The sequence below is a fragment of the Dermacentor albipictus genome, unplaced genomic scaffold, assembly GCF_038994185.2.
Source record: "Dermacentor albipictus isolate Rhodes 1998 colony unplaced genomic scaffold, USDA_Dalb.pri_finalv2 scaffold_47, whole genome shotgun sequence".
NCBI lineage: Eukaryota > Metazoa > Arthropoda > Arachnida > Ixodida > Ixodidae > Dermacentor > Dermacentor albipictus.
The window spans coordinates 222,368-366,546 of NW_027225601.1; the positions used below are offsets into that span (position 1 = coordinate 222,368).

Below are 144,179 nucleotides of genomic sequence, written 5' to 3' on the forward strand. Positions count from 1 at the left end.
GTCATAGTATGAAGATAAGGTAAAGGCATCGTCTGTATCTTCGTGTATCTGTAGAGGCAGCATACCAATCTTTGAAATACGGACTGAGGAGGTCTCAGGCAAGCATATGTGTGCGTGCTTCAACATATTGGAATGGTTGGGCCCACAATCTTGGAAGATTACTTTCTAGGATACTACAAGTTTCGCAGCGCCGTACAGGTTTACGGGTGACAGCGATTCTAACACGATGATAAGACATTATGACTGGCACTGTACCAGGAAAGTCCTTGCTAGCGCTATTCAAGCGACATCTTACGCACTATAAAGCATCCCGGAGAGTGGCGATGTTTGAATACGACACAGTCAACACAGCTCGTTCGGCCGCTATTTACATAAGCCACTCATTAATTGCCAACTGCAATATTTCCGAGTTTTAGAGAGTCCCTGTTGAGGTCGTATAATCAGTCTGTGACTGCAAATTATTCGGAGGCTTAGCCGTGCACAGTCTCCTTCTTTTTCTCTTTAGCAGCATGTTCGCATGATTCTAGCAGTATGCTTGTTCAATAATGTTCCTGGTTCTCACATTTCCCTTATCTTACTTGCAGCCAGGTGGAAAGCGACAAAGGGGTCCTTCTGTATACTGTAAGAAGTTTGAATTATAGAGAGACCGATATAACGCACGACTTCATTTCACTAAATACTATTCTTTTCTTATGGCACATTCAAGTATAACTCATCTCGGTGAGAACATAGGCGTGACAAGTGATGAAGTACTGCAATAAAAGAATATGAATCGTTACATTGCTCAAGTCAAAGATTCTTTTCCAGACCCTGTGCTCTACTCTGTCGGGTCATGTTGGTAGCATTGTCGATGGCGCGTGCCGTCTTCTCCCAGTGAACCACATGTTTGAGGAACTCGTGCCCGCAGCTAGTATTGTGACTCTTGCTAAGTCGATCCTTGAAAACGTCGATGAAGGTGTCCACGAGGCTTTCGCCAAGCACGTACTGAAATGAAGAGCAAACGCAGTGAATCCTTGATAAAATGAAGTGTCATTCGGAGTGAAATTTCGTTCTTACATCGAAAACTTGCCATCAAAATACAAAAAGCACACTCTTGCCATCACGTGCACAGACCAGAGCTTCCCACAGACATCTTGGAAAATATAATCAGAGTATGTTTGGGTGATATTTTCAATGCAGCCAGCTTTTCCTTTTTGTCAAGGCAGCCGTAATATGAAAAGAGGGCAAATTCTAAAATGGCTCAAGTATATGACTAGTTAAGTAAACCTGCAATCTCGAGTCAAAGCCTTCCAACAAATCGAGAGAAAAGGCAAGCCAAAATATCGAGAGATATGACAAGCAAGAAATTATTTGTATAGCCGACACGGGGTAGTGACGGCTGTGCCTGAAGGTTGCCCCTCACATCCTTATCGCATACTTTGCAGCCCCAATCAACACGGAAAGTGCTGCGCCGCCTTCAAGGTTTCGTGCCTGCAGTGACGTCATTAAGTGTATTCATCTTGGTTGTGCTGGTTGCGCTCCTGCAGTGAATCTGATCCAGCTCACACGGTTCGTGAGGGCGGTGGCAGAAGGACATCACATTGCATCATAATTCCACTCTCTAGGTTTGGGGTTGCCTGCGATTAGCTGGCAGCATCGCACTATCCAGCGCGGTTTACTGCATGAATAAATGTTCTTTTGAACTTTTCATCCTACCCGATTCAGCAAGGAAAATGCTCTACCGTGTTCGAGGTTTCTTGCCTGCACTGAGGTGACGAATTATATTCAGCTGGCTGTGCTGATCCAGTTGATCCAGATCACATGGGTGGCGACGGCGGTGGCAGAAGGAAGGCCCCGTACACATTATTCCACTCTTTGCAGGTTGGAAAACTCATGTTCATTCCCGAATAGTTATTTTTTCCAACATTTTTGCCGCCGTCGCCACCATCGCCGTCCTGTTGCTTGGTAAGCGATATTTATGATGTCAAGTGCTTTGGCGTTCGGTGCTGTTTTCACTATGTATACACCTGGTGCGGCCATGAAGAGACAGCGCCATTCCTTCAACAATTCCTCCGCCACAGATGAACGGTTCATAAAATACTCGCAATGTAGGTACGGTTATCATCTCGGCGACTGTTGGGGATGCAATGAAGCAACACATAAAAGCAAAGGCGAAAGTCGGCGCAAGTCACGGCTATGCAAAAGTAAGGGAACCACCTATGCTGGTTCTCGACGCAAGCATAAGACGCTCATTCATTGCCAACTGCAATATTTCCGAGTTTAGAGAGTCCCTGTTGAGGTCATATAATCAGTCTGTGACTGCGAATTATTCAGAGGCTTAGCCGTGCACAGTCTCCTTCTGTTATTCTTTAGCAGCATATGCCACTATCGGCTGCCATATTAAAATACTTGCTGCTTATATCGCATGTACATTCGCTGTTAGAATTCCTTATATTAATAATAATAATAATGTTTATTGCCACTCAAAAAACAAAACAACACAAGCAGGCCGGTCTAAGCCTTAGTTGGCTTGTAGGACCGTGCCAATGAATATGATAGACAAGGCAAAAAGATGTACAAAAATTGATGAGAGATGAATAAAAAAAATTAAAAATTATTGAAAAAAATAAAAGGCAAAAAATTAAAAAGAACAAGATAACATTTGGTTATCCACATATAACAAAAATTGAAGAGGAAGATATTGCGATGCAAAAAAAAAACAATGTACAAGAGGGTAATTTTACTCAAGCTGTTTTACGATGTGTTTGAGCGTTCTTTTTGATGTCGCGTTAAATATCTCTTCTGGTAATTTGTTAAATATGTCAGGCACATAAGCACAGTGTCTGGCCGCGCCATATCTTGTGGCTGAACGCGGAACTACATAACGGAAATGTTTTCTAAGCTCCCTTGCGGCGGCACATTTTCGTTTGAAAGCGGAATTCCAGAAATGTTTGACGACAACTGTTTCTATAAGTAATGAACGGAAGTTTGGTAGCCCAAGTTCCCGGAAGATGTTTGCAGATGTTACTATTGGGGAATTGTACGCAACGTTTTTAAGAATGTTTTTTATAATCCGGTCAACCCTGCATCTCCAGCGATCCGAACAAAAGCCAAAGACTATAATGCCGTACCTTTCATTTCATTTCATTTATTTTACCCTCAAGGTACATAGTACATTATAGAGGGGAGGGGCTAAGGGAATACAAAGTAAACATCGGTAAAAGTAACTCAAACAAAAAAAAATAATTATAACAGCAGTAATAATTGCTAATTTTGAGTTAACATCCGATGATAATAAACAGAGGTACAAAAGATACAAATACAAATGTGATGTACACAATGGTAAAGAGATTCAAAAAAACATAATATGTACAGTAGATTTACAAAATGCACTGTTAACTTTTTGATCATGATGTGCTGATGAAAACTGATGAAAACGCTGCAATAGAGAACGGTACATACACATAGGCAAGACAAATGCTAAGTATATTACAAAAGTTCGTTTTCAAGTGCGTTTCTAAACATAAGTGGATTAATTATACCTGTTAATGAAGGGGATAAGTTGTTCCAGTCTTTGCTAGTCATTGGTAAGAATGAATTTGCGCCCATGATAGTATTGAAATGAGATATGCTAACCTTCTGATTATGATCACGACGAGAAGAAATGAAAGGTGCTGGCCTGATCCAAAGAGTGTGTAAAAAGGTGTTATGATAATAGATTTTGTGAAAAAGACAAATGCGCGAGTGTTTTCGGCGGTCGGATAAGAGAGGAAGGTTTAATAAACATTTCATGTGTGTTACGCTTGCTGTCCGATTGAAGTTATTTAAAATGAAACGGGCTGAACGGTTTTGTATAGCTTCCAGCGTATGTATTAGTGTTGAATTCCAGGGATCCCATATTGATGAAGCATACTCAAGTTGCGAGCGAACGTAAGTGGTGTATAGTAATTGTTTTAATGATGATGGCGCACGAGAAAAATTTCGGCGTAGGTACCCTAAAGTGCGGTTAGCTTTGGACACTGTGATATCAATATGCGATTTCCAAGATAAATTGTTAGTTATGGTTACTCCTAAATAACGATACGAGGTGACACATTCAAGTGATATATTAGTGAGAGAATAATTTGGAGAACTAGAGTTAGTACGAGAAACCCTCATAGTTTTGCACTTCTTAATGTTAAGTTGCATTTTCCACGTGCTGCACCAATCAGTTATATTATTTAGGTCGGTTTGTAGGGCTGTTACATCGCAGTTATTGGAAATTTTGCGGTATATCACACAATCGTCTGCAAATAAACATATTTTTGATGAAATATTAATAGGTAAGTCATTAATGTATATATGAAACAAAAGTGGGCCCAGGACAGATCCTTGAGGGACGCCTGAGCCGACAGGGGCTAGAGAGGAAGTACATTCATTAGCAGAAACAAACTGAACACGCGATGTAAGGAAGCTACAGATCCACCTAAGTAGTGTAGGGTCAATGTTTAAAATGCTTAGTTTGTGTAAGAGTAGAGCATGACACACCTTGTCAAATGCCTTAGCGAAGTCCAAAAAAATACAGTCCGTCGTGAAGCCTGCGTCAAGGTTAGAGTGTAAATCGTTTGTAAATGTGAGAAGCTGTGTTTCGCAAGAGAAGTTTTTTCTAAACCCGTGCTGGTGAGGAGTAAAGAAATTATTATCGTCAAGGATGTTAATGAGATGCGTGTAGATTACATGTTCCATAATTTTACAAGGTACTGAGGTAAGAGAAATTGGTCTATAATTAAAGGGATTATGAGTGTCACCTGATTTGTGTATGGGAATGATTTTTCCTGTTTTCCAATCAAGCGGAAGCATGCCAGAGTTATATGATTGCGAGAATAGATATTGCAATATGATAGATGAATATTCAACTGTGCTAATTAAGAATTTGGTGGTGATTTCATCGACACCGCAGGAGGAAGTAATTTTCAAATTTTCGATTATTTTTTTAATTCCTGTTGCATCAAATATAATAGGGTCCATAAGAGGAAAGTTGCAGCCCTGTAAGACGGGACATTCGTTGTTAGGTGCGGGAGAGGAAAATGATTGCACAAACGCGCTGTTCAAGACGTCTGCGCAAAGATAGCCGGGAACCTGACTACCAGACTGTGTTAATGCAATCTTATTTCCACGTTTACATTTTACTACGCTCCAAAAGCGCTTTGGATTTGTTTTTAGTAGTAATGGCAGGGTTTTGCTAAAAAATGTGTGCTTAGTATTTTTAGCAGTGATTGAGTAGTTGGAGGCAGCGTTTTTATATGCAAGCCAATGTGCAGGCTTTTTCGTCCGTTTAGCAGTGCGAAAAAGGCGTCTTTTCCTATTTGAGAGCATATTAAGAAATCTGTTATACCAGGGGGCTTGATTATGAGAATAAACGCGCTGGAGTGGAACATGCTGATGGATTAATTCTAAAATTTTAGTCTTGAACATACACCAATTTCTTTCAACTGATCGTTCAAAAAACTGCGGTAAGAAGTCGTCAAGAAATGAACATAGGCTTGAGTTTATGGCAGAAAAATTGGCTCTTTTGAAGTTTCTAATTGTCTTTAGTTGTTTGCATTGATACTGCTGGGGGAATGTAAGCGTGAAGTGCAAAATGTCATGATCACTCAGACCAGGTAAGTGAGTTATCGATGAGACGTTGTCGGGAGAAGTTGTGAGCACGAGATCAAGTAGTGAGGTTGAGTGCCGAGTTATTCGCGTTGGTGAGGTGACCATTTGTGAAAAATCGAAGTCAGAACAAAGTGTAATGAACTCATTACATTCAGTAGATGAGGGTTCAGAAAACGGACTGATGGGTGACCATACGATGTTTGGAAAATTAAAATCGCCCATTAGATATATTGGCACTCCAGGATAGCGTATTGTTATTTGGTTCAAGTTGTCATACAGGTCATTGCAAAAGGACAAAGGACTTGAGGGTGATCGGTAACAAACCCCTATTAGTAGCTTTTTAAATTTTATTGTAAGGCAGCACCAGATGATTTCTAAATCTGAAACAACCGGCACACAAAAGCCCTCAAATCGGTCACCGATTGCAAGAAGCACACCACCGCCTACTTTACCGGTGCGATCGCTCCGAAAAACTGCGTATTTATTTCTGCAAAAAAACAACTCAGAGTTGGCTACCCTAGATGACAGCCAGGTTTCAGTTAACGCAATGATGTCAGCGTCAGAGTCATCAATAATGGCACACAGTTCGTCCCTCTTTGGCAGAAGACTACGCATGTTCGAGAAAAACACCGAGCAAGAACACAGCTGAGAACCACCTCCCCGTTCGTTCCCCTATATTTCTTTTAAAGGGAATTCGCGTCCAGAGCGAAGAGTACGAGGGCTGAGGTCGTTCTGTGTGCTATCGAAAGCTTCAATTTCAGTAACAGTATTATGAGCTTCATTGTAAACATACGTTTTTCCACCGATAAGCAATTTATTGTAATGCAACTTGAATGACTTTTTTGTGTTTTTTCCGAATTCGATCAACTTTTTGCGGCAGTGTCTTGTTGCTGGGCAGTAATCTTCGCTTACGGATATTTTTTTTTCATCCTTTAGAACTTGGCGCTTGGAAAGGACTAAGTCCTTACATTTGTATGTTTCAAATTTTACTATTAGTGGTCGTGCTTTCCCTGTGGCAAATCGCCCGATTCTGTGCGCTCTGGCTATGTTGTTACTTGAAATATCAACTTTTAAAGTGTCGGCAAAAATTTTCAGTATTTTTTCTTCCGACTTGGAATAGGTTTCATCAGCGGAATCAGGCACATCGTAGAACAACAAGTTATTCCGGCGAGCCCGGTCTTCGGCGTCGTTTAGTCTTGAGTGGAGTGTGCGCGTGTGCTTTTCGACGCGGACTACGGAATCCCGCACGCCGTCGAGATCTGTCTGCTTTTGTTCAATTGCAAAAGTTTGCTGTTCAACTTTTTCTAATCTGGCTTTTATATCCGATATTACCTGACAAACTGACTCCTGCTTTTCCTTTAGGTCTGATATTGACGTAGCCATAGATTTCTGTAGGGTTTCCATTCTTATAGATCGCTCGTCTAGATCCTTAAGCGTTTTCAAAATTTCTTCCACAGCATTCGAAGATTGCGCTTTTTGCGAACCTGTACTGGGACCGGGATTGCTCTCAACGTCACCACATAACAACAAAAGCAAAGAATAAAAAGGATCAACCAAGGCTTTTGGGCATGGAAGCACGACAAGGAACAGGTCATCAGATTTAAAAGAAGCGTGAGGTAGTTTTGGGAACCTACTAACCTGCACAATGAAGAAAAGCGTGCGTAAGCCCATCGTTGTTTTCCTTGTCGTACCACCATGCCCACTGAAAAGCGATGCAGCCGGGCCTGGTTTTATATCCTTCGCCACCGATGCTGTACACGATCTTGCAGCTGCGCAGTCGTGAACATTGTGCACGTGCACGAATGTGCGCATGTGCTGTCTGGCTGTCGGTAGAATGACGGGCGAAAGGTAGGCGAAGTCGTTCTCGCTTTCCAGAAGAGTCGATGCGTTGCCGATGGGCGGACCCTGGTGCTGGAAAGCCGTAGTCGAGCCGCACTGCCGTGCAGGTACCGAAGAACTGAAGAACTGCACAATGAAGAAAAGCGTGCGTAAGCCCATCGTTGTTTTCCTTGTCGTACCACCATGCCCACTGAAAAGCGATGCAGCCGGGCCTGGTTTTATATCCTTCGCCACCGATGCTGTACACGATCTTGCAGCTGCGCAGTCGTGAACATTGTGCACGTGCACGAATGTGCGCATGTGCTGTCTGGCTGTCGGTAGAATGACGGGCGAAAGGTAGGCGAAGTCGTTCTCGCTTTCCAGAAGAGTCGATGCGTTGCCGATGGGCGGACCCTGGTGCTGGAAAGCCGTAGTCGAGCCGCACTGCCGTGCAGGTACCGAAGAACTGAAGAACTGCACAATGAAGAAAAGCGTGCGTAAGCCCATCGTTGTTTTCCTTGTCGTACCACCATGCCCACTCACACTGTAACCTAACACACTGTAACCTAGTACGTGTGCTATAATCTTTTTTACAGACAAAGGTGCAATACTTTTGATATTAAATAACAGCCAGGATACTGACCTCAGTTTGGAACAAATAAGTGATAAGTGATGTTGCCATGATAAATTACTATCGAAATAGATTCCGAGATATTTCACACAATCCACGTATGGAATAGGTGCGCATTTAAAATGAACACAGTCTGACTCATGCAAGTACAGAGGCATGTTAATAACAGTAGTCTTAAGTGGGGAGCGAAAACAAACAAGTTTTGTTTTCTGGGCATTTACAACAATTCCATTATTAGAGAACCAAAGCATTGCCTTGTACACGTCATTTTGCCACATTTCAGTGAATGTTTTATAAGAAAGGTGTTTCGCTAATAATACAGTGTCGCCAGCATACTGGAATACTGAACATTTCGAAATTGCCAAAGGGAAGTCGTTAACAAAGATATTAAACAACAATGGCGACAAAATGGACCCCTGAGGAACTCCAGCTTTTACCGACAGCTTAGAACTAAATATGCCCTTATCATCGGTAGAGACCACCTGAAATCTGTTGCTCAAATAATTTTTGAGAACTTTGTAAAAAGGCCCACGAAATCCCCCAAAAAATGCAGTTTACATAACAAGATTTGATGATTCATGGTGTCAAACGCTTTCGCTACATCTAAATATAGCGCATATGTGAAAAAATTCTGATCAAATGCCGAAAACAGTTCATCTGAAAATTCATCAAGCAGTGCCACAGTACCACGCCCTAAAACAAAGCCAAACTGTCGATTGGTCAGGATAGAAAATTTGTTAAGAAAAGAAGACATAGTGTTGAAAAGAAATTTTTCTAAGACCTGAGCAATAATCGGCAATATTGAAATTGGCCGATAGTTTTCAATACTATCTTTCTTCCCTGACTTGTGTAGTGGTACAATAACTGCAGTTTTTAAGCATTCTGGAATTTCGTCGCCTTCCAAAAAACCATTCATTATATGCAGGATAATATCTGACAGCGCATTGAAATTCCTTCTGATGGTGTGTAAGGAAATTCCATCATATCCAGTGGGCTTGTTAGGACGGAAACTGAAAATAAATGCCTCCTGATCACCCTTCAAAATTTTCGGAAGAAAAGCCGACGTAGATACGGAATGCCCTAACGGTGAAGTGCTTGTATATGGAGAGAGGGCCCTTTGGGACGCTTTAACAAAGTGCCTGTTGAAAGCATCAGCCACTTCTCGGGGAGGTTGTTGAAAAACACCGAAAATAGAACGGCTATTGGAACTCACTCCTCTGAGATGATTTACCAAAGACCAAGTTTTACTTACAATATTTGAAGATTGGTGGAATTTATAAAAAAAGTAACGGCGTTTGGCGCCACGCAGAAGAGCAACAACTCTATTTCTTGCTGACTTGTATTCTAATCGCAGTCTTTGGTTTCTGGGATTTCTTTTGCAGCGTTTCCATAAGTTGTCTCGATACGAAATAGAAGCAAGAATTTCCTTGTTCATCCAGCAGTGACCCTTCCTTATCTGCTTAGCTATCAGCCGTGCGCAACGCAATTCAAAATTTTTCATTTGCATGCAGAACCTTTCATATACTTTGGCCGAAGAATCTTCTTTGGCTAAGGATGACCAGTCAAACGAAACGATAAGGTTATCAAGCTTGGATTGATTAACAGTAGGGACAAGGCATTTACGCTGCCCAGATCCAGTTTCCACCGATAACGTTCTAGACCCGTCTGGTAGAACTAGACGACATGTAACGAAATAGTGGTCCGCCATGCGTTGTAGAATAGTATATGACCTAAATGAACAGCAGGGAGCTCTGACCGCTATGTGATCTAAATAAGATTGCACTAGGCTATTATTAACTAATTCTGCTCTAGTAGGAGCTGCAATTGTACATTCCGGACCATAAGCGGACAACGTAGATAAATAATCACAAACAGTGACTTTTCCAGGACACAAAATATTGATATTCAAGCCTCCGATCAAGCAAAATTGGTCAACTGAGCTCCACTGCCGCAGAGCTTCTTCAAGCTCAACAATAAAACGAGAAAGGCTGCATGAGGGTGGTCGATAAATCGATAAGATATGGACAGACAATGACCTTTTACAAACTTTGACCATCATAGATTCGGCATGTACAAAAGATGCAGCAATAGAAGAAACTTCACAGTTGTCGTTTACACAGAGAGCAATACCCCCACCACGACGCCCGCTTCGTGTGACAAAATGTGCGGAAAAGCCCTGCAATGTAAACGCATCAAGGCAAGCTTGGGAAACATTGATTTCTGTAATCACAAATGCGTGTACAAAGCTAGCTGCCGATTCGGCCTGAAATTTAAATTCGTCCCAGTATTTAGGCACAATTCGAATATTAACGCTCATAATGGGAAAATCTTCATCAGAGCTGCACAGAAATTCTGTTTCAAATGAACTGAAGTCTGGTAGTTCACTGAAAGAAAAAGGCATGTTGGCTAAGGAATGTTTTCCAGGTCTGCTTGCTTACCAATTCGAACAAGAGACGCTGTTTCATTCTTTTTCACGAAGATCTTGCCTCCCTTCGTCCATCAAAACTGATAACCCTCCTCTTTTGCCTTCGTTCTCGCTTTCCAGAAGAGATTCCGGTTAACTTTGGTCAAGTTATCATTGAAGTAGATCTTTGGAAAAGATGCACTTTCACGTAGTTTCTTCAGCTTTCCCCGCGCTTCAAGCCATTTTTCCTTCCAAATTACAGATTTAAAGCGCACCAAGACCACAGGTGTACCACTGATTTTGACTTTTAAGCGGTGTACGGCTGCAATATCGTCAGATGAAAACCCCAAGAGGTCCAGATTTGCTGCCATTTGCGTGATTGTTTGTGTTGGGCTTTCATTACTTTTCACTGGCACACCGTGGATCTCAAGATTCTTTAGTCTGCTGTGCTGCTCACTTTCCTTTTGCTTTTTTTCTAGCTTTTGTATTACTGCTGCCAGAGTTACCACCGTTGTTTTCAGAGCTTCCAGTTTAGCGCAATCAGACATTTGACGTTCCTGAATGTCCTGTTGTTGTTTCCAAACAGAATCATACTTCTCCGTAAAAACGACACCGATCCTTCGAGTTCCTTAACTGCTTTCGATATAGCCGTGAACTCTTCCTGCAGCAGTAGGAGAGAATCAACCTTCTTATGCAGATTCGGCAATGATTGCAAACTTTTTCTGATTTCTCTTAGCTCATCCAGCAGTGATGACTCCGAACCAATGTTATCCTCCAGTTCAGCCTCTGTGCCGCTGTTCAGTTTCTTGTTACTTCTGCACGTTTTACAGACCCACGCATCTCTCTTAGCATTTCCCATAGTAGTGAAACCGTTAGCTGCTATTCCAGAACATGACTGTCCTAGATGACACGAATATTTGCATTGAGCACACGCCATTATTTTTACATCAGTACGCAGAGCCTTTTGACAGGAAATGCAGCTGTCGTCTTTTCCCATTGTTCACAGCAAGCTAGTTAGATATTATAAACATGCTAATATACTACAGCCTGGAAACTAATGAACAAAACAGGCGTTAGAAGGGGAAAACTGTTCATTGAAGGAATTCTTGTCGAAACCTACACAGCTAGTATCGCTCACCAGGCGAAGCGCAGCAATCGTTAGTGGCGCGTCCTAACTGTCACGGGAACTGGCAGCTTGTGTTGCTTCGCAGAGGGCAGCCCAAGGCGACCACAATGACGAGCAGGGAGGTGAGGCAGGCACTTTTACGTTGAGGGCAGCAAGCAGCGACGCATGCGCCCCAGCGTTGCACGGGGTAGCGCTGCAGTAGTCTTGCGGAAAAAAAAAGAAGGAGCCGTGCGCGTGCCTACTGTTTGTCGAGGACAGGACGTCGTCCACGTCCCGCAGCAACCGTCGTTGTAGCTGCCAGCTTGTTGCCTCGTAGAGGGCAGCCCAACTATGACGAGCACGGAGGTGAGGCAGGCACTTTTACGTTGAGGGCAGCAAGCAGCGACGCATGCGCCCCAGCGTTGCCCGGGGTAGCGCTGCAGTAGTCTTGCGGAAAAAAAAAGAAGGAGCCGTGCGCGTGCCTACTGTTCGTCGAGGAGAGGACGCCGTCCACGTCCCGCAGCAATCGTCGTCGTAGGAGCCAGCTTGTTGCCTCGCAGAGGGCAGCTCAACTATAATAATAATAATAATAATAATAATAATAATAATAATAATAATAATAATAATAATAATAATAATAATAATAATAATAATAATAATAATAATTTAAAATAATCAGCCTGGTTATGGCCATTGCTGGTCAAACGCCTTTCTCATACTTCTCCATCTACCCCGGTCATGTACTAATTGTGCCCATGTTGTCCATGCAAACTTCTTAATTTCACCCGCCCACCTAACTTTCTGCCGCTGACTGTCGCGCTTCCCTTCCTTTCGAATCCAGTCCCTAACCCATAAGGACCATCGGTTATCTTCTCTCATTCTATGTCCTGCTCAAGCCCATTTCTTTTTCTAGATTTCACCTAAGATGTCGTTACCTCGCCTTTCTTCCCTCACCCAATGTGCTATTTTCTTATCCCTTAACGTTACACGCGTCATTCTTCTTTCCGTAGCTTGTTCCGTCGTCCTAAATTTAAGTAGAACCCTTTGCTTAAACCTCTAGGCTTCTGCGCCGTACGTGAGCACTGGTAAGACACAGCTGTCATACACTTTTCTCCTGAGTGATAATGGCAACCTGCTGTTCACGATCTGAGAATGCCTGCCAAAGGCACCCCAGCCCATTCTTATTCTTCGGAATATTTCAGCCTCATGATCCGGTTCCGCGTTAACTACTTGTCCTTAGTAGATGTATTTTCTTACCACTTCCAGTGCCTCGCCACTTATCGTAAACTGCTGTTCATTTCCGAGAGTGTTAAACGTTACTTTAGTTTTCTGCAGAATAATTTTTAGAGCCACCCTTCTGCTTTGACTCTAAAGGTCAGTGAGGATGCATTGCAATTTGTCTCCTGAGTCACTAAGTAAGGCAATACCATTAGCGAATTGCAAGTTACTAAGGCGTTCTCCATTAACTCTTATCACAAACTCTTCCCAATCCAGGTCTCTGAATACCTCCTCTATACACGCTGTGAATACCTTTAGGGAGACCGTATCTCCCTGCCAGACGCATTTCTTTCTTGGGATTTTGTTGCTTTCCTTACGGAGGACTACGGTAGCTGTGGAGCCGCTATAAATATCTTTTAGTATTTTTACATATGGCTCGTCTACACCCTGATTACGTAATGCCACCATGATGGCTGAGGAGGAAGAGGAGAAACATTTATTAAAATAATGAAAGGAAAAGCACGTGTCTTTCTGCTTGTGCGGGAGGCGCCCTTAGTCCAGGGCTCCTGCGGATCTTGCTGTCTGGCCGGCACGCCGCATCAGTTGCTGCTGGTTACGAGGGTCCGAACTAGCCAGCACGGCTTCCCACTGCTCGGGTGTGGGGTTGGGTATTCGCGGGGTCGCCCATGTGGTGTGATATAGGGGGGCATAATCATTACAAAGGGGACATATGTATGAATATAGTGTAGGGTGTATTGCGTGCAGCGTGCTTAAATGGGGGTATGTGTTGGTTTGTAGTGGCCGCCATGTTACGGCGCCTCCACGTGAGAGGGTCTTGTGTGGAGGTGGGTATTGTCGTCTGTTCAATCTGTGCTGTTGTAGTATGGCGTTGTATTCTAAAGGTGCATGCTCCATGGATGCGGCCGTATCCCTCTCTTGTGGCGCCGGGATGCATGAGCTCGTGCTACAGCGTGCACACGCTGATTTCTACGGAGGGACTCGTGTCCTGGAGTCCATGACATTTCGACGTCCGGGAATTGGGAGGTTTGTTTGAGGCGTCGGTGGGCGATTGAAGATATTCTGCCTCTCGCGTAGCTACGGCAAGCTGCCTGGGAGTCAGTAATAATTGTGACGTACTCGTTGGTCAGACAAGAGGTGATAGCCAAGGCGATGGCTGTCTCCTCCGCTACGAGGCACTGGCAGTGCGGACCGTCATCGAGACCACCTCGTGTAGGTTATAGTCGACACCGCTGGCCGTCATGGCTGCTTTTTGGGGGTAGTGTGCGACGTCTGTGTATAGTGTGGTGGGGAGACTGCCATAATTTGTCTGTAGAGTTTTAGCGTGAGCTTGGCGACAATCAGCATGATGTTCCGGGTGCATGCTTCTGGGGATAGGGTCTACCTTGATGTGCTCCCGAAAGTTTGGGGCCAGATGAATTGCTTATTCGTGGCCTCTACCACGCGTGGGGTAGCCTAGGCGCGCTAGGACTGTTCTTCCTGTTGGTGTGAGGGCTAGTCGTTCTCGTTGGCTTGTGAGATGGGCGTCTATAACTTCTCTTATAGTATTATGGACTCCTAGGGCTTCAAGCTTGAGTGTCGCTGTTCCCGGTGGTAGGCCGATCGCTTGCTTGTAGGCTTTCCGATGAAGTACGTGTAATTGATCTATCTCCTTGGGAGTGAGGGGCAAGTACGGGACAGCGTAGGCATTGCGGCTGATTATCAGGGCCTGGACGAGCTGTATTATGTCGTCTTCTTTCAATCCGTACTGTTTGGTGATGATACGGCTGACCATTGGCATGATTTGAAAGGTGGTCTGCTTGAGACGTTGGATGGTGTACGCGCCTCCGCCATCGTGTTGTATGTGGAGTCCGAGAATGCGGACGCGGTTTACTGTGGGTATTTCTTTGTCGTCGAGGGTGAGTGTGATGTGGGGTAGTTCATTGAGTTTTCTTTGTGACTTCTGTCGAACGAGTAATAGTTCTGACTTCGCGGGGGTGCACCGGTGACCACTTGTTTTTGCATATTGCTGGACGACGCCGGTCGCTTGTTGACGGGCATCTTGTTTCGCTCCTTCGGAACCAGTGGTGGTCCAGATAGTGATGTAATCGGCGTATATTGCATGCCTTCTTCGTGGTATTGCGTTGAGTTGGCAGGGTAGTTTCATCATTGCAATATTGAAAAGGGTGGGCGATAGAACAGCACCTTATGGGGTTCCTTTGTTGCGGGTAGGTAACGTCGGGGTTCTGAGTGAGCCAATGCCCATTGTTGCCGTGTGGTTGCATAGAAGGGCGCGTATATAATTATAAGTATTACGACCACAGTTCGGGAGGCTTTGGTTTGTAAGGATGGTATGGTGAGCCACATTGTCGAAAGCGCCTTTGAGATCGAGTGCTAAAATCGCTCCGGGGTTTTGCGGCGAGATGTGTTCAAGGACTTGTTCCTTCAGCTGAAGAAGGATGTCGTGGGTAGAAAGGTGGGGCCGGAATCCGAACATTGTTTCGGGAACGAGCTCGCTGGATTTTAGATAAGGTTGAAGTTGGTTCACAATGACGTGTTCCAGGAGCTTGCCTAGGCATGAAGTCACTGAGATTGGTCTCATATTTTCTAAGCTAGAGAGTTTGCCTGGCTTCGGAATGAGTATGATGTCCGCGTGCTTCCAGTCTGCTGGTAGCGTACCCGCGTCCCAGTGATGATTAAAGAGGTCAGTTAGAGATTGAATGGTGCCATCATCCAGATTGCGCAGGGGTTTGTTATTTAGTTCGTCCTTGCCTGGGGCGGTGTTCCGTGTGAGTGCATGGAGTGCTTGTTGCCCCTCAGTGATAGTAATCGGCTTGTCGAGGTCGTTATTGTCACTCCCGCTGTAGGTTGGAGGTTGCCCTTGTGCGGGTTCTAAATCGCCTATGTACCACGCCCGCAACTCCTCCAGGATTTCGTCATCAGAGCCCGGATGGCTGTGGAGGATACGTTGAATTGTTTGCTGGTTAATTGCCTTGCTATGTGTGTGGTCAAGAAGATGGCGTAGCAGCAACCATGTTTTGGCCGTGCTAAGATTACTCTGCAACTTGTTGCATAGTTGTCGCCAGTTGAGACGGGAGAGCTCCCCAACATAAAATTATGCAGTTGCCGTTAGTTTCGCTATAGGTAGTTTCAATGTAGGATTATGTTTATGGCGCTTCCATCGCCTAACAAGGCCTCGATGTGCTTCCCAGAGGTGAACAAGGTGCAGGTCTACGGCCGGAATGTCTGTGGTGAGTGTGATCTGTTTTGAATGCCTGGCTACGTCTTGTTGGAGCTCTCGTACCCACTGCTCGAGATCCGTAATACTCGTAGAGGAGTCATCCACTCGCTCTTTGCGAAAAGCCGTTCAATCTGTGAGTGTTGTCTTTTTTATCGGGTGGCGTGCATGCGTAACGTTCAATGTGGTAGCAAGTATGCAGTGGTCACTGCCCAGAGTTTCCTTCGTGTTTTCCAGGCAACTTGTTGTATACCTTTAGTGAGGGTGAGGTCTGGGCATGTATCTCGGGAGACGCTGTTTCCTAGAAGTGTGGGGTATGCGGGGTCTGTGAGGATGATGAGACGGTGCTGCTGTATCCTGTACTGGAGTGCAGTGCCTTTTGATGTGGCTGTCGTGTAGCCACATGCCTGGTGAGCCGCGTTGAAGTCGGCTACAATCAGCAGACTAGTATTTTTGGCTATGCCAATCGCTTGAGTGATCATGTAGTCGAAGTTGGCCTGCTTCTGCTTGGGTGGGCTGTATATATTCAGTATGAAAAGGCTCTTTCGGCCTCGTTGGAGCGGCAGGATCTCAATTAGGTTATGATCGACGTCCTAGCCGTCTATTGAGTGTTGTGTGGTTGCGAGCATTTTAGCTGTAGGCGTGGCCACACGGCTTTCAGGCGTCATGGTATGTGTGTTGTAGCCAGCTTGCGTTGGGTGTGTGCCTGTTTCCTGTAGTGCGATTACGCTTGGTGTCGTTTTGGTGCTACTTATGTACTGTATCAGTGATCCTTGCTTGCGTTTGTAGCTGCGGCAATTCCATTGCCAGATTATGAATGGGTTTTCGTTCCTGTGGTTGGTTTTGCTATTCGTCCTGGCTGACGGGTGGATCGGCAGGGTGTCCCTGCTCTATTACCTGTTGTACTAGGGTTCTAAATTTCTTGCGTCACTGATCTTTTGCGAGCCGTGTTTCCTCAATAACACTTGCCAGTTGCTGGATGCTTTGTCGCATTTCTAGAAGCTGCCGCTGCAGTACATCAGCTTTCCCCTCGACTTGTGCGATTTCTGTCGGTTTTGCTAATTCCGCGAGAATCCTGGGTTCAGAACGTTCCGAAGATGATGGTATTAAGGATGCGGTTATTGGTGTGCAATGCTGACTGGCAGTACGAGTGGCGTACAGTTCTGCAATCTGCGTGCGAAGTTTGTTGTTTTCTTCACTAAGCCGTTTGAGGTTTCGACTGAATCAAACGCTTTCTCGTAATCAATGAAAGCTATATATAAGGGCTGGTTATATTCTGCACATTTCTCTATCACCTGATTGATAGTGTGAATATGGTCTATTGTTGAGTAGCCTTTATGGGATCCTGCCTGGTCCTTTGGTTGACAGAAGTCTAAGGTGTCCCTGATGCTATTTGCGATTACCTTAGTAAATACTTTGTAGGCAACAGACAGTAAGCTGATTGCTGTATATTTTTTCAAGTATTCGGGGTCCGCTTTCTTATGGATTAGGATTATTTAAGCGTTCTCCCAAGATTCCGGTGCGCTCGAGGTCATAATGAGTAGCGTATACAAGGTCGCTGTGAATACAAGGTCGCTGTGTAGCGCCGCTGTGAATGCGAGATGCCGTCTGGCATGACCTCATAGTCCAGTGCGCCAATACGTCGAATGACCTTGTAAGGTTCGAAATAGCGGCGCAATAGCTGCTCGCTCAGTCCTCGTTGGCGTATAGGGGTCCATACCCAAACACGGTCGCCGGGCTGGCACTCGACGAAGCGTCGTCGGAGGTTGTAGTGTCGGCTGTCCGTACGCTGCTGGATTTTGATCCGTAGGCGGGCGAGTTGTCGGGCTTCTTCGGCGCGCTGGAGATAGCTAGCGACGTCAACATTCTCTTCGTCAGTTACGTGCGGCAGCATGGCGTCAAGCGTCGTCGTCGGGTTCCTGCCGTAAACCAACTTGAACGGCGTGATCTGTGTTGTTTCTTGCACCGCCGTGTTATAAGCGAATGTCACGTACGGCAGGACGGCATCCCAGGTCTTGTGTTCGACGTCGACGTACATTGCTAGCATGTCGGCGAGGGTCTTATTCAGCCGCTCCGTAAGACCATTCATCTGCGGGTGGTAAGCCGTTGTCCTCCTGTGCCTTGTCTGACTGTATTTCAGAATGGCTTGGGTGAGCTCCGCTGTAAAGGCCGTTCCTCGGTCGGTGATGAGGACTTCTGGGGCGCCATGTCGCAGCAGGATGTTTTCGACAAAGAATTTCGCCGCTTCGGCTGCGCTACCTTTCGGCAGTGCTTTTGTTTCAGCGAAGCGGGTGAGGTAGTCCGTCACCACGACGATCCACTTATTTCCGGTTATTGACGTCGGAAAGGGTCCCAGCAAGTCCATCCCGATCTGCTGGAATGGTCGGCAAGGAGGCTCGATTGGCTGTAGTAATCCGGCTGGCCTTGTCGGCGGTGTCTTGCGTCGCTGACAGTCTCGGCATGTTCTGACATAACGGGCGACGTCGGCGGTCAGGCGCGGCCAATAATACTTTTCTTGTATCCTCGATAGTGTCCGGGAAAATCCGAGGTGTCCAGCGGTCGGATCGTCATGTAGGTCATGCAATACTTCTGGACGAAGTCCTGACGGGACAACAAGAAGGTAATTGGCGCGGACTGGCGAGAAGTTCTTCTTCACGAGTAGAAGCGTGAAGGAAGATAATTCGCGCTTAAATGACCTGGGGACAACGTCGGTGTGCCCTTCCAAATAATCGACGAGGCCTTTAAGTTCCGGGTCCGCTCGTTGTTGTTCGGCGAAGTCTTCCGCGCTTATTATTCCAAGGAAGGCGTCGTCATCCTCGTCATCTTGCGGCGGCGGGTCAATGGATGCGCGCGATAGGCAATCGGCGTCTGAGTGTTTTCGTCCAGACTTGTATGTTACGGTGATGTCGTATTCTTGCAGTCTGAGGCTCCACCGTGCCAGCCGTCCTGAGGGATCCTTTAAATTCGCTAGCCAACACAAGGCGTGATGGTCGCTGACGACTTTGAATGGCCTGCCATATAAGTAAGGGCGAAATTTCGCTGTAGCCCAAACGGTGGCGAGGCATTCCTTTTCGGTTGTAGAATAATTGCCTTCCGCTTTTGACAACGACCGGCTAGCGTAAGCTATCACGTGTTCATGTCCATCTTTTCTCTGGACCAGGACGGCGCCGAGGCCTAGGCTACTGGCGTCAGTGTGGATTTCGGTATCGGCGTGATCGTCGAAGTGCGCAAGTACGGGCGCCGACTGCATGCGTCGTTTGAGTTCTTGAAATGCCTCGGCCTGCGGCGTTTCCCACTTGAACTCGACGTCGCATTTAGTAAGCTGCGTCAGCGGCTCAGCGATGCGTGAAAAGTTCTTGACAAATCGCCTGTAGTAGGCACACATGTCAAGAAATCTACGCACTGCCTTCTTGTCGATGGGCTGTGGGAACTTTGCTATGGCAGCTGTCTTCTGCGGGTCGGGGCGGACTCCAGATTTGCTGATGACGTGGCCTAAAAATAGAAGCTCCTCGTAAGCGAAGTGGCACTTTTCCGGCTTCAGAGTAAGTCCTGATGACCTGATGGCCTCTAGTACTGTTGCCAGCCACCTAAGGTGAACGTCGAAATTTCCGGCGAAGACGACGACGTCATCCAAGTATACGAGACAGGTCTGCCACTTCAATCTTGCTAAAACCGTGTCCATCACGCGCTGGAACGTTGCAGGCGCCGAGCACAGTCCGAATGGCATAACCTTGAACTCGTAGAGGCCGTCTGGGGTGATGAAGGCGGTCTTTTCGCGATCTCTTTCGTTGACTTCTATTTGCCAACAGCCAGACTTTAGGTCCATGGACGAGAAGTATTTAGCGTTGCAGAGCCGATCCAATGCGTCGTCTATCCGTGGGAGGGGGTATACGTCCTTCTTCGTGATCTTGTTCAGACGACGATAATCGACGCAGAAACGTAGGGTTCCGTCCTTTTTCTTTACCAGAACAACAGGGGATGCCCACGGGCTTTTCGACGGCTGGATGATGTCGTCGCGCAGCATTTCGTCGACTTGTTCTCTTATAGCTTCACGTTCTCGCGCCGAAACTCGGTAAGGGCTCTGACGGAGTGGGCGAGCGCATTCCTCGGTGATTATGCGATGCTTGGCGACTGGTGTTTGTCGAATCCTCGATGACGTCGAAAAGCAGCCTTTGTATCGTCGGAGCAGACTTCTGTGCTGCTGTTGCTTAATCATAGGGAGATTTGGACTAATGTCGTAGTCTGGTTCGGGAACCATGGTCGTCGGGGTAGATGCGGCGGAATCCGAGAGGACAAACGCATTACTTGTTTCCAGAATTTCCTCGATGTACGCGATCGTCGTGCCCTTGTTGATGTGCTTGAACTCCTGGCTGAAGTTTGTCAGCAACACTTCAGTTTTCCCTGCGTGCAGTCGAGCGATCCCTCTTGCGACGCAAATTTCATGGTCTAGCAGTAGACGTTGGTCGCCTTCAATGACGCCTTCTACGTCAGCGGGTGTTTCGGTGCTGACCGAAATAACGATGCTGCACCGAGGCAGGAGGCTCACTTGATCTTCGAGCACACTCAAGGCGTGGTGACTACGAGGGCTCTCCGGCGGCATTGCTTTATCTTCCGACAGCGTTACTGACTTCGACTTCAGGTTGATGTTTGCGCCGTGTTGGTCCAGGAAGTCCATACCGAGAATGACGTCTCGTGAACACTGTTGGAGGATAACGAAGGTGGCAGGGTAAGTCCGGTCATGAATGGTTATTCTTGCCATGCAGATCCCAGTCGGCGTGATGAGGTGTCCTCCAGCGGTGCGAATCTGAGGGCCTTCTCATGCGGTCTTAGCTTTCTTCAACTGGGCGGCGATGTGTCCACTCATTACGGAGTAATCGGCCCCTGTGTCGACTAAGGCAGTGACTGCGTGGCCGTCGAGAAGCACGTCGAGGTCGGTTGTTCTTTGTCTGGCATTGCAGTTAGGTCTTGGCGTTGGATCACGGCTGCGTCGTGTTGAACTGAGGTTGGAACGTCGCGTCGTCAAGTCATCTTTCGTCGATGTAGTTTTGGCTTCCAGACTTCGTCGATACGGCGGCGTGTCGTTATGTCGTCGAGATGGTCTCTTCGTCGTCTTTGTCGGCGGAGGAGGATCTTCGTCATTTCGACGAACAGCAACCGCACCTCCATCAGTTCCTGCTTTTAGTTTTCCGGTTATGGGCTCGCAGAGCGGCCCCGGGCTGGGCCAGTGTATGGACGGCGCTGCGGCGACAGGTAGCGGCCTGGTGACGGCGAACGGGACGGTCGTCGAGAGTTCCACTGAGTGGCGGCTAGGTAATCGGCAATGTCACGTGGGAGCTCCCCAAGCTGTGGACGCGGCGCGTTGACGGCGAACCCTCTCAGTCCCATGTCGCGGTATGTGCATCGGCGGTACACATGGCCGGCTTCTCCGCAGTGATAGCAGAGCGGGCGGTGGTCGGGGGCTCGCCAAATGTCCGTCTTCCTCGTGTAGGTGCGCTGGGCGACGGGTGGGCGCGCTGGCGGCGGCGGCGGTGGACGACGGAATCGCGGTGTTGCAGGACCTTGGCGCGGTCGCGCAGGGGGACCTTGACGGCGGGCGATGGCGGCGGCGTAGGTCATTGCTTCCGGCTGCGGTGGTTCTGGTTGCACCTCAGGAACTCCAAGGGATCGGTGCACCTCTTCCTTCACGATGTCGGCGATAGAGGCCACATGAGGCTGCGACGAAGGCAGGACCTTGCGCAGTTCTTCGCGCACAATGGCCCTGATGGTCTCTTGAAGGTCGTCCGAACCTAGTCCTTGGATGGCATACTGCGGCGTGTGCCCCTGGCGGTTATATTGCCGGGTGCGCATCTCCAGAGTTTTCTCGATCGTCGATGCCTCTGCAGAAAACTCAGCCACAGTCTTCGGTGGGTTACGAATAAGTCCGGCGAAAAGGTCTTGCTTGACGCCGCGCATCAGGAAGCGAACTTTTTTCTCCTCCGATATTTCCGGGTCGGCGTGCCGGAAAAGACGGGCCATCTCCTCCGTGAAGATTGCGATCGTCTCGTTTGGCAGCTGCACTCTGGTTTCTAGTAGAGCTTGGGCTCGCTCTTTTCGCACGACGCTTGTAAACGTGTGCAAGAAGCCGCTTCGGAAAAGGTCCCACGTCGTTAAGGTGGCTTCCCGATTCTCGAACCACGTCCTGGCGGCGTCTTCCAATGCGAAATAGACATGCCGCAGCTTGTCGTCGCTGTCCCAACTGTTAAACTTAGCGACCCTCTCATACGTTTCGAGCCAGGTTTCCGGGTCCTCGAATGTTGATCCGCGGAACGTCGGAGGTTCCCTGGGCTGCTGCAGCACGATGGGGGATGCTGGGGCTGCCATTGGGGTTGCCTTGTCCACAATCTTGTTCGTCTTCTCAGGTAGAAGTCCGTGCTCCGGGGGCAGCTGTTGAAGACGGCGGCTTGCTCGATGTTCCGGGACGGCGCTGGTGTTGTCTTTGCGGTCCGGGCTTGTATTACGGCTTGTCGGGGGCTTCCGGTACATGGACGTAAAGCACCTCCACCAGATGTCACGTGGTAGTGACGGCGAAGAAAGAAGCAGTATAGTGGAATACAAAACTAGCTTTTATTGGGCGAACCTGTGCCCACAAAACAGGCTACACTTATAGCACAACGAAAGCGGCGAACACAGTCGGCGATCGTCGAAAATCTGATCAGCGGGTCAAGCGCGTCGGCTTTTATACAGCAGTCATCGAATGTTCCAGACTAATCGTTGGGACCCGCATGCCTTCTACAAAGTTCTACACCATTCGCGTCAAGCGATGAAATCAGATAACGCAAGGTTCGGCGACAACAGACAGCGGATAGAAGCATCGATAACTTTCCAGAAAGTTCGGATACATGCAAGCGCGTCCCGCGCTCTGCGATAACATTTGTTAGGCGGCTAAACGTGGTCGCCCGATAAAGATAAGTACACGTTTCACTATGGTCACTGCAGCGCACCTTGCCGAGCTCGTCCGAATCTTGTATGATGCCGGGGTTAGCGCAGATTATAAAGTCTATTTCATTTCTAATCTCCGCCTCCACATTCACTTTCTACAATCCCGCTTGCGGAAGAAGGTATTCATTATCCGCATATTATTCTGTTCCGCAAACTCTACTAAAAGCTCTCCACTACTAGTCCTACAGCCTATGGCTTATTCCCCCACTGATGTGTCTCGAGACTGCTTCTTCCCTACCCTGGCACTGAAGTCGCCCATCAGTCTAGTGTATTGTGTTTTGACTTTACCCATCGCCGATTTCACGGCTTCATAGAAGCTCTCGACTACCTGGTCATCAAGACTGGATGTAGAAGCGTAGACCTGTACGACCTACAATTTGTGCCACTTATAAGTTTCGCAACAAGAGCTGCCACCCTCTCCATAATGCTATAGAATTCGTGTACTTCACCAGCTATATCATTATTAATCAGGAATCCGACTCCTAGTTTTCGTCTCTCCGCTAAGCTGCGGTTGCAGAGAATGTGCCCGCTTTTTAGCACTATATATGCTTCTTTTGTCCTCCTAACTGCATTGAGCCATATTATGTCCCATTTAGTCCTGCAATCGCACTGCTAGACTCTCCTCACTAGATAACGTTCTAGCGTTAAACGTTTCCAGGCTCAGAGTTCAATGGCAGCCTTTTCGGTCCCAAGCATTCTTAGCATGCTCTGCAGCATTACAGATCTGGCCACCGCTGTGGTCATTTGCTTCACAGCTGTTGGGTACTGAGGGCCGGCGTTTGATTGTTGTATTCATATAGGAGGTTGTGCCCAAGTACTGCACCAGGGCGGCCTATCCTGCTCTCGTGTGGAAGTGCGTTACCGGTTCTGGTCACCGGGATCAGGCCGCAGTCCAGGCCTGTTTGTGCAATTCAATCAACACGCGCATTGTTTATAATCCGGTGAGAAATTGCGTGGCACTGGGATTCGAACGACAGTCCTCTTGCTCACGTGGCGGATACTCTACTTTTACGTCACCGCTGCACTATCCTATCAACAGTTATCAAAACGTTCTTCCAGGTGACAAATGTAAATATTGTCACGTGGTAGCGACGGTGAAGAAAGCAACAGAACTCTGAATGGCGAAATTTGCGTTTTATTGGGCGAACCTGTGCTCTGAAAAACAGGCGACACTCAAAGCTCAACGATAGCGGCAAACACAGCCATCATCAAAAATCTTATCTGCCAGTCAAGCGCATCAGCTTTTATACATCCGCAGCCCATTTTATGTCCACTGCAGGACGAAGGCCTCTCCCGGTGATCTTTATTCAGCCCGGCACTGTGCCAACGAATTTCAACTAGCGTCTCCATATTTCTTAATTTCATCACGCCATATAGTGTTCCGCTGTCCTCGACTGCGCATCCGTTATCTTGGTACACATTCTGAAACCGTAATGGTCGACCTGTTATCACCCACGCACTAGATGTGCTGCCCTGCTCCATTTATTTTCTCTTAAGGTCAATAAAAATGTCGGCAATCCCGGTTTTTTTCTCCGATACAAACCACTCTTTTCCTGTTTTTTAAGGTTACTCCCAACGATCGTCATTCCATCGCTCTTTCGATGGTGTTCAACTTTTTTGGGAGCTTCTTTTAAGTCTCCCATTTCTGCCCTACATGTTACCACAGGTAGAAGGCACTGATTGTACCCCTTTGTTTTCAATGATATTGGTGCGCTTCCAGTTAGGATCTGACTACATCTCCCGAATGCGCTGCTACCAATTTTTATTATTCTATAAAGTTCCGTCTAATGGTAAGGGTCCGTTGAGAGTAATTGGCCTAGGTAAACGTACTCCTTTATAGAGTCTATAGGCTGACTAGCATGCCTGAACGATTGTTTCCTTGACCAGCTATTAATCATTATCTTTGTCTTGTGCGTGTTAATCTTGAACCCCACTCTTACATTCCCTCTGTTAAGGTCCTTGACCGTTTGTTCTAACTCGTTCCCACTGTTGCTCAACAAGGCATTGTGATCTGTAAATTGAAGGTTGCTGCGATATTGGCCGTTGATCCTCACACCTAACCCTTCGCAGTTTAATAGCTTGAATACTTCTTCCAAGCACGAAGTGAATAGCATTTGATATATACGGTTTCCTTGTCTGACCTCTTTTTTACAGGTATCTTGCAACTTGTGGAGAACGAAGGTAGCTGTGGAGATATTCTGCAAGATACTTCAGAAATCGTCATGTACTCCATGAAAATGTTTTCCCTCTATGACTGCTGATATCCCTACTGAATAAAATACATTTTCGTAATCTACGAATGTCATATAGAGAGGCTGATTGTACTGTGTGAATTTTTCGATTACCTGATTGACGACATGGATGGGATTCATTGTACCAGCCTGCTCCCTTGATCGACTGACGTCCAGTGTTGCCTTTATTCTATTAGACATAATCTTGCTGAATATTTTGAATAATACTGGAAGGAAGTTATTAGGCCGATTATTTTACAGTTCCTTCACATCTTTTTTGGTTTAGTGTATTTTTTGAATTATTCCAGTTATCCGAGACAATTGAACCACATAGACACATCGTATAAAGGGCCGCCAGCTCTTTATGCATGATGTGTACTCCATCTTTGCTTAAATCAACTGTTATTCCATCTTCGCCTGCAGCTTTACCGGGCAACATGTATTGCAGGACCCTTCAAACTTCATCGCTAGTTATAGAAGGGGCCTCTGTAACCTGTTAATTACCACTTCGAATCGAGGTATCGTGACTGCACTGAGTACTGTGCCCGTATGTATAGAATTTTCTGCTGCTTTTACTTTATATTCGAGATTGTTGCTCACATTACCCTGCTTATCTTTCAGTGCAAATGTGTTGGCTTGTCCTACGCTAAATTTCCTTCTTACGGATTTCTTGCTGCGTCGATATTTAGTGCTTCTTCTTTCTTTCTCACGTTATAATTTCGAATATCCCGCATTTTCTCCAGGTCCATCAGTTCTGACAGTTCCGCGAATTCTACCTGATCTAATGAGTTGGACACTTTAATTCTTTGTAGTTTCTTTATTACGTCGTTTGTTACTTAGGAGGTCTTACCTAATTGTTGCCTTGGTGCCTTAACACCAACTTCAATCACTGCTTCTGATGCTAGCCTAGTTTCGCTGCAATTCATTACCATTGTCATCATCTGTATTCTAAGACTGCATATTTGTTTGCAAGCGCCATATTGAGATGATCTGCTCTGACCCTTACTGCGCGTAGGTTGCCTGTTTCTCCTTGATCGATTTTACGCTTTCTTTCTTAAAATTTAGGTGAATCCTAGCCCTCACTAACCTGAGATTACCGCACTTTATCCTATGTAGCACTTCTGCACCCTGCACTATGCTAGTATCGGCAGAAAGTCTGAAATCAATTTCACTTCTTGGTCACCATTACGTGCTTTTCCAGGTCCACTTTTTTGTGTACTTCCATACGAACGTGTTCATTATTCACAGCCCATTACTTTCTGTGGATTGCACCAACATATCTCCTCACAAGCCTGGTTCTACCGACTTTTCCAGTGATGTTCATTACTACAGTATGCGGAGTTTTTTTTACTTTTCTCACCGCTTATTAAACATCTTCATGAAGCCTATATACTTTATCATCATCTAAACGGGATGCTGGAGCACAGGCTTCCACTACATTTAATCTATACCTCTTATTAGGTTTCATTACTGCTACTGCTACCCTCTCATTAATGCTGTAGGATTCGTCAGCGTTAGCCGCTATGTCACTATCGATTTCGAAAACTACTCAATTCTGCTTCTTCTCTTGAAGTCATCTCTAGCAGAGAATGTGGCCATGTTTCAGCACTGTATAAGCTTCACCAGTTTTCCTAGCCTCACTAAGGCCAATGATATGCCTAACCATGCCTCATTCCTGGTAAGCGGGCTTCACCCGAGACAGTTCGTGTGCTGAACGTTGCCAGGATCAGTTTCCATTGGCAGCCTGTCCGGGTCCAGAGATTCTTGACACAGTCTGCTGTGTTAGAGAACTCACCGCACCCGCCCTGGTTGCTCAGTGGCTATGGTGTTGGGCTGCTGAGCACGAGGTCGCGGGATCGAATCCCGGCCATGGCGGCCGCATTTAGATGGGGGCGAAATGCGAAAACACCCGTGTGCTTAGATTTAGGCGCACGTTAAAGAACCCCAGGTGGTCTAAATTTCCGGAGTCCTCCACTACGGCGTGCCTCATAATCAGAAAGTGGTTTTGGCACGTAAAACCCCAAATATTATTATTATTATTATTTAGAACTGATCGCCTTGGCCAAGAGCTCCGCAGCTGTTGGGGACTGAGGGTCATTGGATAATCGAATGAGTTGTTGGGGAGGGAGTGACCGAATAATGCACCAGGGAGGCCAATTCCTGTTCTGGTGAGGGAGTGTCTTTTGTGGAAACATTGTGGGTTATCCTAATTTGGTTTTGCATGAATTAGTGCAGCGCCACTGGCTTTCGGTGTTTTTGCCACTGTGAGGCGCCACTCCAAGCGTGGAGATGAAGTATACTGGAGGAGGTGAATTTGGGCATCACCCTTAAAAAGAAAACGCAACGATTCGAACTTCTCATATGGCAAGCCAGCATCCAAGCTAGCTGATTCAGGTAATCCTGCAGGCCGTGAGGCCACCTCATGCCTTGAAAAAAGTATGAGGTTTTACATGCAAAAACAGTGGGGGACTCCGAAAATTTTGACTTCCTGGGGTTCTTTAACGTGTACACAGATCTAAGTACACGCGTGTTTTCGCGCCCATCTAAATTCGGGCGCCGTGGCCGGGATTCAATCCCATGACCTGGTGCTCAGCAGTCCAACACCATAGGCATTGAGTAGCCACGGCGGGTCTTATGTCGTAGAATTATAGCCCAGGGAAGCCTACATGCCTGTGATGTCAGTAGTGTTATTTTAAGCTCTTTTCGCAAATCTCACATGCCAGAAGACATCCTTGAATTGCCCTCGATTGACAGGTTTGGCTGATGGCGACAGGTAGCACTACATAGTATTTCTCAATGGTTATAACATCGTGCTTTCGGAATGCGGCCTTGAACGCGACTAAGTGCAGGATATATTTTCGGAGAATTTCAACACTGCTTAAGAGGAAGCTTTAGCTCGGGTGCTCCAATCTAAATACATGTAAAAGGAGAATTCGTTTTTTTCGGCAACCGCTGCACGAAATTTGACGGGGTTTGTTGCATTTAAAAGGAAAACTTAAAATCTAGTGACTGTTGGTTTCGAATTTTCGATTTAGGTCGTCATTTTTGTATTAAAAATTGGCGAAATCGCAAATTTTCAGAAAACGAAACTACCAGGTTTACAACTCTGTAACTCAGCAAAAAAAGACGATATCGCAATTCCGTGAATTGAACCTAATAGCACCTTTAAAGCGGACAAATTTGACATTTTACACATGAATCTCAAAAAAATGTATTATTATGTAATTACAACTTTTGCAGAACCTTCGTAAACAACGTAACGAACTCACGTAAGATGTAAAACGACATATGAAATTTGTCCGCTTCGAATGATCTAATGGATACCGTTTACAGAACAGCGATATCTGTTCTTGATGCAGAGCTATTAGTTTGTAAACTTCGTGCTTCTATTCTTTTCAAACTTCTGGATTTTTGAAAATCTTTTTAACAAAATTCAAGCCCTAAATTAAAATTCCGCTTCTAGCAGTAACTAGAACTTAACTTTCTCTCTCAAATACAACAATTTTCATTAAAATCGGTCCAGGGGTTATTTCAGAAAAACGTTTTTGCGTTTTTACATGTATTTGAATAGGCTGCGTCGGAGTTGGGCCCGAGCTAAAGCTTCCTCTTAATATTTGTGTGCAAAAGGCTTCAGCGCTTACCAGGAATACACGAGATGCGTATGCATAGAAATACACCCATCAGGTTACTGTCGCGTCTGCCTGGCTCTGGCATCCGGGAAGCCCTTTCAGAACAAGCCGGAATTTCTACCCCCTCATCGCTTGTGTCCCCGAAAGACGAGTCATTGGGTGTGAGATGGGCGCATTCGCAGACACGTATACCGAAAAATATACAGGCACTTTCACTCATGGGCTAATCCCAAGAGTGGCAAGACGGGCTACCTGACCAATATGGTTCTCAGCAGCGCGTAAAGCAGGCCACCTTAGAAGCAGCCTTTATATATGCTTGGACAGCGCTTATACGATGCCTTCTTCGATCCACAGGAGACGCGTCTGCGATCACGCAGACGTGGTTTCTATACTTCGCACGGGAAAGCTATTGACGTCCCTCTTCACGGTCTTTATCCCCTTTTTCTAAAGGATTACAAACGGAATCATAGGAAAACAAATATAAGTGAAAATGTAAAAGAAGAAAATGGAGGAAAACTACCACCGTTTTGGGCAATGATCAAAAGCTGTACATGAAGTTTGCATCTGTTGTCGCTACGTCAGTTTTCCTTCTCTTTTGCATGGTACTGCAACCCTCCTCATCACTTTTCTCTCTTCCTTTTGGGGGACAAATTTTGCATCACCTAAGCAAGCACGTTTTGGTAGCGCGCTTCGGAAGTTGCTGTGCATAAATTTTTGGACCTTTATTATGTTATAAAGTGAACTGTGCTAACATCTCTTCATGCATTAGGCTTCGCGAATATTGTTGCGACATAGGTATAACTTTACAGGTTGTACACATGCGTTTACCCATCAGTCACAGAAATTTCCAGAGTAAAGATAATGCCCACGTGCCTTCCAGAAAGTTCTACACAATTCGCGTCCCACTTGCGACCGGATTACACAAGCATCGATGACACCAGAACTTGGATAACATTCCAGAATTTTCCGATATATGTGTGTGCGTCCCACGCTGAGCGATAACATTTTTCATACTCCGTTCCGTACATAGCAGTCGACGCTGTAGAAGCTACGCAAAAAGTCCGGTAAAATAAAATTAACACTTCGCACGTTCCGCCTATGGTTCGCTTGACGTGCCATTCATTGTTGGCTGCGCACCAGCAGCATTCGCTCGCGTGAGGATGCGCATGAGGCTCCTCGTGACGGGTTGCAAATAAAAAAGCCGAAAAGAAGAACGCTAATAAAAAAAATCTAATGCAACGCGTAAGAAGCCATATACCACAGTGTATGTTTCCAAGATTTAAGATGCGTTTGCTTCAGTACTGAGCCTATATAAAAATGGTCCAAGTAGAGACGGTGAAAAGCACTCACCCGAAAAAGATAGGCAAGTACCCGTGTCAATATGCTGGCTCTGAATAAGATGAAACTGAACTTGAATCTCTCTTAAATACACAACTCTCTCATATCATCATTACGTCGCCTACGCGAGTTACGGCAACGTTCTGCCTCCAAAAAGCTACGCGATATATTTGTGTGATGGAATTTGCTTCAGCAATAAATTTATGTCCCTTTTCGTTATTTCATCATTTTGCCCTTATACCCATGTTTTCTCACAACTCTGCCATTTGTTTCCACGACTACATTGTTCTAATTCTAACCGTGGTGGTTCTCTCTTATGGAGAGAATCCATTATCCATTACGCATAATGTCTGCTTTTGTTTACCCGCTACGAAGCTGCCCTGCTTGTGAGGTGGACAGATTTCCCTCATGCTGCCATGTGCAGCTTTACTCCTAGTCATCCTCGCAACGCAGTTGTTGGAAATAAAATTATTTCAACACGGAAATGAACTATGATGTGTTACATATCAATGAAACAAGAAAACCAGCTCAAATTAGGGTGTATTAGTCCATGGCAGGTAGGTCTATTTTAGCGATGTTTAACAATATGTTTGGCAGCATCATATATTCAGATACAGCAACAATAACTTGAATTGAAATCGTGCTGATCTCTAACCTGTCTTTCGGCAATGTCTCGAGATTGTATCAGTGTTGCTTGCTCAGCCTAATTCTATGTTTCATAGTAGAATCTCATCATTTAAAATTTTTGAATTATACGATCCCAATCAAAGGTCCCGGCTGGTCAGCATCTACTCATTTGCACTGATCGCTTTTAATGGATTCGTGAATCAGCACTTGCTTGCCGGAAAATTTGAACTTGAGGGGTCATGAAGCGCTGGTCTGACCCCAATGATGGCCTCAATTTTGTGGCCCTTACTGTCTTGGAGAGCAATGAAATTAGATCAATTCCTCTGGTCTTAGCAACAATAACAGAATACAACTCTACTATTTAGCAGTTTCATTCACTGCAGCACCCTTTATGCTAGCAGTTAAGGCACACAACCGCAACATGCACTAAACGAACTAACACTGTGGCTGAGCACAGCGTCACCAGATGTCACTTCAATGTTGCTGTTTGAAAGTGAGTCCTAGAATTTCGTTAAAATAGTAATGCTACGAACGAAACCTAGACACCGTATAAATCTTGCCAACTATTCCTGCTAATCTCACCTCCCTCATGGCCTGGTGAAGTTCCCAGAAAGGCGGCTGCGAGTACACAGCGAAGACGTTGCGTGACCCGTGGACAACAGCCGGTGGTCCCTCAGTGCAGTGTGTTCCGTGCATGCAGTGATCGGTCCGGTAGTTCCACCGGCACGAAAACACCAACAGGCGTTCAGGGTTGGTGCCAAAGAAGATGTTCAGGAGATCCTGGTCGCCCCAGGGTATGTTCTCGCCATAGACTTGCTGCAGTGGCCTCATGTGCTCCTCCCAGCCAAACTTCCGCATGCGGGTAAGATTCATTAGCATCACGCCTGAGTTGACACCTGTGTTTGGCAGGAACGGGAAAGTTGGCAAAAGAAATCATGAAATGCCGATTGCAAATTAGTGGGAAGGAAGGTCCGGTCTATCAGATTAGACTGATACCTCCAACTGATCAAGAAATACAAACACTCATCTGGTCAGACAACGTGTATAAATAAAGGGTGTGGATCACCAGATAAGTAAAAAGTACTTGTAATTCAGGTTCAAGAATATGTACGTATCATCTGTTGGAGATGGATCAAATATTTCTTAAAATATAAACTAGCTTTGGAACTGGTCAGTGACCACCACCTCCCTTGTATTTTTGCAGTAGTTTCCATTTCAAAGACTGATTACAAGCCGTGCAAACTAAGATCACAACTTCCTTTTCAGGATAGCAATGTGATTCCGTCACCAACGTTGCTGACCTGACGTCACTGACTTCGCAAAATGATTCTTGCATTTTTTAAATGCTTCCTTTTCACAAAGAACTTTTCTAAGTCACCAGGCTAAGTCGCTGCATGTTTTCAGTTTCATTTTTTGCTGGTGATTGGTGGGTAGAAAAGCGTACCATTTCAGTTCTGCATTTCACCATGTTTAAGCTGCGCTTACACAACAATGAGGGACCTGGCGGAAAGCATCCCATGGCTGCTCAATTTATTTCGATAATCTACTGGTCTTTTACATTCACCTTCATCTTAAGTAGACCATTTTTGCGTTGTGCTCAGGTTACAATTTTGGGAACCGAGTCCGAAAGTTCATGATCAGCAACAGAGAGCCAAAGTCGCTGAGCGAGCCACTGCAGCAGGTACTTCAAAGGTGAGATTTGATGCTGCAATAAAGTTACTGTATTTTATGAAATTTTAAAGAACTGAAATATACAATGAGCACTCCTTTATTTTCACAAAAGATAAAAACCAATGAATTGCAGAAAAAACATGAACCATACTTCAAACTGCGTGAAGAAGCCTTGAAGCGACTGCACTATATAAGTAGGATAGCTCTCACGCGTGTGTTCTCTTATGCATGCCTCCCTCACGCTATTAGACAGATTGTATTGCATATCTTATGGGTGTGCCCAAGAATAAGTCACTTTGAAAAGTAAGCATGTCGTTTTCTTTCGCAGAAATATATTTGCAGTTCAAGTTGATACGACGGAAATGGTAGCGTCTATTACTGGAAGCGATGAAGCAAGCAGGCTTCATGACCCAGCGGACTAATACTTTGCGAGTTATGAAAAGCTGCAGGAGCAGTTCCTTAAGGTTAGGTCGACAGAAAGCCGAGCTAGCTGGTTAGGATTCTTTATGCAAAAAAGAGGTGAGGCGTGCAGACAGGACACTAGAGCACAGAAGTGGGCAACACTAACGCCGACTATCAACGGAAGGGAGCATTTCATGGGAGTAAGGAGCAGCTTTAATGCACAGGTACGGCACCTATTAGAAGCGGGTTATCCTAGCGTAGCAGTGGCCACTGTGACTGAACGCCTAAAGAAGTCGGTTGCGAGGGGGACGGACTTGATTAGAGAAAGCAGTAATAGCAAAAATTGAGTAGTGGCTATTCCGTACATTTATTCAGTATCGCGCCGGCTTAAAAAAGTTGCCAGTAGTTATGATGTTAATGTGGCTTTCACTGCTCCTAATAAGCTAGGTAAGGAATGCGCTACCGTGCAGAGCAAAAAGGAGCAGGTAAAAGGCAAATAAAAAGAACAGACATTTGTCTAGTGAAGCACAATAAGAACAACAGTTTTACGTATTGTCGTATGGGTGTGGTTTATAAAGTTCTCTTTAGCTGTGGCCAGTTCTACGTAGGGAAACTGGGCGGTGTATCAATGATAGGTTATAGGAACGTAAAAGGTCGTTAACCGGTGGATCGCCATCTAATCTTTCCCTACATTGCCAGGATTGTAACTGCCCACCCGAGGAAGATGAATGCACGATTTTGTACCGGCATAAGAATGAAGATACGCCTCTTATGGTAGAGGCATGGCATATCTATAATGGTGGGAATGCGCTTGAGTCAGGCTTCGGTTACATTACATAAGGAAGAGATTAAGTCCCTTAACAGTTATCCCTCACGTAGACCGGTGCATGTACCCGACTGACACGTGGTGATATCATTCCAGAGCTTGCGCAGATGAGTTTGGTGTCTACTTTCTTTCTTCGCCTGGGTGCTCCCTTCAGTTGATTGTCGGCGTTCGTGTTGTCTCCTTATCTATACTTGTGTCCTGTCGGCACGCCTCACCTCTTTTTTCGCATAATGAGTTGCTGAAGGGTTTGCCCCGGAGACTTTTGCGTCAGATGACAGTGCAAGTGAGTGACTATTGGCGAGTGTGATCACTTCAAGCAGCTCCTCCTGTCCAATACCTTTACTCACGAATGTATTAGCTACCGTGTTTTTATTTTGAGATTGCTGATAACTATATTTGCTGATTTAGCTCCATATCTCAATTTGTTTCTTATCTAGATGCTAGCCAACTAAGACGGTGAGATTTCTTTGAATTTCGCTATATTTTGACTTTTACGACCTAAAGCTTAGGTTAATCTATTATATAGATTAACAGGCCTAATTTCGCAAGTGAGTTGAAAACCCCGCTTTGGTTAACATACTGAAGAGAATGCAAATATTGGTTCAAAAAAAGGCATTGCCATTTGACAGTGCAATTCTTTTCCATTAAATATGGCTTCAGGATCAGGCAGGATCAGGCAGGATTCCGTAAAGGCTACTCAACAATAGACCATATTCACACTATCAATCAAGTCACAGAGAAATGTGCGGAATATAACCAACCCTTATATATATAGCTTTCATAGATTACGAGAAAGCGTTTGATTCAGCCGAAATCTCAGCAGTCATGGAGGCATTGCGGAATCAGGGTATAGACAAGCCTTATGTAAATATACTAAACGACATCTATAGCGGCTCCACAGGCAGCGTAGTCCATCATAAAGAAAGCAACAAAATCCCAATTAAGAACGGCGTCAGGCATGGAGATACGATCTCTCCAATGCTTTTCACAGCGTGTTTACAGGAGGTATTCAGAGCCCTGGATTGGGAAGATTTGGGGATAAGAGATAATGGAGAATACCTTACTAACTTGCGACTCGCTGATGATATCGGCTTGCTTAGTAACTCAGGGAACCGACTACAATGCATGCTCACTGACCTGGAGAGGCAAAGCAGAAGGGTGGGTCTAAAAAATTATCTGCAGAAAACTAAAGTAATGTTTAACAGTCTCGGAAGAGAACAGCAATTTACAATAGGCAGCGAGGCACTGGAAGTCGTAAGGGAATACATCTACTTAGGGCAGGTAGTGACGGCGGATCCGGATCATGAGACGAAAATAATCAGAAGAATGAAAATGGGCTGGGGTGCATTTGGCAGGCATTCTCAGATCATGAACAGCAGGTTACCATTATCCCTCAAGAGAAAAGTATATAATAGCTGTGTCTTACGAGTACTCACCTACGGGGCAGAAACCTGGAGGCTTAAGAAAAGGGTTCTACTCAAATTGAGGACGACGCAACAAGCTATGGAAAGAAGAATGATAGGTGTAACGTTAAGGGATAAGAAAAGAGCAGATTGGGTGAGGGAACAAACAGGAGTTACTGATATCTTACTTGAAATCAAGCAAAAGAAATGGGCATGGGCTGGACATGTAATGGGGAGGGAAGATAACCGATGGTCATTAAGAGGTATCGACTGGATTCCAAGCGTAGAGAAGCGTAGCAGAGGGCGGCAGAAAGTTAGGTGGGTGGATGAGATTACGAAGTTTGCAGGGACAACATGGGCACAATTAGTACATGACTGGGGTAGTTGTAGAAGTATGGGCGAGGCCTTTGCCGTGCAGTGGGCGTAATCAGGCTGATTATTATTATTATTATTATTATTATTATTATTATTATTATTATTATTATTATTATTATTATTATTATTATTATTATTATTATTATTATGAGTCACAGGTTGCTCATGGTGGTTATTCTCTATGTGAGGCTACGCAGATACGTTTCTTAGTATACAAACAATCTCTTCTTAAAAACGAACGAAAGTGACAGCTTTCTTGTTTCTTTGGTCAGGTGGATAACAAAACCATTTCTCTGGAAATCAAGACATTTACACAGGTGTGGGATTCAGCGATAGGTCGTCACAAAGCGGATTGGTGGAAAATGTGACTTATTGCTGGGTCATAACGAACAGAAATTGAGACCTCAAGGAAAGCACTATTTCACAACAAAGATAGGAAAGAACAGCACGGACTGCGTTCTTTATGCTCCGAGAAGTGTCTTGCTTATTGGTGATCTGTTATATACACCCTTCCTTAAAGTGAAATTGAGAGGTGCGGTGCATTGAAACTGCATGGTCGTTCTAAATAATGCTGTATGGGAGGGTGTTGGATTAGTTTTCATTACATGGGGTTCTTGCTATGTACTTGCCTAAATTCAAGCACGTTAGTATTTTTGCTTTCCAGCTTAAGTGCCGCTGCTTCTACGGCCACCCATTAGCTGAAGTTAAGTAAGCATCACACTGTATTAGCGAATCAGAAACCAGCGTGGGTACATACGCCATTTCTTACCAAGCGGTTGATAGGAGGGGTGCCTGGCGGAGTTCCGGTACCAATTACTGGCATAGTCCTCACTCTCGGGGGCCATCGCCGCTAGGTGCGATGTGTTCATGGATGCGAAGTGCTGCCACAGCATCTCAATTGGGCTTACGAAAAGGACATCGGCGTCCACGTAGATCACAGCATCCACGCCCGGCAGCAAACTCTGTGAGCAGTTTACATGGTACTGTATATTACCAACAAAGGTGCACTCGTAGTAGGCGCGTTCAAATTGGTTCATAACTGGCACATGCATTAGCTGACGCCAGGCGTAAGTTTACGTAAGGCACCTGAGGAAAGAAGGGATGTGTGTCTCTCCCACTTGAATTTTTTTACCTTCTGCACGGTTTAAATAGATTATTGAGCCAAAATCAAGGGAACTTCAATAAGTCCGATGAAGCTGGAGTTGAAATTCATAGATTGTTAAGCAAGCTTTTTTAAAAATCCTTGCATAATCAAATATCAGGGCTGGAATTCTCCTACATAAGGTGGTCTGACAGCCTACAGAACTATCTGACTGAGCTAGTTGGGACACTGTGTTGTCACAGTCAGAAGCTCAAATAAACGCTGTTTTTATGAAGGTGGGGAATTCGATTTCACCTCACACTGTAAACTACGTGTCCGGGCTTGGAGTGGCACCCAGTGCTGACAAAAACGCAGAGAGCAAGTGCAGCTATATTTATCCAGGTACAACCAAATTCAGAAGACCCACTAAGCTTCAACAAGACGCCCCCTCACCAAAACAGGAATTGGCCTCCTTGGTGCAGTATTCTGCCACTCCCTTCCAAAGGACTCATTTCATTACCCAATGGCCCTTACTCCCCAGCAGCTGCACAGCTACTGACCAAGGCAGCGGTCAAACATGTAAAGCAGCAGAGGGCGCTTAGAATCTCTAGAGTCGGACCGGCCACCAATGGAAACTGACCCTTGCAACGTTTAGCACCTGAACTTTCTCGAGTGAAGCTGACCTAGCAGGAATCATTGAAGAACTAACAGGTATTATTTTATTTATCATTGGCCTTAGTTTGGTTAGAGGAACTGTTGAGGCTTATACCGTGCTCACCAATGGTCACGTCTTCTGCTATAGAGGACTTCCAGAGAAGAAGCAGTATATAGTAATTTTTCCTAATCAATAAGGACATAGCGGGTAACACTGACGAATCCTACAGCAATAATGAGGGGGTAGCCGTAGTCCTAGTAACGCTGAATAGAAGGCATAGAAAAAGCTAGCGCAAACCTATGCTCCAACCTCCAGTCACGATGATAAAGAAATGAACAGATTATTTGAATTATCAATGCGAAAAGTGCAAACTCACTATCTTGTAGCCATGGGCGACTTCATTGCAAAAGCGGGGGAAAGCATACTGGTGAACAAGGAATCGGCACCTGTGGCGTGGAATCTAGGAACACTCGAGGAGAGATGGCAGAATCTCCGGAAAGAAATGAACTGCGAATATTGAACACCTTCCTTAGGAAGTGTTGGAACACAAGTGCACGTGGAAATGTCCTAATGGTGAAAAAAGAAATGAAAGTGTTTTATAGTTTCTGCTGATCTCAGCATACTGCAGGGTGTAAACGTGTTAGGTAGGGTAAAGTGTAGTGATCGCAGGTTAGTGAGGGCTAGGATTCACCATAATTTGAAAAGAGAAGGGTAAAATTGGTCAAGGAGAAACAAGACAACCTAGACGCGCTAAGGCTTAAAGCAGACGAATTCAGGTTGGCGCTTTCAAACAAATATGCCGCGTTAGAGCGCAGAGATGAAGATGACATAGAGGCAATGAATTAAATCATAAAAAATAAATTATGGGGTATTACGTGCCAAAACCACTTTCTGATTATGGCGCACGCCGTAGTGGAGGACTCCGGAAATTTTGACCACCTGGCGTTCTTCCCACGACCTCGTGCTCAGCAGCCTAACACCATAGCCACTGAGCAACCACGGCGGGTTTTAAATCATAACTATGCTTGCTTTAGAAGCAGCAGTTGAAGTGGGAGCAATGTAAACTGTAGGTACGCCCTCCGAAGTAAGAAAGGACATAATACAGAAACGACACAGGATGAATGTGTCCAAACATAGAGATCATATAGAATTAAAATGACTGTAAAAATATTTACCATAGAAAAAATAGGGGATATTTGTAATTATAATGCGCGAGGGACTGAGGAAGGAGCAAAAGTGGACGCAGTCTCAAATCAGTGATAAGGAAACTCGGCATCAGATAAACTAAGAGATGTTCATTGAAAGATTTGCTGGGTAATCCGCGATCTCGAACATATACTAAAAGCAGCGGAAGAATTCTATACTGATACGTAGTATATATTTTTCAGTATATTCTATACTGAAGCCACGATACCTCCATTCGAAATAGTATTGAACAGATTACAAAGGCTCCTTCTATAACAAGCAATGAAGCTCGAAGGCATTGCAAGACATGAAACCGGGAAAAGCGGCAGGAGAAGATGAACTAGCAGTCATTTTATTGAACGATTGAGGAGTTATATTTGATGAAAAACTGGCGGTCCTTCGTAAGCACTGTCGAGCGTCTTCACAAATCCCTGAGAACCTAACCCACAAGAAAGGGAGATGATGCAAAATTAAAAGATTATAGGCCCATTAGCTTACTTCCAGTAATATATAAAATATTCACCAATTTTGCCTCCGATAGAATAAAGGCAACAGTGGAGTTTGGTCAACCAAGGGAACAAGCAGGTTTCACAAGAGATAATCTACAATGAATCATATCCATGTTATCAATAAGGTAATCGAGAAATCCGCAGAGTACAATCAGTCTCTCTGTGTGGCTTTGAGAGATTACGTGAAGGCATTTGATTCAGTAGAGATACCAGCAGTCATAGAGGCATAACGTAGTGCAGGAGTACAGCGTGCTTATGGAAATATCTTGGAAAGTTTAAACAGAGATTCCACCGCTACCTTCATTCTCTACAGCAAAAGTTGGAAGGTGCCTATAAAAAACGGGGTCTGACAAGGAGACACAATCTCTCCAATGCTTTGCACTGGGTGCTTGGAGAAGTATTAAAGCTATTAAACCCTGAAGGCTTTGGAGTGAGGATCAACGGCGGATATCTAGGCAACCTTCGGCTGTAGATGACAGTGTCCTCTTCTGCAGCACTGCGTTCGAGTTGCAACAAATGAGTGAGGAGCTTAACAAAGAGAGTGTAAGCGAAAGGTTGAAGACTAATATCAAGGGAACAACAGTTCAGGATCGCCAGTCAGCCTGTAGAGTCTGTTAGGGAGTACATTTACTTAGATTAATTACTCGCAGGGGACCCTGATCGTGCGAAGGAAATTTAGAGAATATAAATGGGTCGGAGCACGTTTGGCAACATTGTCAGATCCTTACCGGAAGCTTACCATTGTCATTAAAGAAAGGTGTACAATCAATGCATTATACCGGTGCAGACATATGGGGCAGGAATTTGCAGACAGACAAAGAAGCTCAAAAATAAGTTAAGGACCACGGAAAGAGCGATGGAACAAGGAATGTCGGGCCTAACATAAAGACGCAGGAAGTGAGCAGTGTTGATCAGAGAGCTAACAGGGATAGCCGATATTGTAACTCAACTTAAGAGAAAGAAATGGACTTGTGCTGGTCATGTAATGCGCTGGTTCGATTTCTGATGGATCATTAGGGTTACAAAATTGGTGCCAAGAGAAGCGGAGTCGAGGATGGCACAAAACTAGTTGGGGTGACCAAATTAAGGAATTCGCAGGCGCTAGCTTGAACGGCGGGCGCAAGACAGGCGTAAATGGAGATCGTAGGGAGATTATTTCCTCCTGCAGTGGGTATAAAGAGGCTGACGATGATGATGAGGTTGATAAGCAAGTGCCATTTTTGGCTACCATTCGTTGAGTCGTAACCTCATGCTCCATCATGCCTGTGGTGATAACAATATGGCTGTGCTCCTCTGATTCTTGGGTGGAAAAGCAGCGCAAAAATGAATACGAATCACGGAGGAACACAGGATGAATGCTGACTGCCTACTGCAAGGGTTAATTATGGGCCAGGATAAGATCGCTGAAAATGGGAGCTATGCGCGAGGCAATGCACAAATGAAATACAAGAAAAGTGTGTGCATTGGCTCACGCATCGTATCCATTTTGAGCGATCTTATTCCGGCCCATTTCGATGGATCCTTCATGTGAACCGCGAGCCCGTTGGGTGGGTCAGGATTTTCAAATGTTCAGACGACTTGCAGATGGTATACCGCGCTCAGCCTGAGGATGGTCCTAACAAAGTTGAACAAATTTCCAGGTGGTTCTATTCCTATTTTCCAGGCGTCACCTTTAGCTGAGAGTTAGCCCCCGATGGCATACGCTTTCTAGACTTAGAGCTGCACGGCAGCCAAAGCCATGCATGCAGGGCCTATGCGCAATGCTTGAAGGAACTCCTTTTACGCTTTTCGACAAATCACTCGAATCTTGTGAAGCGAACCCAGAAACCATGTTCGCCAAGCCCTCGGTAAATGCAAGGTGGTGGTACTCACTTATGTGCAGTGTTTCCCATTGTGTTAAGAATGTTGCGGGACGTGGCTCCCCAAAAATGTAAGCAATCTCTCAGCAAAAATGTAAATAATAGGAATACTGCCAACAGGTGCTGTATCAAAAGCACACCACCTGCTATGTACCGTGCAGAGCGAGACAGTGTATGAGATCCCGGCATCGTGTGGCGGATATAATACAGTACAATCGGGCCGCTGCCAAAATGACCGCCTGCGAGAGCACGGCAATAATATGAAGACAAAAAGTGGGAGTAATCTGGCTGTCCACTACGCAACGTGTGGCTGCTGTATGATCTTTCAAAAGCACGGATTTTTCGCAAGTATAGTAACCAACCAGCACGTAAGACATTTGAAGTATTTGCGACGATGCGTAAAGCTGATGCCTGCGTCAGTGCTCTTTCTATTCCCATAACTCACAAAAAAATTAGGTATCTCAGTCACCAAACAGCTTTCATCATTATTGTCTACTTTTTATCACTTCATGCCATGCACGGATAAAATGCACGATAACAAACCTTCCCCTCCTTTTTCAAATGTATATTTGTATATGCGCTCTATCCACCCTAGTTTTAGGCAGTCAGTGCTCATCCTGTGTTCGTACCTTGTCTCTGTTAATTTTTTCGTTGTTTTTCATCCTTAGACTCGTACCAATTATCTAGCATTCGTACTTTCCTAAGCCACTTCCACATTCAGTTATAGACAGTGTCTTGCGAAAATAATACTGAACTTGACTGGGGCACTAATAAAATCAAGCACGCAACAAACAGGGTAGATTGGCCCCTCACTCACAGGAAGAAATAGGCGCTGAGATGCACAAGGCCTGAAGAGGCCACGCCACGTTTCGGAATCAGGCTCGGGGAACTTCACTGCTGACACTTTGTAATGAACACGCTTCAGCACGCTCTCAGGCCACAGTGAGATCTGGTGAGACGAAGTAATGCGGTAAAGAAACAACACAATTTGTATTCAAGCGAAACTAATGAAGCATGAAGGCTTTTTGCATTAGATTCTAACTGGAAGATTAGCGAGAGGAGGTCTAGGGCGGTATATTGTAGTGATTTGATTTTATTGATTTCAATATACACAAACACACGTACAGAAGTGGTAAATGGAGGTGGAGGAGGGTAAAAAGTCGCACGGACGCGGCTTGAGGTAACCTCACCCCCTGATTCTTGCGCTCAATTCTAAGCCACACTTTTCCTCCCCTCGAATCTACGCAATTCTATGCAAAAATGAGGGACCGCAGTTCAAGGAGTCTTAAAGACCCTTGAAAGTGTTTTTCCAACTTCCATGGTTTTCAAGGGTTTCAAGAAGGTATTCAAACCGTGTTACGTTTAGACACAAGGTACAGAAGGCAATGCCATAAAAATGGATCCGAAGTCCCCAAACTATTGTGTGCATCATAATCAGGTGAATGTTCTAGCCTGTAATTAAGAACATAATTTACTTTGAGCAACAAGCCGTCTCTATGCGTTCTTTCTTGTATCATATATTCGGATAACACTATTCTTCCTGTAATCGTGCCCCACCTAGCCGGTCAGTCAATTGTTGCAGCATGTAAGTATTGAAGTAATTTAGACTTGTATCACGCCACAGACAGCTAGATCCTGCCGACGCTAATTCATTCAATTTGAATCCGGTCATTACAATTTCGTGTGAAAATTATGATTTTGATTTTGATTTTAGGTTGGTTGACACTGCACTTTTCTGAGTGTGATGCAATCGATCTGTGACAAAAGATAAAGGAGCTTACCGTCTGTTGCAGTGCCTCTCTGTTCTCCTCGTCGGCGAAAAGCAGCAGCTCCAACGGCATTGTCGTGAAAGCAACAGCCGACTTGATGTTGGTTAGAGTCAAGTTGAGCGCGCTGTCGCACGTGACCACAACCAACTTGACGCGCTCTCTGTGCATTGCAGCAGTAACAAAATCAGCGACACATACTCCTTGGGGAAGTAACTTCTTGCTCAAGAATTTGCGAGCACAGCTAACATGACATAAGCTAAATAGTCACAAACTGAATTATAGGGGTGCCGTAAGCTTTATCTAGAAGCAGAATATATGGGCACGGCGATAATCCTCCAACAAGAGTGCTTCAGGGCGGTGGTATAGCAAAGAGGTGGCACACCAGGCAGGCTCCCGCCCCACTATGCCATCCCCCGAAACTTGTTTACATGGTGTCCGACGATCCCACCCCTTTGTACCCTCAGCCTCTCCCCATCTCTGAAAAGTGGCTTAGCTATGCCACTTTGCACTTTAAAAACACAACACGAAATTTCAGCAGGTCGTATTTTGAGACATTGTTTCTGTTGTCTGTCGTTCTGTTGTCTGTAGTGTGACGTCCTGTAGTCGAAAGTTCTGTAGTTCTCGATCAATATTTCATTAAAGATTGACAAAGCTTTCTAAGGTTATGTAAATTTGTTAGTAGAAAAAAAGAAAATATAACAAAGTCCTAGCCAGCGATTCGAACTTAGGACCTGAGGGTCCCGAGCCCAACATCTTACCACAAGACCACGCGGAACATGCGTGGAAGTGTACATTTTAGCTACGTCAACACTAAGAATCTCTGTCTGCGTTGATGTTTATATTTGCATTTTAAGAGCCAAGATGCGCTTTCACTCCACCGCATCAACTGCCGCATCTATAGAAGAGTAAAAGTTTTCTTACCAGCGACAGGTACATCGTGTAGTGCCAGAACATCGATTTTGCTGTACGATATCCATATTAAATAAGAAATTCAGAAGTAGACAACGGTGACTGCGGACACTCTTAGGGTTGGTACTGCTAACTCGACAGTTGTCTCTCGCTCTTTACACTTTCGAGCACGCATATAATTCGCGTGTTCAATTCGAAATAGCTACATAAAGGTTCGTGGATGAGGGTTCATTCTGAGAGCATACTGGCTTCTCACAGCAGCGTTGTACCAGAATAATGAGACCCGAGCGACACAGCCTTTCACGCAACATTGTGGAACCCAAAACTTCTTTTTCACTTTGTAAAACCATATGCAATACTTCTGGGAAATTAACTAATCTACCAGTGTAACGACACGTGTGAGTTCACAGGCCTTCGCCCCACATCTTACCAAATAAAACAAACATATACGCAGCCATTCCCGCAGATCGTATGATTTTGATCAGCGGCAGATTTTGAGGAGGCCCGTAGGGCGTTGCTGGTGTCTCGTCGTCACGGCACAATTATAGCAATTGGCCACGTCGACTTTATTACAAGTGCCAGTGCTATCAGCATTGCGGGCTTCAGAGAAGCACGATTGAATACCGCGCAAGAGAAAAGTACAGTGTACACCACCCATGCGAAACTGACATATAATTTTAAAGTGTCGTGACGGAACTCGCTGCGACAGAAAGTGGCACATTTCGAACGCCACAACCGAGAATGTGTAGTCCCGACGGAGAGTTCCTATTACGACGTGAGAATCGATGTTGCGATATAAAGTTGTTTTTGTGACTTTATAATCTCTGGTTGTCGCGACAGAATGTTTCTGCTGCGACTTCAGAACTCTTGGCCGTCGCGACGGAGTGTTTCTGTTGCGACGTCAGAATTGCTGTCGTAAAGTCAGAGTCGCTGTCACGATAGAAAGCTGCTGTTGCTACTTGAGAACTCTTGTTGTCCCTACAGAACGTTTTTGTTGCGACTTCAGAACTCTTGGTCTTCGTGACAGAATGTTTCTGTTGCAACATCAGAATTTCTGTCGTGACGTCAGAAATGTCTGTTGCAACTCCAGAAACATCAGGAACTTCTGTCGTACGACAGAAAATTCTGTAGTCGTGACAGAAATGTTTGTAGTTGTGAAAGGAACTCCAGTTGTCTTCTTCAACTTGGTTGTTCAGCAAGGTCATTAAAGAGACAATGCTCCTTACTTTGTAGCATGACTCGGTTTCAGAACATTTCTTGGATTTACTTGGCTTACACTGTGCAACTATGCCTCCAGAAATTGTTACTTTAGCTTTCTCCTTTGATATCAGCTTTGCTGTGGACGTTACTCCAGATATTTCTGTCAGTTCATTGTACTACTATTCATTTCTTTATCGCAGCTTGCTACAACGCCTTTTTAGACTTTAGTATCGCAAGTGTTAAGTGAACTGACGAATCACAAATACAAACATTGATACCACCTGCTACAGTGGCAATGATATTTTGCTGCTGGGCAAGAACGTGCAGATTTGATTCCTGAAGGCGACTGCCGCATTCTCATGAGAGTGAAATCTGAAAATACTCGAATGCTTAGATTTAGGTGCACCTTAGAGGTCTGAAGTTTATCATATTGAGCTTAGGGAGTCCCAGTAAGGAGTCTTTCAAAGCTTGCGAGTTGCTTTATTGTGGTTAAACCCATAATTTCATTTCCGTTTTGCAAACACGTGATCCAAAATAAAAGACTTCTGACAGAACTGTGGCAGGCATTTAATATGTCAAACACAAGAATTAAAATGTCTTCGCGTGCTTTAAGTAATAGCAAGGGTGCTAATGTTCATTTATTGACACGTAAACTTATTGAAGAATCTTTCAAAGAAATTGCAATCAGTTCAGCGGAGCTGTCACAGTATTTAGAACTGGTATGGTTTTACATTTTGGTCAGGAATGCCAGGTACCTGTATGGAAAGTAGACGAATGCTTTGAAGTCTGTGTGGCAGCTTAGAGAATGTGCGACAAACATTGTGCACTGGGCAAAAATATTCATTAAGGGCCTAATTTTTGTCTCGCAGTCATACAAGATGACAAACTAGTGTCAGTCATTTGGTAGGACTGAGACATTGTCTACCTAATACAACTGCCCGAATACTTCTGCAATGATGCAGAAGATCAAAATTACAACGAATACAATGAACTCTTGGTAACACTGATCACGTGGGAAATGTGCTAGAATCATACATGCTGTGAGGTGTGCAGTAGTGATGCTTGCGATTCTGTGGCATTAGATGATATATTAATAAAGCCGGACGAGAAATAAAAGCTTGCGCCTAAGACGAGAACTGACCAAGGATTTGTCTAAGTTGCATTGCGTTCGAAGAGCACAGTTTCGAGGAAACGGTGCGCCCTCTTCAATGTGCCACTGGTTCAAGCCACCAAAGTTTCCTTCAAGTAATGCTTGGAAGAACTCAGGCACTTGTTTCTAGCGAAGCTGCGAGGGTGCCCAGCATTGGAATGACGCTGCACATGTAATTGTATTTGCTTAAACTTCCCTCTTGTGGATTCAAACTGCTTTGTAACCTCCCGAATAGATCATTTATTACGTGTGTGCAGATGGCCATTGGCTTCATGCGTTAAGGAAAATGCGGTTTCCTGAAGGTACATAAAGCATAATAAATAGGGCCGCAAGCATGTTTCAAGGCATATGGAAGAAGGTTAACATGATTCCCATTCTTAGATCCGAATTCTTCGGCTTAATGAGGTCGTTCGGAATAGGATAGGCGCGATGCTATCAGTGAATAAATCAGTACTGACGTTCACCATGTCGCCTGTCTACGCGCCTCTCGGCGTGTCGGTGATTTTGCACTTGTGCGCTGGCTACAATATGCCAGCTATAGTATACACGCGTATCTGTAGTAGCGCCTTGCGCTGAGACGTCAGTCAATACGTCGAATAAAGCAATAAGCCCCTGCATCCAAGATTGCTTTGTTTCTATACCTTCTATGGCAGTTGGAAGATTTGCAGGGCAGAGTTATGTAGTATTTTTATACGAAACTGTACAAAAGCCATGATAGGGCTATGCCACATGTGTTAACACTTGCAAGAAGTGAAGAAACTTCGTCTTTTCGCCAGTGGCCTACGCGTCTACTGCACGGTGACCGTGAACTGCTACGTCTCCAATACAAACAGTCAGAACAACTACGAATCATGGAGCTTTGATCAATTACAAGAATCTAAGAGTCTCTCAAGCGCCTTTGTGCTGTTACACATGAACGTGAGTTGCGCACAAATGACGAACTAAGGCTCTTTGCTTGTTCGTGCGTATGTTTCGTATACATTCTCTACAGAGATAAGCGTGACGGCTGAAATTAAGCAGCTCAGTGTTAGCGCCGTATGCCCTGCTTCTATCGTTACACGTTTTGTTGCGCTGTTTCAATTCTACGCTTGTTCGTTCGAGCCTAACGATCAGCCTCTGTCCCGCTGAGCAATGTGAGGCATCATGTGCATGCATATCAAAAAATAAATATGGGGTTTTACGCGGCATAACAGCGATCTCATTATGAGGCACGCCGCAGTGTCTTGAAATTGGACTAAGTGTGAAATTGGACTAAGTGAAATTGGACGCAGTGTCTAATGTCTTGAAATTTGGACCACTTGGGTTCTTTAAGGTGCACCTAAATCTAATAACATAGTTGTGTTGCCATTTGTGCCCCATCGAAATGCGGCCGCTGTGGCCGGGATCAGATGCACGCATATTGCGCTTCGCTGGTCTTGACATTACCACACGAGTGGGTAGAGAACATTGGAAGCCACCGGCGGGCCAGCATTACCCAAAAACATGGAACACGCTGCATCATGGACATGACATGAAAGATGAACTCACGTTACTGTGCTCGGTGATTTTGCGGCTTTTGAAAAGGTATACGGCGCATGCCTCCAGACATAGGGGACATCATGCATCATCAAGCACACGGCTATGAGCGTGGCAATGAGAAGCAGGTAGCTGGTCAAATACACCGTCTTGTGCACTGCCATCGCAGAACTTGGCTGCAGTAGTGGGGATTGTACGGTGTCTGGAAAACCAAGAAAAAGCAATGCGTCAACGAGGCGGGTTTGTGGCTTCATAGGGTGACGTGACTAGACGCTCGTTTTGCAATGACGTTACCCAAGCTGATATGACATTGCGTCCATGCTTCTGCGCACTGTCATTCAGGTGGCCACCCTTTTTTCGTGAGAAGGAGATAGGCTTGTTCGATTCGGCCTAGTCGGTCGGCACCTTCTGCGCCAAAAAAAATTATGGGGTTTTGCGTGCCAAAACCACTTTCTGATTATGAGGCACGCCGTAGTGGAGGACTCCGGAAATTTCGACAACCTGGGTTTCTTTAGCGTGCACCTAAATCTAAGTACATGGGTGTTTTCGCATATCGCCGCCATCAAAATGCGGCCGCCGTGGCCGCGATTCGATCCCACGACCTCATGGTCAGCAACCTAGCACCATAGCCAGTGAGCAACCACGGCGGGTATTCTGCCCCATTTAACGGTGCACTCCACCCAGGCCTTCAATTATCTACAGTGCAGTGGTGCACACTGCACCCCCATGCTCGAAGGAATGTGCTGCAAAGCAAGGTGCCGGAGCAGTCAAATGAACCCTTGGGCCTTGCAATGAGCGGGTGCTGCGCGGCATACCATAATGGGCACCACCTGTATCTTTCTGTTTGTGGTGCCGTTCGCCTTTTGTCAATCGAACAAACCGTATATCGGCGACGCCTGCACAAAAATGTGTCCTTTTGTTGGCTGGGAGCGTGACGCGTGAGATCTAACCTCGTAGCACGCATCGCTGCAACAGCAGCTGTTTTCAGTTCATTGTGATGACACAACGACATTGGGACACACGGAGTGGCTGTTTGTGGACATGGCGACCCTATAGAATAAAGAACCTGCTATACATACAGAAAAGATCCAGCAATACATTTTGTCGCTGCATTACCATAAATTACAGTAAAACTGTGAGCCATTCTCCTACTTGGATGCCTTGGATGTGCTTAGCGAATGCGTGGCTATTTTCGTTGATATAGCCAGGAATGCGAAATAAAAGTTGCTCTTAAAGTCAAAATGCAGAACACACAGCCAGTGGTCGCACGGATAAAAATTACCGTTCAGCATCAGCCTTAAAGTGTACAGTGAGACCCGGCTACATACCTGTGAGCACAGGACAAACATTTTTGTGCATAATTTCAGAACCGAAATAACGTTTATTTCACACATGAAGTACTGTAGAAACAAATGCCTAAAAACCATCAACATTCTCAACTTTCAGTCCCACACAATGTAGGCTCTTGACAAGAAGTGCATCATGAACCTTTCGAAGAGGCTCATCGGAACACGCTTAGATTACAGGGCCATAGTTTATCAATCGGCTACTCCTAGCACGTTGAAGATGCTTGATACTGTCCATCATCAAGATATCGACCAGGTGACCGGTCCTTTCAGGACAGGCCCTGTAGAAAGTCTCTACGGTGAATCTAATGAGCAGGGGCTTTATCTCCAGAAACGTACTCATGTTTTATGTACTTCCTGAAGGTAAACACAAAGCTTGAACATCTCACTTACGTAACTGCAAACAACTTGGCATTTGAAACTTTACTTAATAATCAATCAACAGTTAGATGAGCCTTCTAACTCCGTGTAAAGAAATGGATGTCCTACACTTTGAAAATCCTTTAATGGCTCCTGTTAAACTATGTCCACCATGGCAATGTCAGCTCTTTGAGGGTGGTACTTCATTTGTTGAAATAACTAAGAACGCTCCCCAGGTACACATTGAAATGCACTTCCATGAACTTCAGTCGAAGTGCGCTTGCGAAGAATTTTACACAGATGCCTCAAAGTAGCATGCGCTGTTTCGCACGCAGACGTCGGCCCATTATTTTTAGAATTTAAAGTCCTGTACCCGGAAACAAGCACATTCTCTGCTGAGGCATATGCTGTACTGACAGCTGTTAAACATATCAATAAGACAAAATTGCAGAAGGCTAGTACAGTTAAAACTCTCGTTTTCAGAGTGTCAAACCCATCGGGCTACCTAAAATTTTAGCCTAATCGACTCAGAAAGTGGCCTGGACCACGAGGACACCACTCTCAACAGGGTAAGCGCACTCATTTGCAATTTTATTGGAGATTGAAATTTCCACGTGGTCGGCGAGCTGAGCCTACCGTCAGGCCTAGCCGGACCCGGGATTCAACGGGTAACTAGGACGCGGGCACAGCAGCGTAGCAACTAGAATGGACCCCCGGCAGGCGACCGTAACAACTTCTAACCACCCGGTAAAAAGACCAGCCCAAAATTCGGCGCGGCCGAATTTTGGGCTGGGCAATTTTCTCTGGGCCGAATTTTGGGCAGCCCAAGAGTGGCGTGGCGAGGCACTCGAGGCAGAGGATCCCGGCGCTCCCGATGAAGGACGCGACGATCATTATTCGGACCAAGGGTGGGCTGAAGGTTAAGGAGCTGAACCTACCAAGCGGCACGCGCTATCGTGGAAGCATGTGGCCGAAAATTTGGAGAAGACAAGTTCCTGGTGAGACTCCGGCCAGGTTCCAACATCATCATCGCAAGTGCCTCGGACGAGGAAGCAACCGGGATGATCAGAAAGATCAACTGCCAAAACTTTCACAGGCAAAATTACGACGCGAACGCCTACGTGGCGCTACCGGAAGACATCAAAAGAGGCGTTATTCACGGGTTACCCCTGGGAATTGCGGCGGACCTATTCGAATTCAAGTTGCGCCTGCGCACCCAAGTAGTGGAGATCTTGAGTGCCAGAATGCCGGGCAAGTCGGAGACAGCACTCGTCACTTTCGACGGCCCTTTGATCCCCAAATACGTCATTTTTGGCGCATGCGAGTACAAGACCCACCCCTACAGACCAACGAGACAAGTATGCTTCGTATGCGGCGAGCAAAGGCACCGCGCGGATGTGTGCCCAACGCCGGGAACGAGAATCTGCCACCAGTGCAGAGCAACTAGGCCCCCAGGGGGGCACCAATGCCAACCGAAGTGCCTGGTATGCAGAGGAGCCCACCTAACCGGAACCAGGGACGGCCAGCGGCGCCTCAAGGACACCAAGGAGCTCCGACGCCGCCAACAACCGCATCAGCAGCAGCAACAACGCCGAGGCAGGAGCCACCGCCGCAGGCGCCAACCCAGATGGCTGAGCTCGGAAGGCGATCGAGTCAGCCGGAGCCGTTCAATGAGCCGAGCCAGGACTCAGTCGGGGAGCACGGCGATGGACCCAGCCAGGGAGAGCTCCTTCCCACCACTGCAGCCTCTGCCCACAAGGGGGCAGCAGCAACACAAGGGACAACAACAACAGATTAAGACCCAAGACAATGCTAAGGTGAGCTGAGGACCACCTAAAACACCACTTCCGCACACGGGGAAAGATAATAATAATGGAGAGGAACTTAAAAAACCTTCGAAAAGACAACGAAGCGTATCGCAAACGCATAGAACAGCTAGAAAGACGGTTGAAGGCGCTAAATAAAGCCCTGCAGCATCAGAGGACTGGTAGGCCCCCTAGACCGCAGACTCCACCACAATAACCAACGCAACCAAAATCTTTCGATGACCAAATGAGAAAATTTATGATGTTTATACAAGTGAAAACAAACGCAATAGAACACAAAATGGCAGTAATGGATCAGGAGATCCGAAACCAACGCAATCAACAAAGTTCACAAAAAGCTAAAACAAATTCAACCTAAGAAGACAGGGCCTCGAAAACTACAAAGCGTCTAACACCGAGGATTAATCATGGCCAGACACGAAACATTAGAAATTGGGTAATGGAATTGCAGGGGCTATCGCAAAAAACACGGGCAACTCCTACAATACAGAAACACACAACTCACACCACCAGTTGTCATTGCACTACTGGAGAAAGGCAACACGACACTAACGCTAAAAGGCTTCACGTGCTAGGAAAAAGAATGCACAGCAATACTAATCAGTAGATCTCTCACCGTCACAGCACACAACAGCATAGCCGACACAGACATAGTCCACGGTATTGTCGAAGTCATTCCAAAAAAAAGAAAAGAAAACACAGCAGTATCTTTGTAACTAATATCCATAGTCGTCCGAGCCAAAAAGAGGCAGACTTCCGCAAACTTTCTGCAGGATCGAGCAAATTAGTCAGACAAACCCCTAGTGATTGTAGGAGACAACGCCAAAGATCTGACCTGGGGTTGCAAGAAACCAGAGAAGAAAGGCACACAAGTTAAGCAAGCAGCAGATATGTACGGCTGCACCCTCATAACAGACGACAGTACGCCAACCACACTAGCTAACAGCATAAGCACCGGCACATGCCCTGACCTGACATACATCCGGGGAACAGACAAGGCGATATGTGAAAACCTGCTGGAGAATCTGGGCAGCGATCACTACATCCTAAAAACGCAATTGATGACCGGAAGAATAAAACGCAAAAGAGGCACCACTAAGGTGACAGATTGGAATGCCTTCAGGAAGGAATGCAACAGCATAGAGCGAAACATGGAGTGCCTAGAAGGCTGCGGAAATAAGCTCAGACAGATGCTCGACAAGTACACCAAAGAAATAGAAAGAACATAGGAAACACCTGAGATGGACTCGCAACTACTCAAGCTACGGGAGGCAAGACGCGGGCTCACTAAAAGACGGAAAAAACAAAGGCTAAATAGCAGCTTAAAAAGAAAAACCGCAGAGATAACCAAGGAGGCGGAGGAGTATGCGGCTCAGCTGACTAGGCAAAACTAGCAACAGTTTAGTGAGTCCATAAACGGAACCCTTAGCACGACAAAAATATGGCACATACTCAAGGCACTCCTGGACGCAACAAAAACTAAACCTGAAAACAATAAGGCCATAGACCGCCTGGTACACGAATTCGATGGACCGGACTCTGAATTGCTAGAGCAGTTCCGAGTCAAATGTTTCGGGCATGACAACCGGGCGGCCTACACACAACAATACAAAGGGAAAAAAAACGAGCTGCTGGACAGGCCAATCACGAAAGAAGAGGTGTACGCGGCCATAAGAAGTGTAAAAAAGAATACAGCAGCGGGCGCTGACAAAATCAGAAATTCACTCATTCGAAACCTAGGGGACGAACTGGTGGAGCGACTCACCAGCTTCCTCAACCAACACTGGGCTGCAGAAACGGTATTAGAGGAATGGAAACACACCGATATTGTAATAATCCCCAAACCAGGCAAAACACTACAGGTAACAAACTTAAGACCAATATCTCTCACATGTGCTTAGGCAAACTACATCAGAGGATAGTAAAAAAAGACCACAGCATTGCATGGAGGAAAACGAGCTATACCCCCATAGTATGTTCGGCTTCCGATCCAAGCTTACGACACAGGATGTCCTTCACCAAATTAAACATGACGTTCTCAGCAACAAACCACAAAACGGAGAACACGTTTTAATGGCACTAGACATAAAAGGAGCTTTTGACAATGTCAGCAACGTGGCAATCCTGGAAGGCCTTAACAGCGTAGATTGCGGGAAGAAAGTACATGGATACGTGAAAGCCATCCTCTCCAATAGAACATCAACAACAGGTATGGAAGGGGTCCGATCGCAAGAATTCCCCACACCAAACAAGGGGACAGCCCAAGGTTCAGTAATTTCCCTGATACTCTTTAACAGCGCTATGATTGTCGTAGGGCAGAAACTAAGCAAAACTGAAGGCATACAACACACCACGTAAGCAGATGACATCACCATCTGGGCCACTAAAGGCTCGCTGTGCCAAAGAGAAAGCTATCCGCAAGAAGCAGCCACTTGCGTGTAAGAATACGTCGGGGAAAGAGGCATTGAGTGCTCAACGGAGAAATCCAAGCTTTTGACAATTACACGGGGCAAGAAAAGCAAAGAAAACCTTAACATGCGGCTAAAGGGGCAGCCGATACCAGAAAGCCAACAAATCAAGATCCTTCGAATGTGGGTGCAATCCAACCAGCGCTGCACCTTCACGCTGAAACCACTCAAACAGTCAACAACCCAAATAGCACGCATGATCACGCGGGTGTCACAAAAGAGATATGGGATGAAAAAGAAGACACACTTAAGCTGGTTGGGAACCTTGTGGTCAGCAAGGTCACATACCCACTCCTTTACTTCAACTGCACCAAACAGGAAATACAAGAAGCAGACACCATTTTGCGCAAAGCATACAAAACAGCACTTAACCTGGCGAACAATACATCGACAGAGAAACTAATGGCACTTGGTATAAGCAACACCTTCGAAGAACTAAAAGAAGCCCAAAGTATCGCACAGCTCATGAGACTCCAGCAGACCAAAACGGGAAGGAAACTGCTAATATGGCTAGGCTTCGCGGAATCAATCAAAGAAACCCAAAGGACGGAGGGGATTCGTGATTATTATGGGAAAACATACACTGTTAGTCCCCTGCCCAAAAACATGGAGCCAGACCTCCACTCGGCGCGAAGGAACGCAAGGGCGACATACGTCGAAAAGTACCTGGCCACAAAAAACCCAACAGTATACACAGATGCTGCAGTATACGGTAAGCAAAGAGGAACAAACATAGTAAAGACAGCTGCGATAGTAATAAGCCCGGACTACAAAGAGACCAGCAGCGAGTCAATGAAGGACTCCTCGTTAACGGTAGCTGAAGAAACAGCCGTAGCTCTAGCGGCAGTGGAGGGCTACCGATCCGAAAGGTCCTTGACAATACTCAGCGACTCGCAAGTTACGTGTCGGATTTGCATGAACGGCAGAATTGGACGCAGAGCGCTTCACACCCTCCGCCCCTGCAGGGCTAACAACAAAGTCGGGCATACAAAAATTCTGGGTACCGGGACACGCTGGAACAGAAGGGAACCTAAGGGCGGACACGGCTGCTCGAGAGCACACAAACCGAGCGGCCACAAGCACCGACCCTGAGGAACCCATACCAAACCAAGCTACTCTGACATTCTGAACTACTATAAGGGGGTCCGAATCAAGTACATTCTACCCCACGACAGCCTAAATCAGCATGGAGCAACCTCTTGGAGGAGGCCGCAAACAGGAACATACCCAAATATATACCCACTAAGCAAGATGTTTCCCACCCAGTATAGACACATTTGCCCCTGGTGCGGCGCCAAGCCCGCCTTATATCACATTACATGGGGATGTGTTCACAATCAACAATTCCTTCAAATAAAATATCCGAGTGTGGAGAAGTGGGAGAGGGTGCTCTCCAGCAGCAACCCGAAAGTCCAGCATGGACTGGTAAGACACGCTCACAGAGTAGCCACCTTCAGTGGTGCCCTGGAATAGGGGCGTCGATCCTGCGCAGATGGGGAAGACCACGAAGATGGCCGACCACATCTGTCACCGCTAATTTCTAACCAATTGGAGCAAATAAAGTTTTCCTCTTCCTCCTCTAATCAGCAGGTCATAGTATGTTGGGTACCTCGGAACACAGGCAACATGCTTGCCGATGAAATCGCCACATACATTGCAATGAAATCTGGTAACTCTTCCGAAGGTATTCCAGCAACATACCTAAAACCATTTTTGCACAAATAACCTAGACGGCATTGGCAACAGAAGTACGACATCAAAACGTGCAATAAATTTCATTTAAGAAAGCCGCATTTAGAAAATTTGCCACCACTACGAAAAATACAGCGAATCGTAGCCTTTTCCTGACGCCCTAGAATAGGTCATACATATGGCACACATTCTTTTCTGTTGAGAGGTAGTGAACCGCCCATATGCTGTTGATGTGGCGATACACTGACCGTCCTCCGTGTCTTGCTAGATGTAGCGAAACGGAAGCTGAAAGGCCAAAACACCTCGATCTAGCCTACAGACAGAATATCCCTTTTCATCCGGCAATGTGTCTCGATGCTGACCCGTTTATTAACAGAAAATCAGTTTTTAACTTCCTGCAAAATGTTAGGTCATTGAAAGGTATAGCCCACAAGTTTCATAGCACGGCCTTTTACGAGAGGCTGCAGCTGTGGTAGTAGCATTTTGTATAGCGCATGCATATAGGCCCGTGCATTTAAGGGCCTCGTTGAGGGAATAAAGCTGTTGGCTTTTATATATTTTATGTAATTCCATCAGAGCTTAGCTTCTAAATTCCTAGAGCATCTGAAAAGTTGTTGCGTTCGTTTTAATAAATACAGATCTATTTTACTACTGCTTTTAGGACCCTACACAAGAGGCTACATTGTTATAACCAACCACGCTGCAATTTGTCATTGATTGCATCGTTGACTGCATTACGACATTGCTTGGCGCTCTTTGGCCATAATGCCTCTTTGCGCCATAAAACACCACATATCATCAATTACGATTCACGCTCAGCAGCGGCGATATCAACTATCACAAGAATGTTTGCTCACGGGCTTTCGCAGGTGCTTTGGAAATGCCTGAAACACGGTCGGACAACTTCCCGGATCCAGCCGTATCGTCTGCGCTGCCTGGTCGAAACAATCCCGCACAATGTGCCTCGAATATATGTAATCGCCGTCTTTTGGCTTCCAGCCTTGCTGCCGAAATGCCACCTTCCGCGTGCTTCCCACATTTGGGTCCTTAGGAAACCTAGTTTGAAAAACAGTGACCGTCAGATGTGAAATTTGGGACAGATTGCGAGCCATCAGCATGCGCAGCGACCGGCAGATAAGTTCTCACGAAGCTCAAATGTGCTACTTACAAGTTGAAGCGCAATATCAGTGTCTTTTTCTCGCTCGATTTGTGCAACGGTACGCAACTCACGATGTAACCATTACAACGTCGGGACGCCACCACGCTCACTATGCACTGCGGCTGCCGTGGCAGAAGGCACGTTTCTGCCTATGGCAAGATGGGGAGATGGGGATTCAGCTCAAGGTTAAGCATCCGCTTCAACAAGCTTTATTTAAACCTCTTAGTGTCTGCTCGGATGCGTGGAGACGAGCTCCGTCTATTAGTGTTGCAAGAAACGCAGCAGCGCGCGCGAGCAAGACCAGGAGGCAAGCACCCTCTGGTGGTGGCGTAAAAAAACCCCAGTGGCACGCGCGGCAAGGCCATCGCAGGAGCAGCGTCGCAAAGGCAACAGATGAGGCAAAGCACGCTTCGCTTTAAGACAGTCCGTGTTGGTTCGGGGCATGTGCTTCGCCCGAACTAAATTCTGTTGACCTGGCACGAAAATAGCCTCACTGATATCCAAACGACCACTCGAGGGCACGATATAATTGCCAGATCGATGTCATTCGCTCGATCGTCCGGCAATGAGAGCGTCTACCATATTCACGATCAAACAGTGCGTACAGCACTCTTTGTAAACATTTCAAAATTGCCGCCACTCTAAAATGAAAAAAAAAGAATACTGAACAAAAATTTTGTTCTTGTACAGTGAACATCATAATTGAAGAAATCGATAAAAGCGTCGGTAACCTCAGTAACAGAACGCCGAGTATTGAGTAATCCTTTTACCGGGATAAAAGCGTGAAGCCTCCGCCATAGAGTTTCCTGCAAGAATTACTGGAGGGAACTCTGGCGCTAGTGTCTACGAGAGCCGCAACGGGAGCGCTTGTACTATCATGGGTGTAATGGGAAGTTAATGAATTTGCCTAAATTTCGTCCTTTTGGCTTCAAATGGCTTTGTGACTTTGTAATGTTGACATTTTCAACAGTGTATTGTGTAACAAACAAATAAATAAATAAACATCACTAAAATTGCCCGACGGCAGGATTCGAACACAGTAACTTTAGCACAGAAGCCTGATATCGAAACCATTAGGCAACGGACGGATGCATTGACAAGCAAATGAAACACCCTTATGAATTTATCGCAGGAATGCCAGTGCCTTCAGGCGCTTGGCGCGTTTAAATTTGGCCACCTGGACAAGCTAAATTGTTGCAATTATTAGCAATCGTACGCATTCCCGGCGTCTTCTGCACTTCGAAGAACATAGATTGCGCTGAAATATACGGCAAGAAGATTTATATAGCGTAACATACAAAGCCACAACATCGTCTGAATCCACAAGCACGAAGATCCGGCAAATCCATGTATTTCCCATCATTCCCATGGTAGAACAATGATTGCAGCGACAGAATTCGCTCTAGTAATTTTTGTAGGCAACTCTGTGTCCTCCGTGTTGAAAATCTAGTGTCGGCGTAGCAGCTGGCGATAGCGTCCCGTCAGCAATAAATATTCTGTATGACACTAAACTTCTATCACCAAAGGAGCTCATACATTCATTCATACAATCATTACAATACTATTCCTCGCAATTTTTAGATTGACACCCCACAAACAAGTTTCATGGAACACAGCACCGACAGTACATGAATTTATGTTAAATCTTATATCAATGAAATATTTGAAGTGCGAAAAATATGGGAATATCAGCCCACACAAAAGGCGGCGTTTATACCAGGAAGGTGGCCTTCCGACATACCTTTCTCCGCCAGTGCTCCTCTTGAAACATTACGATTACATGAGCCATAGTTGCCCGAAAGTGCGAGAAACGGTCAGGGATCTTTGAATGCTCTCGCCTTCCACTATTAAAGGCGAAGTTTAGGCGTCCTCCAGATTTTTTCGTAAAACGTAGTTCTGTCTTTACATAAAACAGGGCTTTTTAAGTGTTCTGACTGAGTGAGGCTGCCGTAAAATAGAAACATGAACAGGACTTACCTGGGCTCCCGTGGAACGTGGAGGCGTCCTTCTTGAAACATCTTCTTCTTCAGCAGTGTTTCGACGCTTCATATCAGATGGTCTTCAATGCGCTTGTTTAGGCCTTGAATCGAGTGAGGGGGACGTAACATTTCGAATGCTACAAGCATCAGTGCACGGCTCAGTGTATCCTTGAATTCTGCTTTGAGTTTATATTATTTCTTCGGTCTTTATGTACGTAGATGATTGTTTATCGCAGAGCGTATTTATTAAAATAGATAATTCTAAAAGCTCGATACACAACTTTGCATATTGACATTAGCGTAGAAGAAAAGAACTGTGCTCACGTGTTTTTCTCAAGAAAAAAAAAAGATATCTGCTTGGGTATAATAAACATAATAAAGGGACGCAGCAATAGTCTGTTTCGTAATTTATAAATTTGGGAGTGTATTTCTCCACCAATTTATCTTGGAAACCTCCTATTGATCTTATTACTGCCAAAGCGCATTTTGTTCTAGGATTTACGAAAAGAAATGCAATGCACTTTTCCATAAAAGCAAATGATTTACTTTATGTGACTAACGCTTCATGAATACTTGAATGCACCAGCATGGTGTAGGATCCATGGACCATAGCGTACGCAGAAAAAATGAAAAAGATGCATAATAAATAAGTGTGGTTTCTATTTGGGAAATATACAAACAAATTATTGTAACGATTGTAAAAAAGAAGATAGGGTAGGACACGTGCTGCAGAAAAGTCGTAAAAAGAGACTTAATGTTGTTTCCTCATAATTTGTAAAAAGAAATGGTATTGATCGCAAGAAATATATACCATGCCTTCACTACGTGCTTTTGAGAGTCCGCCGTGGCCTTAAATCGAAATAAAGTACCTTTGAAACCGAACTTTGGAGTAAGTCTATTTTTTAAACTACTTGAGACGGGAATCTTTTACCGAGCGACGTTAAAAGATAACATCAAATGGTGTGTTTGTGAAGTTCCTGCCAGATGCCATTTAACTGGTGTTTTGCACTAGTTTAAACGTGAACATGTGGTGTCCTGCGTAGCCTGTGTTATGTTTGTGAATTATTTTCTTTATTATTACCTCCCCCTATCTCCTTGGCATGCCTATTGAAGGCACTTTGGATGCATTGGTACAAAGAAAATAGTAAATAATGAATGATGACGATTATTTCATTCATTTAGCAGTTGGCAGCCATGTGGGGCCATAAAATGCAGTTAAATAAATGAGTGACAAAACACAATGTATATCACGTTCCGCGAGGTAAGCCTATGTACAGCAAAAAACATTTGTTCTAGAGTCTATGGATATTTCAGAAATTTTATATTGCACAGACTAATTATTCACAGGATATTCCACAGGACATTTTCGAGGCTATATTTCAATGGGGTCTAAATTCTAAATTGCCCCCGTGTACTGTGCAGTAGTGCGTGCTGTAGTTAGTGAAGTGTGCGGCACCTTGGGCGTGGCAGCTCTGAGCAGGTTCCTGCGGCTAAGTGACTTTCGAAAGCGAAAGACACTAGTAGACGAACAGTGGGAACCACAGATTCAGCCATACAGTGGGCTAGACGCGGGCATTTGAAACAAGCTAAATTTGGAGGTGTCAGCTTGTATCATGGGGGCAGACTTGCTCACACATGCTTACACAACTCCAGTGGAGTTTTTCCATTAATTTAGTGCGCAGCTCTTTGGCGCCAATTCTCGCGTTTCGCGTCGCCGTCGGCCTTGTTGTAACCAAGGTCATCATCCGCGCTGCTCTAGCTGCGTAAGGTCCGTGAATAAAACTTAAAAGTAGTGACATTCCTCCTCCCCCGGCCTCTCCTTCTCCTGGCCTTCTCGCAGCTCGCTCCTTCTCTCGTAGCTCGACCTCGCAGTTGAGCCGTTCGCTCGGCAGCCACCCGTAGAGTTACAATAGGTCAGACATTAAAAATTGTTGTTGGGTGTTTGCGCATGAATTTTTACCACAGTTAAGGCTTGAATATTGCTAGCAGCGACGCTATGAAATTGGCGGAAGCAAACGTTTTTTGTGCTTTTTCAGCGTGTAACTGCGTGCTTGTTTTGAGGCACCGGGTTGGCTGCCTGCGTCCTGCTAGAAGAAAGCTTTTGAGGCTAGTTTGATGGACGAATTCCTTTTAGTGTCGAGTACTAGCACAAAAATCTGAATTCCTTGTCGCATGAATAATGCATAGTTAGTGTACACGATGCTTATATACATGCCAGAGTTTTCTTTGAATGTTATGTCGTCCACTGCCATGCACTGTACTCGTAGACAAAAAACACTGTCCCTGCTTGCACAGATCAACTCACTTCACGATTCTTTCCTATTGTATTGATCAGACTTTCACTTGCCTTTTTAAAGACACTTCCCGGTGTGAAAGTGCTGCGATGAAGGCTTCGCTGGTTCCCGCCAAAGGCGATGCGCTTGCTTGTGTGCAGCACTGCGTAGCTAACGATTCAACAAGTCGGATCTGCTTGCGCGGCTCGAAGGGCGTATGTGTGTACTTGCGTGTACCCAATCGACTGCCATGTGTCCAGCTTGTGCCCCCTCATAATTTATTCATTTTAATACCATGATGGCCGATCGCAAGGTGCGTGTCATAGTTGCCTGAATAACGCGAGCTCGCGGGATGTTATCCCGGCCCCGGCGGCCGCATTTCGATGGGGGCGAAGTGCGAAAACACACGTGTACTTAATTTAGGTCCACGTTAAAGAACCTTCGGTGGTCGAAATTTCCGGAGTCCTCCACTACGGCGTGCCTCATAATCAGAAAGTGGCTTTGGCACGTAAAACCCCATAAAAAAAAACGCGAGCGTGCTGTAGAAACGTGCGCGTTCAACGCGGAGCCTCTCAGCTATTGTCGTCGTATAGTGATGACGCTCGCATCTTTTTATGAAGTGAAACTGGTACTGCGCTTTCATGAAAAAACCGTTGCCGTTGGCTCTCAAGCGCCAACATCACAGTGAAACCTCTACCTCATTTGTGATCAAAGCGTATGCAAGTATGAAAGTTACACAGAGAAATAGTTTCCATCAAGAAGCACTTTCCCCCTTTGCGCAGTTCCAATTAAGCCAATGTGAGGTCAAATATGGCTTATATAGTTCTGAATAACGGCCATATCCTCGACTCTACAGGCCTCCCATATAAGAAGCATTACAGCGAAGGATTCCTAAAGCATCGTGACATAGCGGTGAACATTGACGAATTCTACAGCATTATTGAGAGGGTAGCAGTAGTCGTAATCAACCTGATAAGAGACATAGAATAAGGGTAGTACAAGGCTACGCTCCAAGATCCAGTCATGATGATGAGGAAGTAGATCAGTTTTATGAAGATGCTGAATTAGGGATGTGAAAAATGCAAACTCAGAATGCTGTAGTAGTGGGCGATTTCAATGCAAAAGTGCCGAAAAAGCAGGCTGGGGAACAAGCGATTGGCAACTACGGCGTTGATTCTAGGAACGCTAGAAGAGGGATGCTGGTTGAATTAAAAAAAAAGGAATAAGCTTCGAATAATGAACACATTTTTCAGGAAGCGTAGCAACAGAAAGCGGACCTGGAAAAGCCGTAATGATGAAACCACAAATTGATTTCATACTTCCTGCCGATCCCAGCGTAGTGCATGATACAAAAGTTTTAAGTCGGCTAAAGGCTGCAGTGATCATAGGTTAGTAAAGATTAGGATTCACCTCTCTTTGCAGAGAGAAAGAGTAAAATTGGTCAAGAAGAAACAGGCTAACCTAGAGGCATTAATGGTAAAAGCAGACAAAACCGACTGTTAGTTGCAAACAAATATGCAGCCTTAGAGAGATGAAGAAGAGATAGAGGCAATGAATGAAACCATAGCTAAGCTGGTTTCAGAGGCAGTAGCTGATGGGGGAGGCAAGGCACCAAGATAACCAGTAGACAAGCTCTCCCGAGGAAGAAAGGACATAATAAAGAAACGGCAAATAATGAAAGTTTATAACTCAAGGGAGAGGATAGAATTCGCAGTACTGCCAAAACTGATCAACAAATCGAAAACAAGCCATATTTGAAATTATAACGTGAGAAAGACTGACGAAGCCGTAAAAAACTGACGCAGCCTGAAATCAGTGAGAAGGAAACTTGGCTTAGGACAAACCAAAATGTATACACTGAAAGATAAGCAGGGTAATGTCATCAGCAATTTGAAGATATAGTAAAAGCTACGGAAAATCTGTACTGACCTGTTCAGTACCCAAAGGTCTCAAGATGCCTCCATTTGATACAGTAATGAATAGGATACAGAAACGCCTCTTATAAATAGCGATAAGGTCGGAAGGGCCTTGCAAGACATGAAATGGGGAAGTGGCAGGAGAGGATAGAATACCAGTCGTTTTAATCAAACATCAATGAGACATAAGCTTGCAAAACGGGCGGCTGTCTATACGAAGTGTCTATCGACTACAACAGTCCAAGAAAACTGCAACAATGCAAACATTATACTCATGCACAAAACGGGAGACGTTAAAGAATTGAAAAATTGTAGGCCGATTAGCTTACTCCTAGTATTATATAAATTATTCACCAAGATTATTTGCAATAGAATAAAGGCAACACTGGACTTTAGCAAACCAAGGGAACAGGCTGGCATCAGAGAGAAATAGTATACAATGGATCACATCGATGTCAATAACCAGGTAATCGAGAAATCCGCAGAGTACAATCAGCTTTTCCATACGGCTTTCGTAGATTACGAAAAGGCATTTGATTGAGTAGAAATTCCAGCAGCCATAGAGGCATTACCTAATAAAAGAGTACAGACCGCTTACTTAAATATCTTCGAAAGTATCTACAGAGACTCCACAGTTACCTTAATTCTCCGCAAGAAAGGTAAGAAGATATCTATAAAGAAAGGGATCAGATAAGATGACAATCTTTCCAATGAATAAAGGGAAAAATAGACATCCACCCGTCCGTAGCAATGCAATTGCTACGAACGGGCGGATGTCTGATTTTCCCTATATTCATTACTTCTCTCCACCTTGCGGGTTTCCGCAGAGCTGCTGCATCAATCTTTCCAGTCCTGCTAGTAACAGCGCAAAATGTTGACAAGAGACGAGGCAAGAGGACACCACAAGCGTTGACTTTCAACAACGTCTACTCCAAAAGAAGCACGGCTTCTTATAACCATTGCCCACACGTGTCGCAGTCACGTGATCGCATATCATGTGAAACATGCACTTTTTTTCTCTTTTTTGCACTCAAGATAGTAGTTGCACGTGCAAAAGCTCAAGTTCTTTTTTTGTCAGTAACAAGGATGGCGTCCTAACGCATTGGTCACCAAGTCTGGTAATCTCGGCTCCCTGAATTATCTCCCGGACCAGCTGGTCATTGTGTTTCTTCGGCACTTTACAGCCTCTGAATTCTGCGGCGCAATCTTTTGAGGCGCAATCCCTGATATGTATGCCTTGATTCCTGTTTGCCTGCTCAACGCTAAGTTTGTGTTCCATTAGTCTTTCGTCTGTGCATTTAGAAGTTTGCCCTATATACCTTTTTCCACATTTCAGAGGTATTGAATACACCACGGCTTCTGTGCACTCCACAAAACGATTCTGGTGATTAATCGTGCACCCTTCCTGGTTTATCGGCTCTTCAGCATTGACGCGTCGGCAGAGGCTTTTTTAGTTTTTTCGGGGCAGTAAGCACTACATCAACTCCAGCTTTGCGGCCAATCTTTTTCAAGCGGTGAGATAAGTTGTGCACGTATGGGAGAGCCACGGTCCGCCACTTTTCTTTCATTTTTGGCTTCTCGCCACTTGGCTCGCCATGGGCACCCTCGAGCTTTAGGTTCTTGATCATTTTTTCCGCAATGGACACAAGAAGGTGCGACGGGTAACCAGCCCTAGTGAGCCGGTCAACCTGCCGACGAAAACTTTGTTCCATTGCGTGCATGCATGATTTTTTGAGCGCATTTGTTAGACAAAGGTTTGCAATTGCTCTCTTCACTAGTTTTGAATGCGCTTATTCGAATGGCAGTGGCGCCTTGTCGCCTCTGTGTTCATAGGGCCAGCAGACCTTCCCTTTGGAGAGCTCGAGTCAGAGATCAAGTAATCTTAAAGACCCTTGCGTGGGGAGCTCGTGGGTAACAACGAGCGGCTGAAGCGCATGACTAAAGCATGTTACTGCCTCCGAAACTGCGTCATCTGAATTTGTGCCAGAGCCATCACATAGAACAAAGTAATCGTCAACATACCGAAAGACTCCCCGGACGTTTGTTCTGGTTAGGGCGTTCTGAAGTAATCTAGCTATCTTTCTTGGCAAGAAACAAATCGCTAAGTGGCAAGAAAGAAAGCACTTAGCGATTTCTTTCTTGCCAAGATAGATAGATTACGGGAGAAAATTACCAGACTTCGTGACGAATGCGTTAGCACGCCATCCTTGTTACTGACAAAAAAAGAACTTGAGCTTTTGCACGTGCAACATCTATCTTGAGTGCAAAAAAGAGAAAAAAAGTGCATGTTTCACATGATGTGCGATCACGTGACTGCGACACGTGTGGGCAATGCTTATAAGAAGCCGTGTTTCTTTCGGAATAGACGTTGTTGAAAGTCAGCGCTTGTGGTGTCTTCTTGTCTCGCAGGATGGAAAACCAACAAGCCCAAGCTCCTATTCTAGCGAAATCTTTCCAATGCTATTCACGGCGTGCTTCGAAGTATTCAAGCTATTAAACTGGTGATGCTTAGGAGGAAGCACCGATGGCGAATATCTCAGCAACCTTCGATTTGCCAACGACATTGTTCTATTCAACAACACTACATAGAAGTTATATCAAATCATTGAGGCCCTTAATAGAGAGAGTGTAAGAGTGGGGTTGAAAATTAATTTGAAGACAAAGATAATGATGAATAGCAGGCAAGGAAACAAGAGTTCATGATCACCAGTAAGCTTCTAGAGTCTGTATTGTAGGGCGTTTACCTAAGTTAATTAATCACAAGGAGCTCAGATCTTGAGATGGAAATTCATAGAATGAAGACGGGTTGGATAGCTTATGGCAGACATATTCAACTTCTGGAAGCTTACCACTATTATTGTAAAGGAAAATGTACAATAAATGCATTTTACTGGTGCTGACCTATGGGGCAAATATTTCTAGACTGACAAAGAAGCATGACAACAAGTTAAGGACCACGCAAAGAGCGATGGAACGAAGAATCCTAGGCATGACGTTATGAGACAGAAAGAGAGCGGTTTGGCAATGAGAACAAACGGGTACAGCCGATATCCTAATCCACAATAAGATGAAAGCATGGAGCTGGGCATGTCATTTAATGCGCAGGTTAGATAACCATTGTAGCTTTAGGGTTACAGAATGGGTACCAAGAGAAGGGAAAAGCAGTAGAAGACGGCAGTAGAGTAGTTGGAGCAATGAAAGAAGGAAATTCGCGGGGGCTAGTTGGACTCAGTTGGGGTAGGCCAGGGTTGCATGAAGATCTCAGGGACAGGCCTTCATGCGGCACTGAAAATAAAATAGGCTGCTGATGATGATAATGAGCCAGACACTGTTAGGAGCCCACGAATACGTACTTTGCTGAGCAGGCAGTAAATAAACGAAACAAATCGAATTTCGCCAGCGAATAACCCATAGCCTTCCCCTACTTTGGCAAAAAACAAACTTTGTGTAAGACAGGGCTCCTTCAGTGCATGGGGAAACACAACGTGTAATTGTCAAAGAACGCTTTGAAGCAAATGGTATAGGATTTTAAGCATGAAATTCTTTTAGGTACCGCTATGGGTGACCTTGAGGATACCTTGAGCCAGAATCTTTAGCCGTTATCTAGGCACTCAAAACAACAATGGAACGAGAAAACACGGGCATCGTCGCGAGAACAAAACGACATAATCTGGGCGACCAGTCAAAACCTAATAAATTGCGACCCTAGACGCCCTAACCTTTGTACAGGACCACCTTATATACGCTGCTTCCTGCCCACACATGTTAAAAGTTGTACGCAGAATTTGCTCAGGCAGCTATCTGAATGATGCGTAAGCATTTCGTAGCAACAACACGGTGTTGAGTGGTCATGCGATGGTATGTTTGCTATAATTGCGAGAATGACCGTGAAAGAATCGCCAAACGGTGAAGCGTGGTTTCAACACCGAACTCTTACATGAGACCTGCACAAGAACAGACGGCGTTGGCACGGCATCTTTCCTCTTGTTTGATGCGCTCGGCAGCGTTTTGCGCCAGTTCCCCGGTCTGTTCAGTGTCGTTCATTTGTTTCTTGCCTAATCTGTATGGCGCTGGTACTTTGCATTCCTTCGTTTCTGTTCTTCTTCACTAAGCCGATGCGGTCATCTTGGTGCCATTATGATAAATGCGAGAGCGCTGCGGCTACAGCACTGCGTCGGATGGCGGCGCAAGGTCAACTGATGAGGCCAGCCAACTGCTGCAGGTGGCGGCGCAAACTGCGATTATGACGTTACGATCGAAAGCTGGGGTTACTCCATAATTTCGGTGCGTGTCTGATTGCACTCGTCACGTGGTCACAGAGGCGCGCTCGTGCCACTGTTCGCGCGATCGTCCCCGTCTTCTACTTCCTCAGCTGGCTGGCTGTTCCTTAAAAACAATCGTCTTACGCCAAGAAGAGACGGACAGATAGTTCTCTCGTTGGGTAACTACGGAAATGCTTACGTATTTAAAAATATTGCTTCGGAGTTCTTGCTAAGGTTTGTTCACAGTATTCCTGAACCTGTGACTTTTAGTACGATGAAGAGTTATTAGTCATTTTAAATAGCGACATTCAAATGGCTGATACAGGCCACTATACACATGAGTATTACCTTCTGGTGCTGATACAGGGTTTCCTTTGCTGTTTTCAATGCCGAATGTGCGTGAGTCCGCACGTCCGTTCAATGTCCGTGAGTCCCGCGGTACCTTTGGCAATGTCCTAGCCGGCAGCATCTAGCGCAACGCCGATGGTTATCTGCCCGAAATGAGACTTGGAATGAGGTTTTGTCTGTGACAGATAACTATAGCGTCCGTATGGACAAGATCCTAGTATGGCGTGGTGCGGTTTGGTGTGCCGTTGCTAACATGCACTACACCCCCTTTATAATGGTGGCTAGTGTCATCTCCAACCAAATGCTTTGCCGGTAGCCATTTCATGCTTACATCTACACACGAATATAGAAGAGCCAGAAGCTGCATTTAATGCACATGCATTTATCTTGGGGAAGCAATTTGCCATAGGGTTCCCTGTGTGCTTATTAAACTTGACCTTAGTGGCTTCAGTGTTTGCGCCCGGGCAGTGGGCTAAAATGTTTACCACTCGTAAAATGCCCTGAAACGACCAAGAGCATTTCCATCCGTAATTGATTACAAAGGCCGCCATTAACCTGGTTGGAAGCTCGGTGTAACGGAGGCAAGGAATAAACGTGTTGATAGGTTGAGAATGGAGTCGACTGGATTTATGCAAGAGTAAAAGCATGTTCATCGAGAAACAGCAGGAGGCAATGACCCCCACAGCGAAGCAACGCGAAGTGTCTGGCGGCCGCTACGTGACCTGCCCCCCCCCCCGCCCCCCCGCGTTACGCCGGAGGTTTAGGTGGGAATCGCGGAGGGAATGAAGAATGAATGTTCAAGATAGGCTAGTTTCACGTGGTCGCACGAGACTGTCTCCTTGCCGCGAACGTCAAACTTCAAGGCATTCCCTAAACGCGAAACCACACGAAAGGGGCCTTCATAGGAAGGAGTCGAAGGTAGCTTGATAGAGTGAAGCCGCAGAAAGGCTCGCGTGGTTGTGATTTTGTGGGGAAACTAAAAACAGGCTGCCCGCGGGCGATACGTGGGGGGGGGGGGGGGGAGGGGTAGGTCGAAGCTGGTGGAGCCAGAAATGCAGCATCTCTAAGCGCTGCGCGGCCGCTGTCGGTGTTCCTTGCAAGGTGCTGGAAACTGACCTGGAACGCGGATTGCAGACCGATAGCGTATCTCAACTGCGCTGCATCCAAAGTCGACCTTGATTGTTTTTCGCAGCCCAAGTTGTAATAGCGATGATGGAACCCAGGCTTCAAGACGCAAACACCAGGAGAGAAGTAGACAGACGCAGACAGACACCTGGAGTTAGCGTATTAAAGGCTGGGTTCCATCGTTTCTAAAAGTATTCTAAAAGATTGTAGGCTCAGCTTCTAGGCTGCTTACCTCGATCTAAAACCTTCGTTTAAATAGCTTCTCCATTGCCACGCTCCCTGTGTATGGGAACGGCAGATATTGGTGACGATCCGATCAAGTTCACCCAATTGAATGCCGGGCTCCTCCCAAGGTCTTGACCGCGCCCCTTTTGCTTAGGGGCGAGGGAACGGGTGACTCGCCCCTGCTGCTATAGCTTGCGCACTTATATTGCACCACACACGCACACTCTTTAGTCTACGGCAGGTCTCTATTGTTCGTTCGCAAACACACCACATATTTCGAAGTATTCGCACCCCTGCTTTCTTACTAAGCTTCTGAATACATGCGCGGGGCAGAGAATACATAGGGGTACCTACAAAAAGCTGTCGGGGCGTCGCGGTCACACCGACGACTCGGATTCTTACAAAAAGCTGCCGGGCCTTCACTGTCATGGTGAAGGCCCGGCAACCTCTAAACCTGGCTTTAACGACATTCAGCTGCTTGCTCGAGTGGCTGGCAATACCGGCCTTGCTCGCCAGTCTTTATTTCCACGACCTTTCGGCACCCATTGATCGGTGCTTCGCTGATTCGAATAATGTCCCACTGTGAAACCAACATATTTATCAATGCACGACAGCCAATGTTTTGAGAATCTCTAGGGCAAGAGAGAGTGTCAGTAATAAAGTTTGCTTGCACCATTCGCATCGTAGTGCTTGATATATGATAAGAGACTGCTTAAAGTGAGCTGTCGACCGAGCATCGTACAACAGCAAGATCGCATAACAATTCGAAGTGTGGTAAACGATTACTGAATATAGGGAAAATATTTATTTCTATGACATTTTTTAGTTGTGACTGCATATGCTTTAAATGTCCCTGCGTGAATAGCTTGCGGAAATGAAACTAAATAGGGGTGATCAGGTGCTGCAGTGTAGTTGGGCCCCTCTAGCAAAATCTCTGCGTATGCCTATGATGGCATGACTACAATGCTACAGCAGCTGCTAGAGAAAACAAAATGTGAAAGTTGCAGCGGCTGGTGGGTGCAACAAAGAGGAAAAAGGATATGACGCAACAGATGTTGCAAGAATTGATAATGCCTTAGTGAAAACTCCGCACAAAAATAAGCTAGAATGAAAGAAAAAATACACAAAACAAGCACGAACTAGTGACCTTACGTTATTCGGAAGGATAGGTTAAAGTAAAAAAATAAAATGAAGGCCTTGTGGGCAGGGTATTATTAAGCGATCTACGTATTTTTTGACTGTTACCTTTATGCAAGCATCTGTAGTTTCTCTCATGACTTGTCTGTCTCTACACAAGCTTGTTCTTAGATGAAGTTCCGCATACTCAATGTAGCCACTGGTTACAGCAATGACTGACAGGTACGGATTAACCATTTCAAGTAGTGATTTGTTGAAGGCCAACTGCGTGGTATTACATCTTGACCTTATAGGAGGAGCTCTTTTCAGGATTGCTATTTCGTATTTGTGGATAAATAAGTGCTTCCTAAATGTTGGACTAATGAGCGCATGCCCTTGGGTTTCACTTTTGCATTTTCCTTCTTGCATCTGCCGAAACAAACTCTGAGTATTGCAGCCGGATTCGCAGATACAGTGAAAGTTGATGAGCTGGTTGATTTGGAAAGCTTCCGGCACATTTTCATGAATGAGCGTATTTTCCAAAGCCCCTGAACCGTAAAAGGAGTACACATGCATGCAAACCTAACAGAAAGCCTAAATGAAGAGCTGCCCCGATGTGATATATGGAATTGAGGGGATGCATGCAAGTGGTCCATAAATAAAATACTGACGAAGAGTGGTCCTTAAAGCAAACAGCTCGGCTAGCTTGAAAATGGCGTTTCATGGACTTTCAGCACTGAAAAGAAGTGGGGCAAATGAAGAGGAAAGATGAAAGGACAGGTAGGACACTGGCCCTCAACTCATTCTTCTACATGAAAACGAGTGGCTAAACAGATAAATTCAATGATAATGCGCCAGCAGATCGCTGAACATGAATTGTAGCGCATGCTTGAAGCCACCTATAAAGATGCATGACCAAAAATTATTGCTACAGGTGGTCACGTGTTTTCATTGACAGTGGTATAGAAGTTATACTGACACATGTATTGTTTTCTTTTTCAATGTCAAAAGCTATGTGAAGTAGACGGCAATTTTCGTCCTTTTACCATCCTATAGAATGTATGGTGTTATATATATATATATATATATATATATATATATATATATATATATATATATATATATATATACATATATGAGAATCTCTCTCTCTCTCTCTCTCTCTCTCTATATATATATATATATATATATATATATATATATATATATAGGTGTACTGGCGGGAGGACACCGTTTGCTATGATCCGCCATGTGATCAGATCCGGCTAGCTCCCGGACTTTTACACGGTGCGCTCCATCTGTATTTTTCGCAATGACCGGTCGGGCATATGTAGCTTTTGCCGCATGACAGAAGGATGCAGTAAACGGCCCTGTACTACTCCCAACGAAGGGGTAGTGCGCCTCTTTATGCAGGCAGGACATGTGGGCCTTCGGTCGTTAAATACTCGGCCCATGTGGCCAGCTTTTCAGCGCTCAAAACAGAACAGGCACACCACACTTGGCGGCCGCGCATTTGAAGTGGTGCAACAGGTGGTGTACATAAGCGACAAAAGCCAGCATTTGTTTGGCCGAGTCCGCGTGCCTTTAGCTTTCCATCCTCCGCACTCGAACTTTTCGAGGGGGACCTTCTAGCACCGAGGCGATGATCTGTTAGGAAAAGCTCGCCTTGCTTAGACATTGGGCTTGCTCTTCTTAAGCCGGTATTCGAACGCCTTAATGAGGGCTGAGCGCAAGCAGTTGGCAGCTATGCCATGCGTAACCATGTTTGAGAGAGCGAAATTGTAATTAAGGTGTGCTTTTTTGATATTGGTTGATAGCAAACGCGTTTTCCGAAGGATAGACTAAGGTGGAGGAGTTGCAGGCGATCGTCAACAAGCATCTCATGAGTAAAATTGAAAGTTGGTGCAGATTTATCGAATATCTCAACTACACTATGCGAACTGTCTCTATCAACCAAGGAGCCTTCGCTTTGGAAACAACCTATTTGTCGTCGACATATTAAAAAAATTCCTAGCACTTTTCGTTGATCACTCAGTGATTGTATGCACTTATCACATTGAGATAAACACAGATCATAGAAACAGCGCAACGTGGGCCAAAAATGAGACCATTATTTTGCAGAAAGGATACCCCATTAAATGGAATAAAGGTAGTCGAAAGACAAAAGCGAAGCGTGATAAGGCAGCTTTTAACAGATGAACCAGTGAAGGTCAGCCAAGATATGGGGTAAGATTCATTGCTATCGTTTATCACAGCTCTGAGAAAATCTAGTTTTCAGAAAATCTACAATAGTGTTGTTGAGGTATTCGAATGATCAGGACCACATCTCACTTTTACTCATGAGATACCCGATGACAACTGCCTGTAGTTGCCTGACCTCAGCCTTTCCCTCGGAGAATACGTTTGTTCGAAGTGTCAGCAGAGGTGGAAAAAGTTCAACCTATATTGTAATTTTGCTCATTGAATAGTGGTTAAGTTTGGTGTAGCTACCACCTGCTTGCGCTCAGCCCCCAATAAGTAGTGCAAACACAGGCTGGCAATGAGCGTCTAAGAGCAAGACCAACGTCTTTGCAAGGCGGGTTCGCGACAGCAGTAGAGGATCTCCTCTGCGCTAGAAGGCCTGTCCAAAGAGGTCAAACGCACATGATAAAAAGCAAGGGGTGCCAGGACTCGGTCGAATAAACGACCATTTGTTGTGCCTGATGTGCACCACCCGTAGCACCGCTTCAATAGTAAGGCGACCAAGCGTGGTGTACATCTGCCGCTTGCAGTGCCGGATAAGCTTGTTCGCATGTGCTCAGCAGCGAACGACCAAGGGTACAAAGGTCCTATATGCACAAATATGTCAGCAAGTACTTTCGTTTCGTGTAGTACTGGAGTCATTTACTACATTCCCAGTCATGTGGCACATGTTACATTGACCAGACCGGTCGTTGAATTAATGACAAATTGAGCTAGTACTATCTGCCAGTCCCGGCTCCTGCAGGGTCCCGTCACTTAGCGGCACACCTATATTAAATTATGAGGTTTTACGTGCCAAAACCACTTTCTCATTATGAGGCACGCCGTAGTGGAGGACTCCGGAAATTTCGACCACCTGGGGTTCTTTAACGTGCACCTAAATCTAAGTACACGAGTGTTTTCGCATTTCGCCGCCATAGAAATGCGGCCGCCGTGGCCGGGATTCGATCCCGCGACCTCGTGCTCAGCAGCCTAACACCATAGGGCACACCCATATTGCACACCCATATTTAACGGCACACCTGCTATGGGCAAGTAGAAAGATGAAAAGTGCCACCTGATTCTTCAAACTTTTTGCGTTCAAAAAGAAAACAATTAATGAGTCGACGCAACTTCTATTGCAGTATCAATGAAATACTGTAATTAACTGTGTTAAAAGTGGTCTGTCATGAATCTTTGATATGTCCTTCAACCATGTGCATCATTAGTGCATCTCTATATATCTGCACCCTTTCACGTACTACAATCAGTTGAAGTCCAGCGACCTACCTGTCCTTGCGTTTTCCTCTTATGATAATCTTTCCTATTGTTTTGAAGCGCAGATGAAGGCACGAAATTGTCACGAAAACAGAACATACAAACACAGAATCACGTCAATTATGCAGCCTCGTTGATAATTAGAGAATTCTGTAACTACTTCAAATTTTTGCCCTGCATTTGTACTTTCAAAGCAATATGTAGTATCATGTTTAAAAACATATGTTTATTCGCACCAATGTAGAATAATGCGAGTCACTGTATTGCGCCATAAGTACTTGATACATTTTTAGACGTGCTCTCTTTAGTGATGATTCATACAAGGTGAGCAGTCTGTTTAAGATGGGTCTTAGAAGAAAAAAATGGGATGTCATGCTCTGCACTGATGAAAGAACTGAGTGTGCTCTTTGTTTCTTCTTAATTCTTGCCTATTTCTGCTGTTCAACTAAAAATAAGGGAACAAAGTTGCAAATATTACAGAAGCTGAAGATGCAGCTTGCTGACAAACTTGCGGCACTCTTTTAATGTTGGCTTTAACTATGTTTGTGGGTTGGCATGTTCATTTTCAGTGCTCGTTTTAGTTCCGTATTTCAGCTTCAGAAGGGAGGTTGTAACTACTGCAGTACACTATGTGAAGCAAGCCTGCTAATGCTTGGTTGCATATTTGACCTTGCGCACTAGCGAACGTGCAACACTATGCGCAGCACCTTCAGACTGCTTGTTTTACGAGAAGAGCAGCCGCAGTAATCTCCCGAAGGGGCCGCTTGTACTAAGCTGTTTAGACAGGCATTTTAACCAAGTGGTAATAATAGTACTTCAGCCTTCTAAATTTGCGCTGCGCTGTATTAAGCATTCAAACTGGCCTTCAGTGGCGGGCTAGCTCGTTTGCATAGGGACGCAACTTAACTTTCTTTTAGCTACTCTCGCGCGAATGTTTTTTTAACGAAAATTTTCTTTTACCTGCAGTTTATTAATTCCAGCCGCTGCTTGTTGAGCTGGGCGCAATCATTCTATTGACATGAGCCTATAGCAACCTCGCATATTTATAGGCCATCTTCATCCATTTCGTGTGCTTAGCAATGAACATATACGAGGCCATTTAAGCGTTCGCTCCAATGAAGGATATTTATTTGAGAGCTTTTGCGAAGGTATCTTGAGCTGCGTACATGAAGAAACACGGCTAGCATGACAGTGCTGATGTTTTTATGCGTGATAACTTACGTGATCATGTTAACCGCTCTTGTTGAACAGGAAATTATCTTTTCATAACACAAAATATGGAGGGTTTCGGCAAACCAATGGCATTGCCCCAATATTGCCGCGTAGCTATTGCCCTTAAGAACTGGATTCATAAGCTCATTGCTTCTCATTACGTATGCTTGAGGAGCATGTTGAAGCTTCTAATCACTGTAGAATCTCCGAATTAAACTTCTTTTTTGTGCATCTTGGGGCTCCAGCATCAGCTAGTTCTTAAAAAGGCTCCTCACTAGTATTAGTGTACGAAAAGAACTGAGGCATTGTTCATTTTGAGGAACAAAACATGCTGTAATGCTAAGTATCAAAGGAGACCGTTTTGTTTTTGCTCTTCTCGTTTTTAGCTTGGTACATAGATTTGTAGTGCGTAGCTGGGCATGTATTCATCAGCAGTTGCGCCTCCAACTGTTCCTCCAGCGCTACTCTATAGTCTGTTCGTTTAGGCTAGGAGGCATCATTATAACAATGTGATGCCTATAACAAAGTGGTGAAGTCAAATCCAGACATACTACAGAAAATAAAGAAAGAATACTCTCTCCTGTAACGCAGCAGCGAACAGCATGCTTGTTTTCGTGGGCACATGCTACTGTTACGTTTTGTAAATAGGAATGCTTTGTTCTCATCACCACATTAACAGTAAGAAAGACCTGAGAGAAATAACTAATGAATTTAGGAGGGCTGCACCTCTGTCCTTCACGTATGGAAAGTGAATACCGCCTACTTGGTGATTTATCCAATGGCCTCGTTCAAGGCAAATGCTATGTACTGTACAATTAGAAATGCAGTTTAGTTGTGGGCATCTGTGATATTCAGTGCCACGATGACAAAATATCCAGTTGGAAAAAACTGCAATACAATGGTCGCTCACAGCATCATCGCCACAGTCACGGTAGCCGTCCTGCTTTACATATGAAGCTCGATGTCCCCTGCCACAGCTCGTCCGTAAATGTGATGCAGTCATTAATTCTGATTTTATCGGTCATTTTAGCTTTTTATTATTATAACTTGTAACCTGATTTTGATGGCAGGTACATACGGAAGAACCCAGTAGTAGAGTTACACTGCTTTTTAGGCCTCTATTTAATATACTCCGCGTGTGGCAGTATTCCCTGGAGTGTGCTCACTAGGGTGTTGCAAAGGAGTGTCTATATGAAGCTTAAGGGAAGGAGATAGGGACACAAAAAATAAGCAACCTCTTATCAGACCTCCTGACTTCTAACACCATCTTCAAAATGTTAAAAGATAGCAAGAGGCGCACAACATTGAAAACGACTCTTGGAATTGGGAAACACGGTAGAGTCCTCACATCTTCAAAACCTCAACACTAGTTTTGCGTAACAGGCTCATGCTGCAAGCGCCCTCTATTGCAACATGACAACCATTTAGTTGTACATATGATAACACAAGGACATACCGTGCATGTTTCAGGGGCTAACTTGAATAAAGATATTCAGCTGAGAACAAAGATATGAGAAGATAAGTACGGGAATGAAACACCAACAAGCAGGCATGGTAATGTACTTAGCGTCACAGTTTTACTTGAACCTCCTTAATGCACCAGACATTTCTGAAAGGTAGAGCAAAACTGACACCGATGTTATTATGGTGATGTTGAGCTTGGGCCAATAAAGGGAAGTCCTTTTAACCAAATCAGCAGCAGTCTTGGCATTGAACGATGTTTGCCCAAATTTGACAGATTTGTTCTAAATTTGGCGCTACTGTAAGAGCCCCGAAACACTTTTTGAACAAAGGACGAAACACTCGCCAATCTGTAGAAGAGGCCCTTTTGAACATGTGAGCTAGATACGGCTTCACTAAATCCAGCAGCATATTTGCATTCTTGTGTCGCAAACAGTTAAAAATCGCCTGATCTCTCGTTCACAATGTCGTAATGCAGCTACAGCCCGAGCAGCAAAGCCTATCAATCGTTGCACATATTGGCTAAACGTATGCAGTAATACTATAATTGCATTTCTTGAGGTAAATAAACAAAAATACGCGCGTCTATTCTTTTAAAAAGAAAAGGAAATGCATTTTACCTTTGTACTTCTATATCTACGCATTGCAGTTCCACGCAGCTGCCTCTGCTGAATGTGGCCTCGGATATCTGCCAGGTTCCCAGGTTACAGTCAGCACATACCTAACACCGTGAATGCAAGCGAGTGCATTGATGCGCAATAAGAAATGCCGTCTATTCCCCTAATTCGACCATTGTAGAACCCAAGATTTGGTTGAATTATCCGATACAATGAATAAATAGTGGCACATTAAAAAGACTTGTTTTTAATCTCCCGATGTTTTCTCATGTTTTCCTTGTTGCTATTGAAGCACAACTCAATCGACATGAAAGAACAAGCACCGGCATGCTTAAATAATGACTCACTGTAAAATTGCGAGGAAAATTCAAGTCCTGGGAGTTTATAAAAACAGAAGTAACGTAAAAGCAAAGTGAACAGCTCCACACGAAGGGCAGCAGTAGCGCTGCCTTTGAATTTCTTGCTTTTCAAGCCTCAGTAGCCACTGCTCATATGAGACGACACTCTGAGGGTCACATTCACCAAAGCGGCCTGATTTTGCAGTCGAGTAAGCGTGTGTTTCTTCCATAGCAATATATGGTTTCTTGTTCGGACATTGCTGTGTGTCCGTAAGTAAAACGTCACCTTAACCGGGGTAAAATTACTGAGAGTTCATTACTGTATGTGCCTTTCGTCGCTGCCTTGCGTAGGTGACATACAGAAAACTGCCTGATGCTATCGTTTTTTGACACTAAATGTCCCTACCAAGGCGCGCACCGGCTATGCCCTAATAAAATATGTGCTGCTAAAGGGGCATCTTTTCAAGGAATGCTTAAGCCATAGCACCTCGTACTAGTAAAGTGAGGAACTACAGAACTTCATCTTGAAAATACACTATGCTGAGGGCTAGCCGAATTAGGAAGCTGCTGACCCTAAAACGCCAATTACCTGCTCGACGCGCCACTCGGGCACTAGACTGATGAAAAAAGAAATATTGTGAGGGCCCCCCGGATACAGAGACATTGTTTGGAATTATCTGAAGCTGCACATCAGAACTTTAAAAAGCGGACAATACCCCATAATAAGAGTGGAGCCTACACGACGCTACAGTCCTTCCGGGACTTTATACGAGAGGCAGGGATAGACCATTGTTGGTGATTTCTTCCATTCTTGTCTATTTGTGCTTTTTCTCTACATAGTCACTTGAGCCAGTAGTTTCTGTTTGCGTAAAAATTTATCGCTTACACATTGGCACTTTCCTTGATCACGAATGAAATGTGATTTTGGTACAGTGGTATAGCATCCACTTCATAGCTGTAGGTTTCTCGGGTGTAGGCCCCATAAATTTGGGCACTGAGACAGAACGGGATGTAACGAGTAGCCCTAACTTTGCAAAGAAGCTTTATGTTACGGAATACATTGATAGCTACGTCTTAGCTGCTTAGCGTAGTAAAAGTGGAAGTTGTGTGTTTTCTTTATTGGGCTTTCCTTATAAATGTAAGGTATTACTGTAATTTGCTTTTGGGCTCATTCCACACCAATAGTTCCAACTGTGGCACTCAAGTAATAGTCATTTTTCAAAAAAAAAATTGGAAATTGTACGTAAATGAGCATTAATTCGACTGTATTTCCGCAAATATCTGGAGTGGAAAAAAATATTCCACCCGTGAGGACCATTTCAATTTCACGAAACAGTGGAAAACAAAGTGCGAAAATAAAATTTGCCAAAAATCGACTGTTTTGTGCATTCTTTCCAGCTTTGCGCATTTGTGTTCACTGAAAATGGTGTTTTCATTATACGACAGGTTCACGGAACACTTTTATGTTCTCCAACCCGTAACACCAATGTAAAAATTTGAAAATTATAGCGTGCTTAAGAAATCTTTCACAATAAATGGCCAAGTAAGGAAACTTGGAGTTATTCTTTTAGAAGTGTACCTAAAGAGTACTATATTCGAAAATTTTATTTTCGCCGATGTGCTGAGCATAGGCTCTACACTAAAAGCCTGACTTGGGCAAAAGTGCCTTTTTGCTCTGTGTTTAGGTGTCGGTAACATACTAACCTGTTCCAGCATGAGGTCCCATGATTAAATCCCGGCCACAGTGGGTGCATTTTGACGTGGGTGAAATGCAAAAGCCTACTTAATGTAGGTGCACGCTGTCCGGGGTCCCCCAATACGGTGGTTTCATATTCGAATGGTGGTTTTGGCACTAAAAAACCCTAATGCAATTCCATTTCAATAAGGTGTTCCACGTAAATATGCACAAAAGCGGATATACCTGACAAGCATGACTGCTTTCTGAATGAATATTTTAATCAATGTAATTTGCGTTTTTACAGATAAAAAAGAATTTTTTATTCTGAGTACTACTATTAGATTCAAAGTAAAATTGTCCAACTTGTCTGGGGTGCAGCAACATTCTCGCACCTACAGAAAAATTACATTATACAGAAAGGATACCTATGCCACGTGTACAATGTTGATTTTAATGCAACTGCCCGTTTTTTTCATCGAACGCATATTATCATGGCTCATAAATTATACCACTATCGTTTAAGTACTAGATTCAAATATGGAATGAGATATAACACACCTAAGCTAGGTAAACTGACACAATTAGAAAACAAATGGGCACTATTATGCTACCAGACACGGATAATATTAGAACGTTGTTGCAACTCGCTTGACCTCGGCATGGAACGCCTATCTTATTCTTTGCCATCACTGTTAAACTGTTATCCAATGTACTGATTTCGACTTATTCATTTGTTCAACTGCTAAATTTAGATCAATATTTGCAGAAGAAGAAAACTGATTTACTTATTCTGACATTTATTTATTTATTTATTTCATTGTTTTCGACTAAAATTGCTTTACTTTTGTTCTGCCCTGATCAACTGTTTACATTTGTTTATTGAAGGTTTTTTATGGCTTATGCCCAAACGCCGCTGATTACATGGGGCTGCGGACTCGTCAAGCCGCGTGCGGACAACTCTTTTTCCGTTGTCTTCCATCTGTAACGTACATGGGGGAAATAAAGATTTGATTTGATTTGAATATTTCGCTTCGCACTTCGACTGCACCTCATGGCATATAGGCAGGAAATACAAACCAGGGTGGTGAACAAAATAATGTGTGCGGAGAAGAATAAAATCAGTGATCACCAATAGCTTGCAAGAATTTAAATCTGCAATGTATGCCTACTAAGACAGAGTGACACTGCGCCCGTCCGTGCTGTTGGAAGTACACATATGCGGTCATCTACGAGAGAAGTGTTAAGTGGGAGGGGGAGCAAAAATCCCTTTCAAGACCGTCAACTGCGAGCACCACTTGTACCGTGAAACTGTGAAACTGTCAAACAAATACTGTTGACAGGTGGACTTATTGAGCGTATTCAACTGGTTCCGTGATATTCTGCACTATTATTCGAGATATATGGGCCACATCGACACCAGTCGACAAAGTTTTTGTTAAGACACGCAGCACAGGGCCGTTGTGATGTCAAGCCCTAAAGGGAAGCTGAAGAGTCTGTCGATTCAATAAGACGCTCATATACGGATGCGGGAACCTTCTAACACATGTAGGTAAAATTTTGGGTTTTTTTTTTCAATTAGGAGCGACGTAATCGTCGGTTGAAATTGCGCTGTAGCTCCGGCCCCCTTTGAATGAGTGAGCGGAGCGGAGACCGGAAACCGTGGTGTTGTGACGTCAACGCTGCTTCGTTGCTTCGCAGCGTCCGCGACCGTGCCTGACCGCGCTTGTTGCTGCGTGCGTGCCATCGTATTCTGCTTCGATCGACCCTGCATTCCTTTCTTGGTGCGTCTGCGTGTATGTAGAGTGGTAGTCAACGTGCGTGGTAGTCAACGTGACGGGTAATCAACGTGAGTGGTAGTCAACGTGAGTGGTAGTCAACAGATGAAGGTCACTACACGTACTGCATGAACCGGGAAGCTTTTCACGCGTTTAAACCGTATTTGTAGATTGCCGACAGCTTTGGACAGCGCACAAATGCCGATGCTCGCATCTCCGCTTACGTTCCACGAGGAGGCATGCAGGAACACAACACTACAGTTGTTTGACCGGAAACGAGGTCACTAGATCGGCGAAAGATCGGCGAGATCACTAGATCGCTTTGCAAAAAACATACTCGCCAAGGAGCATTTCCAACACGAGGAGGAGGAGGAGGAGGAATAAACTTTATTTGTGCACAGCAGATTTGAGACCTAGGCCTCTATCTAAATGGCGGCCTCGAGCCCTTGGGCCCTCGCGGCATCCTCGGCCTGCTGGATTGCCTTGCGTTGGTCTTCCGGTGCACAGCTGAGCAACGCGGTCTCCCACTGCTCTCCGGTTTTAATTATTTTATTCTGTATGGGTGTACGAGGACAAGCCCAAACCATGTGTTGTAGGTCCGCCCTTTCTTCACAGAATCTACATCTATCCGTGTAAAAGTCCGGGTAGTAGCGGTGGTAGGCCACCGGGTTCGGATATATATCTGTTTGTAAGAGGCGCCATGCCGTCGCTTGCCGTCTATTTAACGAGGAGTGTGCCGGGGGGGAAATGGGCCCTTCCCAATTTATAGTGTTTGGTGATCTCGTTAAAGCTGGTCATCCGGTCTCTCTCCGTTCCCAGTATTTGTTGCGTGTCACCTGCTCGGCCTGTCAGTTCTCGAGCCAGGTTGTGCGCTATTTCGTTCCCGGGAAGGGAGGAGTGTACGAGGAGATCCCAAGACTTTGCTTTCGTTCGCGTCGAAAGCACTGCTCGCACCAGCATCGTTTGCTTCTTTGAGAGGCAGGCTCATCGGAATCGGCTCGTACATATAGGGAGTAACGCCGAACTCCCCAGAAAAACGCAGTCTCTCTAAATTTTCCATTACCGTCTCAGAAAAACAGCACCAAACTGCCTGGCACCGCGCTTCATGTGTAGCGGCAGCGGCAGAGTTGACGTCACGAGGCGCACCGACCCATCACAGGCGGAAACGAGACGTGTGAGCTGGGCGTGTCCGCTGCTGCACTTTTCGTCGAAATAAAATATATTCGCGCTTTCTTTCGCTCGATTTCGATACGATATTCGAATTCGGAGGGTTGAAAACCATTATGTACAGATGTTCACTCATGTTTTCTGGAAAACCTTTCAGCTTCCCTTTAAGAAACTAATAATACAGCTGTACACTCATTGTGGTACTTTGGTGAACCACATGGGTAAATTTCTGACTATGTTTGTTATCGCCTTTATATATGCAGTAATCATCTTTACGGTTTACGAAATTAAAAAAAAAATAGGCTATTGGAGATAGCCTAATTCCAGTCCTTTAGCGGAATTAGGTTTAGAGGCCGATATTACTTTCACGAGATATCAAAACACATGTTCAAGTAATTACGATACTTCGTAAATACCTTCCTTATTAGTTACTTTAGAGATCATAGCGCAACGTACAAATCGTAGCCTGCGCGTGTACAAGGTATACCCACTTGCAGTGAATTGACAGAATGACGCTAGTTTCAAGATATGTGGCATCAAACTCACTGAAATAATTCACCATTGCTCCAATTATCTCATTAAAGCAGTTCTAACAGAAAGTTTTGAAGTGGAGATAAACCTTGAGATGGATTTATGTGGGAACACGCGGATCTTTAGGAAAAATAACAATGGTGAATATAAAATCAGTTTTGAAATACTTGCCCGCAGGGAACCACAAAACGCGGCACCTCGCGACATCGACTTCAAGGAAGGACTGTAAACAACTGAGAAAACGCTACGTCATGAACTTTCGTTGACTGCCATGCTGCTTAAAGGTGCACTTCTGGTTGTTACCTGTCGTGGGACGCTATGCGTAGCGCTGCAACTGCATAATTAAGCAGGAGTTCTGGTCTTGTTCCCAGAGTTCCGGCACTATCAGCTTGACAGCGCTTCAATGACACCGCATGAATTGCTAGGGCCGTACGATGCGGCGTACATCCTGCGTCGCTGACTTCTGCCGAACACATTCAGGGTTGGAAATAGCGATGGATCGTTTTCCCCGCTAAGTTTTACTGGCAAATGTGGACATTCTGCTAATAAATACAATGCAGGCCACGACGCCCGAAGCCGATTTTTCGTATGTTCGTGGCTGACGCGAGGGACATCTAATTCGTGCTCACTGTCGGCGGCCGCCGCATCCGACTCACTGCTTTCTAGTGGGTCAAACATAAACTGATTAGCCACATCTACTACGGAGGCGACTCGCGCCTGCAGAAAATCGTCGCCGCTGGACGAAGAAAACCAGGAGAATGACAAAAACGACGACGCCCATGGTGGCGACGATATGATAAAGCACATGCAGGCGGATCAGACAAAGGTAACAACACGAAGCTCGCGCGCCGCCGTCCGAACTGGCATGCGTATTGTCACGTGGTGGTGACGTTGAATAACACAGTAGCAATACTGTGAACGAGAAAACTAACTTTTATTGGGCGAACCTGTGCCCACAAAACAGGCTACACTTATAGCACAACGATAGCGGCGAACACACTTGGCGATCGTCGAAAATCTGATCAGCGGGTCAAGCGCGTGGGCTTTTATACAGAATCGTCGAATGTTCTAGACTAAGCGTTCGGACCCGCGTGCCTTCCACAAAGTTCTACACCATTCGCGTCAGGCGAATAAATCAGATAACGCAAGGTTCGGCGACAACAGACTGCGGATAGAAGCATCGATAACTTTCCAGAAACTTCGGATACATGCAAGCGCGTCCCGCGCTGTGCGATAAGACTTGTTAGGCGGCGAAACGTGGTCGCCCGATAAATATAAGTACAGGTGTCAGTATCATAGCATACATCATAGATTTTAGCGATCACATGCCCAGCTTTGTTTACATTCATTGTCTGGCCCATCTCGTTGCTCTCCGAAACGGAAACTTGTACTGGCTGCTACAAAAAAGACTTCATAATGTTACGGGACAAAAAATGTAAGTGTCTACAATACATACAGTTACGAGGTTGCAGCGCAGAAGTCAGGGTAACACCATCTACCGATCGTAGACACACTTCCACCTCCTCTTCACTTCTCAACGTCATTTTGTCACAGCGGTACAAACTCGTACCTGACATTAGCCGCTGGCGGCTGAAGCATCGTCTCGATGCTTCCTAGGGTGTCGAATCAGTATGCGAGTTATTGGGCTTTAGTCGTGAAACATGCACGATATCAGTTCTTGGTGGGATGGAAGACGTCGAAGTCACAGGTGATATCTCATATGTGAGGCTGGTGACTTGGCGAAGAGCTCGGTATGGCCCGACGTATAGCGGCAGCAGTTTTACGCAAAGGCCGACGCAACGTGAGTGGAGCCAAAGCAGGACATGTGACCCAGGGCTGAAATGAATGTCATGACGACGACTGTCGTAACCATGCTTTTGGCTAGTCGGAGACGCCAGAAGACGGTCACGCGCAATGTGACGTGCTGTGGTCGCAAGAACAATGTTGTCGTTAGCATAAAACGTGGTAGTGGCGACATCAGAAGGCAGAATGACGAGTTGTATCCTGACGCGACAAATTGTACACAAACGTTCCGAAGGGTAAGGTGCAGTACCAATCCCAGTGATAATCGGACGCATACGTGGAGAGTACGTCCGTGAGGCTATGCTTGAGACGCTCTCAAAGTCCATTGTCTGTGGCTCGTAAGCTTTCGTGAGCTTATGGCACGTGGAGCAAGAGCAATGAAGGTCATGGGCAACATTAAAATAACAGCGACCTCTATCAGGGAGGAGCCGATGAGGGGCACCTTGATGTAGAATCACTTCATGATGGAGAAAGTCAGCCACATCAGTGGCGCAGCTCGTAGGGAGGGCCTGCGTTATGGCATGACGCGGGGTATAGTACTTCGCAACGGCTACCCACTTGTTGCCTGAGGATGAAGTTGGAAATGGGCCAAGGAGGTCCAGGCCGACGCGGTAAAATGGCTTACTAGGGATATCTATAGGCTAAAGGTGCCCTGCAGGAGACAATGGAGGCTTCTTGCGGCGTTGGAAAAGTTCGCAGGCAGCGACGTAACTTCGAACACAGTGATATAGCCCAGACCAGAAAAATCGCCTGTGCACAAGGTCGTACGTAGAGGAGGCACCCAAATGGCCAGCGGTGGGTACATCATGTAACTGCGAGACAATTGTCAAGTGCAGGTGCTGGGGAATGACGAGAAGCAGTTGAACACCATGCGGGTTCACATTTCGTCGGTATAAGGTCCCATTCCGAAGAACAAACATACGGAGAAAAACGTCCTGTTGTTCGGAGATGAGGCGTTCGATGATGTATAGCGAGTGTGGGTCACGGCGTTGCTCGTCGGTGATGGGTGGGAAGTCGGTGATCGACAAGACGCAGGTATCTATATTGGTTTCGGTGCCATCGGGAGGGTCGATAGGATAGCGGGAGAGGTAGTTGGCGTCTTTACGTAGCTACCCAGATTGTTAGGACGCAGAAAGGTGTACTCTTGCAGGGGTCAAGCGGAACGGCCATGATGGCCTGTCGGGTTTCTGAGGGAGGATAGCCAACATAAAGCATGATGATCTGTCACGGCGGTGAAATACCGATTTAATAGGTAAGGGCGGAACTTACCAATGGACAAAACAAGGGTCAAGCGTTCACGTTATGTTATGGAGTAGTTGCGCTCTGGCGCTGAAAGACAACGGCTAGCATACGCGATCATGCGATTGGTGTCCCGCTTTCGTGGGGGCAAGATAGCGCCAATGCCATGGCCATTGGCATAAGTGCGAACTTCTGTGTAGTCTTGCGGATCAAAATGACCCAACACGGATGGATTAATAAGGCGATTGATAAACGTTGAAAATGCTGCAGCCTGTTCGGGTCCCCAACAAAACGCGGTGTCCTTTGTGAGGAGGTCTGCGAGAGCACGAGCGATTTCAGCAAAGTTCTGGATAAATCGCCGATAATAGGAACACAGGCCTAGAAAACTTTGGGACATCGGTAGAAGAAAGCGGAAGTGGAAACTCACCAATGGCACGAACTTTATCAGGATCAGGCCGGACGCCAGCAGCGTCAAGCAAGTGACCAAGTACTCGTATTTGGCGGTGGCCGAAATGGCCTTTTGGAGAACTGAATCGTAGGCCAGCTCGTCGAAAAACAGCAAGGATAGCTGAGAATCGGTGGAGGTGGCTCTCAAACGACATTGAAAAAAACATTGACGTCATCCAGGTAGCAGAAGCACGTGGTCCATTTCAATTCGCGCAGAAGACAGTCAATCATGCGCTCGAAGGTAGCAGGGGCATTACACCGTCCGAAAGGCATCACTTCACATTGATGGAGACTATCTAGGGTAACGACCGTGGTCTTTTCACGATCGCGGTCATCCAGTGCGATTTGCCATTAATAGGAGCGTAAATAAATCGACGAAAACTACCTGGCACCAGGTAAGCAGCCCAGCGCGTCATCAATCCGTGAAAGCGGGTGCACGTCCTTTTTGGCAATCTTATTGAGTTGACGGTAATTGATACGAAATCTCCAGGTATTGTCCTATTTAACAAAAGCGATAGGTGACGCCCACGGACTGCAGGAAGGCAGGCTAATATATTTGGAGAGCATTTTGTCCACCTCCGTTTGGATCTCCTGGCGTTCAGCCGCAGACGCATGGTTGTGCCGCCGGTGTATAGGAGGAGCGTTACCAGTGCAGATTGGATGGGTGACGACACGGGTTCAATTTAGCGGGCGATTGCCAAAATTAAACATGTCTTCATAGGACACCAGAATGCGGCGAAGGACGCCGGCAAAGCAGGTCGCAAATACCTAGCTGTCACTGTTGTAAACTGGTCGTTGCTTGAAGTAGGAGGAGTAGCAGCTGCAGCAGTGTCAAATCCTGGTTCGGGCATAAGAGCAGCTTGTTGTGTCGGCTGGCGCTCATCTTGATAAGAGCACTCTGCGAAGGGCGCATGCGCCACCAAGTGTTAAAAGCAGAGTGCCCCTTTCTAGCGGCCCACTTTGTGGCAGAACCTCAACCCACAAGCATGGGTCAATAAACGTCGTTCACCCGGAACTTGTCTGATCTTTTCGAAACGCCTGGCGCAAAGCGTAACACGTGGCGACGAGGATGAGATTTTGAAGAGTTGCGCAGCGTCAAGGAAGGCAAGTGTTCTCGGCATTCAGCCTCTGTTCAATATCGACGATTGACGAGTGCTGCTTTTTCTTTTCTTTGCTGACTGATATCATGAACGAAGAAGCCAGTGCAGGTTCGACGCAGTTTGCTGCTCAACTGGGCCAGATAGAACGATTCGACGTTTTCACGAATGACTGGGCGTCGTACGAAGAATGGCTGACGTCGTTTCTTATCGTCAAGCGCGTTCCCGAAGGTGACAGAGTACATGCACTCTTGAGCATCATAGGCCCCAGTACCTACAGTCTTCTGAAATCGCTGGTTGCCCTGAAGCTGCCTTCAGCCAAGCACTTCGAGGTACTAAACAAGACGCCGAGGGACCATCTGTAACCGAAACCGTCGGTCATTGGCGAGGGAGCAAAGTTTCACAGGAGGCAGCAAATCGAAGGCGAGTCCATTTCTGATTGCGTTGCCGAGCCACGGAAGCTAGCACGAACGTGCTAGCTTCCGTAGCTCGGCAACGGATTAGATGCGCAACGGATTAGAAGCGCATTAGATGAATCCCTCCGGGATCGCTTCGTCTGCGGCTTGTTAAGAGAGGATGTACGGTCGAGCGCGATTTTAAGGTTATCGCGCGAGCGTCGACCGGCCCAGCACTCCAGGCACCTGGCGGCCGGTTTCGGGACAGGACAAATCATGATTTCGCACTCTTATCTCCCTCGTTCGCTGTTACATACAACAACCATCACCCCGCGACAAACTCACCGCCCTTTCTATCTATTCTAAGCTTTCCATTTGTTGCGATAAAGTGTGGACTTGGTTACCTCGTATCTTCGCGGGCTTAAGCTAATGTTCTTGATCACCCAATCTTCCTGGCTCAGCAGCAATGACGTTACATAGGGTAGATACAGCTTCGTAACGTCCAATTTCAGATAATACCGAAGAATACGTCATGCGCTCTACGATCACTGCCTGTTCGCAGAACCAAAAAAAAAAGGAAAAGAAACTGATAGCCCAGCAGGGAGTGACGGCTGCTGAAGGAACAGCAAAAAGGGTGAGGGAAGCAGGCCTGAAACCTCCCTCGCCTCGGCAGAGAATTCTGGGCCATGGCGCTATTCGCGTTCCCGGTCGACGCTCGCGCGATAACCTTCAAATCGCGCTCGACTGTACAGTGAGTGCTGTTCACAAATGATAGCAAGCTTACGTTTCAGAGAGCGGTAGAGTGCGCTGTGGCTATGGAGGCGGCAACGAAAAGCACTGCGGAAGCTCGCACAGGTGTGTCTAAAGCCAACCCCATGCATAAGGCACAGACGACTTCGAGTGACCAGTCGCAGGCATGTTTTCGCTGCGGGTTGCCGAAACATTCCGGGAAAGCGTGTCCCCACGTAAATGACAAATGCTATGAGTGCAACAAAAGGGGGCACCTGCAATGAGTTTGCCGTAGCACCTCCGTCACGTTGAGCGGGAAACGCCCCATCAGGGACACTGTAAAAACGTTATCGGTAGTAACCCGCCCGGAAGTGGTAGCCGTAAAGTGCGTATCTGCTCCCAGTATTGAGCCTATCATGGTACCGATGAAAGTAAATGATGTGACAGTCCCTATGGAGCTAGATACAGATGCCGCCGTAACAGCCATGCCTTTCAAACAATACCGCCATTTTCTTTCATCAGTGAGGCCCAACCCGACAGAAGTGAAGCTCCGCACCTATACAGGAGTCCTGGTGATACCAAAAGGCGTCCTACATGTCAAGGTGCAGCCCGGTGGCTACACGACGAGACTTCCTCTATACGTCGTCGACCAGGAAGGGCCGCCATTGCTGGGTCGGGAATGGCTTCAGGCAATCAGGCTGAGTGGAGCAATATCTGGAACGTCCACCACCTGGCAAGGTCAGAGCTGCCTTTTTCTTGTCGTTTAGAGGAAAGGCTGCACGCTTTGATCGCAAAGTACGACTCTCTATTTAAACATGAGTTAGGCCTGATTACAGAAGAAAGGGCCGAGCTGTATTTCAAGCCTAATCAGGCCCCGAAGTTTCTCAAAGCAAGAAACGTGCCGTTCGCACTGCAAAAGGTGGTTGAGCTTGAACTTTCGAAGATGAAAATAATGGACATCATAACGGCCATTGCCACATCAGATTACGCAACGCCAGTGGTACCCGTTATCAAGAAAGACGGTGGCACGCGTCTCTGTGGCGACTATAAGGTGACAGTGAATCCGTGCCTTGACGTCACACTTTACCCGTTGCCGAAGGTCGATGACTTATTCTGTCTGGAGGCACACATTTTTCAAAGATCGACCTGAACCACGCATATCTGCAAGTGGTCATGTCTGATGCCTCAAAGCAATACCTAACGTTGAACACGCACAAGAGATTGTTTGTCGTCAACCGATTACCTTTTGGAATCGCTTCCGCGCCGGTAATTTTCCAAAAGATAATGAAAACGATGTTGAAGGTCCTCAAGGGTGTTTGCTGCTACCTAGATGATATTTTTGTAACTGCGAAAACAATAGAAGACCACTTAGCTAATCTCGAAGCACTGCTGGAGCGTCTTCAATGCCGAGGTGTCAGGGTAAAGAAACAGAAATGCTCGTTTTTTGAAAGCGAACTTCACTACTTTGCGCTCAAAATCAGCGCTGAAGGCATTTCCCCATTGTCAGATAAAGTTGACTCTCTTCTCCAGCCACCAGAGCCGAAATCAAAGCAGCAGCTTCAGTCTTTATTGGGCTTTGTGAACTATTACAGCAAGTTTGTGCCCCAGTTAGCAGTTATAGCTCAAACATTTTTCAGACTTCTGCAAAAAAAAAAAGGTAGCGTGGCACTGGGACGAGCATGCTAGACAAGCGTTCAACCAAGTGAAGGCGCTATTGGCACAACCACCTACGCTCGCACACTATGACGCTGAAAGACAACTTAGGCTGTCATGCGACGCGTCTCAGTATGGTGTAGGAGCAGTCCTATTTCATGTCTACGATGACGGAAGGGCACGGCCCATTGCTTGCGCTTCACGAACGCTATCTGAAGTGAAAAATAAATAGTCAACTGGAGAAAGAAGCGTTAGCCAGCATGTTCGGCTTAAAGAAGTTCCACTTCTGTCTTTATTGACACTCATTCACCTTGGTCACAGACCATAAGCCTCTTCAAACAATATTGGGCCCGACAACCGGAATTCCCACCAGTGCGGCTGCTCATTTGCAACGCTGGGCCATGATGTTGGCAGCCTACTCCTACAATCTTATCTTCAAGAAATCGATCGAGAAAGCGGAAGCTGATTTCTGCTCGCGTCTGCCGCTGCCAGGTCTTGAAGCGAAAACCAAAGAAACAGAAGAAACATTTTATTCCTTGCGATTGGACTCGTTGCCTGTTTCTAGTCGAGATATCGCGGTTGCCACAAGACCGAATTCTTTCTCAAGTGAAGGAATTCACAAATGTGGGATGGCCCGCGTCAATCAAGGATGAACAGTTGAAGCCTTTTTTTTCGCAGATACAACAAACTGACGGCGCATGAGGGATGCATCATGCTGGGCGCAAGGGTAGTCGTACCTGCAAAGCTGCAAGGGTTTGTTCTGGACGAACTCCATGACGGCCATCCCGGCATCGTGCTCGGCAAAGAACTTGCACGCAGCTACGTGTTGTGGCCAACTCTTCAGTCGGACCTCGAGCTTCGTATCAGAAGCTGCGCTAGTTGTCAAGAGCAACGTAACACTCCAATGAACGCACCTCTTCACCCGTCGTCATGCCCGACTTCACCGTGGCAACGTGTTCAAGTAGACTTTGCGGGAACTTTTCAGAATACCATGCTTTAAGTGGTGGCTGACGCACATTCTAAATGGCCAGAGGTTTTCGAAATGCGATCGACAGCTACAGAAAGCATGATTCGTTGTCTGACCGAGCTCTTCGCACGTTTTGGTTTCCCTGAAACAATTGTTTCCAATAATGGACCTCAGTTTGTTTCGCAGGAGTTCAAGCATTTCGTGCAAGCAATGGGAGCGCAGCACGTCCTCACGGCTCCCTACCACCGCAGCTCCAATGGGTTGGCAGAGCGTTCTATCAAGACCTTAAAGAATGCGCTGCGCAAAGACGCCGCAGGAGGAACACTAGAGGTAAAGCTGCATAACTTTTTGCTGTCGTATCGCAACACGCCACATGCGACAACTCGTGAATCACCAGCGGCATTGCTCCTAGGACGACGCTTACGCAGTCGGCTAGATGCCCTAAAGCCTTCCGTGGGGGAAAGAGTAGCACATAGACAGTGCACTCAGGCACTAAGACGTCCATGTCGCGAACGTCACTTCTTGGCAGGCGACAGTGTGTTAGCACGTAATTATTCAGGAAAACCAAAGTGGGCACCCACTGTGACTGTTGCTCAAAGAGCACCTGTCTCTTTCCAAGTACGTGCAAGCACGCCGAGGGATACCTTCAGCTGGCGTCGTCACCAGGATGAGCTGCTACAGAGGCCTGCAGAGGACGTTACCCCTAGGTATGGAACAGCTGGCGAAGTTATGACGAGCGAGTTCCTGGTTTATCCTGAGACTTCCGGCACGCCAGTTCCTTCCAGTCCACAACCGCCCATGGTAACTCCAGTTGCGCAACAGGCAACACAAGCACCCGCCGAGGCAAGACGCTACCCTATGCGAAATTGTCACCAACCAGACAGATTAAAATCTGAACTCTAAATGACTCTGTGCTCCATTAAAAGGGGAGGTGGTGTTGTGTCGGTGGGCGCTCATCTTGATAAGAGCACTCTGCGAAGTGAGCATGCATCACTAAGTGTTAAAAGCAGAGTGCCCCTTGCTAGCGGCCCTCTTTCTTGCCGAGCCTCAGCCCACAAGCATGGGTTAATAAACGTCGTTCACCTGGAACATTTTTGATTTTTTCGGCACGCCTGGCGCTAAACGTAACACAGCTACTGCACAGTTTTCCAAAGGGGACAGCACAGTGAGCGATAAACCTTCAGGGAGCACTTGCAGACACTAACCAAAGTTCAGAAGAGAAAGTGACGCTAAATTGTTGAAAACCGTTACAATTGAGCTTGCTAGTGCTATTTGAAGTGGTACACCACCAAATTTGGGACACCACATAAGTCACTATCTCGCAGCAGTGCAGAAGGCGACATGAGGACGTAAGTCGCTGCATCAGGTTGCAGTCGAACAAATACAGTAGAAAGAAGTCTAGACTATTGGTCGTCGGTCTAGTCAGCAAAGTAATGGGGCAGTTCAAGGTGAAGAGTGCTGGTTGCACAGTCAATAAGTGCTGAATATGCAGTAAGAAAGTTGATCCCAGGGATACCTTTGTGGGAACACTCGGCCAATACAGTGAAAAGCACTAACACTGTACGGCTGGCAGTCGTAACATGGGCGGTGCCCATTCGCATCACGGCTGTTGTACTGCCATTAGCTACTCAGATGGCTGGCGACTCGGCAGGTATCAGGACTTTACGGAGGTGGCTACGATGATCTGATCGCATAACCGACACCTGAGCGCCAGCATCCATGAGGCCTTGAATGGGTACACTATCAGCGAAATTTCGACAAGGTTTGGTCGAGCAGCAGGGGTCAGGAGAGGTGTTGCAGTCAGAGTCGTCGATGTAGCCGCACCTCCGGGGGCTGCATTGCTTAGTTTGCCGAGAAGTGGCGCGCGTAGGACAGGGACGAGGGATTTCGAAGTGTAGGCGAACGACCCTGACGGTGTTGCGGCGATGGCGAGCGGCTAGTGTTGTGTCCCCGAGGTGGAAAGCCGGCAAGATATGGTTCAAAGAGGTGCGACAGAAGCCGAGGGTCTCGGTCAAAGCGGTGATCAGCGAATGGTCGAGGCGAAGAGTACCAGTGACTATTACAGCAGTGGTGGGAGATGTGACCGACCCAGGAGCAAGCAAAGCAAATTGGCCTGTCATACGGTGTTCACCACTCAAAGGGGTGCCGATATCGATTCCGGAACGACTGTCGAAATGCAGGAGGGTCAATGACAGGAGCGGTAGGGATTGGATGTGTTCGGGCGGCTGACTGGATATCCATGTTTGCGATTTCTTGGTGGACAACTGCTTGAATGAGCGAGATGGTCATGTTGTCATGCGTATGGGGACAGTGAGAACTTGGAGCCGTAGCCTCAAGATCGCGACGGGTGACTGGCGTCAAGCTTGGCATTGTAGGTGAATGTGATGCCGGAGGGTCATTGTAGGAGGAAGTGGCAGCCATATTCGGAAATTGGTACGATGCGTTTGCTCTTTGCTTGCAAAAAATTCCGGCATTCCTTAATGATAGACTCAACCGTTGAGCAGTTCCTGCAAAGCAGGGGGTTCGACACATCGTCCACGATGCCCTCCAAGATTTGTCCAACATTATTGGCTTCCAGCTTTTCCGCGTCAGCTTTACGGCTGAGAGCCGGAACGTCTTGAATATACGCGACGTACAATTCGGTTGATGTCTCGGCACGAGATGCTAGCTCTTGCTTGGCCTCTATATGACGTCCCACCAGTCTTCCGAAAGGATCGCGTAGCTTTTCCTTGCAGGAGTCAGAGCGTCTAATGTCGGCTTCACGCGTCTCGAACCATAACTTCGCGGTTCCTCCGAATAAAAGATCACGTTGGCCAGGAAAAGTGTAGCATCACATCTTTTGTGCTAACCGAAGCGTTCATACGACGTGACCCAGTCTTTGACGTCAACATTGCCAGTGCCGTTAAAAACTCCTGGGTGAGGTAGCTGGGCTAGCAGTACTTCCGCTATTTTGTCTGAGTGGCGGAGGCAGCGTTGAGGGTGGAGCCAGCGTCAGTAGCCAAAACAGCGGAAGCGATGTGACTCCCACTGTCAAGATCCAGGGCCGGCATGTAGCGAGGGTAGCCCACACGTCCATCAAAATGTTATGGAGTAGGAAATATATGTATGTACAACATATGCAGTTACGAGGTTGTAGCTCAGTAGCCAGGGTAGCACCATCTACCGATGGCCAAGCCACTTCCACTTCCTCTTCACCTCTCAACGTCATTTAGTCCACAGAGGCACAAACTCGTACGTGAGAATATATACACCTGTTGCGCCCTGAAGTAAATGAGGTTCCATGCCGTGAAAGCTGGGTCATTACCTACATATTAAAGCACAAAAGACCAGGTCAAAATTTGATTGTATTAGTGCACCTTTAACAAAACTTTTTTATTCATTGATGCACAAAGGTAACCGGAACGTCCACATAATTCAGCTCATAATACGGCAACCAATATATATCTTAACTGGTGTCGTGTTCGAAGCTCCTTCAAATGGGATATGTCCTGCAGGCTCAGTGGCCAAGATCATTAAAATGCAGTATGTGCTATAAAGTAAGCAAAGTAAGCACTTAATTAGGGATTTGTTGTTGATAATTGGATTATCTGTATCGATTTCTCGCGCTAGTTCACTTTTTTGAATCAACCAGCTTCCAAGAAGAATTCCAAGAACACAGGTAATTTTAAAAAAAATATGTAGAACTAAGAATGATAACGCGTATAATACGCAAACACAGTATGAAAAAAAGAAACAAAAACCGTATGCTGCGGCTACACCAACCATTCTTTTACAAACAAAAATCCAATTGGTTTTTTTGCCCTGCCAAAAGAATATGAGGTGAAGTCGAAGTGCGAACCGAAATAATCCAATTGTGGGACTCAAATACAAAAGCTTTGTGATAGGTGAAAACGCAAATTAGGTAAATAAAAATTTCCGCAGCAAAAGTTACTATAAATATAAATTGCATACAGTTTATTGCGCATTTTTCATGGACCCCCTTAGTGTGTCACTAACGTCTAAACATAGGCTAAGATTGTATTCTTGGCAAAGCCCGGCTTTTATGTTAGAGCACGTTGGTGAAAATAAAATTTTAAAAGATGGAACGTCTTAGGGACAGTTGTATGCAAATATTTCCAGGTTTGCTTTCATGATCGCTCCTTGTGATCGCAATTATCCTATACGATGCGCTTCTTATCCTTGATGTTAAGGGTTCAAGACAATAAGTTCTTTTGGAACTGTTCTATATTGAAAGAAAAACGCTCAGACAGTGCAAACTTTCAAGGAATGCGCGAAACGGTCGATTTGTAAATTTTTTTGTTTCGCACCTGGTTTTCTGTTTCATGCAATTTAAATCTCACTCACAGGCACAAAATACATTTTCCGCTCAAAGTATTTTGAATGGATAGTGCAAAAATAAATGTTTTGTATTTTTTGAATGAACTTGTTATTCGAGCGCGCCACGGGTAGGACAGTTGGCCTGGAATGACACTTTGGTGTTTTTTGCATCAATCTCCTGTAGTCGGGTCACTAGTTTTCGTTTCACAGTTAGGCGAAGCTCAAGTTTTATGCGAAGCATATTACGAGGGCTCAACCCAGCTCCTCAGGCGCGGCGGTGACCATGAAATCACGTGACACCGTGACGTCACGACAGAGGAGAAGTGGCTTTGGCTCAACTCTTGCAAGACGGGCTGGGTGGGAATCGAACCAGGGTCTCCGGAGTGTGGGACGGAGACGCTACCACTGAGCCACGAGTACAACGCTTCAAAGCGGTACAAAAGCGCCTCTAGTGAATGCGGTGTTGCCTTAGAAACGCGCTGTTTCTAAGGCGTGCGTCTCTTGCTCAGGCGCACATTTCGTTGCCGCGCCGAACGCTGCTTTGCTCGACGCTCACCGCGTCCAATGCGGGACGCGTAGTCGCTGCCCTGTAGCCCATTGTCTTACACCCCTTGGCGGGTCGACAGGAACGCTGTCGCGTTCCACTCTTGAAGGCGAAGAAGTAATGCATGAGTTGTTTCTTCGTCTAGCCGAACCAAATATAGCCAAGCAACAGCAGTTCACCAGGCTAAACAGTGGTTCAACAACTAAAATAAAGGCTAGTATGCTTCGCATCCTGGGCTTAACCTTACCTAAGCCACAGCCATTTTTTGTAAGCATTTTTATACCATATCTTCACGGCAAATGCGGTTTACTTCCACTTTTCTCTTGGCACTTTCATATTTCGTCATGTGTCTGCAGGTTACTGCATTACTGACATGGAAACAAGTGAGGTGTTTGGGTGCAAGTGACCGTTATGAAAATGACTGTTGAAATGTTGATAACATATTGTTGACGAATTGTTGACTCAACAGCCTTTTAACAATACCTCAGCAATTATTGAAACCACAGAGCAATAATTCAGCAGTAAGGTTGTTGGGCAGTTTAGAACAAAAAAGTCGTAGACCTAAATAAATTCGTTGACTAAATTCTCTTGATATATTGCTGAATAGGGTTAAGTATTGACCCATTGTTGAGTAGTTTCCAGCAATAAAGCCGTTGACTAAATGCTGTTAACTTATTGTTGAATAACATTGAGTCGCGAGCAATATTGAGTTTCGAAGTATATGTGAAAAACACACGCACATATGTATGTGTGCATCTTTTGCACATATATGTTGCTTTACTGATCACTTGATCACCATGGCATATATACAGGGTGCTGTTTCTCGTTACTTGAACCATAGACGAATATCCACGTGTTTAGGCGAACTTTACTCAGAGTTTAAAAATATACCGATGCACCACAACACGATGCGACCAAATGCATGTTGCTCACCCTTGTATGTGTCACACTATTCTTGTACTTTTCCTAAGTACTTAATGTTCTGAAGCAACAAAATTAGGCGAAAAATTCCAATTAGAAAGTTCTAGAGCACTTTGTAAAACGTCCGATTAGGCAATTTCAAACTTTCTATCTATTAAGTGTTAGTGCTTTTCAGCTTATTGTGGATGCCCACGAAATACAAAAATATCACCAGACATACCCGCTTGCGCGCGCCGTGCTTACAGCGCTCCTACACGAGCATACCATCGAGCAGGGTGTGTTGCCGCTTAAAAGGCGACAAGGCAGCGACGAAGGCGTTGGCTGTGGTATTGACGCCAGCGACGTGCTTCCCTCGCTGCGGTTCATGATGGCGATAAGTAGACGGGTGTTCACACCAGTTAAATGGTATGTTTTCGTTTGTGCGCGGAAGGCTTAGGAGCCGTGCAATCACGACTCGCAGGTGGGCATACCACGTGGTGTTTTTGGTATTTCGCGAGCATCCGCGGTAAGCTGAAAAACACTAATACTTGACAGATAGAAAGACAGAAACTATTTATTCGGACGTGTTGCCAGCTGTTCTGCAACTTTCTAGTTGGATTTTCTTTCCTAACTTCCTTGCTTCAGAAGTTGATTAATTATCCTTGACTAATTAGCTAATTAGGCAAAACAGAAGTAGCGCGACACGCTAGATACCAAAGGCAGCAACATGCATTTAGTCGCGTCGTCATAGAGTGCATAGAGTTTACACTCTGCCTAAAGTTAGCAGAAACACCCGGTATATATATATATATATATATATATATATATATATATATATATATATATATATATATATATAGATGCAGTTTGAGAAGACAACCGTCACTACAAGCAGTGACAAACAAGCGATGATGACGCTTCCCTATTGGAAAATCCTATTTAAATTCAAACTGGGTTATACAGGTTTAAACTGGTTCTAACAGGGACCTGTTTAGCAACAAACAGGTATAAACAGGACCAGTTTACACATGAACAGGTTTGAACGGGGTCCCGTTTGGCATGCAAACAGGTATAAACTGGACCAGTTTACACACGAACAGGTCTGAACGGGGTCCCGTTTGGCATTCAAACAGGTATAAACTGGACCAGTTTACACACGAACAGGTCTGAATGGGGTCCCGTTTGGCATTCAAAGAGGTATAAACAGGACCAGTTCACACACGAACAGGTCTGAACGGGGTCCCGTTTGGCATGCAAGCAGGTATAGGCATGACCAGTTCACGCAGAAATGGGTCTTAACAGGAGCCCTGTTTGCAACTAAACTGGCTTATACTGGATGCAGTGGCACCATATAGGGTCGCCTGTTTGTCACAAAAGCTGGTTTAATCTGGAGCTTTGTGGCAACTATACTGGATGGCATCATGCATACCAGTTTAATGCTTGAATATAACTGGGGAGGAGCTTTTTTATTGTTCGACATCCTGACAATTTAACCCCTAGTGCTAAATTGGGCCATTATCAAGCTCTACAGAAATTGCGTGAACACCTCGGAACATTCACAGACCAAACTGCGATATGATAGCTGCGAATTTCAAACCGATTCCCGGTCCTGCCCAGTTGAAAAAGACAACAGGAATTCCTGCTGCAAATACAGAAATTTCTGTTGTACGACAGAAGTTCCTAACGTTTCTGTAGCTGCGACAGACATTTCTGGCGTTACGACAGCAATTCTGACGTCGCAACAGAAACATTCGGTCGCGACGGCCAAGAGTTCTGAAGTCGCAACAGAAGCACTTTCCGTTGCGGCCCTTTAAAATGTCAGCTTCGCATCGGTGGTGTACACTGCACTTTTCTCTTGCGCGGTATTCAATCGTGCTTCTCTGAAGCCGGCAATACTGATAGCACCGACACCGGTATTAAAGTCGACGTGGCCAATTGTTATAATTGTGCCGTGACGACGCGGCACCAGCAACGCGCTACCGGCCTCTTCAAAATCGGCTGCTGATCAAAATCATACCATCTGCGGGAATGGCTGCGTATCCGCTTTGTTTTATTTGGTAAGATGGGGCACACAGTCCTGTGGACTTACATGTGCGGTTACACTGACACATTAGTTAATTTCCCAGAAATACTGCACAAGCTTATGCGAAGCGGAAAAGAAGTTTTGGGTTGTTTCACAAAGTTGCGTGAAAAGCTTTCTCGCTCGGGTCTCATTAATCTGGTACAGCGCTGCCGTGAGAAGCCAGTATACTGTCCGGATCAAGACTCACCCACGAGTGTTTATGTAGCTATTTTGCATTGAACGCACGAATTATATGCGAGCTCAAAAGTGTAAAGAGCAAGAGACAACTGTCGAAATTAGCAGTAAAAACCTTCAGTGTCCCCGGTCACCGTTGTCTATTTCTGAATTTCTTATTAAATATGGATATCGTTACAGCAAAATTGATGTTCTAGCATGCCACGATGTACCTGTCGATGGTAACAACACTTTTGCGCATATAGAGATACGGCAGTTGACGCGACCGGTGAAGTGAAAGCGCATCTTGGCTTTTAAAATGTAAATGTAAACAGCAACCCAGAGAGAGATTTATATTGCTAGCCTAGTCGAGGTGTGGGCGTGTTTGGCGTGGTGCGGTGGTAAGATGCTTGTCTCGGAATCGTGAGGTCCGCAGTTCGAATCCTGCGCGAAAGCTTTTTTTTTTCTACTTTCTTTTTTTTTGTATTAATAATTTTTCTTATCCTTAAAGAGGTCTCTGTCAATTTTTAATCAAATATATTGATCAGAAGCTACAGAATTTTCGACTACAAGACGTCACACTACAGAGAACAGAACGACAGTCACAACGTCCCAAAATACGACAGACTGAAAATTTCCTGTTGTGTTATTCAAGTGGGTGAGACGTCTATACGGCGTATACGCACATTGCCGTCCTTACTATTAAAAGCAACGTTGCTGAAACACGTCGTACAAGACGCTGTACGACTCGCATAACATCGAAATACAACGCCGTCACCATCCATGAGATCACCGAAAGCACGGTCGCTTTCGGTGGCTGCCTACAGATGGCAGCACAGGTAGCGCCGGTAAAGTTACAGGTGATATTATTTTGCCGTCTTCAGCCTTAGCTACATGTGAGTGCGCGCTGCATTGACGCCGTCCGATGCAGTTGTTTAATTGTGTGTACGCTGTGCCGAGAGTAATTGTGGTGCATTTTGTATTCATTGAGAATCACAAAACCACTGGGACCGCGTAATGTAGCCCGCAGTATCCTTCGTGTGGTGCGCCGATGTCGAAGGTATGAGCCTTCGCCACTTTCTTTGTTCCGGGCTCACGAAAAGGATCTCGGTAGTTCTGAACTTAGTGTCACACATTACTTCCCCCCTCTTCTTTGGCTTCTGGATTGGATTGGCGCGGCTCGCTACGTGCTTGCGCGCGCTTTTCCGAGCGCAGATTGGTGTGCGCCTGGTTTCTGCACTAGGCTGTTATGCAATCGCTTTTTCGAGCGCAGATTGATGTGAGCCTGCTTTCTGCACTAGGCTTTTGCACGATCGCCTGCTTTTTGCACTGGGCTTTCAAAAGGCGAAGTGAGCGTCGCTTACTGCAGAAGTGCAGCGCCGCGGGCCTACCGTGTATGGAAGCGCGCAGCAATGCCGGGAAACATTCATACAAAAGCAAAGGGTCAGAAAAGTGCGCTTCATTTTCCATTACTATGTCACACTGGGTAGCGCCGTGCGATCGCTTTTAATAAACGCAGAAACGAGTCCTTGCAGCGCATGTACCTATTAATCGATGCCCACCATAGCCATATCAGGTGCGACTCGAGAAGCTGTAGAGTCACCCTGTAGCCGGCGGAGTCGAGGTAGCGCTTCACCTTCTGCCAGTAGCTTTCGATTTTCTGGGTGTGAGCGCCCGTGATTGGGTCTACAAAGCTCATGCTGTGGTTAACAGCCTCCCATTGCAAATTCAGTCTTGCTCCGTTAGCCCCCGCTAAGTTCGGGATGCAGTTGTATGGGGCCCATTCATCACTGTGGATGGTGGTTCCCGGTTCAACGTTGGCTGCAATAATGGGGCCTAGTGTCGCCGCGTCTCGTCGGTCGACCTTGAATAGTCGGAGCTCCCCGGTGGTCACGCAGATCATGCCGAATACCCATGGTCCACGATCTGCAATGCCGCCGTAATTTTGGCGGCTCGGCGGAACGTTGTCGCCCCTCATCAGGCGGCCTCGATTCGCTTCGCTTGCCGCGAAGGAGGCATTCATCAATTTGCACAATCCTCCCGGGGCCACCGAGTGAGGGTCGCGCCAGCAGCTCGTCCCGCACGACCTCACGAGCGTAGTTCCTCCAGTCGGCGATGACATGGTCCGACAGATTAAGCAAGTCGCCGGTCATCTCCTTCATGAGCCACGTGCCTATGTTTTTGCTCACGCAGTACGCGAGCCAAATCACTTGCCGCCTGCAGTAAGCGACGCTCACTTCGCCTTTTGAAAGCCCAGTGCAAAAAGCAGGCGATCGTGCAAAAGCCTAGTGCAGCAACCAGGCTCACATCAATCTGCGCTCAAAAAAGCGATTGCATAACAGCCTAGTGCAGAAACCAGGCGCACACCAATCTGCGCTCGGAAAAGCGCGCGCAAGCACGTAGCGAGCCGCGCCAATCCAATCCAGAAGCCAAAGAAGAGGGGGGAAGTAATGTGTGACACTAAGTTCAGAACTACCAAGGATCTCCTCCTCTGGCACTCTCGCATCGTATCACACTGTACGGAAGAATTTGGTGAAAATTGTGCTCTTACGTCCTGTAGTTGATCCGCAATTCAACAGTGTGTGCGCCGGAAGGACCGTTGGTGCAGTCGATGCCGCGGCACCTGTGACGCTAAAAGGAGCGTTTTCCGAGTACGCCTAGAAAGGTAAGTCCGGCGCTTGCGCGCATTCTTCCTGTCTATGGTTCGTGAAGTGTGCGTTCTTGTACGTATCGCAAGATCCGTACAACAACCGAATCCGAATGAGTAAAGCAGCAAGAATTATAAATGTGCTTTTCAAATGGTTGTTCATGTCGCAGTGCACATTTAGCAAAAAGTTCCATGGAAATTGCCCTAAAACGTATTCATGTTACCAACAGCTCTATCTGTGGTTTATTTACTTTCACCTATGAAGCACGCTAGCGCGGGTGGTTCTTTGATCTGAATGGGCACAAAAATTCAAGCAAAGAAAGTTACTGTTTGTGTACATAATTTTTCATTAAGAAATGGTATAGGCATTTCCAGAAGTAGTACGTCGATGTGTCGTCTTCACAGCTAACAGCTGCGCGAGATAGCACCCGATTTCTTCGTCGACGCATGGCCAGATTTTCAGCTTGTATGGAAATTCTTCTGTTTATAGAGTGTCGTCAGATGACGTGTATTAGTGTCCTGTGTGTTTTCGTGTACTTGTAAAGGGTTCCGATCTTGCAGAGAAGCCGAAATTACAAAAGCAATGTTTCTTTTTAATCGAAAAATCTTTCTCTTTTCTGTGTTGTCTCTCCAGAAACAGAGGTGGTCTGTTGTAATTTTGAGCGCATCGTCCTTTGGGAGCAGTGCTTTGTTGCGCCGCATAAACAAATTAGGTTTTGGAACGCTTTTCATGTCCTAAGGAATTTTTCGATAGTACAATTCACATTTCACGTTATACAGCTGTACGTTTGTGTGAACCTTTTCATAGTAGATTCATGTTTGCTACAGTTCGATTTACGTGTTATTTAACCGCCTGTGATGTTACGGTCAGATATTTGCACAACCAGTTGCAGCTTCATGTAACTGGTTGTATGAGACTTTTTTCAAAATATGACGTGATCTTTTTATATCACAAGTTTGCAGTTTCAGCAGGGATTACAATAAATTAAGCATTTATTATTGTTTAGGGATGGCAAGATTTTGTGAACCAGAGGCACCTCCACATATGCACCTGCGGCACTTCTGCAGCCTCAACAGCACGGCAAAGTACCTGATATGCATGCTGTGACAAGGTGTGTGCAAAGCAGTCGCTGTCACTTACACGAGCTACAGATTTTGTTCGTATCATCCATGTTTGGAAACTCTCCTGAATTTTTCGTGGGTTTACAAATGTGGGCTCATTTTACAATTTTTTCAATGCCACTTTAGAAAGACAATGAAGTTGTGTTGGTTAAGATGTTTTAAAGCTGTTAAAAGATTAAGGGCATGACATTGTTAAAATGCATGTAAAAAATTAATTGTAATGGTACTTGTACTGGTTTATTATTAGCGATGCAATATCTCTAACAAGAGCATCAGAGGGGCACTTGCTTTAGGGAAGTTTGGTCAGATAAATTCATGAAGCAGCGTAAAGCGGCAGCAGCAAGCACGCTGAGAAAGCTCTGTAATCTAAAAAAAAAAACAAATTTGTCAGTTACTGGTTTCAAGTTCGCTGCTGCTTTTTGTGCTGCACGACAAGTTAAATAATGGTTGATAATGTGTGCGTGATGTAATAGTTCTGCGCAAACACACGAGGTGGAGAGAAGTAATTATTCAAGGGAAAATCAGACATCCGCCCGCTCGTAGCATTTGCTACAAAGGAAACCCATATGTGTTCCTCAAAAGGAAAGCCGCACAGTTGAAGAAAAATTCGTCCTGGTCCGGGACTCGAACCCGGGACTACCACCTTTCCGAGGCAGCCACTCTACCATCTGAGATAACCAGGTGGCTAGCACATGGCAGGGCGAAGTCGAATTAGTTGACAACACGAAGCAAAGGCAAGGGTTTGACGTAATATTTTTTTCCCCTTTATTAATTACCTCTCTACACCTTGCGCGTTTCCGCAGAACTATTACGTCAGACCCTTGCCTTTGCTTCATGTTGTCGACAAATTCGCCCGGCCATCTGCTAGCCGCCTGGTTATCTTAGATTGCAAAGCGGCTGTCCCGGAAAGACGGTGGTCCCGGGTTTGAGTCCCGGACCTGGACGGTTTCTTTTTTTCAGCTGTGAGGCTTTCCTTTGGAGGAATCCGTACGGGTTTCTTTTGTAGCAATTGCTACGAGTGGGTGGATGTGCGATTTTCCCTTTATTAATAATGTGTGTGTGTATGCAACAATGGGGGTGCTGAGAGCAAGCTTTAAAATAATGTGTGCTATGTCCCCAACAAAGAATTTAGTGTGTGCAGCATTTTTACAAAATATTATGTTCACAGGTTGGCAGGTATGACATAATGTACAACGATATTGTACAACACTTTTGCTGTAGATGCCATATTCATAACGTTCATTTTCTGTCTACTTGAATCGTATATTTAGAATTTGGCCCACCTTCAGTTTGATCAAGTTACATAGGTAGCCCCCTCTGAGGTAAATATAATTAGGGGCTATTGTAGATAAGCATGATATACCTACTCACTGTATTGTGACATATTTTTAGGGACTGTGTTGTGAGGCATGCCTTTTACCTGTATGTCTTGCTGCCGGTTGCCCGACAAAAGCATAAATGCTCTGCCCACCTTTATTATTATGCTTTCATGTAGACTTCTAACATCTGTGCCCACATAGACTCCATGTTCTTAATTACATTTTTCTAAGTATTCACTGTTGTGCATTACATTATTGTGTTACATTACTGTGCATTACATGCTTTTCTTTGTTTTATTTGGGAGGGGGTACTCCTTTCTATAATATTACAAAGAATAGGACTTCAAAACAAAAAGCCACGAAAGGTGGCTTCAAAGTGTATGATGCTTGGAATTCTACATTCCATCCCCTAAAGCGCTACCAGTAGTAAAACATTCCTAATTGCCTTTTTTATAAGCTAGCTGCCAGATACATAGTCCCATTATGAGAGTATGTTATTTTTCTTTCTTTGGTCTGACTTGTTTTGTTGAACGTTCTCCTGGTTAGTTCAGAATTTGTTTTCTTGCCACCTCATGCAATACTCCAACTGGAGCCTATGAGCTATGTGTATAATAAATAACTAAATTCCTAAAGCATGCAACAAACCATGCAGCATAGCATTTAAATGTTGCCAGTTTATAATGCTTCTTGAGTGCAGCGCAGCATGGAGCTTGAGGCTGATCTCTTCAGATGTAAAAAAAAATTGCAGGTTATGAAAATGTGGTCCTACAAACTGCTGGTTACGCATGTCAGTCAGCCTGTTGCAGTGGTCACAAGTGAGAATGTAACCAAAAGCTGGGCGTGCTCGGCCATTTTGCATATGGCACAGGATAAAGCTTCACCTCTGCTATTGCTTCTCTTATAATAATGGCCTTCGAGTATACATGCCGAGTTATGCTTCTGGGGACACTTACTAGTTAACCTTATCAGGTAATACCATTAGCCTTATGGGTGCTGTAATGTTGCAGTGCCTGCAGGATGGCCAGCATTACAATACACATTAAAATTATTGTACAAGTCATGCAATGGTATCGGGATTGGCCCACCAAGTGACACCCTTTAATTACACTATACCTGGGATCAGCCCAGCTCACTCAGTCAGGGAGACATCCATGCATAAGGGGAGGGGTATAGCAAATAGAGGGCGTTCAATTAATCTTTCTCACATAGATAGCTCATACATATAATCTTTCTTAAGTTGCATGCTTTGTTGCTCAAAGTGAAGTTACTTATGTGCATAATGTCAGCATTTCGATCCTATTTATGCCTCACGAAAGTTGCTTTGTTCAGTGTCACTTTTTGTATTGTTTCGCTTGTGATTCTAAGCTCAGTTGTTTTATAACTGCTATAGGTATGGCTGGACCTGGAGAAGAAGTGTAAGCAGACCATGCTATGTTGCTGATCTGCGCTGATCTCCACATCCAAGTTGGTCCCGCGACAGTTGGGCGCCATTGTGCCTTGCTTCATTGACAAGGTGATATAATATGGTGAGCTTGTACTTCAATATCAGTATTGAAAATTATGTTAAGGAAAAAAGGCAAGGATTGGTCTTTATGATAGATACACTCATGTTCTTTCTTTAAGGTGTACTTTTGACACTGTTCTGCATGGACATATTTTTAGAGAATTATAACAGTCCTTTATTGCTAAGTGCCATGGCGCTAGTTTATGCGTTAAAGTAGCACTCTTTCACCAAAAAAAGCCGTATTTAGCACACAGTTCACAAGGAAAGAAAGGAGGCAACAGGACAGAGTGCTACTAACAGTTCAGTATTAAAGCTCGCACAGTAATATTGTGCAAAAGGTGAAAGGGGGAGAATAGATCTGAATACATATTGTTCGCACAGAAACGAAAAGGACGCATCACGTGGTGAGTGTGACACTTGTTTTACAATGATAAGAAGCAGTCTCACTGTCTAGTAATTCTCTGTATGGGGAGCTAGTGCTAGGTTCCTCGTTATACATATAAGAAAAGCCTCAGATATCTCTCCAGTGCTTTTGTCTTTATATTTTGTCACGATCAAGCAGCTTTCAAACATAGGTGCATGTGCACCGAGAGTAGTGCACTACCACTGCTAACTGACCCTCGCATCAAGTTTGCTTGGTCACGCTGCCAGTCATTTATACATTGGCCGGTTTATCCGATGTAGCCTCTACTGCATGAAATGGTATGTGATAGACACTGCACCTGTGTACTGGTACGTGCTTTCTTACATGATTTTTTTCAGAGATAGTGATGCAGGCCTTTTCATTATTTACATGCCTACACAACAAACCACGCATTATCTGTGCTTAGAAAGAATTGTAGGAAAATCTAGCATGAGGCAACTGTTCTCAGCACGAAACAAACTTGATTCGTTGGTTTTCGTTCATTATTGCGATCACACTAAGGCAGACAAGCTTGTAGGCTGTGCTTCTGCAATTTGTACAGCACACTGACAGCACTGGTGTGGGCCTAATCTGTGGGCTGACTGATGGCACCTTCTACGGCGCAGACCACTTGTGTTGGGCGAGGCACCAATGTTGACGTTTGTTCCCTTGTGCAAAACAGCAGTCCTAGGTTTAGAGTAGCTGTAGGAAGACAAGGTAAACATAACTTCCATGGCTTGAGTGGGCTCATTTCTCTTGGGGCATCTAGCTTTTTTTCTTGCAACTGTGCAGAGGTGCTTCCCTAGAGTCAGCGTGAAAATGGCATAGAGTTGTGCATTCGGGAACTCCTGAACAATGATCTGCCGTAGTTAGGGCCTTGCGAAAATGCACTGTCTACCAAGTGGTAGGAGGTGCATTATTCAGCCACTGATTTCCTGTTGGCATGATTGCACTCGTGCTGTCAGTAATTTCTTGGCTTGCCGAATTATCTTGAGGCCCCACGCTGATGATGCTACCGATGTCTTCATGTGCAGATTTTCAGGATGAGGTTTTTTGCTTTGCAAATGTTGTTGAAAGGTAGGTGGTGCTTACAGGTAGCTATTCTAAATATTAGTGAAATGAATTGGCCCATCTTGCTTCGTCAAACATCGTCACGCCGACATCAGTTGCACAAACAAAAAACCTGGCCTACTTGCAGCGTCGCGCACGAAGAAACAAACAAATCAGTTGCTGGATTGTCTTGACATTGCATACTAAGCTGAGACCAGAACTGCTGTAGCTACAAACCAGGCAGAAACGATGATGATGAGCAGGGATTCGCAGTAGCGCCACTTCGTGGGGCACCAAGGAGGCTCCGTTCAAAACAAAAATGGCGTTCAGCAAGTAGAACCATGCAACGGTCAGAGTCGGTGCATGGTGCTCTCGATCAAGTTGGCTCAAGGAGTGTCTGAAAAATCAGACGAGAGGTTGCAAGGCGTCCGAATATTCGGAAGTTGTTATACATTATGGTCCATGGGGAGAATGGCAGTGCCGTGAAGCAGACCAAGTAATCATGTCCGGAAAATCAGTCGGCGACTGTACCTATACCTATGTGTCTATGTATACCTAGGTGCAACAGTGTTTGCTATGATCTGTGCCAGAATTGCTGTTGCCCGTAGATGCCCAACATGTAGGGTGTCAAATTGTAAAATACCTTGCAAAAGTGATCTACGGAAAAATACCGCTTCTGCTATATTTGGCTTTTGCAAGAAATTTAGCGGCTGCTGGCACCTACCTTAAAAGGCTTTATACGGTCTTCGCATGGCCAGGGCCTTGTACTTTTGTAAGTTTGCTTATCTCGAAATTTACCCCAGTTTTTATAACTTCAAGTTGGCAGGATACCTAGTCTCCTTTAACGTGTACCCAATAGACCTTACATAGGGGTTTTGGCATTTCCCTGCCATCTAAATGCCGCCATTGTGGCCGGGATTCAATCCCGTGCCCTCTGCCTGAGCAGCGCAATGTCAAAGCCAGTACATTACGGTATTTTGCTGGCAGAAGGGTTTAGTTTCTGAATAATTTATTATCTCAACCTGTCGGTGTTGTTTTTAAAGGTATTTCATGTTTGTATTCTGTTGCTTCAATACTAGTAATTATTGTTAATCAAACGATGTGTCCATCTTTTTCCTATAAGACTTGCTTCAATCGCCTGCTAATTATGACAGCTTATTCTCCCACAGTAATCCATGTTCCCTTGAAACATAGGCAGTGCATGAAACCACATATTTTTCAATAAGATTTATTCATTATCTTCTATGACCGGAATGCTGAACCTTTCTTATCTGTGAAAACATAGGCGAATTTGCCTATGTGCTAACCTGTTGCATGAGTCAAGATAAATTATTGGCTTTACTTTTTCAGGTGGCCTGCTCGCTCTCACCCAAGCAACCCACTCCAGCGGTCTTCTCTCGGCAGACTGGATGCATCGAAATACCGTTAGAAGGTCCAATAAACAGTGCTTGGGACATTTATGACATGCTTTTATTTAAGCCGGAGGACTTCAGGCTTAATGAAAGCTCAAGTGGGTGTACAGAAATACCTACGTAAAGTATACTTGTCTTTTCCACTTACAAGTACATGCCAATACTTTGCCTGACAATTTTCACCCCAAAATTACGCTATACTGTGGATTTGTGAACAAACCATTACAGCAAAAAGCACTGCATTAAGACGAGTACAAGTAATCAAACATATACTAAACTTGCAAGAATTACATTTGCATACTTGTAGTAAATATGAAAATGAGGTACAGTCTTCTTCAGGGTGCATTTTCTTGTAGGTCATACATAGAGAACGTACTCGTGGGTCATACAAAACTTGTTCATGACTTATCACATCGGTGTTGGTAGTGCTAATCAATTTATGCCGAAAATTGTGTTCATCTTCGTATCAAGCAATGTACCAGGCAAACCTACATATGAAAGTGGCGTTCTTGTTGCGAACCTAATGCAGATCTACTTTTCTTCAATGCTGATCGCAAATACACGAGTGTACAAAATAGGTGTAAAGAGTAAATTATATTAAGCAACATCAATCCATTCTGAAAGGACCTGGTATGAATGTAGCAAAAAATAGGTCTGAACAGGGGCAAACAGGTCTGGGTTAGATAGGACGGGATTAAACGGGTCAGGATTAAACGGGATTAAACGGGTCAGGATTAAACAGGATTTAAACGGGTCAGGATTAAACAGGATTTAAACGGGTCAGGTTTAAACAGGATTTAAACGGGTCAGGTTTAAACAGGAACAAACGGGATTTAAACGGGTCAGGACTGAACAGGATCAAACGGGGTCCCGTTCCATAACCCTATTTGATGAAACCCGTTTGAAAACAAATAGGATTTTCTAGTAGGGTTCCTGCATTTCTATCGGCGTCCATTATAAGGGGCCAGTGCGCTGGCTGTCTGTTAGGAAGCGGATTTGTATGCCTCCCTGTTAAATATGGTCACGGTTACGGAGAAGGTTAACAAACTTCAAGTCAGGGTTTTACGTGCCAAAACCATGGTTGGATTATGAGCTGCACCGTAGTAAGAAACTCCATATTTATTTTGACCATCTGGGATCCTTTAAGCTGCACCGAACGCACAGTACAAGGGTGTTTTTGCCTTTCACCCCCATCGAAATGCAGCCGCCGCGGCCGGCATTACATCCCAAGCACTCTGGTTACCCGTACAAGAAATATTATTGAGAAGGCATTGAATTATTATTGGTCAATGTTGAGTTTTTCATTAAGGAATTGTGGAAATTTTGTTGAATTGTTGGGCGGATTGTTGAGTGGTCTTGAATATTGATTACTGAAATTTAATTAGAACACCATTGGGTGTCTCAATGTGGAATAACTGTTAAGCTACCATTGAAATTCCAGTGCGCTTAGACGGCTTGTGTTCATTTTCTTGAATGGTTGTTGGGTTACCATTGATAATGCATTGAACTGACGTTGTGGTAGTTCTGTTGACCTATTGTTGAGTTATTGTTGTCACAGCACTGAAAAGTACGTTGTGACCCTGTTGAGATGGCATTGAGATTTCAGAAGTGGCCATTGAAATATGATTGACATTTCGCTGGGCTAGTGGATTTTTATTTATATATTGAACTTGCTTTGCTATTCACACTTGCATGCCCCGGTGCCTGCTCATAACTTTCACAAACAGAAGCAAAAGAGGGACTGATCAATTTGAAGTACCTTTATTTACACTAAAGATGCGTGCCCAAGAAACATTATTACAGTACATAAGGCACCACTACATCGAACCTGGAGTCATAGGCTAGTACCTACAGCTGTCGCGGGATCGAATCCCGGCCATGGCGGCCGCATTCCGATGGGGGCGGAATGCGAAAACACCCGTGTGCTTAGATTTAGGTGCACGTTAAAGAACCCCAGGTAGTCGAAATTTCCGGAGTCCTCCACTACGGCGTGCCTCATAATCAGAAAGTGGTTATGGCACGTAAAACCCCATAATTTAATTTTTTTTAGTACCTACAGCACTCTTAACAGTGTAAATGCATCTGAAAAAACCTATACATATGAAATAAATCAAAGAGATCATTGTGGTCTTCCCTTGCGACTTAAGTTTATGACTAGAAGGCAAAGCCACTCAAATGGCAGAGCTTAAGCATACCCTTTTAACAACCAACCTTGAACACATGAACACTCGAAGCTGCTTGCGTGTGAACACACACAAGACATCTGAATACGTTGCAATAAAATGTTTCGCACACTAACCCATCACAGGAACAGTTACGGCTGAATGTGAGAAGGCAAAATAACAGACTTGAAACAAATGACTTCACGTAAATATATACAAGCTTTAGCACACGTCTTTCACCGCGATTAAAAGTTAATGAAGTATCAAAGTAGACTTGTCTGAGCTTCTTGTCTTCGAGATGTATATATTTTCAGGTTGCCTAATGATTTTATAAAATAACATCACTCAACTTAGCTATTAATTGATGAGACATCATTTAGAGAGTTGTCTGGCATTGTGAATACCTGAATCATGTTTCTGACGAGCCAGGTTTGCAAGAACAGTACACCATTTGTATATTTTAATTGAGGTACAGAAGAGCTTCTTAGTGGTATTTCCTCGATTAAGTGAGCTCATTTTCAGTTAATTTTTCTGGACTTGCACAAACCTAATTAGAGCAATTTTTGGGACCTTTTTCACTATACCCAGCAACTAAGTGGTACCTCAGTCAATAAAGAGATAAGGCAAGGCTAATACCTTGAACGATAAGAGAAAACATGTTTATTTAGCGCAGAAAATTGGTAGTAACACACGGCTAACACAACTCCAAAGAGCCAAATCACCTGCACTTGCGATATCAAGTACCCCAGAAATCGTCATAAAGGATGGGAAAAGGTTTCAATGACTGGACAGCCAGATTGCTGAGACAATGAAAAATGCAAATAAATGCGTATACGAAAAACCAATGACCTCAGTTGCGCAGGTAAAATGTTATAATGCTACCAGAATTTTATTGCATAAAATACATAAAATTTGCAAGAAAATTGCGACAAAGCAGTAACAAAGACGGAGGGACATACAGCGCCCGTGTTGAAAAGCAATTTGAAGTGATATACATGCATATTTAAGCTCAAGACAATTTTTTCTCCAATATATACAAAAAGAGCCCATGCACCTATGGCATAAAAAAAGGTTCCTGCGCTGGAGAATGCAGCACAGTACAAAGCAGCGTCATGAGAACCGAAAACTAGAGCTTAGTATGTTTAAAACGTACGAATACTTGCATACCTTCAGGCTTGTGACATGTGATGTCTTGAATGGATGAAATTCATAAATCTCACACAAATCAAGTTACCATCACTCTTATTGGCTTCCTAAGGGGACTACTTGAAGTTGCACTAGAAAAATGTACATTAGTGTTAAAAACAGAGAAGATAAGACCCTCTAGCGTTCTCCCTGAAACAAACAGCGCAAATATTTCATGTATCAATTCTATGGACACTTCCCCAATTCGGTGTACATTTATACTTGACAACCACCCAAACAGAGACGAGAAGGATGAGTCAAGGTAGGCACACACATGAACGCTGACTCAACTAGAAGTTTATTCGTGAAGACAAAGATTTTAAACACATTGGCCAACTTCACAAAGAAAAAGCCATGGATGCGCAGCAGAAACAGCCCGGAAGAACAAGAAAGGACCGAAACACATGTCCTGTAGAACAAGCATGTGCGTCAAAAACAAGAAAACACTTGAAAACTGAAAGGTTTCTCCTGTAAGTGATATTAACGTGAAATAATGCAGCAACTCTTTCCCACCATGGGTCACAGAAATCTTGCTTATGAATTTTTCTTCGTTATCAATAACTAATTCTTCCATAAGTCCTCTTGCGTTCTAGTCTTTTTGATGAAACAAGCGTTCTTTCTGCTCTATACCTCAACGCCAGAAGAGCTCCAGAAGCAATATTTATTGATCACAAGCGAAACAAATGCATAACCAAGTTATCTGTTGCCCTTAGTGGGAAAGACTTGCAGTTCTCAAGAGTATTTCTCGTTGGGTAGTATCACTCATCGGACAAATATTTCGCTTTTTCCAAAGATTTGTCCGATAATTCTCGTTTTTCACGCACGTTTGTTCTACATGACACGGCTTTTTCATTTTTTTTCTTGTCGCTCGTGGCTGTTTTTGCAACGCATGCACGGCTCTTTACCTTTGTCAAGTAGACCAGCGTCTTTAATACCCCTGTCTTAAAAAATAAACTTAGCTGAACTTGCGCTCGTGTGTGCTCCTACCTATTTTGTCGTCCGCCTCTGCGTTGCTGTTTCCAGTATGCACGTATCACTTCGTTAGGCTGGTAAACATTCTCGCAAGCAAAAGGAAATACCTCCCTCAAAGAGTAGCCCGTCCTTCACTACTGAAAGCTAGAGCAAATCGAAAGTAAGCCTTCACAGCATCCATGCGGCAGCTAGTACACCACAGAGCAGCACAAAAAATAGTTAAAAATCCCACTTGATGGAGAGTGGCCACAGAGATGCGAGTTTGCTAGTGAATCAGCCATATATCAATGGGTGTCTCTTGCACGATGCCAAGCTGCACTTGACGTAGAACACTTTAGCATCTGGGCATTTGCTACATGTGTAACCTGCGAGAAGGGAATGCGGACAGAAAATGAGATTGCGCGGATTCAGCATCTGCCACACACTGCACCTAACTACGCACAAAATAGAAGTACACACTATACTGGCAAGTAAAAATTTGCGACTCTTTACGAGTGCTGTCTAGAAAAGGAAGAAATGGGTCACTACGGTAAATGTTAGCTAAGGAACGCACACCGATGTTTCGCAGCGGGGAGAAATATTCCCGGCCCTCTCGCAGAACCAAAGACCACGCGACAGTGCATAGCCAACTCCAAGCAGATATCGAATGTTTGGGTAGAAGTCCAGCAGCAGGAATGACCTAAATATACGCCGAGAGCGATGCGAGCGTGAGCGTGCCTGTACGAGTGAGAACATGCACTGCTTCTTTGAAGCTAGCCGCTCCGGCGTGTCTCCGATCATCCCATGCGATTTTCGTGCAGAACGTTGCGTACACGCCCTTGTGTGGTTTGCGCGGTAGCGTCTGCGCAGTGCGCTAGCTTCATGCACGCGTCATTGTTCACCGCGCAAACGGTGCTCGAGAAGACAACGCGCCGAGTGGCGCTCCTTTTGCTTCTGCAAGCAACGCACATTCGGATCGGCCCAGCCCAAAGAGGCAGCAGAGAACCGTGGCATGTTTCAGTTATCGCCAATTAAAATTGTACAGTACGCCTTCAACAGAAACGCGCCGCGCTAGATGAAGAGGCTTACTGTTGTAGTTTTGGCAGTGATAGGCGATAAGGCGAGCCCGTCGGCTGTTATCCTTGCCGACGTCGTCACGACACTTCTGTTCATTTGCGCTGTGTATCCGTGAACAGTCACGGCGCGGAAGCTGCGGTGTATCGGTTGGCCGTTCTCCACAAATCCCAAAGAGGCGAAATATATTTTGCGGTGCGCCGCACCATTAGGCGCAACCAAAATCGAGGCACACTTAACCGTTACGGCACGAAAGGTGATCACACTAACCCTATGGTATACAATGAGCCACAATGGAATAAAAAAAAAATTATGATGTCTTACGTGCGAAACCAACGCTCTGATTATGAGGCAGGTCGTAGTTGGGGACTCCGTATTATTTTGACTTTCTGGAAATTTTTACGTGCATACAATGCACAATGCACGAGCGTTTTTGCATTCCGCTCCTTTGGAATGCTGCCGCTGCAGGGATCGTATCCATGACCTCGAGCCCCAAATTGCCACAGTAGCCGCCATAGTTACGAAATGCGTAAGCGTGACGTGCAACACCACCTTCCGGTACGAGTGTGGTTGAAGAAAGTGAACGGTGTGCTTAACATCTCACGCTTCTCAATGTCAAAATAAGAAAAAAGGCTACGTGCCCAAGAAAACGAGATTACTTACCTATCTGCAGAAGCTCGGCTGCGACTCTTTCGGGGTGCCTTCTCTCCAACAGGCATCATGACGTCTCCCGCGCAACTCATCACAACAGCCAGGCTCGCACATCAGTCGAAGACTAGTAGCTGAGTCAGCCAACGACTTCAACGGATAAACGTTCCACTTATCGTCGTTAAAGCATTTCACTAAAATGTGCGTCATGATGTCCGAAAAGAAAAAATACTTTCCTCCAAAAGCACGAAATGTGAACCACCACACAAGGCGACCAACTAACTGAGTCCGAAAGCCGTTCACGGCTTCACTATCGTATGGAGTTATAAAAACCTTTCAAACACAAAATAACCGCACGGAAAAACAACTAATTATTTAGTGATAATTCTTCATCCACTAATATTCATAAAGTTTCAAGAACAACCTAATTTGTAGCGTAAACAACAAATACTACGACCAAAAACAGTGAAGTAGAAACTAGGAATTGGCAAGAATCAGATGTATGTGTTAAGAGACAAAGCCGGCAATATCACTACTAATATGGATGAAATAGTTCAAGTGGCTGAGGAGTTCTATAGAGATTTATACAGTACCAGTGGCACCCACGACAATAATGGAACAGAAAATAGTCTAGAGGAATTCGAAATCCCACAGGTAACACCCGAAGAAGTAAAGAAAGCCTTGGGAGATATGCAAAGGGGGCAGGCAGCTGGGGAGGATCACGTAACAGCAGATTTGTTGAAGGACGGCGGGCAGATTGTTCTAGAGAAACTGGCCACCCTGTATACGCAATGCCTCATGACCTCGAGCGTACCGGAATCTTGGAAGAACGCTCACATAATACTAATCCATAAGAAAGGGGATGCCAAAGACTTGAAAAATTATAGACCACTCAGCTTACTGTCCGTTGCCTACAAACTATTTACTAAGGTAATCGCGAATAGAGTCAGGAACACCTTAGACTTCTGTCAAGCAAAGGACCAGGCAGGATTCCGTAAAGGCTGCTCAACGATATACCATATTCACACTATCAATCGGGTGATAGAGAAATGTGCGGAATATAACCAACCCTTATATATAGCTTTCATTGATTACGAGAAAGCGTTTGATTCTGTCGAAACCTCAGCAGTCATGGAGGCATTGCGGAATCAGGTTGTAGACGAGCCGTATGTAAAAATACTGCAAGATATCTATAGCCGCTCCACAGCCACCGTGGTCCTCCATAAAGAAAGCAACAAAATCCCTATAAAGAAAGGCGTCAGGCAGGGAGATACGATCTCTCCAATAATATTCACAGCCTGTTTACAGGAGGTATTCAGAGACCTGGATTGGAAAAAATTGGGGATAAAAGATAATGGAGAATACCTTAGTAACTTGCGATTCGCTGATGATATTGCCTTGCTAAGTAACTCAGGAGACCAATTGCAATGCATGCTCACTGACCTTGAAAGGCAAAGCAGAAGAATGGGTCTAAAAATTAATCTGCAGAAAACTGAAGTAATGTTTAACAGTCCGGAAGAGAACAGCAATTTACAATAGGTAGCGAGGCACTGGAAGTGATAAGGGAATACCTCTACTTAGGGCAGGTAGTGATGGCGGATCCGGATCATGAGACGGAAATAATCAGAAGGATAAGAATGAGCTGGGGTGCGTTTGGTAGGCATTCTCAGATCATGAAGAGCAGATTGCCATTATCCCTCAAGATAAAAGTTTATAGTAGCTGTGTCTTATCAGTACTCAGCTACGGGGCAGAAACCTGGATGCTTACGAAAAGGGTTCTACTCAAATTGAGGACGACGCAACGAGCCATGGAAAGAAGAATGATAGGTGTAACGTTAAGGAATAAGAAAAGAGCAGATTGGGTGAGGAAACAAACGCGTGGTAATGACATCTTAGTTGAAATCAAGTAAAAGAAATGGGCATGGGCAGGACATGTAATGAGCAGGGAAGATAACCGATGGTCATTAAGGGTTACGGACTGGATTCCAAGAGAAGGGAAGGGTATCAGGGGGCGGCAGAAAGTTAGGTGGGCGGATGAGATTAAGAAGTTTGCAGGGACGGCATGGCCACAATTAGTACATGACCGGGGTTGTTGGAGAAGTATGGGAGAGGCCTTTGCCCTGCAGTGGGCGTAACCAGGCTGATGACGATGACGACCAAAATATGCGGCTACGAAACTAGCGTGAACGATGCGTACTGTTGCAAAAGTGTGCTCAAAACGAAGCTACAACGGTTGCAACCGCGTACGCACATGCACACACCCGAACGCTGCCTTGACGTTGCTAGCGCCACCAAGAAATGAAAATTACTTCTAATTTGATCATTTTTGTCAAAGTAACATTACTGGAATAGTTTATAGCACCTTTGCAGATGCCGAGGTGAGAAGTAAGGCCTGATAAGAGTCCCTTACCTGTATTTCTTTCATTTCCCTTTGGTGTATTCTATTCGACTGAGCATACGCGACCTGTCCTGCAGGCTTGAGAGAGGACGACAGTTCGGCGAGGGTCAAATAAATCGCATGCTTCTTGCAAGGCGAGAGTCGGGAGCAGCCGCAGATACAGCGATTAGCTGTGATACTGTTGCGGCTGTTTTTCAATCAGAAGCTCTTTGAAGTGTATGGTTACAGCGGCTGCGCGCTGCTATCTCAAAGTGTGTTCGTTGTTTTATCTCTAGTACCACGGCCGTTGGATAAAAAATAGCTATACTTACTTTCCAGACAGAAGGTGCGTCGCAAGAAATTCGAAGATCTCTCACGTGTATGTTTGCAGAGTGTGCGCCGCTTGCATCCTACGGTTCCCTCAGCGCGTCGGATACTGGAAGGCAGCGTCGTCGCGTGTCGGCGCCTGTCTTATTGCAGGCCGCGCTGCCGCCGTGTCTACTTTTGGGGAACTCCACATGCGCGTAGTCACCGTGTTTGCGAGTGAACTTCGCATCCTTCTGCTCCCAGAAACGTGCTCATTTCGGATCGTACCAATTGCTTTGTCATCTAGTGTATGTTAAAACTACGATGGCATTTGTACACCGGCGAAGAAATAAGTCGTTATGAATTTGGGCGGTCGTGAAGCTAGTCTAACACTGCAGTTTTTAGAGAGAGAAAACGGCTACGAAAGTGGAGCGCTCCCGGAGATAGGCGCTTGAAAGCGCCAGCTTTAGCGACAGCACGAGGAAGTGGCACGCTACGCACGTGCCAAGCAACACAGAAGTTACTGGCCGTCGAACGAGAGGAGCATGCGCGCGTTCGTGGCCTAATGGTTAGAGCACCGGGCTCAACGGCCGACGTTCAATGTCACCCCATCGGTCACACATTATTTTCTTTTTCTGAAAACGAGGCGAAAGAACCTTCCTGCCGCAAAGCGACAACAATGAGGTTGGATCGCTTGGCTATAAATTTTTTGAATGTCTTCATATGCAAGTCCTAATTATTGATACTGGACTCAACTGCTACACAACAAAAAAACAACTACAAAAATCAACACAAATTACTCAATAAATTGTTTATTGAGAACACTCAACGGTAATATTTTTGTGCAAGTGTTGAGCGAACTCAATTGCTTTTGAAAATTTGTTGAAGTCCATTGTTTCAACAAATCCCCAACAATATATCAATGGCTAATCAACAGTCATTTTTGTACGGGTAGTAGCGCAACACCTCAGCCACTATGCCACCACGGCGGGTGCGGCGGAGAGCAGAGTGAACATCGCTTTTACAGAGTGCGTTTCGCTTAGATGTTACCCGTTAGCGCGCTTGACCGATGTGCGACATGTTGCTCATATTTCACATGGTGGCCAAATTCTTTTGTGACCTAGACGGGGTGCTGGCGAATGTGTTGGGAATCTGCTCGGCCACCAAGCAGAATCTGCACTGCTATACGTTCTCGGTGACAAATCGCACAGCGCAGAAGCACACGCACAAACGTTTAAAGAACAGGACGACAGACCACCTGCAGTTTGCCATGACGTCGAAATAAGAAGCACAAACAGCGACGTTTCTGCACTTTTCTGGTCAATAGTTCAGTTCGCATGGTTGCGGCACGCATTACTTTTTTTTAATCCAAATGACGAAAACTGTGCGCGCACAAATTAGCACGGCGCTTGCGACGTTTGAATTTGGTGCCTTTTCCGGCGCATCCCATTAGCTCCGGCCGGTGCACTGCGTTGCTGTGCTAAAGATAGTAGTTCATCAAAGAAGTGAAGCAAAAAACTTTCATACACTTGCAAATCGGAACAATTGTTCAGTAATAACATGACATTACAAAATTTCTTATCAAATGGTACAATTTATAATATTATAAGCGTGTATTTGTATGAGTGTACATGTATGATTGCGCGTTTGCGCTGTTGATGCTCGGCGCATTCCGTCGAGTTCGTGCACGCCGTTTGCTTGAAAGCTTCCTGCGTTCTTTGTGTGCTTCGCTGTAACACCTTTGGAATATTCCTGCGTGTTGCTCGCTTTTTATTGGCTTGTTGCCTCGAAGATCGCCATGATCGCCTCCGACTCAGCGACCTGAAAGGTGAGTTAGTGTTTCGAATTCCCCTTGTTCATACATTGCGTCATGGTGAACGGGAGCATGGAAATGAGTTCAGCGCCTGAGCTTGTAGCAACGTGGGGCGGTGTGATCAGCGAAAATGTATTCTGTTGCACTGTTCCCTTCAGGATCGAGTGACTTCGCGGTGCTTCAACGCCACTATCTGACACGCCATGCGGCCGACTTTCGCACGATCGGAAAACACAGAGGAGGCTGTCGCGCAATAATAACAAATGTCTAAGGGTGTACAAGCGATGCAATGCGATACGAGAGATACAATAGGGGTGATGCCACAGAGTGCTGCGAAACAATCGAATTATAGGCCTTGCCAACCGCGTGTGTTTTGTTTTCCACCAGTTCCCGCGCATTCAACTTTCTTTTTTTCATCTTCTCCGTTTGACGTCATCGAGTGCTTCGCCCAAACGGCTTCCCATAGGCGCTCTTTGCATTCACGGAAAGGCAGATTCCGTGGCGCTCCAGGTCCTACTTTACTGGGATAGAACATTCAAAAATTATAACAGCATGAAATTTCGGCTTTTCACACTTCAGTAACTGATTGATTTAACAAAGCTTTAAAATAAGTAAAGGAACGAGATACCTGGCATATCTGCCTTGTCGTCCCACGGTGTTTCGAGACGGCATGTATATGTTATCGGCAACATAAACATCAATAATTAGCATTGTTTCTTGTGACCATAGAAGTAGCTAGTTATGTCGAAAAGCTATTTTTGCTTTGAATCCGAGCACTATAGAGTGAGCAGATTGAAAGGGGAGTGCATCGTTGTGAACTAAATCACGACGCTTTACCACAAGCTTGGAATAATGCTTTGTCGAAACAGCAATTCTGTGAAATTCTTTCTTTGAGTGTAAGCAAATCTTCAGTAGCATCAGGTAGACGGGGAGTAAAAGAATGTAACACTGTGGTTTTATATGAAGGAGCTGCCTTTAATATGTGGCCATACCAATTAAGTAGATGCGTGGAAATAATTTTTATAATAAGTAGAGGAATGTGAAATAAATTATTTGACAAGCTCACACTGCCATCGGCAAGAGCGGGCACACTTTTGTGTATTCTATGACTAGTCTTTGTATCCGTCCATTTATGTCAGCGTAATGGTGCATGTAGCTCTTTTGATTGTCGCTTTTGCTGCATCGTGGCTTCACGTTTTAATACTGACATTTTTTCAGATTCAAAATGAGCTGGGAGACACCCCAGCTGGAACGCTAAAAGTGAATTTTTTGGCCATCCATTCTGTAGCGTCACCATGATCAAATACAGTGATACCGTGAGAATGTATTGCAGGAAGCAGAAAGAAAAGACATTGCTGATGCAACTGCAAGGCATTTGCTCCAGTGATCACCTGAACAGACAGCATCGAAATCCATGACCTGACACCTGAACAGACAGCATCGAAATCCATGACGTCACAGCAAGCTGGTGTGTTAACTTCAAGGCAGCACAGCCACCAGTCTTTAATCTTCCTGCTTTTACAGTTTACTCAGCCTCTTGTCACGGTACGAGTGAATCTCTTGAATTGTGGGAAGGTCATTTACAGATACATCTAAAATTATGTTTCTCTTTAGTGCTTTCATGCCGTAGCTGCTTAGGGGTGTTGGCACAGCGCCGCTAAGCACGAGGTCACAGGATCAAGCAACCGCATTTTAATGGAGGTGAAATGCAAAACTGCCCATGTACATTGCACCCTGATTTGGTAAAAATTAATCCAGAGTTGCCCACTATGGCGTGCCTGAACATCATAGTGCTACGGAATAGTATTACCGATGACGAAGAGGCGAGCAGTACGAAGACGACGACAACGATTGGAGGCTAGCGCGGGCTGTTGCCTCTTGGCCAAGTGCGGCGTATTACGTTGTAAATATACTTGTATAAAGCTTTTCATTTGCGTCTTCTTACGTAACATATCTGGTGGAGATGGACGTTCCCTGTACCTCGTCACGGAGCTTCGCAGTGGACGGTACGTCGAGCCTAGCTTCATGGCTCCCGGCGATGACAATTCGACTCAGCCGCCTCCGACCCCTCCTGCCACTTCGACGACCTACATCTCTCTCCCTGCTCCTCGTGATCCTGGCGTATTCTCGGGCAAAGATGGGGACGACGTCGACGACTGGATCAGCCTGTACGAACACGTCAGCCGCAATAACCGGTGGGACCCTACTATCATGCTCGCCAACGTAGTCTTTTACCTCGGTGGCACACCTCGAGTTTGGTTTCGGACGCACGAAGAGGAGCTCACCAGTTGGGATTCGTTCAAGCAAAAGCTCCGAGACTTGTTCGGCAACCCCTACGGTCACAAACTTGCCGCGCAGAAGGCGCTTTCCGGCCGTGTGCAGACGTCAACAGAGCCCTATGTCACGTACATTCAGGACGTCCTGGCTCTGTGCCGCAAAGTTGATGCACACATGCCTGAGTCAGACAAGGTATCCCACATCCTCAAAGGCATTGCCGATGAGGCCTTCAACTTGCTCGTGTTCAACAACGTCGCGACGGTGGATGCTGTTATCAAAGAGTGCCGCCGCCTGGAACTCGCTAAAAGCAGACGTATCGATCAGCAGTTTGCCCGTTTGCCCAACACCCCAGCGACTTCTTCCTGTGCCGCCGCTGCTCGTCCCAACAACACCGGCGATATTACCAAGATCGTTCGGCGTGAGATTGAGGCCGCCTATCCGGCTGCCTTCGACTCCAGCCCCACCAACGCACCGGCAGTCACGGTTTCCCTGATCCAGGCAGTTGTCCGCCAGGAGTTCGAAAACATGGGCCTTCACACCATCTGCTCGGCCCATCACCCTGATACCCATCCGGCTTCTTCGATTCCGCCCCGTCCCGCATCGTCTTACCCACCACGTTTCCGCAACCCAGCTGAATGGCGCACTGCTGACGACAAGCCCATTTGTTTTCACTGCCGTCGCATCGGGCACATTTCTCGGCACTGTCGAAGTCGCTGGACTTCCCCGACCCGGTCTGCTTATACTGCCTATTCTCGCCCCTCGGGTGGCCCTTCTCGTCCTTATGCCGCACGCCCCGATAATGCCGCCACTGACTCTCCTGCGCCGAACCGCCCCTATTCTCGTTCACCTTCGCCCCAAGGACGACAATCTCGCTCTCCCCAGCCCCGTCACTCCTTTTCGCCGACTCCCTTCGGACGCCGCTCCCAGCCGGAAAACTGAATGATGCAGCGCCTCGAGGTGACGCTGCATTGCTCCCTACGCCGCCAAATCCTCCACTGACGTTGCCCACTCATCTGAACCTTCTTGACGTGCAAGTCGACGGTGTTCCTGTATCTGCTCTTATAGACACTGGGGCGCATTTGTGGGTAATGAGCGCGCACTTTCGTACCCGCCTGAAAAAAGTAATCACGCCCGCCACGACGCTTGTTGTCCGTGTCGCCGATGGCGGAACAGCCCCCGTAATTGGTATGTGTGCCGCCCGCGTCTCCTTCGCCGATCGCTCAACAGTCGTGCTATTCACGGTCATCGCCCACTGTCCCCATGACATCATCCTCGGCTTAGACTTCCTCTCCGCACTTCTGCTCTAATTGATTGTTCCGCCAGTACTCTCCGCCTTGACCTGCCTGTTCTGGATCCCGCTGAACCACACCCCAGTCGCCTCAGTTCCGCCGACTTTGTTCGCTTGCCACCTACGGCACTGACTTACGTTGACCTAGTGTCATCCCCACCAGTGTCCGACGGTCACTATATCGCGGCTCCTATACGAGATGTCCTCCTTACACACGGGATCACGGTACCTCATACCGTTTTATCTATTACGGCTAATTGCGTCTGCCTGCCCGTGGTCAATTTTGGCTTGACGACACAAGTGCTGCCACGCGGGATGTCTCTGGCCCAGCTTTGCTCATTCGAAGATCACTCAATAGCATCTATTGAGGTAGACAGCCATTCAGCCGATCCTCCTCTACCATCTCAGTCGACAACTTGCACCATCGCCGACTTACAGAAAATGATTGCGCCCGACATGCCGTCCGAGCACGCTCGTGAGCTCTACCGCGTTCTGTTTTCCTACAACAATATTTTTGACTTTCACGATCGTCCTTTGGCCCAAACTACAACTGTTAAACATCGCATTAATACCGGCGATGCCCCTCCTATTCATCGCCGCCCGTATCGAGTGTCACCGGTTGAGCGTCAAGTTATTCACGCTGAAGTTCGCAAAATGCTTGCCAATAACATCATAGAACCGTCATATAGTCCATGGGCGTCACCGGTTGTACTGGTAAAAAAGAAGGATGGCTCATGGCGCTTTTGCGTGGATTATCGGCACCTTAACAGGGTTACCAAAAAGGACGTGTATCCCCTACCTCGGATCGATGACGCCCTTGACTGCCTCCATGGTGCTCGCTACTTCTCTTCTATTGACCTCCGCTCCGGCTACTGGCAGATTGCTGTGGACGATCTCGACCGCGAGAAGACTGCTTTTGTAACTCCGGACGGTCTTTATCAATTCAAAGTGATGCCGTTTGGACTATTTAACGCTCCTGCCACTTTTGAACGCATGATGGACTCCCTTCTTCACGGTTTCAAATGGTCCATATGCCTGTGCTACTTGGACGACGTCATAGTATTCTCCCCAACGTTCGCTACGCACCTCGAGCGCCTCTCGGCAGTCCTGGACGTTTTTCGTCGCGCCGGTCTGCAACTGAACGCATCGAAGTGCCAATTCGGCCGTCGCCAGATTACCGTCCTTGGGCATCTCGTCGACGCGAACGGAGTGCAACCGGACCCAGGCAAGATCCATGCTGTTACGCACTTTCCTGTTCCGAAGTGTGTCAAGGATGTGCGCAGCTTCATCGGCCTTTGTTCCTACTTCCGCCGTTTCGTGAAAAATTTCGCCGCCATCGCACGACCACTAACCGAGCTTTTGAAAAAAGACGCCCCTTTCCAGTGGGGCGATAACGAGGCCTCTGCATTCTCGCATCTAATCGACGTTCTCACAACGCCTCCCGTTCTGGCCCATTTCGATCCTTCTGCGCCTACCGAAGTTCGTACTGATGCCAGCGGTCACGGAATTGGCGCAGTACTGGCACAACGCCAGCGCGGCAACGACCGTGTTATCGCTTACGCCAGCAGGCTCCTCTCACCCGCGGAGCGCAACTATTCCATCACTGAGCGTGAGTGTCTGGCCCTAGTTTGGGCGGTTGCGAAGTTCCGCCCATACTTATATGGCCGACCCTTTTCCGTTATCTCAGACCATCACGCGCTTTGTTGGTTATGCTCATTGAAAGACCCTTCAGGAAGACTTGGTCGCTGGGCCTTACGCCTCCAAGAATATTCGTATACTGTCACCTATAAATCTGGCCGACTACACAAGGACGCTGACTGCCTGTCTCGCTACCCGATAGACGAGCCTGACGACCGGGCCCTACCGGGCCCTACCGCGTGCTGCGCCAGGTGACGCCTGTGACGTACGAAATTGCCCCTGTGAGCTCAACCTCGTCATCTACTGTGGCACCTAGTGATGTCGTGCACGCCAGTAGGCTCAAGGCCTACTACACTGTTTCCAAGGCCGGCCTTTCGTCGCTCCGGGACGGCGCTTTTGCCGCCGGGGGTAGTGCTACGGAATAGTATTACCGATGACGAAGAGGCGAGCAGTACGAAGACGACGACAACGATTGGAGGCTAGCGCGGGCTGTTGCCTCTTGGCCAAGTGCGGCGTATTACGTTGTAAATATACTTGTATATAGCTTTTCATTTGCGTCTTCTTACGTAACAATATTGTCGTTTTGGCACTTAATACGCCAGAATTTATTTATTTAAATTTTACTTTAGTGCTCCTTTAAGTTGTAGAATTCATGATCTCTGCAAAAACTCATGCTCAAAGTATTCTTCATAAATGTTAAATAAACAGTAGATATAGGCGTCTATTTATAATTTGAATTGTGGTGATACGTGATGACTATTAGAACGGTGGTACAACGAGACAGACAGAATTGTAATACAATGTGTGATGGCACGATGATGCACGTCGAGGAAATGACCGAGTCTCCTAGAGGTCCCTGACATGGACATCAACTGACTGTCCACAAACTTCGGAGTTCACTATGTGATCTTCTGCATCATGTGCTTTGCAAGTCGAATAACTAAATTGAGGTGGTGGTTCGCACATACTGTCCTTGCGGCTTGTGTACATTTTATACAGTGGAGTGGAATCTCACATATTACTTATGGAGCACAGCAAGCGAACGTGATCTGTAGTGGTAATCTTAGTAATGATCGACAATCATGTCCCTCTTCGAGTTAGTAATGCTGCTTGCCAACACAAGCAGCAGCAGCTGCGCAAGATAGCGTGAAAGAGATTCATTGAAAAGTGGTGTATGCCCAGGGTCGCATACCCAGTCACCCAAGCTGTTCCGACGGTTGATTTTAACTCTTCCCTCAACATAGCAGCCCATCTCCCAATTAGACCAAGGGCTACCTATCGACACAAATTGAGGGGAAAATAGATACAAACACCTGAAAACATGAAGTATCCTAAGAATGGTAATCACAACAAATAGTACTAGATGTGCATTAGTGCAAGCTCTTGGGCCAGATGGTGCACGATGAACTTGAAAAAGGGGGGTACCAGCAAAACGAAGGACGCGCACACAAGGAAAAGGCATTAGACAGGGACGGGCGCTGGTCCGTCCCAACGTATGTCCGTGTCTAATGCCGTTTCCTTGTGTGCGTGTCATTTTTGTTTTGCTGGTACTCCCCTTTTTAAGTACGAGATGTTTGGATACTTTGCTTTATTATTCTTGTTTGTGCTGGATTGTTTTTCTGAAACACGTAGCATCCAGACAGCATAAGAAGTTAGTAAGAAGAAAAGTTTAGCATTGTATATTTGCAACAGGAACTTTTGTAATTTATTTGCAGTAGGTCTGTTGTGTGAATGTGTTTGAAAGACTTAAAACTGTTTTGCTAACATTTACTTAACACTTTCGTGACCGCACCTATTCCCGTCGACAGTATGTTCTCAGTGGTACAAGTTCGAATTTTTGTGCCTCTCCGAGCGCTTAGGACAGCTAGCGCCATCGAACAGGTTAAAGAGAGACAATTTTATCAGGTTCAGATTTGTGTTTCTCTTTTCCACCGTGTAGGGATTTTTAAAGCGCCTGCATGGTCGGGGTGACGAACGCTCGTTGTTTTCGAAATGGCATTTACGTCGTGCGCATCCGCTCCATGGAAACGGTGAGTTTCTACGGATTCCGACGCATCTGGGCTCGAATTTGTGGATGATCACAGCACCACAAACTCGGAAGACGACTTCGATTCGTCGGACTTCAGTACGGACGACGATAGTGCAGCAAACTGCCGTGGAACATCGACAGGTATCCGCCGGTGAGTTTTGCTTTCTTGTCGGACCATGTTATCGCATCGTAAGGATTTCCGCCGTGTTCTAAGGGTTACAGGTCCTATCTGCAGGGTGTCAATGTCATTCAGACAGGACCATTTGCCGGCGGCCACGCAGAGAGTGGAGTTTTGTATATGAAGACCGCCGGGAGTGGACCTTGGAATCGCGCTCCGGAGTGCTGCGCGGCGGTTCGTAAGAGCCGTCAATTTCTTGATGATTTTCGCCGCCGAAATCATGAGGGATATATGCAACAACACAAATAAGTATGCGTGGATGCATATTTTCCAGAAGCCCACGTACAGCGAGAGATAAATCGCGGAAGGAAGTCACTCAAGAGGAGATGCTCAAGTTGATCGGACTTCTCGTATACATGGGAATCGTGCAAGTCCCATGCTTGCATTGTTATTGGAGCACATGCAGATTATTCGCCGGGCTTTTTCTGCCTACAGTGATGCCAAGGAAATGGTTCAAGGCGTTGCTAGCCTTCCTGAGTGTATCTGATCCACGGAAGACGACCGTCGCATCCCATGGCAAGCTTCACCGCATATCCTCTTTGCTTCATCACATCAACGATTCTTCCACGTTATTTTTTCAAACGCGACGGAACCTCCCCGTCGGGGAGAAAATGGTGAAATCAAAAGGTCGGTCTGAATTCGCCAGTGCATGAGGGACAAAGTGTTACAAATTATGGGTTTTGGCAGATTCAGAAACGGGGCACACTGTTCAGTTCAGCGTCTACACGGGAAAGCGCGAAGAGCCTAGCGTGCAAGGTTTGGGATTCGATGTTGTGACGCGGCTGTGCAAAAATTATCTTGATCAGGGTTGCATCATTTCTTTGGCCAATTCCTACACTTCCACATCTTTGTTTGTTCATTTACTGGAGCGCAAGACACTTCCATGTGGGATAATGTGGAAAGATCGGCGTGGCTTTCTAAGTGAACTCAAAGGCACACAGTGGGAAAAGAAGGCGAAAAGCGAAAAGAGAAGGCAGAGTTCGATGGCTGCGGGAGCAGGATGTTTTGTACTTGCAATGGAAAGACAGGCGCGTTGTGAATATGTCTACAGCGCAGACAGCGAATAAGCTCGTCCTTACAAAGCGAAGAAAGAAAGTTGGGAATATGAGGACAGAAGTGTCCGTGAAGAAGCCGGTGCTGATCAAGAAATACAATGTGGGCATGCTTCGAGGGGATAAATCTGACCAGCTCATCGGATCCTACAACATTCTTATGAAGTCCGTGCGTTGGTGGAAGACACTGTTTTTCGACTGCATAGATATAGCTGTAGTAAATAGCTTTATGATGTTTGACGAGCATCATCAGCAGCATCCAGAAGTCCCAGAATTATCGCAAAGTTTGCACTTCAACCAGTTTGCCTTCAGGTTAGAAGTAATCGACCAGCTGCTGGGATATGATGAGCCACATTTTGCGGACCCCCCAGTTGCGCCTGTTGTTCCCTCTCGGAGCGCACCTTAGGTTCAACAGCATCAAATACAAAAAATGGAAAGATATAGAAAGTGTAAACTGCGCTATGAAGAAAGAAAAGTTGAGCAGAGAACAAATCTGCGAAACGTGCAGCTAACCTCTGTTTCACTTCATCGAGAAACTGCTTCGCACGGTGGCACGATAGACGACACTAGGTCTAATGTTTTCTTGTGTACCTGAAGAACTTTTGTAGATACAGAGCTAATATTTGCAGGCTGATTTTATATGGCCCTTTTGTTGAAAATGTATGTTTCGATTTTTTAAAATATTTTTTTGTGCCAAGCAGCATTGATGTTTTTATCGATCTTTCTCATTTTTGTTGCAATTTTTTCGTTTTGCTTAATTTTTTCGTACTATTATTCAAAAAATGTTGTTTGAAATTAATACCGTTGGAAAGATAATTTCTTCTTCTACAATTTGATATTATGCACTTCAACATGAATCATTTCCTATGGCAGGAAAAAAAACAATTACCAGACTACCCTAAAACTACCGATTTTCCAGCAGTCACGAAAGTGTTAAACATGCAGGTTCACATAGGTAATAGGAGTACACATTGAGAAGGTTATCCTGGCACAACACACCATGGCCTGCCATGGTGGAGCAGGAAAGTTTGCAAGGGCCTTGCTTCACGATGTGTTCACAGAAGAGGAGCTCATGGGCCATTTGGGCTTTGGAAATAACACCAACGGCAAAAGAGGCTCTTGACCCCACCAGGGTCAGTGCTGCTATAGGCAAGTACCATATATCCTTTCCTGTTGCATTTTTGCATTCACATTTTGTTTCTAAAATTATGAACTTACCATTGGCATAACAAACGGCGTTCAAGTAGCCAGTTGTGCAGTTGTGTGCTACAGTAGCCTACCATTTGGAATGACTCTTCATAAGATCTTAAGTGCCTAATGCTGCCATTAGGAACTTAAGATCACATGCTCAAATCACTCAAATGCTTCTAAAATTTAAAAGCTGCCTTCAATACGACGCTCCATTTAAAACAAAGCCTTGGGAGGGCGGATGACCATGGCAAGACCAGTATGGCATTGCGCTCTCCGTTGTGCTTCTACAGGCATGAACCGGGAAAATCCAACTGTCTAAATAAAGCATTGCATTGGCCGTTGGTCATGCTGACGCAATGTCATTTCTGCCCAGTGCTCTAAATGTCAACACGAGGAAATTCTACAAGGAACGGGTAAATGGCAAGAGTGACTACAACTTCCTTGAGGTATGGCTAGAGCAGCGCTGCTCTGCACGGTCCACTCTGCTTCAACTGGTATGGCTCGGAGGAATCCGACTCTCCAATTAAAACAAAGCAATGCGAGGGCCGTTCGCCATGGCTAGAGCAGTGCGGCCTTAGCGCTCTCCGGTGTGCTTTTACTTCCACGAAAAGGCGGAATCCGTCTGTATAAATGAAAAGAGAATTCCGTTGACTGTTGATCATGCCGACGCAATGTGATTTTTGCCCAGTGCTCTAGCGTGAGGAAATTAAACAAGGTACGGGTAAACGGCAGATGTGACTATGAGTTCTTCGACGTATGGCTAGATCAGTGCAGCTTTGCACGGTCCAGTGTGCTTCAATGGCATGGACCGGGGGAATCCGACTCTCCGTTTAAAACAAAGCATTGCTACGGCCGTTGACCATGGCAAGAGCAGTGTGGCTTTGCGCTCTCCGTTGTGCTTCTACAGGCATGAACTAGGGGAATCCGACTGTCTAAATAAAAAAAGAGCGTTGCGTTTGCCGTTGATCATGCTGACGCAATGTTATTTCTGCCCAGTGCTCTAAATGTCAACGTGAGGAAATTCAACAACGTATGGGTAAACGGCAGGAGATCTTATGACTCCCTTGAGGGGTATGGCTAGAGCAGTGCTGCTTTGCACGGTCTGGTGTGCTTCGAGTGGCATTGACCAGGAGAATCCGACTCTCCAATTCAAACAAATCATTGCGAAGGCCATTGAGCATGGCTGGAGCAGGGCAGCTTTGCACTCTCCGGTGTGCTTCTACAGGCATGAACCGGGGGAATCCGACTGTTTAAATAAAAAAGAGCATTGCGTTGGCCGTTGGTTACGCTGACATAATGTATTTTCTGCCCAGTGCTCTAAATGTCAACGCGCGGAAAGAAAATATGGTACGGGTATACGGCGGGAGTGACTATGACTACCTCGAGGTACGGCTACAGCAGTGTGGCTGTGCACAGTCCGGTGTGCTTCAACTGGCATGGACCGAGGGAATCCGACTGTCCAATAAAAACAAAGCATTACGAGGGCCGTTGACCATGGCAAGAGCCGTGCCGCTATGCGGTCTCTGGTGTGCTTCTACAGGCATGAACCGGGAGAATCGGACTGTCTATATAAAAAAGAGCATTGCGTTGGCCTCTGATCATGCTGACGCAATGTGATTTCTGCCCAGGGCTCTGGATGTCAACGTGAGGAAATTCAACAAGGAAAGGGTAAACGGCGGGAGTTAGTATGACTCCCTAGTCTATTATGCTGACGCAATGTGATTTCTGCCCAGTGCTCTAAATATCAACGTGACGAAATAAAACAAGGCATGGGTAAACGGCAGGAGCTAATATGACTTCAGCTAATATGACTTATGGCTACAGCAGTGCCGCTTTGCACGGTTCGGTGTGCTTCAACTAGCATGGACCCGGGGAATCTGACTCTCCATTTAAAACAAAAGCATTGCTACGACCATTGACCATGGCTAAAGCATTGCGGCTTTGCGCTCTCCGGTGTGCTTTTACAGGCATGAACCGGGGGAATCCGACTGTCTAAATAAAGAAAGACCATTGCGTTGGCCGTTGATTATGCTGACGCAATGTGATTTGTGCCCAGTGCTCTAAATGTCAACGTGAGGAAATTCAACAAGGGACGGGTAAATGGAAAGAGTGACTACAACTCCCTTGAGGTATGGCGAGATCAATGCGGCTTTGCACGGTCCGGTGTGCTTCAACAGGCATGGACCGGGGAAATACGAAGCTCCATTTAAAACAAATCATTGCGCAGACCGTTGACCATGGCAAGAGCAGTGCGGGAATGTGCTCTGCGGTGTGCTTCTACAGGGATGATCCGGGGGAATCCGACTTTCTAAATAAGAAACAGCATTGCGTTGGCCTTTGATCATGCTGAGGCAATGTTATTTCTGTCCAGTGCTCTAAATGTCAACGCGCGGAAAGAAAATAAGGTACGGGTAAACGGCGGGAGCTAATATGACTCCCAAAGCAGTGCCGCTTTGCACGGTTCGGTGTGCTTCAACTAGCATGGACCCGGGGAATCCGACTCTCCATTTAAAACAAAGTGTGGCGACACACTCTGCGCATATTTCTGCGCACCTTCCATCTTATCATCTGGCCAAGCATACCACAGCTGCACGCTGTATTGCATGGTCGATAAAGTATAGCGCCACCGCCATGTCACCCGAGGTATGCGTCACCGACGGTGGCTATATAAACAGGCTGCCTGGCTGAGAAAAGCCGCCTTCTACCACCCGCTACTGTGACGAACGTAGCGTTGGTATGCCCGTCCGCTGACATCGTTCGCCGAATAAAGAAGCGTTACGTTTTTATGTTGGGATTCGTCCTTCGCTAGCCGCGACATCCCCACACCTGGTGACCCGGACAACGAACAACAACGCATCGCCATGGACGAACAAGACGCCCTTCAACGACAGCTGGAACTCCTCAACAGACAGCTTCACACGCAGCAAGAGGTGATCCAGAGGCAAGAGCAACAGCTTCAGGAACGGCACGACCAGCTCAATGGTTCCGTGCAGCAGCATCCTGCTGGTTCCGCCGAGGACACCACAACCCCGGCAGACGGCATCCCGCACGCTGCCCCGCACGGCGTCTGGCGTGTCGCTGTCAAGCTTCCGCCATTTTGGGCCGACTCGCCCGAGGTATGGTTCGCCCAAGTCGAGGCCCAGTTCTCTCTTGCGCACATCACACAAGACCGGACCCGCTACGACTATGTCGTCGCCCACCTCGATGCCCGCTACGCCAGCGAGGTCCGGGATATCCTTGCCAATCCACCAACGGCCAACCTTTACGAACACCTCAAGACGGAACTCATTCGCCGCCTGTCACTCTCGGACGACCAGAAGGTGCGACAACTTCAGTCCGCAGAACTTGCCGAGCGCAAGCCTTCGCAGCTCCTCCGCCACATGCGTGCTCTCGCGGGCAACATGGAAGTCCAAGATTCCTTACGGCGAGCACTTTGGCTTCAACGACTTCCACCGCACGTCCAGGCAATTCTGCAGGCTCAGCTTACGCTACCTCTCGACCAACTCGCCGGGATCACTGACCGCGTCATTGAGGTTTCTTTGCCGCCGTTATCGCCCACCGTCCAGGCTGTCGCTGCGCCGCCGAACACCATAGAGCTTGCGTGGCGTATCGACGATATCAACCGACAGCTCAGCTCCATTCAACGACGCCTGGATCAACACTTCCCGAGGCGCCACTCGCAAAGCCGTGGCCAGAACACTACCCCGTCGCAGCAGCCTGGTGACGACGACCGGTGTTACTACCATAGACGCTTCGGGGACAGAGCATGGCAATGTCGACCGCCCTGCTCCGCTAGAAATCAGGGAAACGCCAACGGCAGCTCGTAGCCACGGCTGCGAGCTGCCAACCTGGAGGCCATCGCATCTTCGTCACCGACCAAATTACAAAGCAGCGGTTCCTTGTCGACAGCGGTTCCGACATTTGCTGCTACCCGCGAGCCCACCTTCAAGGTCCCCGTCCTTCTACGTCTTTCGAGCTCAGCGCGGCAAACCGGTCCACTATCAAAACATACGGCTCGCTCCGCCTGCACGTCCAGCTGAAAAACCTACGCCGTGACCTTCATTCGAATTTTGTCATCGCCGACGTCACATCATCGGCTCAGACTTTCTGGCGCACTACAACCTCCTTCCGGACTGCCGCCATGACCGTCTCATCGACGCTACAACGGGACGTTCTGCGCCAGGACAGCGAACGACTACCCACCAGCCAAGCATCAAAGTACTCAGCGTCGAACATAATTCACCGTAGCACGCCATCCTCGCCGAATGTCCCGGTTTGACGCGACCCAGCAGGTTGACACGCGACGTGCAGCATACCACCTTGCACTACATCCGGACCACCCCAGGGCCCCCGGTTTTCTGTCGCGCCCGTCGCCTTGCCCCGGACCGCATGCGCATAGCCAAAGCAGAGTTCGAAGCCATGCTCCAGGAGGGAATCGCCCGCCCCTCCGACGGCCCATGGGCCTCACCACTTCACCTCGTCCCTAAGGAGACCGAAGGCTGGCGGCCCTGTGGGGACTACCGTGCCCTCAACGCCCGCACAATTCCGGACAGGTAGCCCGTTCACCATATACAGGACTTCGCACATCGCATTTCTGGCTGCCACGTTTTTTCCGTGCTAGACTTGGTCAAGGCCTACACGCAGATACCCGTCAATCCGGACGACGTCCCGAAAACTGCAATTATTACTCCCTTCGACTTGTTCTAGTTTCCGTTCATGAGCTTTGGCCTGAGGAACGCTGGACAAACCTTTCAACGCTTCATCGACGAAGTCGTCCGCGGCCTCGACTTCTGCTTCGTCTATCTTGGTGACATATTGGTCTTTTCCCGCGACGCCGACAAACACCACAGGCACCTTCGTCTCCTTTTCCAACGCCTCGACGACCACGGCCTTCTCGTCAATGTCCCAAAGAGCACGCTCGGCGCTTCAGTCATCAAATTCCTCGGCCATGAAGTTTCATCAGAGGGAACTCGACCCTTACCTGAACGCATCTCACACATGCAAAATTGCCCTCAACCAACCACCGCTAAAGACCTTCGCCGTTTCCTCGGCATGCTGAACTTTTACAGGCGTTTCTTGCCACACGCAGCCGACTACCAGGCTCCCCTCCATGAAGCCCTGGCTGGTCTACGAGGAAACCAACCCATCACGTGGACACCGCCTTTAACAGAACTTTTTGAAAAATGCAAAGCTGCTCTCTGCACCGCCACACTTCTCTCCCATCCTGTGCCAGACGCTCCCTTGGGGCTCTTCACGGACGCCTCTAGCATCGCCGTAGGCGCCGCCCTTATGCAGTACGTAGACAACACCTGGCATCCCTTGGCGTTCTTCTCCAAGAAACTCTCAGCTCGCAAAACGACCCCTTCTGCGGGCAGTCCCACCGACGAAACCACGACCCTTGCACCGTCGAGTTCGCCAGCTTACTACAGAGAACTTCTGGCGATATACGAAGCAGTTCAGCACTTTCGCCACATTCTCGAAGCACACCACTGCACTATCTACACCGACCATAAACCTCTGACCTACGCCTTCTCTCAGCGCCGCGACAAACTCCCACCGGTTCAGCAGAACCAGCTCTCGTTCTTCGCCCAGTTTACCACCAACATCCAACATGTCAGCGGGAAGGACAACGTGGTCGCCGACGCGCTTTCACGTGTGGCAGCTATTAGCCCTTCACAGATAACAGCTGATGTCCTCGCCGAGGCTCAGACTACGGACGCTGAACTGCAGGAGCTTCTTAAGGGCGGGTCCTCGCTCCAACTGCAGCAAGTCCCCATACCTGAATCGACAAAGACTATCTACTGCGACATATCAACAGCACGAAGCAGGCCTTACGTGCCCCTTTCCCATCGCCGTGGCCTCTTTAACCAGCTACATAATCTCAGCCATCCCGGCATACGCGCCTCTGCACGCCTCGTGGCTGACCGCTATGTCTGGCCCTCCATGCAGCGTGATTGCCGCACATGGGCGCGCTCCTGCATTCAATGCCAGTGCGCTAAAGTGACCAGGCATGTCACTTCACCACTGGGCGCATTCCCCCAGACCTCTGGTCGGTTTGAACACGTCAACCTTGACGTCATTGGGCCCTTGCCTCCAGCTGGACGCTATCGCTACTGCCTCACCGCCATCGAACGGTTCACTCGATGGCCTGAGGCATGGCCCCTCCAGGGAATCACTGCGGAAGACGTCCCCTCGGCCTTCTTCGCCGGCTGGATTGCCCGCTTCGGGCCCCCTCGCCGCGTCACCACCGACCAAGGACGACAGTTCGAATCGCACCTTTTCTGGCTGCTCGGGCTGACCATCGGGTTCGAACGCTCGTGGACCACCAGCTACCACGCATGCGCCAACGGGATGATCGAACGTTTCCTCCGACAGTTCAAAGCAGCCATCATGTGCCACCCGGACTCAACCTGGCCTGAAGCCATCCCAGCCGTCACCCTAGGTCTTCGCGCCACCTTTAAGCCCGACATTCAGGCTACACCCGCAGAGCTCGTCTACGGGGAACCTCTCCGCCTCCCAGGCGAATTTCTCGCTGCACCGCCATCCACCACCGCGACGTCAGATCCCACCGATTTCATCGCCCGGCTCCGACGCACTATCACTACCCTCCGCCCGTCACCTGCAGCTCACCACTTTAAGACCGCGCCCTTCGTCTTCAAGGATCTGGCAACGTGCTCGCACACTTTTCTCCGCGACGACACCGTCCGCCGGCCTTTACAGCCACCTTACAGCGGACCCTACCCAGTTATCCGTCGCGACGACAAAACCTTCACCCTGCGCATTAAAGGGAACGCCATCCGCGTCTCTATCGACCGGCTGAAGCCGGCCTACACCGATTCCGCCGAACCAGCGAATACCAGTACACCGACAGACGTCCATCCACGACCGCCGACATCGCAGCCTGCTCCCGTCACTACGCGCAGCGGTCGTCGCGTACGCTGCCCAGATTTTTTCAAGCCCTGAGGGCTCTCCACTCCGCGGGGGGGGGGGGGGGGGGGGTGATGTGGCGACACACTCTGCGCATATTTCTGCGCACCTTCCATCTTATCATCTGGCCAAGCATACCACAGCTGCACGCTGTATTGCATGGTCGATAAAGTATAGCGCCACCGCCATGTCACCCGAGGTATGCGTCACCGATGGTGGCTATATAAACAGGCTGCCTGGCTGAGAAAAGCCGCCTTCTACCACCCGCTACTGTGACGAACGTAGCGTTGGTATGCCCGTCCGCTGACATCGTTCGCCGAATAAAGAAGCGTTACGCTTTTATGTTGGGATTCGTCCTTCGCTAGCCGCGACATCCCCACAAAAGCATTGCTACGACCATTGACCATGGCTAGAGGATTGCGGCTTTGCGCTCTCCGGTGTGCTTTTACAGGCATGAACCGGGGGAATCCGACTGTATAAATAAAAAAGAGCATTGCGTTGGCCGTTGGTCATGCTGACGCAATGTAATTTCTACCCAGTGCTCTAAATGTCAACGTGAATAAATGAAATAAGGTAAGGTGTGGGTAATCGGCAGGGGTGAACATGACTCCCTTGGTGTGGCTGCAGCAGTGCTTTTTGCACTGTCTGGTGTGCTTCAAGTGGCATGGACCGGGGGAATCCGACTCTCCAATTAAAACAAAGCGTTTACGTTGACCATGGCAAGAGCATTGTGGCTCTGCGCGCTCTGTTGTGCTTCTACAGGCATGAACCGGGGGAATAGAACGTCTTAATAAAGAAGAGCATTTCGTTTGCCGTTGATCATGCTGACGCATTGTTATTTCTGCCCAGTGCTCTAAATGTCAACGTGAGGTAATCAACAAGGAACGGGTAAACGGCAGGAGTTATTATGAAGAGAGCGCTATCTGGTGTCTGAAGGACGCCAAAGCCACACCAGAAGGTGCCGTAGTGCACGCTTAGGGCGAGACGTGGCGCTGGCGATGCTTTCTCACTCTAATGGTCCGGATTCCGGCACTGCTATACTGTTTACAGTCCTTTCCTGCAAAGTATTGCTTCAGACCCCTCGCGCCTTCTGTTTTTTTTTGTTTCTTTATTTCCTTAAGGCGCTGAACACTTGGTTAAAATGGTTCTGCTGCCACTTCTATTAGAGCAAAAAAAAACCATAGGGGGGGATAATAAGAATTAAACAGTCACGCACTGTTGCCTCTTACACGTAGCCTAAAATCATTTCTTTTTTTTCATGTCATTGATCGCTCATTCTTTTTTTTTTGGCTACGTTTAAACAGGCCCTTTTTGCTCAAACCGCCACGCAATGGCTACATTTCATAAAATAATTGCAGCTTAATCTTGCCCTTATCTGTTTTTTTTTTAAGATATCAGGGCATAGAATTTTGCGTCCACTCACGCGTCGTGGGGCGGAGCTAGGGCAATACATAAGCCAGGCATTTGCGTTGGCAGTCTCAGTCTACTGTGTTTTGCCACACGCCGGAGTCGTCTGGACCGATATGCGGCTGAAGCCTGCTGGTCATGCCCTTGGCCTGGTATCCGCTCCCGATGTCATGAGAGACAGCATTTTTTCTTTCTTTTTTTGGTATTGAAGTTATGGCTTAAATAACAGCTCCATAATTAGCTTTAGGACAGGCTGTTTATTTTTTCTCCGCCGTGTCGTTTGTTCAAGGTTTTCGAATAGTTCAAACAAATAATTTTATTTCAAGGTAACACACATCCGTCAGAATGCTCAGGCATTTCCTTTCTGTGGCTCGTGGCAGCTTCATTTTTACAGGAATCAGGGTCTAATTCCAGTTGCGCTGAGCGCATAAAACGCATGCAACTGCATTAAGTAAACACAGCACTGGCGGCTCGGTGGCGGGCATTCAGCGTTCATCTGTTCTTGAACGTTTTCTGCCGTGTTGCCTTGTTGCTGTGTAACATTTTTCCGCCTGCTTCACGCTTCCTCGTAATTTTGTAATTTGACTGTTATTGTTACGTTCGCGGTTTTCTTTGAAACGTCCCCAGATAAAATAAAAAAAAATCTTTGAAGGTGCTGCCGACGTATTGCTTTAACCCGCTAGGCTACCATTTCCCCGTTACACCTTGAGTTTACAGGTTCGACCCCCACTTACAAAAAAAAAAAACATTTGATTTTCTCACTTTTCCTGTCCCTTCTTTTTTTTTCAAAGTAATGAATAGTCCTTCTTTTCTGCCTCTGCCTTTAACTTGTAACCGACTAATCGGGGGCGGATATGGAGCGCTGGGCTTACCCTTGTTTTCACTTTCTTACTTTAACAGTTAAAATGGCCTCTGACGTCCACATACTAATATACCCCCTCTCTCATTTGGACTGCCACCTATGCAACTTTAGCGAGCGCAGAATGGCACCACTGCAGACGCACTATACAGGTAATCATGGATTAATCATTAGGTGCCAATGCACTATGTGCTTTCCAGGGTTCATCACGCTCAGGTGCAGCTCATTATAGTTACTGCTCTCAGAATAAAGAATCTTCCCTAACCCATGCAAGTTCAAGTGCGGAAAGTATGGTTAGCCAGTGCAAATCGTAAGTCGATTCTTTTTTATCTTTTTTTTATATAGTAATCCGGGAAGACTTTTTTGAAGCCTCTTGGAGCCAACAGTGGACCAAACGCAACAACGAATCCCTACCACAAAGGCGAACTGGAACCCCACGAAGCCTTCAAAAACCGACCAAGTTCGGACGCCCTCCGGTTCCTGGTTCTAGCAGGGCTGCCCCTGCCCACCAAAGGGGAAGGAAATAAAGAGTGTATGGCTAGAGCGGTTCCGCTTTGCACGGTCCGCTGTGCTTCAACAAGCATAGACCGGGGGAATCCGACTCTCCATTTAAAACAAAGCATTGATACGACCGTTGACCATGGCTAGAGCATTAAGGCTTCGCGCTCTCCGGTGTGCGTTTAAATGCATGAACCGAGGGAATCCGACTTTCTAAAAAAAGAAAGAGCATTGCGTTGGCCGTTGATCATGCTGACGCAATGTGATTTCTGCGCAGTGCTCTAAAAGTCAACGTGAGGAAACTCACCAAGGTATAGGTAAATGGCAAGAGTGACTACAACACCCTTGAGGTATTGCCGGAGTCGGAGTCGTCTGGACCGATGTGCGACTGAAGCCTGCTGGTCATGCCCTGGGCCTGGTATCCGCTCCCGATGACGTGAGAGGCGGCAATTTTCTTTCCTTTTTTTTCCCTCGTATTAAAGTTATGGGTTAAAATAAATTTAAATAATTCCTTTTAGACCGGCTGTTTTTTCCAGCCGTGTCGGTTTTTCTAGGTTTTTCAAATAGTTTAAACAAATAATTCTAATCCAAGGCAAACACTTCCCGTCAGAATGCTTAGGCATTCACATCCCCTGGCTCGTGGCAGCCTTAATTTAACAAGTTTCAGGTTCCAAGTGCAGTTGCGCCAAGCGCTTAAAAGGCATGCAGATGCTTGAGGTAAACACAGCACTGGCGGCTCGGTGGCAGGCATTCACGCGTTCATCGGTATTTGAACGTTTTCTGCCGAGTTGCCATGTTGCTGTGTTACATTTTGTCGTCTGCTACACGCTCCCTCAAATTCTGCTATTTGACTGTAAATGTGTAGAGAGCGCCCCTGGTGTCTGATGGACGCCAAAGCCACACCAGTAGGTGTCTTAGTGCTCGCTTTGGGCGAGACGTGGCGCTACTCTCTCACATGACCGGTCCGGTTTCCAGCCACGCAACACTGCTTGCTGCAAAGTATGGCTTGCGACCCCTCGCGCCTTCTGTTTTTTTTTGGGGGTTGTGTTTGCTCGTTTTTTTTTTCCTTTTTTCCCCTTTGGCGCTGATCGCTTGGTTAGATTGGCTCTGTCGCCATTGCTATTAGAGCAAAAAGAAAGAGAAAACATAGGGGGGGATAACAGGATTTAAACAGTTATGCACTGTTGGCTATTCACGCAGCCTACAATCATTTCTTTTCTTTCATGTCATTTATCGTTCATTCTTGGCTACGTTTGAATAGGCCCGCTTTTTTTGTGTGTGTGTGTCAAACCGCCACGAAATGGCTACACTGCATAAAATAATTGCAGTTTAACGTTGCCCGTATCTACTTTTTTTTCCTACTTTAAAATATCAGGGCATAGGATTTGCATCCACTCACGCGTCGCGGGGCGGAGCTAGGGGGTATACATACGCCAGGCATTTGCGGTGGCAGCCTCAGTCCTCTGTGTTTTGCCACACGCCGGAGTCGTCTAGACCGATGTGTGACTGAAGCCTGCTGGTCATGCCCTGGGCCTGGTATCCGCTCCCGATGACGTGAGAGGCGGCAATTTTCTTTCCTTTTTTTTCCCTCGTATTAAAGTTATGGGTTAAAATAAATTTAAATAATTCCTTTTAGACCGGCTGTTTTTTCCAGCCGTGTCGGTTTTTCTAGGTTTTTCAAATAGTTTAAACAAATAATTCTAATCCAAGGCAAACACTTCCCGTCAGAATGCTTAGGCATTCACATCCCCTGGCTCGTGGCAGCCTTAATTTAAGAAGTTTCAGGTTCCAAGTGCAGTTGCGCCAAGCGCTTAAAAGGCATGCAGATGCTTGAGGTAAACACAGCACTGGCGGCTCGGTGGCAGGCATTCACGCGTTCATCGGTATTTGAACGTTTTCTGCCGAGTCGCCATGTTGCTGTGTTACATTTTGTCGTCTGCTACACGCTCCCTCAAATTCTGCTATTTGACTGTAAATGTGTAGAGAGCGCCCCTGGTGTCTGATGGACGCCAAAGCCACACCAGTAGGTGTCTTAGTGCTCGCTTTGGGCGAGACGTGGCGCTACTCTCTCACATGACCGGTCCGGTTTCCAGCCACGCAACACTGTTTGCTGCAAAGTATGGCTTGCGACCCCTCGCGCCTTCTGTTTTTTTTTTTTGGGGTTGTGTATGCTCGTTTTTTTTTTTCCTTTTTTCCCCTTTGGCGCTGATCGCTTGGTTAGATTGGCTCTGTCGCCATTGCTATTAGAGCAAAAAAAAAGAGAAAACATAGGGGGGGATAACAGGATTTAAACAGTTATGCACTGTTGGCTATTCACGCAGCCTACAATCATTTCTTTTCTTTCATGTCATTTATCGTTCATTCTTGGCTACGTTTGAATAGGCCCGCTTTTTTTTTTGTGTGTGTGTCAAACCGCCACGTAATGGCCACACTGCATAAAATAATTGCAGTTTAACGTTGCCCGTATCTACTTTTTTTTCCTACTTTAAAATATCAGGGCATAGGATTTGCATCCACTCACGCGTCGCGGGGCGGAGCTAGGGGGTATACATACGCCAGGCATTTGCGGTGGCAGCCTCAGTCCTCTGTGTTTTGCCACACGCCGGAGTCGTCTGGACCGATGTGCGACTGAAGCCTGCTGGTCATGCCCTGGGCCTGGTATCCGCTCCCGATGACGTGAGAGGCGGCAATTTTCTTTCCTTTTTTTTTCCCTCGTATTAAAGTTATGGGTTAAAATAAATTTAAATAATTCCTTTTAGACCGGCTGTTTTTTCCAGCCGTGTCGGTTTTTCTAGGTTTTTCAAATAGTTTAAACAAATAATTCTAATCCAAGGCAAACACTTCCCGTCAGGATGCTTAGGCATTCACATCCCCTGGCTCGTGGCAGCCTTAATTTAACAAGTTTCAGGTTCCAAGTGCAGTTGCGCCAAGCGCTTAAAAGGCATGCAGATGCTTGAGGTAAACACAGCACTGGCGGCTCGGTGGCAGGCATTCACGCGTTCATCGGTATTTGAACGTTTTCTGCCGAGTCGCCATGTTGCTGTGTTACATTTTGTCGTCTGCTACACGCTCCCTCAAATTCTGCTATTTGACTGTAAATGTGTAGAGAGCGCCCCTGGTGTCTGATGGACGCCAAAGCCACACCAGTAGGTGTCTTAGTGCTCGCTTTGGGCGAGACGTGGCGCTACTCTCTCACATGACCGGTCCGGTTTCCAGCCACGCAACACTGTTTGCTGCAAAGTATGGCTTGCGACCCCTCGCGCCTTCTGTTTTTTTTTGGGGGGGGTGGTGTTTGCTCGTTTTTTTTTTTTCCTTTTTTCCCCTTTGGCGCTGATCGCTTGGTTAGATTGGCTCTGTCGCCATTTCTATTAGAGCAAAAGAGGAAAACATAGGGGGGTTAACAGGATTTAAACAGTTATACACTGTTGGCTATTCACGCAGCCTACAATCATTTCTTTTCTTTCATGTCATTTATCGTTCATTCTTGGCTACGTTTGAATAGGCCCGCTTTTTTTGTGTGTGTCAAACCGCCACGTAATGGCTACACTGCATAAAATAATTGCAGTTTAACGTTGCCCGTATCTACTATTTTTTCCTACTTTAAAATATCAGGGCATAGGATTTGCATCCACTCACGCGTCGCGGGGCGGAGCTAGGGGGTATACATACGCCAGGCATTTGCGGTGGCAGCCTCAGTCCTCTGTGTTTTGCCACACGCCGGAGTCGTCTGGACCGATGTGCGACTGAAGCCTGCTGGTCATGCCCTGGGCCTGGTATCCGCTCCCGATGACGTGAGAGGCGGCAATTTTCTTTCCTTTTTTTTTCCCTCGTATTAAAGTTATGGGTTAAAATAAATTTAAATAATTCCTTTTAGACCGGCTGTTTTTTCCAGCCGTGTCGGTTTTTCTAGGTTTTTCAAATAGTTTAAACAAATAATTCTAATCCAAGGCAAACACTTCCCGTCAGAATGCTTAGGCATTCACATCCCCTGGCTCGTGGCAGCCTTAATTTAACAAGTTTCAGGTTCCAAGTGCAGTTGCGCCAAGCGCTTAAAAGGCATGCAGATGCTTGAGGTAAACACAGCACTGGCGGCTCGGTGGCAGGCATTCACGCGTTCATCGGTATTTGAACGTTTTCTGCCGAGTCGCCATGTTGCTGGGTTACATTTTGTCGTCTGCTACACGCTCCCTCAAATTCTGCTATTTGACTGTAAATGTGTAGAGAGCGCCCCTGGTGTCTGATGGACGCCAAAGCCACACCAGTAGGTGTCTTAGTGCTCGCATTGGGCGAGACGTGGCGCTACTCTCTCACATGACCGGTCCGGTTTCCAGCCACGCAACACTGTTTGCTGCAAAGTATGGCTTGCGACCCCTCGCGCCTTCTGTTTTTTTTTGGGGGGGTTGTGTTTGCTCGTTTTTTTTTTCCTTTTTTCCCCTTTGGCGCTGATCGCTTGGTTAGATTGGCTCTGTCGCCATTGCTATTAGAGCAAAAAAAAAGAGAAAACATAGGGGGGGATAACAGGATTTAAACAGTTATGCACTGTTGGCTATTCACGCAGCCTACAATCATTTTTCTTTCATGTCATTTATCGTTCATTCTTGGCTACGTTTGAATAGGCCCGCTTTTTTTTTTTGTGTGTGTGTGTCAAACCGCCACGTAATGGCTACACTGCATAAAATAATTGCAGTTTAACGTTGCCCGTATCTACTTTTTTTTCCTACTTTAAAATATCAGGGCATAGGATTTGCATCCACTCACGCGTCGCGGGGCGGAGCTAGGGGGTATACATACGCCAGGCATTTGCGGTGGCAGCCTCAGTCCTCTGTGTTTTGCCACACGCCGGAGTCGTCTGGACCGATGTGCGACTGAAGCCTGCTGGTCATGCCCTGGGCCTGGTATCCGCTCCCGATGACGTGAGAGGCGGCAATTTTCTTTCCTTTTTTTTTCCCCTCGTATTAAAGTTATGGGTTAAAATAAATTTAAATAATTCCTTTTAGACCGGCTGTTTTTTCCAGCCGTGTCGGTTTTTCTAGGTTTTTCAAATAGTTTAAACAAATAATTCTAATCCAAGGCAAACACTTCCCGTCAGAATGCTTAGGCATTCACATCCCCTGGCTCGTGGCAGCCTTAATTTAACAAGTTTCAGGTTCCAAGTGCAGTTGCGCCAAGCGCTTAAAAGGCATGCAGATGCTTGAGGTATACACAGCACTGGCGGCTCGGTGGCAGGCATTCACGCGTTCATCGGTATTTGAACGTTTCCTGCCGAGTCGCCATGTTGCTGTGTTACATTTTGTCGTCTGCTACACGCTCCCTCAAATTCTGCTATTTGACTGTAAATGTGTAGAGAGCGCCCTTGGTGTCTGATGGACGCCAAAGCCACACCAGTAGGTGTCTTAGTGCTCGCTTTGGGCGAGACGTGGCTCTACTCTCTCACATGACCGGTCCGGTTTCCAGCCACGCAACACTGTTTGCTGCAAAGTATGGCTTGCGACCCCTCGCGCCTTCTGTTTTTTTTGGGGGGTTGTGTTTGCTCGTTTTTTTTTTCCTTTTTTCCCCTTTGGCGCTGATCGCTTGGTTAGATTGGCTCTGTCGCCATTGCTATTAGAGCAAAAAAAAAGAAAAAACATAGGGGGGGATAACAGGATTTAAACAGTTATGCACTGTTGGCTATTCACGCAGCCTACAATCATTTCTTTTCTTTCATGTCATTTATCGTTCATTCTTGGCTACGTTTGAATAGGCCCGCTTTTTTTTTTGTGTGTGTCAAACCGCCACGTAATGGCTACACTGCATAAAATAATTGCAGTTTAACGTTGCCCGTATCTACTTTTTTTTCCTACTTTAAAATATCAGGGCATAGGATTTGCATCCACTCACGCGTCGCGGGGCGGAGCTAGGGGGTATACATACGCCAGGCATTTGCGGTGGCAGCCTCAGTCCTCTGTGTTTTGCCACACGCCGGAGTCGTCTGGACCGATGTGCGACTGAAGCCTGCTGGTCATGCCCTGGGCCTGGTATCCGCTCCCGATGACGTGAGAGGCGGCAATTTTCTTTCCTTTTTTTTTTCCCTCGTATTAAAGTTATGGGTTAAAATAAATTTAAATAATTCCTTTTAGACCGGCTGTTTTTTCCAGCCGTGTCGGTTTTTCTAGGTTTTTCAAATAGTTTAAACAAATAATTCTAATCCAAGGCAAACACTTCCCGTCAGAATGCTTAGGCATTCACATCCCCTGGCTCGTGGCAGCCTTAATTTAATAAGTTTCAGGTTCCAAGTGCAGTTGCGCCAAGCGCTTAAAAGGCATGCAGATGCTTGAGGTAAACACAGCACTGGCGGCTCGGTGGCAGGCATTCACGCGTTCATCGGTATTTGAACGTTTTCTGCCGAGTCGCCATGTTGCTGTGTTACATTTTGTCGTCTGCTACACGCTCCCTCAATTTCCGCTATTTGACTGTAAGTGTGTAGAGAGCGCCCCTGGTGTCTGATGGACGCCAAAGCCACACCAGTAGGTGTCTTAGTGCTCGCTTAGGGCGAGACGTGGCGCTACTCTCTCACATGACCGGTCCGGTTTCCAGCCACGCAACACTGTTTGCTTCAAAGTATGGCTTGCGACCCCTCGCGACTTCTGTTTTTTTTTTTTAAGGGTTGTGTTTGCTCGTTTTTTTTTTTCCTTTGGCGCTGATCGCTTGGTCAGATTAGTTCTGTCGCCATTTCTATTAGAGCAAAAGAGGAAAACATAGGGGGGTTAACAGGATTTAAACAGTTATACACTGTTGGCTATTCACGCAGCCTACAATCATTTCTTTTCTTTCATGTCATTTATCGT

At 46.2% G+C, this 144,179-nt stretch overlaps 1 protein-coding gene and 1 long non-coding RNA gene across 3 annotated transcripts; one reads left to right on the forward strand and one right to left on the reverse strand.

Annotated features, from left to right (window-relative positions):
• Positions 1-644: 644 nt before the first annotated feature.
• On the reverse strand, positions 645-66,396 carry LOC139052959 (glucoside xylosyltransferase 2-like). 2 transcript variants are annotated; one of them, XM_070530105.1, is made up of 8 exons: positions 58,168-58,273; positions 55,889-56,087; positions 47,352-47,541; positions 42,578-42,725; positions 41,614-41,745; positions 36,277-36,469; positions 31,413-31,726; positions 647-984 (listed from the first exon to the last, which is right to left on the reverse strand). In XM_070530105.1, exons 3-8 carry the CDS (start codon positions 47,501-47,503, stop codon positions 790-792), a joined length of 1,134 nt encoding a protein of 377 aa, XP_070386206.1. In that variant the 5' UTR covers positions 47,504-47,541; positions 55,889-56,087; positions 58,168-58,273; the 3' UTR covers positions 647-789. The 2 variants fall into 2 exon arrangements, with proteins under 2 accessions (XP_070386207.1, XP_070386206.1); XM_070530106.1 differs by lacking the exons at positions 55,889-56,087; positions 58,168-58,273 and adding an exon at positions 66,296-66,396 and having other exon boundaries at positions 645-984.
• Positions 66,397-100,521: 34,125 nt separating this feature from the next.
• Positions 100,522-107,543, forward strand: LOC139052964 (uncharacterized). The gene is made up of 4 exons (XR_011510145.1): positions 100,522-100,703; positions 101,693-101,797; positions 104,517-104,652; positions 107,434-107,543. It is a non-coding gene; the product is annotated as an uncharacterized lncRNA (long non-coding RNA).
• The last annotated feature ends 36,636 nt before the right edge of the window (positions 107,544-144,179 follow it).

Bases quoted from the DNA above. Each gene is read 5' to 3' on its own strand.
- LOC139052959 (XM_070530106.1), bottom strand. From the start codon at position 47,503: ATGGCAGTGCACAAGACGGTGTATTTGACCAGCTACCTGCTTCTCATT. The intron at 36,470-41,613 runs GTGAGTGAGGGG...AACTGCTCACAG, and splicing joins CTCAGCGCCTATTTCTTCCT to AGTTTGCTGCCGGGCGTGGA. The intron at 31,727-36,276 runs GTAAGAAATGGC...TGCCAAACACAG, and splicing joins CCCCTCCTATCAACCGCTTG to GTGTCAACTCAGGCGTGATG.